General features: G+C 38.0%; 2 protein-coding genes across 2 annotated transcripts; one reads left to right on the forward strand and one right to left on the reverse strand.

The window, feature by feature from the left end:
• Window positions 1-7,489: 7,489 nt before the first annotated feature.
• LOC117394872 (exostosin-1-like) lies at window positions 7,490-114,145 on the reverse strand. The gene is made up of 11 exons (XM_033993544.3): window positions 112,369-114,145; window positions 35,658-35,751; window positions 33,174-33,281; window positions 31,167-31,286; window positions 29,688-29,820; window positions 28,832-28,950; window positions 26,731-26,826; window positions 24,161-24,250; window positions 13,969-14,129; window positions 13,002-13,173; window positions 7,490-11,870 (listed from the first exon to the last, which is right to left on the reverse strand). Exons 1-11 carry the CDS (start codon window positions 113,322-113,324, stop codon window positions 11,685-11,687), a joined length of 2,235 nt encoding a protein of 744 aa, XP_033849435.2. The 5' UTR covers window positions 113,325-114,145; the 3' UTR covers window positions 7,490-11,684.
• LOC131713303 (piggyBac transposable element-derived protein 3-like) lies at window positions 21,249-23,750 on the forward strand. The gene is made up of 2 exons (XM_059012715.1): window positions 21,249-21,301; window positions 22,491-23,750. The coding sequence occupies exon 2, from the start codon at window positions 22,913-22,915 to the stop codon at window positions 23,654-23,656; it is 744 nt and encodes a 247-aa protein (XP_058868698.1). The 5' UTR covers window positions 21,249-21,301; window positions 22,491-22,912; the 3' UTR covers window positions 23,657-23,750.
• Window positions 114,146-133,617: the final 19,472 nt, after the last annotated feature.

Consider the following 133,617-nt stretch of genomic DNA (forward strand, 5'->3'; position numbering starts at 1 on the left):
CCACTGTCACCTCTCGTCGTAACCTCTGCTCTCTCTCCCTCTCTGTCCTTGCCTCCACCGCTCTCTCTCACCTCACTCCTATCGACTCCTTCTCCCAACTCTCTATAGACTCTGCTACCTCCACCCTCTTCTCCTCCCTCACCTCCTCCCTTGACTCCCTCTGTCCCCTCACCTCCCGACCTGCTCGTCCCTCCCCTCCCCAACCCTGGCTCATCTATGCTCCGTACAGCAAGAACAACACTGCGATCTGCTGAAAAGAAATGGAAGAGATCCAAACTCTCTGCTGCCCTAGACCTCTGCCGCTCCCTCCTCTCCTCCTTCTCCTCTGCTAAATGTTTTTATTTCCAATCTATAATCCAAGCCTCCACTAACAACCCACATAAACTATTCTCTACCTTCTCCTCCCTCCTAAACCCTCCCCCCCTCCTCCTCCTTCCTCTATATCCTCTGATAACTTTGCCTCTTTCTTCTCTTCTAAAATCATTTTAGAATACATTTCTGAGTCAACATAAACTCCTAGGTCTTTTTCATAGATTTCTGCTTCAATTTCAGTATCTCCCATATGATATTTATAATGCACATTTGTATTGCCTGCATGCAGTACCTTAAACTTTTCTCTTTTAAATGTAATTTGCCATGTGTCTGCCCAGTTCTGAATGCTAGATCATTCTGAATGACCTTTGCTGCTGCAACAGTGTTTGCCACTCATCCTATTTTTGTGTCGTCTGCAAATTTAACAAGTTTGCTTACTATACCAGAATCTATCATTAATGTAGATTAGGAATAGCAGAGGACCTAATACTGTAAATAACTTCTTTCATTTCTTTGAGTACTATTGGGAGGATCTCATCTGGCCCAGGGGATGTGTTTATTTTAAGAGCCCCTTGTCCCTTTAACACTTCTGCCTCTGTTGTGCAAAAGTTATTTAAACCTGGATAGGAACAGGTCGACATGTGGGGCATGTTGCCCGTATCCTCCTTTGTAAAAACTTGTGAAAAGTAATCATTTAATATATTTGCTATTTTTTTGTCTTTGTCTATGATTATGCCAATTGTATTTCTTAGACATTTTACTTCCGTCTTGAATGTTCTTTTGCTGTTATAATATTGGAAAAACTTTTTTGGAATTGGTTTTAGCCCCCTTAGCAGTGCTCATTTTTATCTCTCTCCCCATTGGATTTCTGTAACACATATCACATAGTAGTTACTTGTTAGTGCAGTAGCTTGTTTTTGAGACTTCTAGCATTTAGATAAATACATTTAATGGCTATCTTACCTGAGTTGTTGCCCTTGTTTTGATGTGGTCTCCCTTCTGTTTTTGTTGATTTCTCTCTCCTCCCCATTCCTTTCTAGTTAAACATGTTACCAGTATAACTGTTTACTACTGTCAAGACATAACAAGACATACTAGTAAAAGTGCATACAAAAAAGTATGTATAATAAGCATATCATATAACAATACAATATCATTAATGAAGCATTCAAAATGCATAAAAAGGAAGGCAGGCTGCCACGTGCAGTGCCGCATTTAGATGTGTGTGAACTCTCGGAGTTTAACTCTCCTACAGATGGACCTTGAGCTTGTTTGGAGGTTCTAGCAGGGGAGCAGCTACTCGTATACCCGTGGAGGGAGTCCTCATCGACCGAGCGCAGAGCTTCGGGAGGGACGCACATGGAGTGATGAGGGAGGAAGGGGACACCCGTCTAGCCAGATCAGCCGAATCAACCTTAGCGATCAATGGGGAGTTACAGATGTCACAGCCAGTTCGCCCTCACATCCAACTACTCTACTTTCACCAAGATATATATACCTCTGTGCAAACGTATATTACAAGGTTGTGGTGTCTTTTTCTTTTATTTATTTATTTATTTATTTTTTATTTATTTTAGTTTTATTTAATTATTAATAGTCTAATAGTCATAAGAATCAGAAACGAACACGCGCAAATAAACTATTGCTTCTGTATTTGTTTTGTTGGTAAAATAAAAATGTGTCGTTTTTCCCATGAACCTCTTATGCAGATTACCTTGGTTGCTATTGGCTGAAATCCCTTTCCTAGTCGTTCATTTTACGTTTGCAATCGGACAAACTTTTAAAAGCAAGTACAAAGTAATGCGTTTGTTTTTAGATGTAAGCTGTGTTGTGTTCAATAATTCTCTTTCATTTTTTAAAGCACAGGGTCTCAGTATGGTTTATGAATCATTCACGTACACTACAATAATTTTACAGGCTGCACTACCTTCCTTAGTCAAACTGTGCCGTATAACGCGTACCACTGTACTCACAGTCACTGTTAAGCACATTAATAAAACAAAGACAACTTGAAATTACAAGAGGCTTATAATATGGAAGAAATGTGTTCGTGGATTTCATTTACTATAGACTATGTTGCTTTCTTGTTCACGAGATTTCCTCTCTGTGCAATTCAGTACTATTATTTAACCGAACCCCTTAATGTCATTTTTTACGCAGGGTTGACAGATTTCTAGTGTTTATAAATTTTTTTGTTTTTTAACTGAAACCGAGCTTGTAAATAACAAGCATAAAACAAAAAAAGCAATTGAAAGGTTTCGCAAAAAAAAGACACATTGTAGACCTGATAAAAACTCCACATAAGCCTCACCCTCAGCGCCAGTGCACACGTCATTAAAAACTGCCATTGCTTACGGAAGCTCTGAATGCACAATGAACTTTCATAATCCTTTTGTACCAGCAACCGAATTACAGCATAATTCCTTTACTAAACACGAATGATCGTATATCCTAGAGACCTAAACAATAATGCAAACATATGGAAACAGTTCAATGTCTTACAACACCAATCTAGTTAGATATCGTAACATAAATTAATTGCAACTTTAAAAAATGACAAAAATACATCCAACAATTGACCACTGTTTAAATAAACACCAAATAAAGCAGTTACCCGCGACTCCTAAACATTTCCCGCTGCTATCTTTTCTGAGAAGCCCAATTCCGCGGGAATCCCATGGACCTGGCAAAACACTTAAAGTGTCAGCATGTAGCTAAAAGAATCTTAAATGTAAAGTGGACTGGCTGCTTTCTGGGAGTTACAAAGTATTTGAGTGCACATCTAAATCTTACTTATGGCCTGAGATTGACCTGACTATTGTGGTTATTCACTGCATGTAAAGTCTTTTTTTTTCTGCCTTTCACTGTGAAATAACCTGGTGTTGACCAGGTGTTGCTGGTGTATATTACTTTTGTTAACTGAATCCTGTATTGTTTCATATTTTGACATCTTATGAGAACTACATTTTAATTTTATTAAACAATATCAAAGTAATTCACTATGGTCAACACTGGCGTTTTAATTATGGACCTGGATGATCCAACACTACGTTTTAGCTTAAAATGCTGAAAGTGCTATGTGCACAATATGATTGGTTGAGGGTGTCTGTTGATACTGGCACCAGGTCTTTTAATAAAACATGAAAATAAAAAAATCACATGAAACTTGTGAGGTTACCCCCAAAGGTCTATATTTAAAATTACCATGTTTAATATCGTAACAACCCTGAGTCTGCTGACCCTCCTCCTCCCTCCGCTATCTCCTCTGATGACTTTGCCTCCTTCTTCTCTTCTAAAATCTCAGATATCCGCAAACTCTTTAACACCTCTCCCTCTCCCGCACCCCCTCCTGCTCCAACCCCTACACACACTGCATCCCCTACTAACTCACCCTCCTTCTCCACCTTCTCGCCCCTCTCAGACTCTGACCTCTCCTCCCTGCTCCAGGGTCACAAACCCACCACGTGTGCCCTGGACCCCTCCCCACTCACCTCTTTCAAGCTGCTGCTCCTGCTTTACTTCCCTTCATCTCCTCCCTTCTCAAAACCTCTTTCCTTTCTGGTCTCTGTCCCTCTGCCTTCAAAAAAGCCTCCATCACTCCCCTCCTTAAAAAACCCCACCTCCCTCCAGAGCTACCGTCCTGTCTCCCTCCTATTCTTCCTCTCCAAAACCCTCAAGCGGACTGTACACCGACAGCTCTCTGCTTTCCTGTCCAACCACTCTCTGCTCGACCCTCTCCAATCTGGCTTCCGCTCTGCTCACTCCACTGAAACCACCCTCCTGTCTGTCACCAACTCACTAAAGTCTGCCCGAGCTGCCTCTCTCTCCTCTGTCCTAATTCTCCTCGACCTCTCTGCTGCCTTCGACACTGTTGATCACTCTATTCTACTATCCTCTCTCGCTGACCTGGGAATCTCTGGCACTGCTCTGGCCTGGTTCTCCTCCTACCTCTCCTACTGCATTTACCAGGCAACCTGGCGTGGAGCAACCTCCACACCTCACCATCTCTCAACAGGAGTCCCCCAAGGGTCAGTCTTGGGTCCTCTCCTGTTCTCTCTCTACACCCGCTCCCTGGGCCCCCTCATGGCATCCTATGGTTTCTCATACCATTTCTATGCTGATGATGCTCAGATTTTCCTCTCCTTCCCCACTTCTGACTCCACCATTCCCTCCTGTATCTCTACCTGTATGTCTGCTATTTCCTCCTGGATGCACTCGCATCACCTCAAACTCAACCTCTCTAAATCTGACCTCCTTTTCTTTCCCTCCTCCTCCTCCCCCTCCTCTGATCTCTCTATCTCTGTTCCTCTGGAATCTACCACACTCTCTCCCTCTTCCTCCGCTAAGAACCTTGGAGTCACCCTGGACCCCTGCCTCTCTTATTCCCAGCACATCTCCACTCTGGCACGCACTTGCCGATTCTTCCTGAGCAACATCCGAAGAATCCGACCCTTCCTCACCAACTATGCTACCCAGCTCCTGGTCCAGGCCCTGGTACTCTCCCGCCTAGACTACTGCAACTCTCTCCTGGCTGGCCTCCCTGCATCCGCTCCAGCTCATCCAGAACTCTGCTGCCCGCTTGGTGTTCTCTCTGCCTTGCTTCTCCCATGCTACTCCACTGCTCCGCTCACTCCACTGGCTCCCGATCACAGCTCGCATCCAGTTCAAGACTCTTGTACTAGCCTACAGATGCCTTGACCAGACTGCACCCAGCTACCTCCAGACCCTCATCTCTCCCTACACCTCTCTGCTCCGCCTGCACTAGAAGACTGGCTCTACCTCCTCTACACTCCCCTGCCTCCAGAGCCCGCTCCTTCTCCACCCTCGCCCCGCAGTGGTGAAATGACCTTCCTACAGATGTCAGGACTGCCCAGTCCCTGACCACATTCCGGCGCCTCCTCAAGACTCACCTCTTCAGAAAGCATCTGTAGAACTCCTCTGTTTTTCCCCTGGGACACTTATCACCCTTCCTTAAATGTGCTTTACTTGCTCTTATCTGCCCCCTATTTTACTGCATTTAATCCTGTACTTCAGAGTACTGTAATCTGCCAAGTGTAGTATTTTGTATTTAATTATATCCTGATGTAACTATCACTGACACTGTTATCTGCTGTATTATTGAATCGTATTTTGTCACACTTGTACTTGCTTGAACCAGTCATTGTATTTATCTTGCTCTTAATTGTATTATTACTTGTACTGTGATTATTGAAATGTATTTGCTTACGATTGTAAATAGCCCTGGATAAGGGTGTCTGCTAAGAAATAAATGATTTAAAAAAACTACATTTACAATTTTTTTTACAATGTAGCCATGGTGTGCCAATACAATATTACTATAGGTTTAAGAATTATACAAGTACAATGCATTCTAATGAATTGCATACATGATAATTGCATTTGCATATTCCTGTTAACTTTAAAAAAAGTGAAGCACATTTCCTATGAAAATGCAGTAGATTCCTGTGAAATGCATAGCCTGTGTGCATATCCCAGTTGTATGCATTTGACCAGAATAGTATGCAATTATCAGGTACACAATGAAATGTGTTACATTGTAAGTTACTGAGAATTGCATATGCTGATAATTGTATAGAATGGTTATAGTAGGCACATGGGCTATGCAATTAACAATAATCTACTGTAATATGACTTAATATGATGTGCTTCTGGAATTATTTAAAGTTGGCCTTCGGTGTCTCTTAATAAATTCAGTAGTTATTGAACACTTCACCGCCTACTTGTTTATGTTTACAATTAGAAAAACAGGAACTTGACCACTCATACTAAATCATTTTTTTTCCTAGAGGTATTAGAGGGCGATTCTAAAGGTCTTCTTGCATTCATCTAGGAGGTTGTTTGGGTGGGATCTGGCAACACTGGTGGCAAGCTGTGCTGAGATGAAAGAGAACTGCTGCTAGACTGAGAGAAAGATTGAAGAACACATGGGGAGCCAGGAAAGAAACCAGAGACTGCACTTAGTTGGCTGTAGCACACAGCTGCAACAGTATGCTTTGGACTGAGTCCTCTATTTCTTTATTTTGTCACAGTTTGAGTAGCATTACGGTGCTCAGCTGTAGCTGTACCACTGGTTGGAAAAGCAGCACACTGTTACCTGCCCAGTGCAGAGTCCCAGCTTAATAAACTGCTGCATTCGAGAACCTGAAAACACAGCGTGAGCCTGCCTTTAGTGCTTTAACACTTCATACACAGCCTATTGGGCAGCAGTGTGGAGTAGTGGTTAGGGCTCTGGACTCTTGACTGGAGGGTTGTGGGTTCAATCCCCGGTGGAGGACGCTGCTGTACCCTTGAGCAAGGTACTTTACCTAGATTGCTCCAGTAAAAACCCAACTGTATAAATGGGTAATTGTATGTAAAAATAATGTGATATCTTGTAACAATTGTAAGTCTGCTAAGAAATAAATAATAATATTATTTTTTTTGTATAGTAACGGTACTACATATACAGTAGCACCATTGATAACTTAGATATTGATTGCATTGATGACATAACTGTTATAAATACAGGTTGTATCTAACATTAAAATTTAAATGAAATCATACAGTACAGTGCTTAGTATACATGATTTCCATTACACAAGAGTAGATGTTAAAACTTCATGCTGATTTGAACTCGGCTCTCGCCAAGATAAGCACCAACCAAGATGTAGCTTTACAGTAAACTAATGTGATCCATTTGTGTCTCCATCCATTTGCACTTCCTTTCATATGATGATGTAGATATCCTTCTGTGTGGTGTTGATGGCTGAAGTGTAATGCTGGCTCCAGGGATCAGCTTATTGCCTCCCTAGCGCATCAGCACACACGACGGCTGCAATGCAGTGCGGTCTCCCCAGCGCATCAGCATGACAACCGTCTGGATTAAGCTAAGTAGGGTACATCTCTGGGGTCTTCAAGTGGGCACCTTCCATCCTCTGTGTTTCGTCGACTAGCCCACGACACCTCAACAGGGCTCGACTGTGATTCTGGCGTCCCAGCATCACCCCCCCTCCATCAATATATCATGTCCAATTGGTCACCATTTGGTTTGCTTGTGGAACTCACCTCGTTCTATGTCCACTAGAGAACACCATAATGTCTGCTGCTGTCACAATGTGTCACTTCTGAAGAAAGCAAACCAACAAGGCAGGAGGGAAAAACAACAAACTAGTCAGTATTAACAAATATGATTTATTTTTAAAAATCATTTACAAAATTGTCATTTTCTAGTTTTTAATTCTCTCTACAAAAGTCATCAGAATGCTTGTTAATTAGAGGGGGATTGAAATAAGAGGACAGAATAAAACACAGCATGTGTTATATGTTACTCATTATAAATAGACCACTTTTTAATTTTTTTAAAGAAATAAAATAATAAAGTGTCATGCAAGCCCAGGTGCCTGTACCATAGGGACTGCAACCCCTTCCCACTAAAAAGGTAGGAATGTCAATGTCAGATATCAATGTACCAATTGCTCCAGTGTAAGACAAGGTTTTACCAAAAGAAAGTAAAAAGAGTCTTAATAATAATAATAATAATAATAATAATAATAATAATAATAATAATAATAATAATAATAATAAAAAAAAACAGACACAAATACAATCCCAAACATTTCAGGGAAGAGTTGTGGAGACTTCCAGTTTAAGACTAGAAAGCATAGTGGCTCTGTTTAAAAGGCACATACACACTGTAACTAAACAGAAACAACGATACAGTATTTACAGAGGCTTATTCTGGAACAGCAGTCCCCAATGACAGGTACACATATTCATCCTATCTACTTTTTATGCGGAAGGAGACATCAGGTAAAATGCTCTGAATATTGTGGCAAGAGAATTAAAAAAAAAAAAAAAAATGATTACATGTTTTTACAGTTACAGTATTGCTGTGTGTCCATATTTCCCCCATATGTAGTTCAATCAATCCCACTCTCAAAAAATTGACAAAAATGCATTGCAATAACATGACTGTATTTAGACATCATTACGGTATTTGACTGCTACATTTGTACAGTATTTGGTTTGTTATTTTATAAAGATCTAGCAACAAACATAACCTTATTTACAGTGATTTCTTTATTTTATATGCTGCATGAAAGCCAACTCATTCCACACAGCATTGCAATGCTTTTCATAGTAGTGTAGTGGTAGAATAATTGAGCTTTTTCGTTTTAAGTGACACCTTTTAAAGCAAATTAATTGATATAAAAAACACCATTTAAACTGGAAGTGCTGCCTTTCTGAAATATGTCCTTAAGTCGCCAATGCACCTGTGACTTTAACAGAGCCAAGCAGACACAAATATTATAATAACGTCAACATGAGTTTACATAGACACGGTGAGTGGAAAATAGTTGTTTCATGGTTCAAAAAAACTAACAGCAGCAGAAAGTCACATGACCTGTAGGTCTGTAGGTGATTATACAGGTCTTATGTGGTGATCAAAAAAAAAAATAAAATAAAAAATTCTTGATGAGCACACCAAGACACTCACGCGCACACACACACAAAAAAAGATCTGTTTTTATCAGTGTCCACAAATCTGAAGGACACTGTCTTTGGTGGCACTACCAACAAAAACAACCAACCTTCTGATGGAGAATCTAGAGGCTATTATTAATTAAGCTAAATCAAGTTATATGGCTTTGTAATACCTTTCTCTCACTCACAATTTCAATTAGATTTTAATTGCACGGTGTCTGCATCACTCTAACCAACAGGGGACAAACTATTTTAGAAAAGATGTGGCAACGCTATGAAAAAACATTGGCAACATATTAGAAAAAATTCAAAATGTACATCTTATACAAAATAAGGTATGCTTTTTTTTTTTGCTTTACAATTTCTCCGTCTAAGTATTCCCACATTGTTTTAATCAATCAATCATACGCTACACCACTTTTTTTTTTGTCAAAATAAATATACAGGTTTATGTACATTGTGACAAGGCCTGCTCAGCATCTCTGTTTCGGTAATGATATGGTTTACTAGGCAGAGGTGGGATTTTCAAAACAAAAGATGAATAAAATCAATATTTAAAATGAGCACATTAAAGGCTTGAAATTTAATTAAAATAAAGTGATTTACAAGGAGAACAACACTTAAGATTAACCAGCAGTGAGGCATTTATCTTCCACTGTATGCGCATACACGGACAGCATTCTCAGCTCAGTAATAGAAAGTATATATCTAAATACCATATATCACAAGAGCTCTAGTACTGTATACAGCAATGAGAGTTATGTTCAACCATTTCCCTTTTTTTAAAAAAAACAGGAACAAAAAGGTCTCCTAAGCTAGAACAACTTGATAGTAAAAGGAGGAAAATTGTCAACATATTTGGTTATGAAGGTAATTGTCCACATTTACCTCTTAGCTAATTGCGGTACCAAACACGAGAAATTGTATTGTGAAACTATTTTCTTGAGAATGGCAGACTGTCAAGTTGTACCGTTTCAAAGGAACAGCATACCGAAGACTGGGTCAGGGAGACTGAGGGGCTATCTGCGTTTTTAATTATATCGATTTAACACCCTCAACAATGAGCCTAGCTCTACACCTCTCACCAGTGGTTGAAATTAAGTTTAATCACCTTTCCTAAAGGCCACTTGCTCAGCACTCCTTCAAGTCATCAGACATTCAAGTACTGGTAAAGGAAAGGCTAACATAGCCCTGCCTTTAAAAAAATCAAACTTTTATTATAGATAGTAACAAGGAACTACCCCTTGTCAGAGCACCATTTCCTTGAAATTAAAATTTAAAAACAAATGAAGGTATTTAACCCATAAGCATATGTGTGTCTGAAAGATGAACTTCTGAATGACCCGGTCAAGAAGCCATACAGTCAATTCCTCTGTAAGGCATATTTACATGCGTGTGCATTGAAGCCGCGTAGCAGCTACAGGAATCCCTGTTGCGTGATTTTTCGTCCCCCCATTAGAATTCATTCACGTACAGGCTTGGGAATTGGTGATCTCTAAAAGGCTATCAGTAGCTCCATGATGCAGTTAAGGGACATATCTCTGTATTATGACTTATAAAGCCAAAAGTAACTTACTAGAACCATAATAGGTCATAACTTAAAAAAAAAAAATGATAGATTGACTTGTTCTTTATTTCTTTTAAACTTTCTCCTATTTTCACACTTTTATTAAAAAAGAATACAAATATAAAAATAATACTGTAATAAATTTAAGAATCAGATGTGTAATGTCACAATTATGCATATATATATATATATATGCGCTTGGAAAGTGGCAAAAGTAGACAACAGGGAACAGGGTAAATTTGCCTCATAAAGACTATCGTAGAACAATTTGAACAGTAGTTCCACTGTGGGGTATAGGATGCTGTGTGGTCCAGTGGTTAAATAAAAGGGAAAAGGGCTTGTAACCAGGAGGTCCCCAGTTCAAATCATGGCTCAGCCACTCTGACTCATTGTGTGACCCTGAGCAAGTCACTTAACCTCCTTGTGCTCCGTCTTTCGGGTGAGACGTTGTTGTAAGTGACTGCAGCATGGTTCACACACCCTAGTCTCTGTAAGTTGCCTTGGATGAAGGTGTCTGCTAAATAAACAAACAATAATAATAATAATGTCATCCTTAAGGATGGAAACATTTAGAGCAACAAATGGTGGTCAGGCTTGAAAATGTATTCCGCCTTCGAAAAGAACAGGATTAATACTAGCATACAGTGAGTATCCCTTATGAACGCAAAAAAAACACACACATTAAAAAAAAAACATATATTGCCCTGACTTGTCAAACTTGTCCTTTCTTATTTTGCACATAGTGTTTCCCTAGTACCTGCGGGCTGTCCGATAATAAAATATTTTTAAAAAATACAAAATTAAAAGCATCAGGCTCTTTAATGATTGAGCAGTTTCTTTAAGCAATCCCTTTTAGCGACAGAACCTTTAATGTGTTTTTATTATTATTAGTCATGTAGCAGACGCTTTTATCCAAAGTGACTTAGAGACCAGGGGTGAACTGTGCATCACAACTGCTGCTGCAGAGTCACTTCCAATAGGACCTCAGTTTTATGCCTCATGCTTTGATATGAACAGCAGTAGCTGGGGGGCCTCCTCTCTCTGAAACCTTGATCATAAAACAATACAAATCTGCACAGCTGAAAACAGAGGTGGGTGGAGATGGTTCTTTAATTTGTATCCCAGCAGTCGAACTACTTACGCCTGTGCAATGCCACGGGATGCCTGTGTATAGTATATAGAAAGAGTTCCCAGCCAGGAGTCTTGTGATTCCATGTGCAGTTATTCCTCCCGGTTCGAAACATTGTGGGTGTGCTGCAAATTGAAGGGCTGAAGGGATGAACTGATCTCTGTTCTCCAGTCCAGCTCAGCACCGTGTTTGTTAGAGTCGCTCAATGTCCCTATACTTTTTACGGAGAATGGAGACCTGGTCTTTGAAAAGGACTGGGTCCAGCCTCATCTGAGAGTGGATGAGGGGCATTGTGCCAAACCAGTTGGCAAATTTGTTCATGCAGGTCTGCCGCTGAGCAAAGTGGTCCGGATCAGCCCAGCGAGAGGCACGGGTGGACTGCAAGAAGGGAAATGAGAGAGACATCAGAATGATTGCTCACCACAGAAACATATTTACAAAGTACGCCGTTATCTACTTCATTCACTAATGTAGAAGCAACCCAATGTTCTTAAATGGACCAAAATACAGCTGACCTAATCTAAAGGGATAGGCTGAAAGTCTGTACAACCGTTTTCAGCTTGAAGAGAAAGTAAAGTAATCTATGGTCTCCTGCACTGTGTTTCTGTAACACAAGGTAAACAGATTCCAATATTAATGTTAGCAATTCCTTATTGAGTATTGCTGCAAATGACCAAAGGGATTAAGGTCACTTTAAACCAACATCTGGCTATATTAAGACACTTTGCTGCTTTAAAGTCCTTATTTAGTGCAGCAAAATTATTTTCCCTGCCTAAAGGGTTTTTTAATAATAAAAAAAGCTTGATCTTGTTTTTGAAAAGAATCCTTGACATAACACCCCCCACTCCCTCTTCACATAGAATGCGTCAGCAAGAATTCTACTTTTAATTGATGCTGCCTAAAAAGCTCCCAGAACATGATAACTTAGTCATGATGACACTGCTTATTGCTGACCTCACAGACCTGTCTGCTGCTCAGCTTTCTCTTGAAGCCTTTCAGGCAGAGAGAAGCATTCCATTAAGACTGAAAAGGACAAAGAACTACTGAGAGAAAAAGAAGAACTGGGGCCAGCAAAATAAATAAATATCTATCTATCTATCTATCTATCTATCTATCTATCTATCTTTTTAATATTTGTGTTTCGGTTATACACTTTCCTTACTTCCCATAGAAATGTATGCTGAAAATACAAGAAAAAAAAATCCAGTGTTACCGTGGAAGGAAAGCTTTTTACCTGTCAACGACCATTACAAAGAAATGTGGAGGGCAAGTTCAACATTTCTGCAGTGGAACCGTTTGAAGATATTTATAGGCGTCAATCATTACTAACACACCTAGATCAAACAGTTTGTTACCTCCCTCTCTGCCTGCCTGCATTTCCGTACATGTCAACCTTTTCCATTTTACTATGTAGTTATTCATATGGACTGGATTTCCTTGGCAAACACTAGCTGCTTGTCTGTTCACAAAAAAGGATTACAAAAGCACTCCAGCCTAGTTCTCCATCACCTGTCCCATCATGGTCTCCTTGTACTGCTTCTTTTGTGTGACTTTAATAGGAGGCAGCTTGGTGACTGCAGACACAAGGAAATTCATCAGGATGTCCTCGCAGTTAGCCAGTTGATCCACCATATTCTTCAGGCTAGCAGGCAGGTAATTTGTGTACAAGTAGTGATAATATCTGTAAGTAAAACACAGGATGGAAATTAGACTTCTTGCTCATCTCACAAGAAAGATACAGGCCTTTAACAAGATAAAGAACATGTACACCTAATCAAACAGGACATTTAAGTATTGCTAAACTGACCAAATGCTAAAGCCAAAAACTTTATACAAGTACATGTCCTTGTATCTTTCACTTGATATTATTGTGTATGGCTTAACTGTTTTGCAGTAGGAGGTAGACTTTTTATTTTTCCTGGTGTTTTTGTTTAGGCTCCAGTAGCAATTGGATACTTCCCCTGCAAATTGGCTTGATTTAACAAATTGCTGCTTTGAAGTACCAGTTAAGTGATATCATCACAATGTCTAATTATACACAAGACCCAAGTCTTCTATAATATACTGCACATCAAAGAGTTTACACAAATATCCAATCCTGACATCTGACGTTGTACATAGAGGTAGCATGCTATGATAGTAGAGCCATTATTCCTGAAAGAAATATCCACATTTTAGGTGTCACACTTTGTAAGAACTAACCACCTCTATATTATGCGAGTAATACTTTTAAATTCTTCTTATGCTGTGTGCATGTGTGTAGCAAAGCCACACATAATACCTGAAAACTGATACGCTGCTATTTAATTATATTTCTCTGGAATGAAGGCTACCATGGCATAAAAATAAATCTTTAGATAGTCAAGTCAAACTCTTGTGTGTTTCAGTATTCCTACCCAACAACCAATTTTAAAGATAATCTACTTTTAACAGTTCTTTAGTGTAGGCTGTAGTTCACCAGTTCACCATTACTTACCTGTGGTATATAGCAGCTCCGGTCAATACCATGGAATAGTCATTAGTCCACTTCGAGGTATACCCCCACCTCTCCTTGTTGCTGTCCCAGAAGTGACTCCGGGCAGGGTATCCCACAATCCTCTCTGGAAAACTCTGCCACACTGTAAAGGCAAAATCCACCTGCAGCACAGAAAGAAAGAATCACAATTCATATTTTTGCCTCAGAATCTCTTTACTTCCAACAAACTAAACCAATTTGATACACCATCACTTCTGTAACATCCATCAAATACCTACAAAATTGCCTTAAATTGTTTTTTTGTAAATAAGGAAGAAATAAGTTCAAATGATCTATTTGTGTGGTAATGAGATTTGACTTTTCCCCCTTAAAGCAGTGGTTATCAACCTTTTTCAATGTAGGGGCTGCCTGGTGTTTGGATTTTTCCACAGACCACTTGCCACACATTTTTTCACAACATCATTTTAAAAAACTACTTTTTATGTATACAGTAGTCTCCAGATAAGAAAACACCCCTCGGGAAGCAAGCAAAGTGTCCTTATAGCCGAAGTGTTCTCTAAGATGGAGTTAGGCACCAGACATAACAGGAATCGATATATAAATAAATAAGAGGAGGTGCACTCATGGAATACAAAAGGAGTCAATGATATGACGGCAGTTCTGGAAAGATTTAATAAACCAATCAGTGTGCCTCAAGGCACACTTGCAATGACAAGCCACTTTTGAAAACACTGAATAAACCATTTTAATTTAAGTTTGATGATGAGTTATCAGGTTACAAAACAGTATTGTATTCGTTGTGAACGAATTGCTATCAGTGCCAAGAAGGTGTTCTTTTAAGCGAAGTTCCTGTTCCTTTAGCCGGAGCATTTACAATGGGAAAAATATGTTTCACCACAAAGGTGTTCCCTGAGGCGAAGTGTTCTCTTATACGCGGAAACTACTATATATGTATAAGTACATGTAGAAAGTAAAGTATTTATGTAACGTATGTAACAGTGAGATTCCTGGGCTTGAATCTTTGCTACCAGGTCAGCAAAGATTGCTGTCATTTTGTGCATTGAAAGTTGCTGATGACAAAGTTCCTGTTTCTTTTATATAAAATGTTTTAGTTTTTCACATTCTGCCTACTTTGTAGATAAATGGCGTCTCAAATTTACAGGTTTAGGAGTTTTGTTTGACAAATCCTCTTGACAAGTAATGCACTTGGGCTTGGGTCGTCCTCGGATCCAGTACATGTAAATATGTGCTGACGCTGCAACCGTTACCTCGTGTAGCAAATTAATCTATCCATTGCTAATGCAATTTATTGCACTCACCGAGTCACTAGGTTTGCTCGTTGCACATATCAAAAACACCTGAATACGAAGACGAGGTGGGTGGGAAGCAATATGTTTGTTTGTTTTATTCCAACTGAGTTAGGAATATTCAACGCAGTGCGCTACTTTTATACAGAGCGAAAAGCCTGGGACAGCTAGATTACATTTTTTTTTTCCTGAACAGTAAAGAACGAGCACAGATTAGAAAGACGTGCATTTACGTGAATGCTAGATGTAGATATTTTAAATAACTTTGGCAGAAGAAAAAAAAGTCTAATTTTGACAAGACAAATGTACCTTCATAATGTGCAAGTTATTTAGTTAGTATTTGTTTCACATTAAAAAGCTGTTTCGGTCCCCGAGTGGCTCATCCAGTTAAAGCGCTGCTGCTGAGAGTGCAGGATGAGTCGCACAGCTTGGACAGCGCCAGTTCGCGTCCAGGCTGTACAAAGAGGCTGACCAAGAGGGGAGCGTCACATTGGCTGTGACGCTCCCGGGGTGGGGGATGGGAAACCGGCAGGGATTGCTTCTCCTCATCGTGCAACAGTGAACCCTACTGGCCAGACACCGAGCACATTCAGAGTGGATAAGAGGCAGGGCTGGTCTCTGTTCTCTGGGATCGGTAGCCCCGCCCACCTCTGGTCTTTAGGCTTGTGAGATTGGAGGACGCTCACACGCCCTCAGAAGGTCTGTGCTGTGTGGGGACCTGCTGCAGTGAGGAGAAAAAAAAACTAGAAAAAAAAACAATTGGACATTCCAAATTGGGGAAAATAAATAAAAATAATAATTGGTCACTCTAAAATTAAGAAAAAAAAAATAAAGCTCTTTCAGTTAATGGTGGCTTTGAAGGCGATGCTTGGTATTGCATCAAAGGGAGCTGTAATATATATTAATTTATAAACACACTCGTAATAGAAGAAAACAGATAAAGGAGAAACAAGCAGACTACATACATGTCTTATAATGATATATGACATGGTTAAAGCTGTTTGTTGTGTTGCTTAGTAATAGTAGTAGCACAACATGTGATTGTGCAGAAATTGATTTTTACAAGAACTGCGCAACCAAACTTTGGGAGTTGTTTGCGGACCACCTGGAGTTTACTCAGGGCCCACAGGTTGGCAACCACTGCCCTGAAGGTATTTCTTAGTTAAAGCAATTGGCACACATTTTAAATTGATATAGTTTCCCTACTTTAAGCAGCCTGAAAAAATATTATGAAAAACTTTATGATGGAGAGTGAATTGTGACCGCTTCTGACCTTCCACTTGCCTAGAGATATGCTGATAAAACGTGAATTTACTCATGTTAAATCGGTCCCAAGCAGCAAGTGCAAACCAGTTTATAAGCTTGTGTTCAGCTGACAAAAGTGCACCATTAAGGAGGATTATAGGATGTATGGTGAGATCCAACCCCCCTCAGTTTGTTGTCATATCTGTTGATCTACAACTACGGCTTTGAAAAACAGATACTATCAGGACTTGCTTTATCTGAAGCAAAAAATACATAAGTTGGCCATCCAAGGCTTTCTAGGTGACAATGTATGCCACTTCAGTCCTTTCACACCTCTCTGCTAACACAGCACCCCCTTTAACAACATTCATTGACATTAATTACCACTCCAATATTCAGATTTTTGCCTCAATTCCTCTAACTCCCTTTAAGTCTCTTATCTGTCTTCAAGACTTTGTTTTCAATCCCACCAATCTCCTAGCAACAGTCTTTAGTGCCATTAAACTCCTTTTCCTGAACATCTTAAGGATAAAAATACCTGCCACACTGGGAGTCAATCTACAATCTACAGTGTTGTGGTAAAGTTAATGGGCTGATTCAAAGTGAAAATAAACGTCTCGAAAAATAAACTATTGTCAGAAAACTGATTTGAACCTTATACGAAGGTTGGTATGCTAGTAAAAGGAAAGAATATGTTTTTGAAATCTTATTTATGGACCCTTTAAACTCTGTTAATCACGTAGGCGTGTTTAAATCAAGGGTACACGATTTAGGGTGTCAGTATGGAAATATGCTGCAGTTTAGATAATTTAAATCGAGTCTGCTGTCTCTACTTTTCCTAGGATTTCAACAGGCGAATTCTCTGAGGAAAAGCACTACTAGAAAGAGGCCATTTACATTGTGAGACTGAAAAACAACTTTGTAATTCTAATTACTTGGCTGATTGAAAAAAAAAAAAAAAAGATTTATAATGACCCATGATTAAACGATGAATCCATTAGGCTAATCCAGCTATTTTCTCACCTTGCCTTTAAAGCTCATTAAGAAATTAGACCCAGCACTTGCCCTCTTAGATGTAAGTGTTAAAAACTTCAGTGAAGGAGAGTCTGGCATTAAAACATTCCAAGGACATACATAGGGCAGGCTGCAGTGCACAGGGCTGTCTTATCTTATCAGAACAGCTTTCCATTTCAGATTAGCGGCTGAACGTGGCTTTTATAAGGCTGTTATGAGCTAAAAGAGGTCTCAGCAGATTACACTGGGAGGAGGGTGTTAAATAAATGTTGGGTTTTTTTTTATACCCATCTCAGGCGACCCTCAAGGGACAGGTGCGCAGAAATGATGGTGAACATGCCTTTTGTACAAGTGTCAACTCCACACACACACGAGAAGAGAAAAGGGTTAGCACGAGACAGGCTCTAACAGGCAAAGTAATACGTGGGACCTATTTTATGTAATGAAATAAAGCTACAGGTTACAGACTGTGGGCCAGATCTATCAAAGTATTGACACTTTGCAAAAGGAAAAAAAAAAAAATGTCCGTTACAAAAATAGTCACAAGCAACATAAAAGTTAACATTTTAGGATGAAAAGAGAATTTAAGAAAATGAACCGTTTGTGTAAAGACCTTTGATCTGTCTCAATGTTCTTTAAAATACATGCATGCATATATTTAAATACATTACTACACTGAAAACTCAAAATCAAACAGTTACAAGAATGTTAATATAATTTAGAATGATATATTGAATTACTTTGCAGCAATTACATGTGTATGACTTCCCATCCTGACTACCAGCTCAAATTTAGCACAGTTCCTGATGCATACTGTAGATTTCCAATATTATGATCACAAACCAGCAGCCTTTGCTTGACTGTATATTACACATGACAGGGACAGAATGGAAATGCAGATAAAATACCCACAAAGAAAGCTCATGGTAAGGGGCATGCAATTCCAAATAGCTTTTATTCTGCAAGGAGATGGGACACACCTTCTCACTACACCCTTAAAAGGGGAGAGTTAATGGCAGCTGCTTCTACATTATTTTGTCAAATTCGACAACATGTAACTATACCTATTTCATCTCTGTATCTCAACACTTTCCTCTAAATAAATGATTTAAAGAGCTGATAAATAATTTATTAGGATGTATCGGTATGGTAGTGATGCTCAACATATTGCACCTGCCCCCCTTCACAGAAAACACATACAGTTCTTGCTCCACTTTGATAATGAGTTTTAGTTGTCATATGAGCAATGAGTGTGTGTTTTTATGGCACAGCTACAGCACTTCCTTGTTATATTAAGTGTGATGGCCATGGATCATTCTCTCATTCTCCCACAACACCATTTCACATGCCTGCACTCTAATTATAAGGCAGATTACCATATACAAGCTCTGTCTCCTGACTGTTACAATGAGGGAGCACTATTAAAATACAATTACTGATGGAGAGGAGGGGATAGTCACAGATGATTCATTTTGGAAACATATACAGGAGAAGATATGGTTCTTAATTAGTGTTAGCTACAGTATGTAGGCACGTGAATTAGCATTAAATGATGGCCTTCACACAATAAGCCAGATTGTATCGCAAGGTTGAACAGTTGTTTATTCTTTTAATTTTTCAGCAACTCATCTGGGAGCCATACATTTAATGGGAATGAATGAAATCAATGCAAAGATCCATTATATAGATGACAGGAGTGATTGTAGTGTGTGATTCGGCAGGTTTATCAGATGTATCGATTTTGCATTGTTTTACAGTGCTAAAATAGGAGCTCAATCCTGCCCGAAGGTGAACTCAGCAACACTTAATTTCATTTGCAAAGGAACTGAGATTTATATACATTTGGAAAGGGTGTGCTCCTTTGTGTTAAAAAATAAATGAAATTTCTTTGTTAATTTCCTTAAATGCCTGGATATTTCTTTACACAGTTACTAAATTAACCCATTAATTAGTTTGGGGACTGCACCCAAACAATTATTTCTCAATATATGCATTACTGTAACATTTTTTTGTAATTTTCAGGATACCAATTTTTAACAAAGGTCCCAAATAGCTGGGGGAAAAAAAACATTAGAGAAATACATTTTTAAAAAATCCATACAGTAACTAGAGCAATTGTTGAGCCATCCTTGAGGAAGAGAATCAAAATTAAAAAAATGATTAACATTGCATGTGTTTATATTTCCCAGAAAGCTTGTTGTAACGAAATGTGAATTAATTTCAGCATTCTGAGACATTAACTTTGCAGCTCTTGAAACGTACATGTTTTACTCCTGGGGCCGGTTGTACTAAAGGGATCAAAAAACAGGATCGGATCCGGGCTCACTGGAGCCGGATCATGAAAAAGCGTTGTACTAAGTGGATCAGGATCAAGCTCCACTGATCGAAATCTTGATCCGATCCTGGAGTTGCGCAGCCGTAACTAGAGAATGACCAATGAGAAGCGAATATGCGTGGCGCAGAGATTGAAGAATTTGAATGTCAGAAAATGAAGTGCGTTTAATTTAAATGACCTGAATTAGAAGCAACTACTGTACATGTATAATTTAAAACTCCAGCGATTCTATAAAAACAGATCGAGTATATTAATACCAGTATCTGGTTTTGTTTTGTTTTTTAACTTCTAAAATGTTTTAATAAATGTTACCGTAATCATGGCCGTGTGTATTTTCTGACGGACACAGATATTTGACAGCGTTATAGCCTCCATACACACAAACATGTAGCTGCAGCGTCGGTTCAGGGCAAATTATCAACACATTTTGAGCAAATGTAATCAAGTGCTGACAGACAGCTGCAACTGGAAAATGTCACAGACAGGGGGAGATTGAGGCTGTCAAAAGGTAAGCTTAAGTTATTGAGAAAAAAAGGAATGGGGGGAATGATATGCATTTAAAAAAAAAACTACAACGTTAAATCTAATTATTGACTTAATTGTAACCGATACCATGAGACCGCCATTATGACTTTGTCAACACAGAAAACGTAGAAATAATATTTATGAAACTTCATTACGCAGTCAGGTCTATTTTTTTCTGTAGCTATACGGCGAAAACAGAAATGTCAGATATAGCTAAACACAACTAAACTAGTATTGTACAAAGTTTTTTTTTTCTAATTGATATTATCTTAATACAGTACTGTTACAGCTACTTTTAAATGCATTGTTGCTTAATGTTTTCTAAAACGTTAACTGATCACTGTGTTTAGTTCCTCAATTTTTCAAAAGTGGGAACAAGTTCTGATCCTGCTCAAAAGCAAGATCAGGTTTGAGCTCAGATTTGAGCCCAGATTGAGCACTGATCCGTTTAGTACAATGCAACTAGGATCAAGATCAACATCTGAGCCCGGATCCGGGATCGGATCCCTTTAGTACAACCGGACCCCGATTATCCAATGCGTTCAGTAAGGATATTTTCTTAACATGGTAACCATGCATGATGTAAGCAATGCTGCATGGCATTGCTCCAAACTTGACACCCCTGTAAATGGGTAAAAGGGATGCTTGTCTAAGAAATGGATTAAAACGCCAATTGTATCATATTTGCTACATGAGTTTCTGAGACCTCTACGTTGTCAACATGAACAATATTTTCCTGAAAAACCTGTTGTATGCAATCTGACACATGTCTTCTGCCCTCTGGTGGATCATCCGTGCACTGCAGGCAGTAGCGGGCCTTTGAATGCCATATCCAAAATGTCTGCTTTCATGTAGCGACTCACAAGTTTTTGGCAGGGAAATCTTTGCTAATTTTGAAAAAGTTACGGTAAGAATAACATTTATATTGTTAGTAATATTTCAATATGAATATTTACTGTATTGAAGCAACTTATAATTACTTAATATTTCGTACCTTATTTTATAGTAAAATCGTGTTGAAAATGTGTGTATCAAATATGATACAGCAGGTATATAAGGTAATAAATCCCTCAATCGTCATTGTATTGCATTTCATGATGCAATCTGCCTTATGCCTACCACAATGCCAAATACACAGTTTTGATTATTTAATTAAACTAATTAAAGATTGGAATGTCATCTTAAGATATATTTAGAGTGGAAATTGAGATATTTATGTGTGTTTTTTATATATGCAACCTGCTCTCATGATAATCACTTGGATGTTGCAATGGCTCACTTGCTAATAATTGTCTTTTTCTCATCAATTTTCACTAAAATAATTCCTTGGCTATCATAATCTGTATGTTATATTGACCAATTCAGAGAAGAAATTCAGAGTACACAATCATTAGTTTTTTGTGTGTATTTTTAGATGGCAAAGAAGTACAGTGTTCAAAATGTCATCAGCATGATTATGGATGGCAATTCAAGTGACATAGAGCAGTTAGGGAAAGATGAGGATGATGATGATGAGGAATGGACTCCTAATGCAATGCTTACTGAGGGAAGCTCAGATAGTAGTGATGAGGAAGACTTGCGAAATGAAAGTGTCGACCAGACTAGTGCAGAAGTAGAGGGCCCAGCACTGCAAGATGAAAGTGTAGACCAGATGAGCGCAGAAGTAGAGGGCTCAACAACAACAACACAGGACACAACAACAAAGCAGTTAGCAAGGGGCAAAGTGAAAAGGAAAGAATACAGGTGGAGAAAAGTACAATTTGAACCTCCAGCTGTTGATTTTGATGAATGTGTTGAGGAAGCCTCAGAAGACAGGTGTGACTGGACGCCATACATGTATTTCAAACAGTTTGTTACTGATGAAATGCTACAGGAAATTGCAGAACAAACAAACTTGTACAGTGTACAGAAACAGGGAGTCAGTGAACACAACTGCCAAAGAAATTGAGCAGGTTCTGGATATGCACATGCACATGGGGTTAGTACAGATGCCCAATGTACGAGCCTATTGGGAGATGGAGACAAAGCACCCCACAGTTTGTGATGTGATGTCTCGAGATCGATTTCTGAAATTGATGACACTGATTCACTTTCAGGACAACCTCAATGTGTCTGATGATGCAGAAGAAAGATAAACTGTGGAAACTCAGGCCATGGTTACAAAACCTACGAGAACCATTTCTTTGCATACCTCCTGAAGAATGTCATGCAGTTGATGAAATGATGGTGCCATTCAAGGGAAAATCTCATCTACGTGTCTATATGCCAGCAAAACCTCACAAATGGGGGTTCAAGATGTGGGGACGTGCTGGACAAAGTGGCTTTCTTTCTGATTTTGATGTTTGTCAAGGTGCAGAAAATCCAGACAAAGAGAGATCTGATGTTGGTGTTAGTGGAGATGTTGTCCTGAAAATGACATCAACCCTTCCAGCAGGAAAAAAATCACAAAGTTTTTGCAGACAACTATTTTACATCAGTTCCACTGGTGGAACACCTAAAAGAAAGAGGAATCCACTACATGGGCACACTCCGAATGAACAGGGTAAAAGACTGCAACATGATGGATGAAAAAGATTTGAAGAAAAAGGGAAGAGGGTCAATGGATTTCAGAGTAAACCAGGACAACAACATCATTGTAAGATGGTTTGACAACAAAGCTGTAAACCTACTTTCTTCTTTCGTTGGCATCGAACCAGTGGGAAATGTGAAACGCTGGGATCGAAAATCCAAAACACACATAATGGTTCCCAGACCAGCCATTGTTGAAACATACAACAAGTTCATGGGAGGTGTTGACCTCCTTGATATGCTGTGTGCACTTTACAAGTTCAGCTTCAAATCCCGAAGATGGTATATGTACATTTGGTGGCACACTGTCACAGTGGCAGTCATCAATGCATGGAACCTCTACAGAAGAGACCAGAAGAAACTGGAGCCCCGGATGAAACCCATGACCTTGCGAAGGTTTCAGGCTTCTGTTGGCACTTCTCTCACAAGCGCAGGAAAGGGCAAAATCAAGTGTGGCAGACCACTATCCTCTCCAGAACCGGACGCAACACCCCCCCGTAAAAGGCCTAACTCCAGTGTGCCTCCTGATGTGAGAAAGGATGGCATTGATCATTTCCCAACATGGGAAACCCGACAGAGATGCAAGCACTGCACAGGCAATCACTTCTCACATGTCTACTGTGGGAAATGTAAAGTCCATCTTTGCCTGAACAAGGACAGAAACTGTTTTTTTGCCTACCACAAGGCGAAATAAAAAGGTTGTAAAAAGGTTCCTGTTTTTAAAAAAAAAAAGAACCAAACCAACTGAAATGTTCCAAATGCAATGAACAATATTTGTTTGTGTTTCTAAAATAAACATTGTTGTGATCAATAAATTGCCATAAATGCCTGATGAATCCAATATGGTACAAAAAAAATATCATATATGTAAATGATATTGTTTTTTTTTTTTTTTTTGTATTTTGTCAAAGGGTCCAATAAACACTTCAATTTAAATTTTCTGGCTATTATTTGATGTGTCAGGCTTCTGGATACATTTTAAAAATATTTATTTTTATAAAACTTACATTTTATAACCTGATTTAAAGTATGTGCCCATGCTCAAATCCAATGCCTGTGAAATACACTTTCTGACTTCAGTTGACTTTCAGGGGATGTGGGAGTAGAGGCTTGGTTATCAAGAACAATGTTTTCATAATGTTTTTAGTTTAAAAAGGCCTAATAGGAGGTGCATTTTTTGACCTGCTTTCATACTAACCTCTGTGGTTGACAGTACTGTGTCCTCATCAAGGCTCAGTACAGCATCGGTGAGTATAGTGTCATAAGGCTGAAAGCGACTGCCCATGATCTGGGGAAAAAAAAAAAAAAAAAAAATCAGTCATTGACTGTATTCACGCTCCACCTCCAGTTAACCAGAATGAAATGTACTATAGAATAAAAACAATGGGAAAAAAAGAAAAACACATGTGTGGCAATGGACCACATTTAAAAATGACACCACTTTTCTGTAGCTCCAGTAATACCAGTTATCACTTTCTGCATTTCCCTTGAGAATGCAGTAGAGGGCGCTGTGCAACTAAATTATATATTCTCTAACATGGGGGTGGGGGGTTGGGGCAACCTAAACTAATTTAAGGGAACATGTGACACCCCTAGGGGATGCATTACCCCCCTACAATATGGCTCGGTTGTAAGAAGTTGTGTTCTTGGATTTTGATAATAAATGTGCAATTTTAATTAATAAGTTAAGTTTAATTATCTCAGTGCAATTGTTCTGTCCTGGTTGTCACATTTTTGTTTAAAACAGAAATTACACAACCTTTTTTTTTTTTTTTTTTGCCTTACCTTATTAATTATCCCTGTAGTATGGGCTTATATGTAGGGGTTGTATGTTGAACCACGGACCTTAGGTGGCACACCCCTGTATAATGGATTACCTACAGTAGGAGTGTGATGCAGATGCATTATGTTGGGGATCATTCAGGGTTCACAGGTTGGGAACCTCTGTTCTAACACTAGTGGTGTGTGTGTGTGTGATATATTATGTATATATTCCTATTCATTGCATAGCTGATATTTTACTCGTATTGTAGGCTTGTATCTTCAACAGTAGCTACCAAGCTGCTACTTCATCCGCTTGACAATCAATACTACTTAAAGAAACAAAAACAAAAAAGGTGCAATTTCATCCAGGACAAACCCAGCACACACACACATTTATTTCATCTCAATTTGTTTAAGTCAAGTCGCTCCACATGAGGGCATTATATCGTACAGCCTTTTTTTTTTCTCTTTTAAGATTTCTATTTCTATTTGCATCTTAAAGAATATCCTTTGCGTATATAAAAGTTGTTATTTTATTGCCTTTTGATATGCACTTATGGAACTGTGAAATGGTTATAATACAAGCATTTCAATACTGAACAAACAAACAGCTGTATAGAAACACTGATCGTAAAGGAAGAACGAACTCTTTAGCTGCATAAAGCACTAGACAGCCAGACACTGCAGTCTCCCTGGACTCATTTGCAGCTCAAAATTGGATTTTGCCAAGCAGACTCTGCTGTATGCACCCATCTGGAACAACCAGAGAACCGTGCAGAGCCTTTTACAATAAACTGCTCATATGATTCCTGAGAAAGTAGCCTTTCAATTCTCAACAGAATATCACTGGCTTTTTAGAAAATATGTTAAAGAAATTGTAATAATTTTTAAGAGCCGTCACCATTTTACCCTTTTGGTGCCCAGTAACCTACACAACAGAGGGCCAATGCTAGTTTCCATTACAACTACAGTACAGTAATGTGTGTCAACCAGGAACAGTTACAACTTTCTTGGGTTGAGTTATAAATGTCTTAGAACACTCTCCCCAATTGTTAATAAAATCCACATTTTACAAACATAAAATGAGCAACAATAAGCTCTTAATTTTTGTATTTTTGGGCACTTGCTCCATTTTATTCAGCAAATTGCTGGAAATGAACAGTGTGAAGTGCCTTGTTGTTTAAAATGAAGTGTAAAACAGTTTTTATTGTAAGGTCAGAGCTGGGTGTTAAACACAGTACTTGTATGTTATACCCCTGCTTGTTTGTCCTGTTTTGTTTAGCCAAGTGGTGGCTTTAGTTCACTCATAGATGCTCTTCAATGTAATTTTAGAATATTCTTCTTATTCAGTTAACCTTCAGAAACACCCACCATCTATCTCAAGTGTAAGGAAATACACAGGATTCTGAAATCTATCGTTCAGTTATGTAAGTGACTATTGAAAACACACTTCTACGATTTCAAAAGCAAAACCACTATGGCTGTCACTGCGAGCCAACCAAACACAGTAGTTCTGCTTTGCATTGTACTTTGCATATCTCGAATTCCCTAATCCTTTAGCCACCTGGAGTAACCACATTTTGCAGAGAGGCTGTTTTTTAAAATACACAGATTGCAGCTTTGCTGAATTTACAGTTCTTAAGCAAGAAAACAATACATTACCACGGTAATAATGGCATAAGAATCTTCCAGCTCCCATTGGCTCTTTATACACACTCAAGTTCTAGATACATTTATTTTCATCTTAATAATGGGAGGTTGGGAACCAAGAGTAAAAACTCTCACACCCCCCCTCCCCCAAAAGATCAAGAAAGGAGGTTATCCACTAACTCAACTTCTCATAAGCAGAGTCTGTGCTTTCAACACTAAGAAACACCATGATGGCTCATATAGGCATGTCAAACTAGGCCATGAGGATGAGATGTTAATTCTGAGTGCAGAGTCCCATGGCACACAGCTCTCTCCAGTTTACTGTATGGCTGAGTTTTTTTTTTTTCTTCTTACCTTGTTCTCTCCTTCTATCACTATGACAGGCACAGATGTAGGTGGCCATCGGTGTTTGGCTGGCAAAGGCTTGTCACAGTTCCACAAAACAATAATCTGAAAAAGATAAAAGTATGGTCAGCAACATACATCCCCTGCATCAGCTGTAAATTCACAATTAGAGCCATCAGTTGATGACCATGATGTATATCAACTATGTACAGTATAGTATAGAGTAGGCAATGACGGTTTAAGTGAAGAGGTATTTAAAAAAGAAGTAGGCAAAGGGGTTAGTACTGTATCATGGTAACGTTTATTAAAGTGGCCGATTAACAGTATGTGAAATAACTTCCGCTAAATATTGTTAATACCACATTTCCTCACACTTATAAGCATGTTTTTTATTTTTATTTTATAGATCTATGCAAAAACGTAACTGACATTATAAATGGACAAATGCCTAGGTCACAAAGACATCCCCATATATTCCTAAGTCTAATACTTTCAATAACGTATGTTAAGTAATGTTAATACCAAGTTTAATCACAGTTGTATAAGCTGTTTTCCAGATATATGTAAAGTGTACATGTATACAGTAAGGATGTACGATCGTCTCCACTACAGCCCCATCGCTGGCAATCTCCTCCTCTGCGGGGGATGAGAAGTGGTATGTAAAAGAAGCAGTGTCCCACTATTGTATTTTTGTTTTGCTACCCTAATCTACAAGCTTGGATATGATGTTCATAACCTGGCTGCTGCAGAAGCAAGTCTTCAAGAAGGGAGGGGAGGAGGAGGAGGAGGAGGAGGAGGAGCGCACAATTATTTCCAGATAGGCAACATTAATCAAATGGGTTTGTTTTTTGTTGTATACATAGGAGCCTCTTTTCAATGATAGCAGATTCCAAAAAGTCAGGGACTACGCGGATTAATGAGTCAAATGTCAAACACACCATTCCAACAGGACAGGCTGAATATACACCGCACATCCATTTCAGAAGTTTTCTAATATTTCAGTGAAGTTCACTGGAATAGATAACACTTGATACAAAACATATGGCTGCAGCTTTAAGATAAAATAATGTGAAAAATCTAAGATATTTTAGAGTGATCTCTACAAGGGTTGATATAACGGGGACTAATGGTTAGAAACACTGGGGTCGTCTCTCTCTGCGATTTGAATACTTCCAACTAAATACCACCACAGACAGGTTAATACCATATAAACATGTAAATATTTTACAAAATAACTTTGTTATAAAAATAAAAAAATAAATAAATAAAACGAACACATTACCCATAACCCCAGAAATGAATGACATTTGAGTTAGGTTTACAACTGCTTTATCCTGGTAATCTCCTGTAAAAATCAGTTTCTGCAATTGCTGCTGTTGTTCAGGAAATGGATAAGTGACTATGAATAAATCATTTAAGAGTCACGCAACAGTGTACTAGGTTACTTGATATGAGTTTTTCATTTGAAGCTATTTCAGTGCAGTATACGTAAATTATCAGTAAGGATTTGGGGTGTTAGTACAGTTTCTCTTAAAACAATTGCCAAATTATTTAAAGCTATGGTAAAACGGGATAGTAAATAAGTTTGTCCTGTGTTTCTTTAACCTGCTTCTTGAATGACAGCTCACACTTGTACTCCAATGAGCAGCACCCTTCACTCCATTTCTTCAATAAGGATTTTAAAAAAAAGTCAGCTTCCAATTTTGCACATCCCCATCAACGATAAGGGTGGGTATAAATGTATATCCATTCACATCAAAGTGTTGTATATATCTAGAGAACCACTTGTTCAGTTGTGATGGTGTTTGATAAGGGAATTTTTTGAGTGTATTATAATTTGGGGATGTTTCAGCTGTAACGCAAGGGAGTACCTGAGCAAAAGACAGATCAAGAAATTATCAAATAAAAGGGAACTAGCTTTTTTTGTAAATTCTATATATATATATATATATATATATATATATATATATATATATATATATATTATATACTGTATATATATAAGAGAAGACATTCTAAGAAACTGTCTCAAATGCTCACAGCTTTATGTCAGTATTAAGACAAAAGAAAAACATGACATGCTGGTACAGCTCTCCTCACTGGACCTTACCTGTGCACAGTACTGGGACTTGGAGACAGCTACAAGGAGTTTCAGAATTGGCTGTGACTGAGAAACCAGTGGAGTCACTGCATGGATCACTGCAGTAAACTTGGTTGAAGGTTTGATTCCTAAAAAACACATATAGGTCAATGATCACACAATCTTTATTGGTCTCAAGTAGAACAAACAACAAGACAACGTCATAACAGAACCTTTGGAAACAGAAGTTCTTGTAAACACTACTTTGGTCCTTTCAATAGTCACTCTTTTTGAGGAGCTGAAATATTGGGCCTCCATCACAAATTTAATTGATTATTATTATTATTTATTTATCAGCAGATGCCCTTATCCAGGGCAACTTACAATTGTTACAAGATATCACATTATTTTAACATACAATTACCCATTTATACAGTTGGGTTTTTACTGGAGCAATCTAGGCAAAGTACCTTGCTCAAGGGTACAGCAGCAGTGTCTTCCACCTGGGATTGAACCCACAACCCTCCGGTCAAGAGTCCAAAGCCCTAAACACTAGTCCACACTGCTGCCCTATTGATGAGTTCTGTTTATGCATACATTCAAGTTTGATACTCATAAAATCCTCTAAAAAGTTATTAAAAAGAACCCTACAATAGTCTAGAACAGTTAAACAAACAAAACACTAAAAAAACTAAACAAAAAAAAAAAAACCATGAAACAACATCCTCTACAATATTATCCAAGTCCATCAAGTAATATATTTGGGAGCTGGGAGTGGAGCACCTCACAGCTTGTGTAGTAATATTTGTATTTCCTTCAATTTGACACTCAGTACCAAATCCTTTAGCGACTAAAGATACGAGGGCACTTGGTTCACAACACCTACCAAGATCTGCATAGTAGAAAGGGAACTCTCCAAGATATGCAGAATACTGTGGCAATGCAAACAGTGCCCCTGGGTGGCTGTTCCAGAGTAAACTGTTGCGTGATATGTGCTTGAAAATTCTATCCTGAATGATCTGCAGAAGGAAAATAAATGTGTATATTAAAAGTAGGTGGCATTTTGGTGGAAAATAGCATTACATTTACTTTTTCACTTACTTTAAAAGAACCATTTTAATGATTCCCTATCGGAAATTAAATGGGTTATTGGAACAAATTGCTAACCCCAAATTTTGTGATTGAGATATTTCGAGGAGAAGCTGGACAGAACTACACAAAATCAGTAAATTACATATGCTACACAATCAGTATATCACTGAAGATAAAAGGACAGTATGAGAACAATCAGGTGAGCCACTGTCAGTACTTCACATTTCACCATTCATATTAACATATTACTAAGCATTATTAAATACGCACTCCTAAGGTCAATATCTACATACATCTATAATGAAACATAAAGTGGCTATGAATAAGTCATGATCGTTGTAATCTCCATCATGCAGATGAATAGGATTTACACATTATGTCCTATAGATCTGAGGGAAGTTGTTAATGGCAAAACAAATGTATAGCTCAGCTGGCCATTCAACCACAATAAACATGTACTGCTAAATTGAGATAGAGATTGTATGCATGTCATATAGCCAAGAACAAGGTTTGTTGATATTCCAGAAAAAGGAAAGCAGAAATTGTGTAATATTCTATACCAGTTAGGCTGGTGCCTGAATCAAGTACTGGTCGAGAATACACTTAATGCCTTTTTTCCCAACGATATCAAAGCTTCCAGAAAATGTGTAAAATGTTTTTTCTTTTTCAAACCTGTTTAGTCTTGAATGACAGTTCATCACTGAACTGCAATGACCTGCATTCATTATTATGCAACCATTTTCTAACAGTTGACTGGCATTGTAATTGCTTAACAAAAAGAAAATGACTTATATAAAATTGGGTACGGTAAAGGATTATAAACTGAAAACACATCACACAATTACTTCAAGCAGTAAAAAAATAATAATAATAATAAAAAGAAGATTAGACTACAGTAAAAAGCCAAACTAATTTTTAGTGGCCAGGTACAATCTAGGATGTCTATCTCGTCAAATACAGTAAAATGTATCAGTAAATTGCAGACAAACTTTTGTTTTTTCATTTTTGTTTAGCTTCATGGAGTAGAAGTTGAAACTATCCAACCTCCTACTGTTGCAAGTCGATACTTTAAGCCATTGAGTCATGGTAAGACAATAAGAAAATGACGTTTCCAATTTGAAGAAAACCCTAAAAACATCCCACAAATAAAATCTTGTTTTTTTTTGTTGCTTTTCCCCTCCATTCAAGGACATCAATGACAAAATCCTTCTTTTCTTCCTTATTCACCAGCGTATCATATTGCAGTGAAAGCTACCAATAGCCTCTTACTTACCTCTAAAGTAGTCAATACAATCTTCTCCACTGAAGAGAAATATGCCTCCCACAAGAACTGTGTTTGCTGTCTAAGTGCTAGGATTTTGTCCTGATGGATGGACCTGACTGTTGACGGGATCTGTAAGACAAGACAGTAACGGTCAGTGATTCATTGATTGAAACAAAAACCTAATTAAACTCATGTTGCTGGGGGATGTTCCCTCCCGTACGTTCTGATCAAAATAAATGTTTCCCGTGCCAAAGCAGGGTACGCACTGGACGGCAAGCAACAACTACCAGTCAAGTAAGCTAGTATATGGCCATTTTTATCATTAGCAATTTGATGTATTCTATTTTGTTGTAAATTGTGACAAGGAATAAATCAAGAAGAGTAAGGTGGTAAAAATAATTGAGTTAAATACATAAATCAACCATTTCTTCAACCTATAAATGTAACCTTTGCTTGCCAATGTAGACCACTTAGGCTCAGTAAATATATGGTATGGTGATGGCATGCAGCAGTGAGAAATTTTTATGTGGTACATATTTAGTTGTTAGTTTCTGTTGCATTTCCTACATGTTTCAATTTTAAAACACAGACTTTTTAACTTCAACGTACTGGGAATGTTTGTAACCAATCAGCCATCATAAGAAGCCCTCCAACACTTTTGACAAATTACTGGAGCATGTATTTCACTGTACATGGAAATCTGGAGGAAATACAGAATATTCAATAATTTGTCCGACACTATACACATAGGTTAACACTTGCATTCGGCCTGCATGTTTTTTACAACATTTTAGGCAAAATTATAAACATATCAGTTCAAACAAAAACTTTTCAAGAACATTTTTAAAAAGGCCTGACAAAAAAAAAAAAAAAAAAAACTTGGTCAAAATCAGAAATCTGTAACAAACGTTGTGTTTTCAGTCTATTAATTTAATTTATTTCCTATTTTGTAACCAAGCACGGACGTGTGACCGGACACAACCAATTAGAGTTTACAATTACAAGAGACATTTGTCATTGTTTCTTTTGAAAAAAGTGTAACACACAGGCCATTAACAGTGACTCACAGCAGGGCAGGTGAGACAAAACAAAACAACTAAAAGGAAAAAAATTGTTAGCACAAAAGTGCACCAAAATAACTGCCTGAAGCCTGGGAAGTAATCTCCTGGTAACAGCTCGTCTAATACATATCTTGCAATAGGCCTTATTAAAAACACCCACAATTCCCCAAACAGGAAATGAGAGACTGTAACATAACAAAACATTTCCCAGGGCGACCGCTCAGGTGCTGTGCCAGCAATGCTGGAAAAGACGGAGTGGGTCACTCTCTAGCACAGCAGAAACATTATTGCAGGGCAGAGGGTAAAAATAATAAGCAACAATGCTAAGGGCACTGTTGAAAAACCTAAAAAGACAGAACCAACTTAAACCAATCTATATTTTATTTATTTTAAAAAAGATAAGGAGTTTACAAATGCTGTATTCGTAAGTGGGGCTTATGTAAATTCTCTGAGAATTACAAAAATATATATTAAAACTATTTGCACAGTATGAAGGAGGTGATTTCCATAACTATCCCTAGAAATAATAACATTTAGTTTATACTGTCAAAAGATTAGGTAAACAGTCAAATGTTTGACCAGATATGACAAGTACAATTTAAATCAAACGCCTTCGTTAGATTCAGTTCTTTCATATTTATATATTAAAACTTGTTAAAAAAAAAAGCACAAATATCGTTCCTAGAATGTAAAATAACATTCTAAAGTTAAGTGCTACAATGTCCATGAGCGTATTTTTTCATTTGAGCAGAGACGATTTCCCAACTTTACGGAGCACATGATAAGTAATGTTTTCTGCCAGTCTATCATACCTTCGACTAAAACAGACAATGGGGTCTACAGTTCCCCATGATTTAGGAACGTCCGTTCAGACCTCTTAATCCGGTCATTTATACATTAAAATGGTAGTAGGTGCATTATTAACTTTTGAAGTCTGCATAACGTTGCCTCTTACCTGCAATAACAATCTTTCATCTCCAATGACAGCAGCTGTGTTCCAATCGATTACTTCTGAGAAAGGCAGCTCCCATCCGTTACTGAGCATAACAGGGACACAGGCAGCCTGTAAACAATACCATGCAAAATTACATTTCAAACTCAGGGGGCAAATGGATATGAATTGGTATGGGGACTCCAAACCTTTGAGAAAAGTTCTACACTGTAATTCTAAGGAACGAGAACCTGAACGTAGAGCAGGGACGGTGACAGGGGCACCATCAGCAGAGAAAGATGTGCAATTTTACAATGTTATTTCTCAAAGGACATTTAGTAAATGCTGCATACTCCCTTGAGGAGGAGTTGAGAAAGCAGAGGGGGAAAAAGGCCAACAACTTGAAATCAACTGCAGCAGGTTGTTGTCAGAGGTGAGGAGAACCAATATCAAACACCATGCAACAGTTTAAGAATATACTAGTTTAATAAGACAGAGGCTCTTCGCAACTTGGTGCATTCTTTTACAGAACAGGAGCTTCTAAGTAAGTGAAGGATACCTTGTAAGCTTTGTATGTACTGTAAAGCAAAAAATAAAAAGACAAGCTTATTGGCCAGCGGATTTAAGCCCAGGTACCAGGATGACAATATTTTGTTCTTAGAACCCAGGAAGCAGAAAGCACAATTGAAAGCAAGATGCAATACTTGTTTTAGGGAGACCAGCAAAAAGGAAATAATTAAGCCAGCTTGAGATAAAGGCAGAGGTCAGCAGTACATCTCAGCATCAGAAAGATAAGACAGAATGAAGACTTGCAATGCTTCTCAAGTAAAATAATGATGAATGAACATAGGCATTAAAAGAGAAGGTCAAAGATGACATCCAAATTTTGAACTAATTACTAACCATTTGCTCTCTGTTGCACTCTGTGATATTTTCATTCACATGTTCCAGGTCATTAATCTTTTCGTAAATACAGTCAACATATTCTACACAGAGTATTCACAGGAGATCCGGCAGTAACCGTTGAATGGTTCTTGGCTGATTATCCAAGTAAAAGTTACCCCTGACAACCAAATTGCAGCTGCTTTTTTTCTGTTTACAATTAAAACATGTTCATCCGGGTTTGAAATGTGTTTTGGGTCATTCAGAATTTGAGAATGCAGCCAAAGAGGTGATTAAAAACATAAACACAGTACGTGTTAAATCAGTGCACCAATGCAGTATTCAATATCAACAATGTAGAGCTGTACATGTGGATACTCACAGAACCTCCTAATCAAAACACTCACAAGCAAATTCGTAACAGGATACAGCAGATTTTTTTTTTTTTTTTGTAAAACAGAATGTAAACCTTCTATCCTTAAAGCTGTCCTTAAAACGCATCATTCATAATCCTATCATATCATAAGACCTTGTCTGGGGTCAGGTGCGATTCTATTAACTGTCACACAGGCAGTGAACAGGATGAAGAAACCAAGTCCTGCCTATGGTGTCAACGCTGGATAAATTGGTGAAAGTATTCTCAAAATAAGAAGGGACTTGTGAAAATGCTGTTATGATAGAGACTTGATAATTATACCTTTTTTCAGTATTGTGTGACCAATTATGAGCTTTTTGGTCTAACAATGCCACTCATGATAGCACCAGTGGCACCAAACCCTCCACCATGCAGTTCCTATCATCTTTCACTTCCATTTTTTTTTTTAGTAAGAGCAATTGTTGTATGTCATCTTAAAGCAGCACAAATAAAAGCACTCTCTTGACAGTAACGGATGACACATTCAGGGATGTTTCTTTCCTTTTCGTAATCCGCTAAGCTTTGTGCCAATCACAACTGTCTCTAGATAAGTGTGCCTACTTCTCTATTCCCTGTCACTAGTCTGTGACCGAGAGAATACATGACATTTCTTATACGCTGTCACAGAAATCAAACTGTTGTGATCATTTGAAAAAAAGTATGACTCATATTTGAAATACTTGGGTCACTGTGACAGTTGCATTTATTTATTAATAAATCTTTTTTTTAAAACAATTCTCTTCAAAGTACCAGGCTAGTAATACTGAAGATTAAAATGCATTACAATTTGGGCATTGGTAGTTGTTGCTTCCATCACAAAATGGTCTAGGGTGACCAAAATAACAAACATTCACACATGACTCAGGAATACACAAACCACAAGATGACTTTCAGACACTATCAAAACAAGACAACTAGACCGTAAACACGTATCCTTCAAATGAAAGATTCTTAATATTCTCTCCACTCATGAGAAGGAAAAGTTTTTGTGATTTGAGTTATTACTGGTGTTAGATTGAGAGAGAGAGAGAGAGAGAGAGAGAGAGAGAGAGAGAGAGAGAGAGAGAGAGAGAGAGAGAGAGAGAGAGAGAGAGAATAGACTATGTAATTGTTGCTTAAGGGCTAACAAAACATATTGTTTGGCTTTATGGTTTAATTAATAAATAAATAACACTGGTTCACTCAAACTTGTCCGTTTTTCATCTCCATACCTGCAATGCTTCCAGGAACCGGAAGGAACCCAGCCTGCGCCCTCGAGGAGCCAAACAGAAGGTAGCGTTGTGCAGCATTTCCCGATAATCATATCTGCAACGAGAGGCGGGAAAAGACATTTAGATTTTGTCCTGAAAAATGGCACCTTGTTGTTGATAAACAATAAACAGGTCAACATAATATTGTATTATCATTTTTTTTTGTATTTAATGCCAAATGCAATATAATTCTGCATTTTTGGGAAAATGAGACATATTTCTGAATAATATAAGTACACGAGAGAGAGACACACTGGTTTAAACAATACCTTTATTTTATTATACAAAGGCTGAAAATTAATTTTATTATATATATATATATATATATATATATATATATATATATATATATATATATATATATATATATATATATATACACACATACATACATATATATATATATATATATATATATATATATATATATATATACACATACATACATACATATATATATATATATATATATATATATATATATATATATATATATATATATACATACATACATACATACATACATACATACATACATACACACAGACGTGCTCAAATTTGTTGGTACCCCTCCACAAAAAACGAAGAATGCACAATTTTCTCTGAAATAACTTGAAACTGACAAAAGTAATTGGCATCCATATTTTATAGAAATCAGTATTCAATTTTTTTTCTACCATTCGCACTATCCTTCTGTTCAATCTGGGGTCGATTTTCCTCTTGCGGCCGCGCCCAGGGAGGTTGGCTACAGTTCCATGGACCTTAAACTTCTTAATAATATTTTCAACTGTTGTCACAGGAACATCAAGCTGCTTGGAGATGGTCTTGTAGCCTTTACCTTTACCATGCTTGTCTATTTTCTTTCTGATCTCCTCAGACAACTCTCTCCTTTGCTTTCTCTGGTCCATGTTCAGTATGGTGCACACAATGATACCAAACAGCACAGTGACTACTTTTCTCCATTTAAATAGGCTGAATGACTGATTACAAGATTGGAGACATGTGTGATACTAATTAAAGAAACTAATTAGTTTGAAATATCACTATAATCCAATTATTTATTATCTTTTCTAAGGGGTACCAACAAATGTGTCCAGGCCATTTTAGAATATCTTTGTAGAATAAGCAATAATTCATCTCTTTTCACAGCTTCTTTGCTTTATTCTATGACATACCAAAGGCATACAAGTATACAAAAATAGCTTTTAATTTCATCACTTTTCAGGAGGAATGAAGCATTATTTCAATGAGCTGTAAGGGTACCAACAAATTTGAGCACGTCTGTGTATATATATATATATATATATGTATGCTTTAAAATGGATTAGAGTCATTCAGATAAACCTGATTGTAAAATTGAATAAGAAATAAAGGTGTGAATAATTCTGTATAGGACATGTCAATGTACTCTATTTACATATACATTAATGCAACAGTTCAAGTTAAATGATGATGAAAAACATCTAGTGGGGCTCCATAATCTACAGGGCAGCCCAGAGTCCTAATCGCAACCAAACATGCAAGCCACATACATGCTAATTTACTATTTCTGTTTATCGCTAAATAACCCTCCCAAGGCTGTCTGAAGAAACTGTGACACTTGATTGAAAAGAGCAGAAAGGTGTGGCCTGGAGTCTCTGAGCAGGCCGTAATAAGCTCTATATTAATGTGGGCAGGTCTTGTGGGAATAACCAAGATCTCACTTGGGCTGGCAGGCTGCCAACACCTTTTCATACAGTTCCTGGAAGTGCACCTGAACTGCGGGTGCGTTGATGGTCTCTCTGGTGGATTGTTTAATTGCTCACAAACTGAATTATCAACTTGTGAACTTAATGAGGTAAGACTGAAATCTGGTTCCACCTGGTGTGCATAGGCTGTAGTTGATAAAGTCATGGGAAAAAATAGGTAGGCCACTAAAAGCAGGCAGTGTGGCAGGTTTTTAGGTCTTCACTGTACTCTGTTTTCATATGATTGCTCTGCTAACTCCTAATGAGATTTAGACAGTGGAGATTGTGCTTGAAGCTTTTATATATACAGTATATCATAGATGTTATGAAGTTCATATTGCATCTTTATTTGGATATCAAATGAAATATTTTTTTTTATATCAAATTTAATCTGGGTCTGGGATGCATTTATAATGAAATCATGTGGAAACACCACATTAAAAGACTGCTTGTGGGGGGGGAGACACACAAGCTTTTTTGCAGATGGTAAATATTTCTTGGGCTGTACAGTATTTTTTAAATAAAAAGAAAATCTACAGGGGCTCTCAGATTGCACAGCGGGTGCAAATAATACTGCAAATGACAGAGGGAAGGCATTCTTTATCCCATTATTGACCCTTACAGTACATGTGGTGTATTATCGCCTGCACATACCAGTTAACAGCTGAGAAAGTTTTACTTAAATAAGTGTGCCTAACCACGGCTCACCTTTGAGCACACCCATAACTTAGACTTTAGACTTCTCAGTGCTTTAAAAACAAATTAGTCTCTCTTAAGTCGCCTTGGATAAAGGCGTCTGCTAAATAAACAAATAATAATAAATACTGAGTAATATTTTTTTCACAATGACAACACCCAAAGTTTTTGTGAATGAGATGTACTGTACAGTACAAGTAAGTATCTAACATCGAAATTGCTTTTATTAGGCTTTGTGGCGGTTGGTAAATAATTTGAAATACAAACAATGAACCTTCAAAAAAAAAGTTACACACATTTCCCCGCTCTCATTTAACGATAGCCCTTTTACAAAATAAAAAAAAAGGATTTTATTTTTTATACAAAAACGGGAACACAGGAGCTAGCCAATTTCCTTTCAAAACCCCGTAATTAGGAAGAATGTGCCACTAAGGCCCATTTGCTTAAACAAGCATGTACAGCTAATTTGCACAAGAAAAGGTTGCAGTGAACAGATTAGAAGCCTCCCAGCTGAGTGTAAATACAACCCCATGCTGTACTAATTAAACTTCAAAACTGACTTCAAAGCTGATATGATTTTAAAAAGGGGACTCAAAATAAATGCAAATTGATCGACCTTCAAAATCCGTACACAGGGAAAGGAGCTTTGTGTTATTTTGTTAATCTCAGTTTTCTATGCACAGGTCACACTGCTTGGACATTAACTTCTCACTCAGTAAAAAAATAAAATCAATGTCTTGAACGGGAGAATTTTATTGACGAATGTGACGCTCTCGAAAATAAATATTTTTCTGGTAAATCCAGAAACGTTCAACACAGTGATACCATTCCTCACAAGCATGTTCACAACTGCTGCTATTTGCAATTTTTAAAATCAAAATAAACAATTTTTACTGTTTTACTATACCACTTGGCTCTGTATGCCATTTCTGCCTCTACTGAATTATCAAGATTATCATCTCAGGGATACACAAATAAAGAATATAAAAAGATACAAATATGTCACACATGCTCACATGGGAGCAACTAATTGACAGAAACATTTTAAAAAGCCTTGGCAAAAGATGTACCTGCAAGCTGCTGCATCATAATTTACAAGTCAGCCACAGGAAATTCCCCATATTAAGAAAGGCAGAGACAAGCTAATAAAATGCACTTAAAAACAACCACAATTCCTACTTCAAATATAGGAAAGTGCTTTGCACTGTGCCAACTACCATGTAGAACACAGCATCTTAAACATCACTTACATTTTTGTCATCTGTATAAACACTTAATGGTTAAAAGATCAATTAAGAATCAAACTTCCTGAACATAACCAACACAACACAGGGAGTCTGCATGAATTATGAAAAATATATGTTTTCTTTACACAGCAAGTTGGTTTCGTTGGGGAAAAGGTCTATAAATGGAGTTTAATAGTGGTGGTTATGCAAACTAATTTTCAAACTGGCATGCTTTCAATATTACCCAAAATACCTTCAGTTCCAAAAATCACTAAGCACCTGGGCCATGCATCCAACTGCACCTGGAAGGTGGTCCATCACAGAGGTGGACTATTGGAAGTGGGACTATGGAGATGCAGAAGTCTGGGGCCTGTCTTCTCTCTGCAGGCTCATCAATGCACTGCAGTTCATAACTCACCTCTGTCAATGCCAGGAGCTAAGCCTGGCTATCGATTACACTTCAAGCAGTAATGGATGAGTATCATTACCATGGATTCCAGTGGAGATCTTTGAACAACAATAAGAGCCGCTCACTGCAAAACACCTGGGAATCTGGGATTTCAACTCCAGTTCCTGGTGGCCATTATTTTAAAATAAACTTGATTTTAAAGAATGATTCAAGGTAGCCTTATTTTCAAACCTGCGTTTGCAATAGCAGTAGGGCAGTAATATTTTATAGTGCCTTCTGACAATGTCTGCCTTGCTACATTAACCTTAGGCATCCTCCTGATTTACTATTGCAACCTCTAAATATCTTCTTAAAATGATGTACACCTGACAAGTAATTAACTTAGTTTAGTTCATTTCTCTCAGTCTTTTTAATCTCACTGGCCCTGAATAACTAAATGGTCTGCCAATAACACTGTTGTTTCTGAGGCCATGTGTTGCTGAATATGATGTATACTATTAATATATAATATTATTATATGAATATGGGACACTGCTATTTTTGACTCACCATTGTTATATATTTTTCTTCCACCATAAGTGTTCAATTTTGGTTCATTACTAACCTTGGCAAACTTGCTATAGGATTTTCCTACCTAGTCAGAATTTGTGTTTATTTAAAGAGCTACTGTACATCATTCATATACAGTACCTGTTATTGAAACAAATGTCCAAGTGTTATGAGCAACTAAAGCGCTATGTAGATTAAATCACATTAATGTACTGTACCTTTCTAATGGATGGTAGATACAGAATAAAGGTAGTCAAGATACTTTCAGCTCTTATGGGCACACTGAAGTTTAACTGTTTATAAAGGGCCTGTTTTTAAATGCATGGTCTTCAGCTTGAAGTGCAGACTGTTACATTTATAAAAAAATAAAATCAATCAAATAGCATTTCTTCTGACAACTTAGGTAATGGGCAGTCTCAATTTTTCAGTACCTTGACTGTAACCTGATAGCAGCAAAGCCCCATTGGCGTGTTCTTGTCAGAGATGGCTAGCATTTTCCTCAGATACTACCTTCTCACCTTTACCAACTCCCTATTTCAGTCAGCACTTGGATTAAGCAGCTGCTTGGAATTCCTAATTTGCCATTATCACGAGCAGCAGAGTCTCCAGTGCAGTTTGATGACTAATCAGCAATGCCCCGCACATTCTTTTCCAGTCCAGGGCTTTTTAAGCGACAGTCACTGATTGGTTGGTCTAGAAGGTTATGGCAAGGGTCTTGAGCACAAATTCAGATGTAACCACAGAATTATTTGCAGTTGAGGCCCAGTTTTACCACAAGAGTACTGGTACAATGCACCTAAAGTTTGAAGAGGTACATTTTTTGTCCCGATACTTATCCTTTGCAGAGGTTACCTTACTGTTTGCATTCTGCAGTGTCTCTAACTGTGGGCTCTTGTCCCTGTTTACATGGGCCAAATGAGAGGAGCTTTTTTCCCCCCAAGTGCAGTCCTTTGCAGTGTGGTTAATGGTCATTTTACATGGCACTCCTAACATCTGATTGACTTTTCTGTTTCGACTTCAGTAAAATAAAATAAGTCAAAGAGAGGCTCCAGTCTGTGCTGTGCCTTATGAAGCCTTTAATACAAAACATGCCTAAAGCCTTTTTTTATGATTTTGCAATTAGAGAAATCATGAAAATACAGCGCAACACAAACTGTAAAGATGATAATTACTTTTTTGGAATGCAGTGAGATAATACATTGTACTACACAAACAACAGTAATGCTTGCTAAGCCTTCCTTAAGCCATCAAGTTAGCCAAGAGATAGTGAGTTAATTTTTCTGTAAATCGAGCCGAATGCCTCAGTTCTTTGAAATATATCTTTTGCCAAGAGCAGACTATAAAAAGGTGCCGTCACTGATGTAGCTCCTGTTCTTTCAGGTTGATTAGCATTGGAATGAACAAGCTGCACAACTGTTCACCCTGGCTTTCCCACTAAAGTAGTAAGCAGTGAAAATCCATGCAGTCTGTTTGTGTATCCAGTCTGTCCAGACTGGATACAACAGCAAATGCTTCAAGTAGGATTGTATTTAGCTTGCACAAGAGTTGGAAAAAATAAATAAATAAATAAATAAAACGTGACATTTTGCATCAAATTCAGCTCCTAAATCTCATTTGAGAGTTTTTATAGAGCAGGACTGGCTTTCCACAAAGATTTTTTTTTTAATTTAGTCGTCGACAATAAGTTTTTTTTTTTTTATTTTATCCCCAATTTAATAGTGTCCAATTATTTTTAGGCTCAGCTCACCACCACCACCCCTGTGCTGACTCAGGAGGGGCAAAGACAAACACACTCTGTCCTCCGAAGCGTGTGCTGTTAGACTCACCATGCAGCCACCAAGAGCTACAGCAACACAGGACAACGCAGCAAAATGATTTTTTTTCTATGGGTAAATATCGGGACTTTCTTCCTATGCATCGGGACACGGGACATTTGCTAGGAAAATCGGGACAGTCTTGAACATATAGGGACTGTTGGTATGTACGTGCTACAGTGCTTATTCACATTTACGAAAGGTACAGTTGTTTTTGTGAATTTAAGGTGAGGGATAGGTATACTGGCTACACAGTAGAGGCACAGTGCCTGGAGGTGCCATGACAAGTTCTCCTGATACGCTAGCACACCTCAGCCCTGACCTGAACACCACCCTTTGTGTCTTTCAGTCACATGCCTCTCAGACAGAGACTGACAATTGTAGAAAAGGGCCTGGTTGTTTTGTAAATGTGGACTAGAGCACCAAATGTATTTCCATCCCAAACCTTCCGGAGGTGAAGCAGTAATTTAAAAGAATGAAGAAATAACATCTGCCTGCAAAGGAGACTCATTTCTGTTTTTTTTTTTCATTTTTCTTTTATAGGGGGGTATGGGGGAGAAATCTGCGGCGCAATGGGAGAGAAAACAGTCAATTGTGATGAGAGCACTAAATCTGCAAATGACTGAGAAAATCAAATTGGCTTTTGATGTATCTTTTATGTCTTGCACACCTGCTATCAGGACTCAAGGGAAATGCCAACATTTGCTAAAATACTAGCCTCAATTTTAGCTTGCGTTTCATGGCCTCACTACATAAAAAAATTATATTTTGCAAGACTGCAAACCCTATTATTATTATTATTATTATTAATAGTAATAAATAAAACAAAAAATTACAAATTCTGAGCCTTTAGATAGAGTTAAAAAAGTATTGCCGCTCATAAATAAAAACCTGGACACAGGCCATTTCCTAATTATGGTGGCCACAGTACTGAAGCTGCAATACAGGAGCATATTATTATACAGACAGTAGGACATTCTGGATACTTTCCATACCACACTTTACAGGAGGACTGCAATTACTTTTGAGAACTGTCTGTTTGCTTTCTAGTCAGACACAGGTTAAAGTATTTTCTAAGTGGTGCGGAAATGCCAACATCGTAAGAGGAAGGGTTTTGGATCTGTTCCACACAAAATGCTAATCATTGAAAACATTTTTTTTTTTTTTTTTTTTTGCATCCCATCATTAGCCAGAGCTGCAACTCGGTAACTAAGTTTTTCGCAGCTTATAACAAATGTGTTTTATTTCTGTTACACATTATGTATAACACATTTCTGTTAATTTAACATGTTACACCGTTTATTTTTTTCTACCCTTCCATACACATGGTGTTCAATTCATGAGTATGAACACCACATTACAGCTTTCAGTATCATGAAAACGTTGTTCAGCATGACCTAAATCTAAAGCATGTAGAATTGTATTTCCGAACTTCCCATATTTATACCATATTGGGGATTGGCTTTTCATATAAACAATGTTAACTTTTAAAATCCACGTTTCGCATACATATGTTTCATATTTTTATTTAAAGTGATTGCCTATTCTAAACTGTCTTTCCCCATCTGCATTGTTTTTACGTGAAAAGGTGTCCCCTTTATACAGCTTCTCTGCATCTTTAAGCGTTGCTTCCATGGTAACGGCATGCAGCACATTAGAGTGCTTTAATGAACAGCATTCTATAGTTCGAGGGAACAGGCTTGCCCACTGTCCTTATTGTTGTTATTCTCAATGGGTTATTCAGTAACTCAGCCACACTGGTCAGATTGTCTGTAAGGCCTTGAATTTTGTGGAGAAAAATACAAAAACAAACCAAAAAACTAAAAAAAAACGTTAGCCACTTTCACACAAACCATGGAATCTAGCTTTATTTCCACAAAGGTGAAGATGTAATTCACTTTCAAAATGCAGGCATAGTAATGCAAAAATACATTTGCGCACCTTTACCATTTTACAAGCTATATGTGTGCTACAAAACTACAGATCCAGTGCAGTCAGCTTTACAATAGAAGCCTAGTTGATATTTTTTTTGTCCTACTATAGTGTATGCACAGTTTTAGGTTTTACAATCCCTTACTAAGAATGCAATGAATTACTGACTGACAACTGTAGTACTGTATTTGAGGTAACATACTTACTAAACAATTATAAATGAGCTTCTGTATGGTGTTCTCATTCACACACTGAAAATTTGCCACTCCCAGCCACTGATGAAACAGGTCAAAATACGCCTGCAGTCCTTTAAGATTTGGATAGGGTGAGACCCACGGAACTTTTCCCTTACAGTATGAATCACCCACAAACTGGATATGAATCCTATTATAAAGCCCACTGTGCCTACAAGTCCCATCAACCCAGACCCTGTTCTAATGTTCACAGGAATGAAAGCTACTGCTTCTGTGATCCATTCTGCAAGTTCAGTGTGGCTAATGGAATTACATAAAAGCTCATTATTATGCCTCTGCTATCTGTGTTTAGCACCCTCATCTTTAGTCAATGAGACGAGACATATACTTATACCAGAGGCAATAATCACATCTAATGCAATGACCATATTTCACCAATAGGTAGACCAAATTAATTTAAGTTGTTTGCTTTACTTAGCAACGCATTGAACTCACTTAGCTTCCACCTGACAAGACAAAGTAGCAAGTAGCTGTCATCACTGACCTACTGTATCAGGTTCAATGTCCAACTACCAGTTTCTAGAGAAATGGATGTTTAAATAAAAAATGATTACAATACAGTAAACAAGCAAGCATTTGTTATAGCTATCTACAAATAATTAACTATATTATAAAACAGATTTTAAAAGGACTTCTCAGAAACATAAAATGGTCTTCCTCTAAAAGGTGATGTTAGCTACAGATCAATGCAGAGCCAACAGATAAACACATTACTACAAACAAAATGTTTTAATTTAATGTATAAAAAAATGAAAATATGAGACTAACCACATATTGCATAATCAAACCCACCAGCTAAAGGATTTTCTCTACAAATGTGCTCGTCAACCACAATAACTAGCGCTCAGTCTAAAGCATGCCAGAAATGCTTTCTAGAAATCGAAATATATTCTGAACGGTCAGTATATATTGCAGTACATTGCACTGTCTCACTTTTTTAATCTGAAGTGTTCCAAAGTTCACTGCATTAAATGTGTTGCAAATTTCCTTCTTGAACTCCCTGCCTTTGTGAATACAGTATCTGCTCTTGACAGCTGGATGTCTATTCGCAGCTCCTAACAAATGTTCCCCTCGAATTTATTCTGCAGGGTTCCAGATGGTTTCCGAATCTGCACCATGATTTTTTTTTTTGTGAAAGTATGTCTGGTTGGACAGGTGAGCTTTGTCTTAATTTTTTTCTTTATTTCTTAACTTATTTATTATTCATGTAAAGTGTTTCTACCTTATCAGCACCAGGGTAAACAAAACATCTGTTAAGAATAAATAACCCAATCACACGCCTCATAAATTGTGTCCATTTACCCAAATCCATTTACATCAAGTCACATAGGATATCCCAAAAATGATCCCCCCCACCCCCCCTACATTTCTTAATCGTCTGTCCATGAAATGAATCCAAATTATAGTATGTGTCTGTACATATAATTACATGAACTCAAATATATTTCATTGCATAGTACTGTGGGTGCAGGTTATTTCCCCTGTACAGTGCATCAAGGAAAGGTGCTCTAAAAATACTAGTTTTTCTTCCCTTTGCTTGATCAGATGAATTACTTTGTGGTGTTGCACTGCTGTAGCTTGGGCTTCAGCCAAGGAAGCCAGTCACAAAACCCTTGACAGTACAGTATAGTTAAACATCCAGGACAAGTTAAAAGTTTCTTTTAATCAGCTGTTCGTATATAGCTGCTTGCTTGTACATTAAAAAAAACAAAAAAACATTATTTATTTGTATGTGTTTTTCAGTGTCCATTATTTATAATGTTAAAGGGGTAACATACAGTACATGTTTCAATAAAGATGCATTTAACCAGTACAACTAGTCTATTCCAGAAATGGCTTGTCATAAACATACATGTGTCCATATTAGGAATGTATTAGTGTAGCCAGGATTCTGTTTCTAAAATACAAGTGTATAATTTCAAGAATAAAAAATAACTACCAACACACGTCACACATATGACAAGGACATTCTTTAGCACATATACAGTAGGGCTGGGTTAATTTATTTGTCAGTAAAGCAACACAGACTGGTTATTTAGACCATGACTCCGAAGAAAATGTGCTTCAGTCACTCACAAAACAACCCCATAAGCCTTAGGATCAGTCAAAGTAAAGGCATGAAAAAAAAATAAAAAAAAATAAAAAACAAATATGTAAACGTACCTCCACACCGGGTAATAATCTCAATATTCCCCAAAATAGCATCAGATGGGCACCACGATAAGGCCCCAGCCACATGCTCATAATTTTAAAATATATTTGGACGGTCCATCAGCTACACTGTACTGCAGATAAATACTATAGATGGGACCAACAACAAGGCAATTGCAGATTGCATTTGAATTACTTATATTATTTTTTCTTTAGGTGCCTTTCTAAACATTTCAACCAAGAGGCTGATCTGCTGAAAAGATACTGAGGGAAATCAGTTCCAGAGGGAGAGTCGGGATGGAATATGATGGACAAGTTTCCTTAGACTCCGACTGCCTTGTGAGATGAGACAGAAGAAAACACTTAAAAAGTAAACATCCAAGTATCTAACACAGACAAATACATTAAAATACTTTGTTGCTGACAATTTCCTTTTGTATTGTAATATATTTCCCTCCACATTGCCACCTGACACAAGGATACATTAATGACAGTAAAAAAAATAAAAAAAATAAAAGACTGCTGAGCCAAGACTGATTCTATTTTTTACACCCCAGAAAACAGCATAAGCATCTAAAAAACAAGCTCCACAGACTGCTTTCGACTGCCTTTACTGTCACTGATCCAGGGTTATCAAGGTGCTGGGTTCAGGCAAACCCCTTTCTTCCCCGACAACCTATAGGAAGCCTGGTTTAAAAGAAACTACATACATATTCCATCGCTGTCACGATTTTAACTGAGCAAAGCCTCTGTCATAATAATAAGTGGGATATTGTGCCTTGCGTCGGCAACATAAAAAGCCATTTTGTAACAAAATGATATAATCTGCCAGACAAAAGTATCCTATTCAGCGGTCGGTTCTTTGGGCAGAGAAGCATCAGGGCCTTCCGATGGGAAGTTATGGTGGCTCTGTATAAACATTTACAGTTCTACAGCAAGCAACAAAACCCCCCAGCCCTTGATTTTGGGGTGTGTTCCATTCATTCCAGGTGTTAAGAAGCACCACATGTTTCATGTGGAACACAAATATTTGGTCTTCAAAAAGTAGAATGCCTCATGATTTAAAATCAAAGAGTTAGTCAATCCCCCATTGAAAGCATACTTGGCTTTTGGGTGAATAAAAAGAGTTCAGGGATAGAAACAGACTTTTCTATGATAATAAATTAGCCACCGTGTAGGCACAAGAAACTCATGTATGTCTCATTAAGCTCATAATAAGTTTAATTTGATTAAAAGTTTTTCACACACTGTTACAGCAGCTTCACTAAATGCAAAGTAGTTAAGAAATGCTTTGTCACTGATAATTTCAATTCCATTCTTAGTAATGTTTCTTTATTTTCATAATGCTAAAGTGAGTTTATAATGCTGAAGTTACAACAAAAAAAAAATAAGAAAAAATCAATATTAACACTGGAGAACTGCTGACTCGGAAAATTAGGTAGTTAATAGTCGTTTCTACAATTGCCACTGTTTCAGGAAACGGCTTCATTCAAAATAGTTACTGCAGAATTGCATAAACATTGGTAAAAACAATGAGTACACTTTGCTGGATACTTTTTTGGGGACATCTGTTACAGTGTAGTTCCCCCATGAGTTATCCACACCTAATTAAGCAATTTATTTGCAAATATATTCTAATTTATTCAAGGCATATTTTCTTAGTTAAATCTCATTGACACTGTACCATATGGAGCTCTTCGAAGTATAGTTTGATTAAAAAAAAAAGAGATCAGCAGATAACCAAAGAATAGCCTGAAAATCTAGAGCAAGTCAGAGCAATGTTTGCTCCCTAATGAGCTAGGTCCGGATATTAACATCACATCTATAATAAAAAAAATAAAAAACGAATAGCAGATAAAGCCTTTCAAAGAGCATCTTCTTAACACACGGGGCTGTGCAACAGAATCGGGCTGCATACTCTACATTTGTTGATTATTAAGTAGCATACTGTATCTAGTCAAATAATTACTGTATTTACAATGATATTACATTTCTGTACTTCAAGTTCCACTGATTAATTGGCATCTAAGCCACTTTAGCTAATTTCATCAACTCTACTTATTAGTCTTGAAGGACTTAGCCTCAAGGCAATGGTTAATAACCTTGCAATGGTTCATAACCTTGCAAGGGCAACTGTAGCGCTTATGTACCCGAGTACTATAATGGTATCCTAATTTAGATGATTTTTATATATTAAAAAAAGAAATCTTTTGATGAGGTCATAAGTTAAGAACAATATACATTGAAATAGTTTATTATAAACATTATATTGCAGTGAGGCCTACTGCCTTACTGAAGCTCCCACAATATAAATTACTCTGTACAACATAAGTGATATGACTAAAGACTAATGTACTCCTCTCCCCCTCCCGCCATCTTCCCTCCCCCCACTGCCCATCCCCTCATCCTCTCTGCCCCCCCCACTGCCCATCCACGTCCCTCCCTCTGCACCTCCCCCACTGCCCTCCCCCCTCCCCCCTCCGTCCCTCTGCTCCTCCCCCCACCCCCCTCCGTCCGTCCCTCTGCCCCGTCCCACCCCACTGCCCACCCCCTCCCCCGCCCCCCACCCCCTCTGTCCGTCCCTCTGCCCCGTCCCACCCCACTGACCACCCCCAATGCCCATCCCCTCTCCCTGCCTCTGCCCCTCCCGCCCCACCCCCATCCCCTCTCGCCCCACCCCCCACTGTCCATCCCCTCTCCCTCCCTCTGCCCCTCCCCTTCTGCCTCTGCCCATCCCCTCTCCCTCCCTCTGCCCCTCCTGCCCAAACCCCCTCTGCCCATCCCCTCTCCCTCCCTCTGCCCCTCCCCCTCAACCCCCACCCCCACTGCACATCCCCTCTCTCTGCCCCTCCTCCCCACTGCCCATCTCTGTCCCTCTCCCCTGCCGCCCTCCCCTGTTCTTCCCCCTCCTGCCTGCCCTCTGCCTCTCCCCCTCCTCCCTCCCCTGCTCTTCCCCCTCCCACACGCCCTCTGCCTCTCCCCCTCCCCCACTGCCCATGCCCTCCCCCACTGCAAATCCCCCCTTCCCCCTCATTCGCCCACTGCCCATCCCCTCCCCCCCTCCTCCACTGCAAATCCCCCCTTCCCCCCCTGCCCCTCCCCCTCCTGACCTCCTCCCCCACTGCCCATAGAAACTATGACATTAAATACAAGTGACACTGCTTGCCTATCTGACACTTTTTTCTTGCAATTAGCAGTTTTGTTACTCTGGGAATTGTCTACCCTTTCTGAACTATAACCCAATGAAAATGACTACTGGCCTTTACAAATCTGTATTCATTAGTATTACTTTGCATCTTATGGACCAGGCATTTGATTTGAGTCACTGTATTCAAAGTGATGGTATTGGCTTTGACACAAAAGGAATTATTCATTGTACCTCACAGTTCAGGGCTTCATAGATTTGGCCATTAAGTGCAGTTTTGCAGCCAAAAAGCCTTTCTTTATTATAAAGCCACACCCGGAAAATGAATGACAATGGAGTTTGGTAAATGGATTGTGAGAAGTTTTAGTAAACATCATGTAAAGCAACAGTGAAAACCACAAATATGTTTGCCCAAGTACTGTACCAAGACTGAGTCATTTATCTAACTTGTTTAAAGCTGGTAATACAGAACTGTAAATAGGAAAGTGACTTGTCCAAAGTTACATAACAGATTACAGCTATAGAAGATTTATACTCAAGACTCCCCAGTTAGCCACCAGACCTGCATTGTTTGGGCAAATCATGGTGAAATGTTTTTCCAGGTAACAATTACTGAGAAATGGTTTACCAATGGCTACCAGCCAGGTATTTCACCCAGTTGTACAGATGGGTGTGAAGGAGATATTTAACTCACTAACCCAGGAGTCTCAATAAAAAATTAATAAATAAACTTCACATTTAAAACCTGGGAACATCAATTGTTAAAAAACATGCAGACAGAGAACACACTGTATAAACCACTGAACAAAAGGAACCAAAAACATGTACTCACATGTTTTATCTAGAGATACTCAAGTAGTTCAGTAATTAAAACTGAGGAGAATGGAACAGTCGGCACCTTTATCAGGACGAAGTAAATATATCCCTAGTAAGCGTCTGTCCCAATTAAACAAGAGGCATTTGAGATGACCAGTGTCACACATTTTGTTTCTAAATGAATGTTTTTTTTTAAAAAAAAACTTTTTATTCCTGAACAAAATTAAATTGCTGTTTTTAATTTCTACATGAAATAAAAAAGAATGAACTCACATCTTCTCAAGGTGAGGCACCTGCGATATTGACACGCCAGCTTTCTTTGCAACAGCAGCCTAAGAAACCACAGGAGACTCCAGTTCAACGTGGTTTACACAATCTACACAAGTCACAGCTTAATCAGGTACTCGCTGTACTGTGTTATGCGAACCTGTCTTGCCCTGAAAAGTGATCTCCGTTCACCAATTGAAAACACTGTATCCCAATTAAACAAAGTGACGTCCCAATTAAACGACATAAATAGCATTGGGAAGAACTGTCTCCCAGAGTTGTATCTCATTTAAGCAGAAATCCCAATTATCAGTATCCCGATTAGGCAGCGCCGACTATACAAGGTATTGAATCGTACCTGCTGGGTGTGCTACCAGGGTCTAATAAGCAAACTGTACTGCAGTTAAAAACAAAAAAATACTGTAAATGAACGTTTCTTTAATGGATTTCATACTGCTCAAGTATGTAAAACTAGCATTTACCTTGTGTTTTTTCTAGGGGTACATTCCCCCCAAACACACCAGCCTAAAGCTTTTTAGAAGGATCTGTTTTTGAAAATTAGTGGCCAAATTATTTACCAAAAATTCACAACTTCTTACAGCCATTACAAAAAAACAAAATAGAAGACATCTGGTATTTCCAACTGCAGCAGCCTGCTTTAAAACAGCTAGTCTGTTCACAGCTCTATAAAGCAAGGTCACTGAATTATAGTGCTGGGAAGCACAAAGGATTTTAATGTTCGGACATTCGCTCAATTTAAATAGTCACTCGAATATTCGCCCCAGCACTACTGAATTAAAAGAAAAAACAACTGTAGGACTCTCCGGAGGCAACCAGTGCCTGAAGGAACAAGCATTGGTGAGATGATCAGGTCACCATTTGAAATGTTTGTGAATATTTTTTTTTTTTTAAAAACAGGATGAGAAACCTGGGATGTGCCTAGGGGAGCTACAGGTTAAGTACTGTTACAGTAGGCGTGTACTGAAACTTGTATTTTTCAAGTAATTACCTTCAAGAAATTTGAAGTTGTTGGGTATTAATTAAATGGAATAAAAACTTGTTAATCAGGGTTTGATTATTGCATGTCATTACTGGCATGGCCTCAAGAGAAAATGAATCATATTATTCCACCATTAGCAAATTTCCACTGTCAATCCATCACACAGCATATTACAACCAGCACTGACATTTTGTATCACCCTACAAGGCCAGTTTCATTTCTGCTGTAATATCCTATAAACTAATAAACTATTTTGGAGATTATAATATGATAATTCATCGTAGATACAAATAATTGATGTCATCTTCATACTGTATGAGGTTCAGTTACGCATAACAGAATATTAAAAGGGACACTTTTGGTTCTATGCAAGTCAAGCATTCTTCATTGTGTGATACACATTTTCTGTCACTTTCTCCTCACTACCTCAGATATATTTTAATTAAAGACATATTATTAACACCTGCTATCTACACAATGGAGTTTCTGTTTCTCATTACGCTGGGTAAGGAAAGTCTGCAAGTCATCCCTTATTCCCTAATGAACACCACAGAACTACAGAGTATAGCCACGGCATTTCTGTGTACATAATGCTGATTTGCCACCTTTTGCAGGACGAGTTTGCAACACTATATAAGCCCATCAAATTCCATGGAAGATAGTAATTTTTAAATAAGCCACAACAATGATTTTCAAACTCCTTGAGGTCCACCAAATTAAGAATTAGAATACACAAGGGGGGGGGGGGATGCAAAATATCATCACAGCTTGGTTTCCTAGCAACACTAGAAGTCTAAAAACACATTCTCGCTTTCATGTATTTTTGTGGGCAAGTCATAAAGGGGACGGTGCTATTTTATTATTTAAACTGCAATAAGAAGTTTTAGATCTTTTAAATTAAGATAGTGCCATGCGTGGTATACGTTTCAGGCAATACAATGGCAACAAAACCAGAAACAGAAAAAAAAAAAAGTTGCCAAACACCTCAGCAGATTACATTTAAAAAAATGGTCTTCATGAATCAAACAAGGGAAAAAACAAAACAGGAGAGTTACAACTCTAGAGGCAGGTCAGGCGGTCGGCAATATTGACAAGCCTATCCCTCACTCTAAAAACAGTGACAGCCTTGAATTGCTGCAAATCCCTTCTCTTCAGAATTCTAGTTGGAGGCTTGAGCTGCTTGTATGGACTTTAGATGAACCCACTTCAATGAAATCATGTACTCATCTAGGTCTTCACAACTCACTTGATTCAATTCAAGCTAAAAGAAGAAAGTTTCTGATATTCCAAAATTCTGCCCCCATGGAGAACTGTATGGAAACTGTGCGCAGTTTGATTATTTAATGTTCTCTAATAAGCATGTATGAAAACACAACCAAGACCTGTAGACAAGAAAGGCTATAAATCCAACAGCGATTCTGCATCAGAAAGGTGGTTCAATGACACTAGACAATTCTAGGAAGCCGAGGTAACGGAAAGCTTGGGTTAACCCTTTGCGGTCCATTGTCGGACCTGGTCCGACATTGCAATTATTCCTATCTGGTCCATTGTCGGACCCTGTCCGACATCATCAAAAAAATGCAAAAAACGGGTTTCTAGTCGTTTTTTCTCCGGAAAAAGCTGAGAAAACCATTCAATAGCCGAGTGGGAGCGACAGGAGCCGAGACAAGCCGATATAAATAAATAAATAAAAAGGCGTATCTCATGATTAGTCATACATGCCCCTGGCATTACATAGGGGCGGTCATAAGGAAACAAGCTGTTACTGAATCAGCACACAGACTATCACGGACATTTGCAGAGCTTTTCTGAGATGTTATAGTAATAAAATAATGACTTGGATCGCATTATTGAGGAGTTTGGTGATAAAACGAGTGATCAGGAGATGATTGATCGGTATGTACGACTATTATTATTATTTATTTCTTAGCATATGTGAAAGCGATAGCGAACGAAAGGGTGGGGCGGGGCTGGAGATGCCTAGTGAGTGCTTTGTTGATATTGCGGTGCCTTTTAAACCTGTTTGACTGTGGAAAAAAATACTTTTAAACAGCGCGTCTAAAATTAACTGCGCGTGTGAAAATAAATTGGACCTGACGCGCACTTAAATGGACTGCAAAAGGGTTAAGCAGATGGCCAGTAAAAAGGCTGAATTAAAAAAAATCTCACTAAACTGGCTTGTATTTAAAAAAAAAAAAAACAAACACACACACACACAACCTGTTGCTGCACTTTATAAAGGTCTTAACATGAGGCTTGGTCCTTATTTAACCCTGAACTTCATCCTGGATCATTCTATAGTATATGAATCACCCCTGACTGTGGAAGAAAAGCTGTAACATAAGAATATATAACAAAACTAAACAAAATCCACCCACCAAAGAACCTGCCTATCTGCAAATAGAATCAACTGAATCATAAATTATGTTTAATGTCTTAATCACATTTTGTACTCAATGACAATGGAAACAAGCAGACATAAATTGATCCTCATACTTAGTTAAATCTCACTTGCCAGTCAACCCATTGACTCTACATTGTCACAAGGTGCAGTTTCACAGCAATTAGGGACAGTTGCTCTAAAATTCGATTTGCGATGAAGTAAAAGTGATGTCTGCAGCATTTTGTCCAGATAATTTGTGTAATTAACCTCCAAACAGCTGCCAGGATCCAATGCAATCAGCACCACAAGCTATTAAGTGCATTTGCCATCTCAATGATATACAAATTATGAAACAAATATAGGAGAACTTGCTATCACACTATCTAGAATTTGACTTCACAGATTGGCGCAAATAGTTGCCATTCAATAACTAAAAAGGGTCACCACACGTTACAGGTCTTCTGTCTATGATTTAATGATCCATGAGATTATGGACATTAGAATTTGTTCCACATTGCTGCCATGGTCACTTTTGGTTAAAAACGAAAAGGCTTCATCTTGAATGACAATGAAACAAATTCCATACCTCCCACCTGACCAGCATGGCCAAGCATGACCTGCAGAGCACACACACTCCATATCAAGTCAATGCTCCTGACCTGGCCTCTTTCTATTTCCATATCTGAAGAAGAATCTCAGAATGATGCACTGTGAAAAGCGCCACTGGCAGTGTTCTCCACCAGCGGAGTTAATAACTCCCACAAGACTACTCCAGCTTGAAGGCAGATGTGAGCTGTGTGCATCTTTAATGAAATGTTCAACTAGCCTGGTATCCGATTTAAATAAAAAAAAAAACCAAAAAAAAACCACAACATCCATATTCAAAAGATATCGATTCGTCATGTTCCAAACCAGATCAACAGACAACCAAGCTGTTTGTCTACAGCCAGAGAAGCCCTGGAGCAACGTGTCCCACTGGCATGCAGGAACAAGCAAAGAGACACAACCAGATGCAGTTTCATCCAGAAGACTTGGCAATTGATTAGGCGCACAGAGAGGGTTTTTGCAGATGCTCACTCTCTGTGGCGATTATTAAAGTATCGCAATACATATTTTACATCATAGGAGTATAGAGTGTATGTGTTGGGGATAGAATGCCAAGTCAAGTAAGCAGGCAAATGCATAAAGATATGAACCAAACATGCGTATACTTGATCTTGTTTCTCGTGAGGTTATGGGGAATATACTATACTGATTAAATGGGATGCAGGGATGAAAATAAGACTGACTGCAAGTTAGACCCATTCCTGGTTTTACTACAAGTTTAATAATCCCTCTTTTCTACCGTACAACCGACCCCCGCGCAGAGTCAACCCAGCACTGCTTAGGAGTAGCCTGGTTGTTTATTCACTGCAACGAACGCGTGGAGTAGCATGTAGAAGATGCAGTATTAAGAGCCGCTGTGTTTGAGTTGAGAATTGCGGAGCCAGAAGTAATGGTTTTCTTTGTTTTCGTTCTTCATATATTAGTGAATGTAACTGAAATGCAATGATATGCTGATTACACAAAAAGGAAATAAAAGCTTCTCGCTACATGCCAGAGTTGTTCGTCCCCCTCGAGTAGACCGACTGAGGCAACGTATTGATGACAATCATTAACCCCGCCACTGGCCTTGCTCGGCTCCGAGCCAGATGTGTTGTGAGGCCAGTTTCACGGTTTGGTTCTCATTCAGCTTGACAAATAGCCAGTGTAAAATCACAGCTAAGATGTGCCAGTGGAAAAGGGGTATAAGACACACCCGAGCTTGTTACCTATACACGGGGGTAAATCAAACTTGCAGTAAAACCTAGAATGAGTGACACTGCTATGCAATAGGAGTATTATTTCCATCCCTTGGCTATACCACTTTCGCCGCCTCACTCCCTCTACAAAATAAACCATATTGGTAGTAGAACTGCACTTTTACTACTTCGCCTTACCAAAACATAACTTAGGTTAGAGGAATTTTAGCCTCACAGGCAATACTGAAAGTGAATGTCATCACATTTGCAAACGCGCACTAGTCAGCATTGACAGTGCAAGTTATACCAGCTGGGAGTTCCCATTTTTCAAAGAGCCAGATATTCAAAGAAATCCACTCATCTTGTCAAAACCTGCACATTACCTTCGGGCGCAGCATGTATTACTACCTTCAGTGTATGTAAGAATAACTTAGATTCAGCCAAAACCAACTTCAGGCAAGGAGGCTTCAGTATATTGTAGATGATTTTTTTTTTCTTTTTGTTTCGTGTTTAAAATTTCCAAACATATGCCTCAGGTGTATACTGTTCTAATTACAAAATGTAGAAAAATACAACACCCCTAAGCCAGAAAACAGAAAAGGTATTAAAGTTTTATTGGATAAACACATGGTTCCCTTTCAATTCGAAGATGACCAACAGCAATACTTTTGGGATATGCCTGCTACAGGTCAGGAATTTATAATGAGTGTTTTATGTTTCAAGCTGCCGATAGGCCCCTCCGGGGAGTGACATCCTCGGTCCCGCCTACTGAGGGAATAAGTGGTCACTCTGCGGAGATCATGTTCTCTTTTGCTTCTCACAATCAGGTAGGTAAGGTAGGTAAGGTAGGTATACTAATCTCTCCAGCTGTGATTGAGTCTGTCTGAAAGCGCTCTCACTACGTGTTTTCTGGCCGCAGGGGATTAGGGTGTTGAACTACCTCAACAACTGGTTGATCTGCTCCCAGTTGCAGGAAGAAGCATTGGCCCACATGGTGATCGTGACGGAGCATCTGGCGAAGACAGCCTTTTTGTTAGCCATCACCTTGGCTAAGTGTGTTGGTGAGCTACAGGCTCTGTGAGTGCACAGTGTCTGAATGCGTATTTGAGATGATGTATTGTTGTTGGTCGTCTTCTCTTTCAAGGAACAGGGGCTACATCCGTAACCTAACATTATACTTTATACCACAGCCAACTGTTAAAAGGCAGACATTCAATACAATTTCCCTGGTAAGGGAAATTTTAAATCCACTGATATCAAAAATAGTCAATCTGGTCGATGGCCCAGGACCATAAATTGGAATCTGTTCAAAACTGGGGGAAGAGAAGAATTGATGGTTAATATGCTTCGTAACTGAGGCTTTGCTGTTAAATAACTGTAAATATGTTTGAATTTTAACACCAGTAAATGTTCTAGTCAGGCCATTAATGAAGGGAACATTATGAATTGGTATTTCTCAAACTAAACTGTATTTAGCTTTAAGTCAGACGAGAAGTTCAAAATGTGCATCATTATTGTAAACCTCTGCACCCTATTTCATGAGCCTGGGTGAAGTTCTGTACCACCAAGTATTAAGTAGGTAACATGATGTATAAATTATCTCCACACTTTGTCCCCTTTGTCCCTGCAATAAATCTTTCAGGAATTGGCCTTCAACATCTAATGATTAAATCAATAGGACCTCAGTCCATATATGATACTATTAAATTAGACAATGAAAAATGCAGGCCTCCTAGCTATGACTGCACCAATATCCTGTCTCATAGTGGCCGAGTCACTGAATATCAACCAGAAAATGTAGATCTGAATCTTTGATACGAAAAGATAAGAGTTCTCGGTTCGCAGGAGTGACTGGATATCCTTGAAAACCAGTGACTGTAGACTTTTCTAGCTGTTGAAAAGGATCTTTAAATTTAACACCTATACTGCATTGTGTTAAATGGAAGCAAAAAAATACAGTATTGATAAAAAAGCAATCGCTTAACTGCTCTATAAGATGGATGCATTCAATGACATGATACAAGACCTGTACATCAAGTTGTGAGGTGAACAACTTTGTTTTCAGCATACTGGGCATTCATGCCCTTTCAGGTGTATGGAAATATTGTATCTTCTTATAAAGTATAGTTGGAATTACAGTTATTGTAGGTAAAAATGAGGGCTACTGATTAGGCATTTTGGGAATGGAATTTTGGAATGTTGTCTTTTTCTCCTGGGAACTCCAGTTTTCTCCGTTTTTTTTTCTGCACTACATCCAGCCAAGTTGAGTTAATTCATCATGTGACCACTCACGTGTCTTTGCTGAAACTCAATATGGCGGCTGCACCAATGAAGGAACAAGAATGCAATGTTTCAGCAAAAAAGACAGAGCTAAAACATGTTCTGATTATCTATTACGAGGACGGGATATTATTTTGCACGTTTTGCTGTCATTCGATTGATCATGTACGAGTCAATATCATTAAAAGATCATACTGCCAATCGTAAACATGTAGAGAACAAGGAAGCAAGAAAGACTGCAACAAAAAACGGCAAAGCATGTCTATGTTGAAAAACTTAGAGCTAAGGTACTGCGCTCAAGGCAGAGCTTTCCTGAAGTAAGTAAGCTAAATTAATTGCGGATTTCATTATTGTTTAGTTTATTTCTTTCCACAATACCTGCCTTTAATAAAGCTATAATTAGCCATGTTAAACCATGACCGTTTCATAATTAACTATTATTCGACGATAAAAAAAAGAGCTCAAAGCTATTTTTCTAGCCATACACACCTTAATTAAATTGATCTCTTTACTTTGGAAATGATGTAGTGCAGTTTGTATCAAAGACCTTCTGTCTGGACGCCTCTTGTTAAATTTTGCAAATAAGGCAGAATTAGCAAAGAAACAATTGGAAGAATTTACTTGCTATTACAGCAACAAGAGTCTGTCTGAAAATCTTGGCTTTAGTAAAATAAATAAAACGTGTGGTAATATTTATGAAATGTACTTATTTTAACTAACTATCAACATTTAATTTAATGTTAATAAATAAATAAATAAATAAATAAATAAATAAAGGGAAGGCGTTATTAAATGGCTCGTGACTGGTAATTTATTTATTTTTATTTTTTTTTTGCTTTACAAAATTGAGACATGAAGGGTTACACTGGATATTTTAAATACATTTTCCCCAATGACTGCAAATTGAAAACCCCTTTTTGTCAAATGAATACAGTATCCATATGTTAAATACAGCATATCTAAACAACATGATATCAATGGGACCTGTCAGTATAAACATTTCTATGTACAGTATATCTGAAATACATGCATCTATGCCAACACACTCTTCAAGTTCCTTATTCTTTCGCAGAGATGTGCTTTGTCCCAGTGACCCATGCTGGCACAAACACAGCCTGGCAGCAGCCTCAGGTTACCTCTTGGCCCACGAGCCAATTCTAGCTCTTGACCAGCAGCCAACCATGCTCTTGGCAGAGAAGACTACTGTATGTTAATTTCAAGCACCAACCTCCACCCTGCAGCCTGTGACTAGTGCCTCTGGGCAGCCCAGCCAAAAACTCAGCCAATTGCTTAGTGAAAAATGAAACCTCAGGCATGACACACATTCATTAGAATAAAGACAAACCTATCCTGGTGATGTAGAGCTTTCAAAACATAGTGATGATAAATAAATAAATAATAATGAATTGGGGAGGGTCTCAAAATTCAAACCAATGAATTGACAGAAAAATTGATTGCCTAACTGGTAATATTCAGGTAACCTTGGAAATGGTAAAGTTAAGACCTGTACAGTACTGAATGTCAGTAAGTCTTTTTTCAATGTCACTAACATAATATAATAAAAATAATAAACAAATAAATAGGTTACACTCAGTAGAAACAAACTATGCTTTATATTACATTTATGCTTGAAAATGAATTTTGCAACCTTGCCTTTTATCTTTATTTATATACAGTACAGTATGTATTTACACTGAGGTCTAAACATAGGCAGAACGCATGGAAACATTGCTGATAGTAGCATGGGGGCAAGATAAAAAGGCCACATTCTGCAATATGGTACACAGAACATGGCATACAGTTTAATAACAGTAAAATCCTCCAAGGATGGCCATATGCAGGGCAAAAACAAATAAATTAATAATTTAGCCCCTTTGCCCTCAGAACAGATGTTTTTAAGTTGAGGATGTTAGGTTCTCATCTACAATGTAAGGTCCTTTATTCTACTCTAAGTGAAAAGCCATACAGCTGCTGATAATAACTGCCTTAGAGCAAAGGCCCTGTAGAATTTTTTTTTTTTTTTTTTTTTTTTTTTTTTCCGGGTCTTTTGAAGCTCGTGCTGATGTTGCATTTGAAGTACATCATATTTTACAGTTCAGAAATGGTAACATTCTCAGTGGCAGTACCTCTTTAAAAGCCCAAAGAAAAGGGTTATTTTTAGCCAATGTTTTTCTATACAGAAATGTTTCTATGTTTCTGACAACAAGACACCAAAGTATACAGCTATGATCAAACTTTTTTCCGACAGACATTAACATAGCTACCCACGATGTTCGCGACCACCAAAATCAAACTACTGTATTATGACAGCAGCCTTCAAATGGCTTATGGGTAGGGCTTCTGATTTTCAGGTTTAACCGATGCAACACCCCAGGTACAAAAAAATGTAATCTGTGTTTAGCCAATAAACACCGGAAAAACACTGGAAATGGTACTCAATACACGTTGACTTGGTCCCTTTCGCCATGATAAAATAAAATAACCTAAAAAAAAATCCCAGTGCAGTTGGGTAAAACCCCTCCTTCCTGACTTGTATCTAGCATTGATTTGTTCTGAATATTTTAAACCCACCCCAACTACTGAGTGGTAGCAAATTCTTACATTTCTATTGGAGCATTGTACACGCTTGCAAGATTAAAAATGAGATTACAATTTAATACGGAGCATGGTTCTTGCACGCGAGACAAAGCTATATTACAGGTCAATGGTAAAACGTAAAAAAAAAAAACACACACAAAAACACACAAAAACCCCAGAAGAATGGGCCCCTGACCATAAGGATTTTGTTGTGGAAGACAGCAAAGTAAAGGTACAATTGAAGTGTGCAAGTACTGTCTAGTTACTACTGTATACATACACTGTTTTGTGAAAGCAACAGAAAACAATTTCATACAATATATAAAAAGCGTGAGAAAAAATAGCTACAAAACAACACAGAAAAATGAAATAAATAAAAAAAACAGAAGTCCTACTTATGGACAATGCTTGATGTTTTCCCTGTGAAGTGCTGTCAATTCTTGAACAGTTACCCAATTTGGGATGTCAGAAACAGAGGTAAGCTGTAGTGTTTTAAAAGAGAAATAATACATATTTCCAAAGGTTACCCAGTGTATCAAAATCTATCAGATACAGTTGCTTGCAACAGTACAAGCACTGGAGGATCAATGTACAATGTACTATCAAAGGTTTACTAATGTAAGGAGAATCAAGGTTCTTTTTCAACATCCTTATCTTGCACTGCAGTGTAAAACTGAACCTTCTTGTGGGACACTGCACCTGCAACACCTTCCACTGAAAGTCTTTTTTAGCCAATTAAAAGTACTTTTTCTTGGCTGTGAAAATACAGTGAGATCCAGGCCCAGTGGTCCCTTGTGACCACGCTAAGGATAAAGAGGGCCGAGACAGACCAGCTGGCTCTTTTTAAAAAAAGTACCACTGTGTCGGGATAAAACAAGTTAATACCTTAGTTTAATCCACTCCTGCCAATTTTCCTGATCCCAGTGTAACAAAGCAATCTCCTGGATTAAAGGGGTTTTAACCATGGTAGGAAGTCAGAAGGAAGTGTGAGGGCAAGGCTAATACCACGGTGAGGACATGTTTAGAGGAAAGAAGGACTACATCAATTTGTTGTGTTTTTTTTTTTTCTTCAACAGGCAAAGACCTGAAATAATGTATTTAACCATCTAACAGGGATTATTGCATAAAGAAAAATAGTTGGTACCACTATAAAAAATGATTGGTGGTGTTCACTCAATATTTTGTACTTTTTTTGTGTTTTCTTTTAATATCACATTTGGGAAGTAGAAACATTTTGTTTTCGGACTCCCGAGTGGCGCATCCAGTAAAGGCACTTGCGTAGAGTGCAGGTCTGGATGTCGCCGGTTTGAGTCCAGGCTATTCCTTTGCTGACCGAGGGCGGGAGCTCCTAGGGGGTGGCGCACAATTGACCAAGCGCCGTCCGGGGGGAGGGAGGGTTAGGTTGGCTAGGGTGTTCTCGGCTCACCGCGCACCAGCGACCCCTGTAGTCTGGCCGGGTGCCTGCAGGCTTGCCTGTAAGCTGCCCAGGGCTGCGCTGTCCTCCGACGCTGTAGCTCTGGGTGGCTGCATGGCGAGTCTGCAGATTGAAAAGAAGCGGGCGGCTGACGGCACACGCTTCGGAGGACAGCGTGTGTTTGTCTTCGCCGCTCCCGAGTCAGCGCGGGGTGGTGGCGGTGAGCTGAGCTAAACAAAAATAATTGGACACTATTAAAATTGGGGAGAAAACATAAAAACTAATTGGTGACTACTAAATAAAAAAAAATAAAAAAAAAATAAAAAAAAAGAAACATTTTGTTTTCTGCAACCTTTGAAACACTATGAAATATGAATGTATCCTTTTAAAAAAAACAGTAAGTTCCATTGCTAGTTGGGCACAAGGAGGAGGTTACATGATTTTCAGAATCAGGCATAAACGTAAAAATAAGATTCAGGATATCCTGAAATGTTCAAATTGCCTGTGTATGTATGCAGAGAAGCCTGCATTTAAATCCCCCTCCTTTCACCACTTTTAAATGGATCTAGAATTTCAGTAGATGCTGTCATGCCATTTACTACATATGATAGACACATGCAGGTCAGTAATTTGAGCCCACAGGGTAGGAAGTTGTACCACGAAGGGCAAATGGGAGGACAACTGCAGCCCCTTAATGTATGGCAATCGACTTCTACTTTGATTCCATGGGTGGATCCACTTCCAGTGTTGCCTATGTAAGCCCAATTTTCTGGAGTGGCCTATGTGGTCATTTTGCTTTCCCCAAGCAAATAGGTTTTACTTTTTCTTCAAGCAGCCTGGCATGGCTTCACTGATTCATGGCTTGAAACAAAGTCAAATAGCTTTTTAAATTGACAGTACAGTATTTGTATTTCTAAAACTGCTGTTTTTTGTGACAGCAACTAAGCAGAGTGGGTGGGGTGTCTGGGTGTATGGGTTTTGAAAATCTAACTGACTAGAAAATCTAACTGTCAACTCCAGGAAGCCACAGTAAAAACAATTGTCGCTGGATACCATTCTCATGTCTAAGTAAATGACCATCAGTGAGCTGTAAGGCACTCCCCCCCCAACCCCCCCAACGCCTGTGGGGGAGGGGGATTACTTATTTTCTATTTAATTGCACAAATAATGAGTATAGGCTCAGCCAAAGTTAAATGCATTTTATTAGCTTACAAAATAGAACAGAAAACTCTACTGTGGCTACAAACTAGGCTCTCTTTTGAAGAAAGAATTCTTGTGGTGCTAAATTACTGTCTGATATCCATCAATTGAGGACTAGGTCAACATTGCAATACCACATACAGCTGACCAATGAATCAATGAAAAAAGCCACACAACTTTTAGACCACCGTAATGTTGAAAATTTCACATATTCCACATTAACTTTCTGCAACACCAAATTAGTTCCTTCTAAAAGCAGTATTTTAGAGAGAAACTGTACAGAATTTTACATTAAATGAAATGATCATCACTAAATGCAAACTGCTTAGCAACAGCAGAGCATTGCTGGGTTTCACATAAGTTACTTAAAAATGATGTTCAAAATAAAATATTTAGGTAGCACTGCATGTGACAGGGACATTTTAATTAGTCAGGAGGCTGTGAACTGCCTTCTGAGGCATTATATTCTAAACAACTTTAGAAATGGTACACAGCTATGGAGTAGTATTTCACATGTGAGCTAATTTATTTATATATATATATATATATATATATATATATATATATATATAAAAGCTTTTCCATTAATCTGATGACAATTGTGCCAAAAAATAGCTAAATGCATGCACGCACACACACACACACACACACACACACACACACAAGGCTTTAGTGTATTTGTACACTATTTTAAAGCAGAGTGGACAGGGTAGACTTAAGGGTTAACGCAGGTGAACGCCGTCCACTCACTTTTTTGGGGGGAGGGGGGGGGGGGGGGGTGAGTGCAATTTTACATTACGATTTTTTTTTTTAACAAAAATCAATGAATAAAATATAAATACTATATGAAGTTCATCCCCCATCATAAATAACTTCAAATTGCATCGATTTTCCGTGCTGCCTTCTGTATGAGTTTTGACAAAGTCACACACACACACACCAATAAGAAATAGAACAGTCCGTTTTTATCTTCAACAACCATAAAACCGCCATCGTGTATTTTATGAACGTTAGACTATTTAACTGTTACGAACATATGATGAAGAGGAGGAGTATAGAAGATTTTCTTGTTCCTGTCGGTAAGACGATAGTGACACAATCATATGCTTTTTGTATATTTTGTAAGGCACAGTTAAAGTTATCAATTTTATACAACAGGCCTATTACTAATATTTTTTGTTAATAATTTGTGATTTGCATAGCAGGATTTAGGGGAGTTGTGTTTAACAATAAGAGGTTCGTTTTTTTTTTTTTTTTATGTAACACGAAATATTGGTGTGTCCTCGTCCCTGTATTATTAATTGTGTTATTTTGAGAACTTAATATTGTATTTGGGAGGATTTTTTTATTTTTTTTTGGTATATTGTGTTCTGTATTCTGTCAAAGGATAGCAGTATTATTTGTTTTACTCGTGTCCACACTGCTTTTAACATTATGTGGTTATAGAATTACCTCTGCTCTCACTTTACAGTTAACTTGTATGACATACTTACCAAACAGTATGTAAAATTATTATATATATATATATATATATATATATATATATATATATATATATATATATATATATATATATATATATATATATTTAAACATTTAAACAGTTGCATAGTAATCATTAGTGTTCAAATTGTTCCATGTTGGTGTATTGGATCATATATAGCTTGCATTTTTAATCCGGCCCTGCTTACATGGGATCAGCTGGGTAGAGAAATAGTTAATCCGCCCTGAGTAGAGCTGTAAATTTGATTAACAAAATAGGACTTTGTCACCTGGATCAGTGGGTCCTTGGGATGCGTATCCTGCTTCGTACTTTACAGTCCACTCACTATTTTCTGTAGGAGTCTAACCCCGAGAGTGGAATAACATTTCAAAAGTAGGAAAACAAAAAAAATAAAAGAAATGTCTAAAATAATCAATAGTGCATGGAAATGTGCAGTCCGATCGTGCAATACAATTCACCAAAACAGGTTTAGTTGTACTTCTATTAATCTGTAATCTATTATTTAAGTTGACATTAAACAGTACCACCTTGTCTAATCGTGTGCAATATTGCACTGCCTTCAAAAAGGTGGGTACAAAAAAATAATAATTTGAAAGCACACATTAATCTGGAAAGGTTACTGGTAATTAAATCCATCTTATGCTAACAAAAGGCTCTTTGAAAAAGCCTTGGTCAGGTGTATCAAACATGGTTCATAAAAATAAGTGCAAAGGTTCTAGATTGTGAAATAAAAGATAAGATATTGCTCCTTGTAAAGTGAAAAATAAAACCCAATAAATAATAAAGTGTACATGTGCCAACAGGTAAACCATACTGTACACCTTGAGGTTTTAAAATCACTTTCTTAAGCAAATAAACCTCAGAAAGCCTATCAAATCATCCTTTGTACACCACTAGGAAAATAAGAGAAACTGTACAACCAATGGGTTGCCTTCAGGCCTATGCAGAATCTTGGTGGGCAATAAATAAAAACCAAAAAAAAAAACCACACAGACACACCTAAAATCAGAGTGAATGTTTACAGTATAGTATGTAGTTGGAAGCTATAGTTACGAGACCTTGCTATTTGTTTTCTGCCTTATAACCAGCCATGTTAAGTACCACACACTTAGCGTGAGACTCAATGTGCATGTTCTTTCACTGTCTCATGCTCCGCCTTGCTTCTCACACATTTAAAAACAACAAAAAAAAAAAAAGCCTTTGTAACTGAACACCACCACGATAAAAAAAATTTAAAAAATAAAATGTGCCTTGGACAGGAGTGAGTGCTACTGCCCAATGTCACTGTCATTGATACTCCGACATCAATCTCCAAGACCCAAGAACACAGCAACTAACATTCATTATTCAGCAGACCCCTGCAAGCTAGAAGTGGGGGAACAGGGAGGTGAACATTTCCACCATTTTGCTGTTATCATTATTAAAATAACCAATTACAAACACACAAATAATCTTGAAGTATTTGTTTGTTTGTTATCAGATGGTTAAAAATGGGACACAATAGGAGGCTAAAGATCTTGGAATTTCTGCATTAGCTCTCGTACTGCCTTTTTTGACAGGAATAAAAACAGATTTAAAAAGGAATACACTGAAAGAAACACATATTCAGTGCTCTGCTATTTACATATACAATACAGTAACTTGAAGCAAAGCACACAGCTCTGTGACTTAAGTTAATGAGCTAACTGCCTAATTTCAGTAAATGGTACTAGGTGCATAACAAATATTGAATTATATTACTTTACAGATAATTAAAGGTACAGTAAATTACATGGCACTCAACAGAAGCATTTTTTTGTAGCCCATGTAATTACACCACCACCATGGTGAAGAAGGGGGCTCAAATGGGAATAAATAGTTCATATTGCAGACAAGTGATGATGTGCTTCAATTATATAATGCGAAAAGATTTGTAAACTTAATGTAAAGTAATCTTACTATCACACGTGCAAGGTATTACAGTTTACAGCTGAATAATCAAAGCCAGTGTTACCCCTTTCCTTGCAAAGCAATATTTAAAAGCCCCAACACTTTGTAACGTATTTTGTGTGACTGAGGAGGCACTGGTTATCACAATCCACTACTCTAAACCTTATAGTTAAACACTTATTATAATACTTCCCAAATGCTGACCTAAATGTCGAGCATGGCATAAAGAGGAAAGTGATCCTCTCGAATGAACACTGGTATGCGCTCTCAACAGTGAATGACTGAATGACTGACTGACAAAGGAACGAACAAACAAACAACCTTAGTCCCATCTTTTCATGCAGGTTACTTTACATTGCATTACGCAGGAAGTCATGTAGAAAGAGATATTCGGTATGCAACTAAATTGATTTAAATTCCCTATACCATAGTATACACTCATTGTGAACGTACTTAAAAAGTGCTCTACTGAATCATTTTGATCGCTATCACTTCCAGAATTATAGAGTCACCAGGTTCCTTTCAGAGGTCTTATACATATCCAGTAAGCTCCCTGTGCCATTTCAGATTCATTGTTACTGCGACAAAATGCTGATTGCGCCTCCTACTTTTATTCAGGACTTTTTCTTGTAAAAGTAATTTGACCTGTCTAGGGAGTTGGAAAGCTAACAACGATTTAAGGGATTTTCCAAAAACCAGCGTGGTCCTGTTTTGCAATTTAGACTTCTGAAATGAGGAATGCTAAGTGTATGGATTTTTTTTTTTTTAATGAATACCATTATTAATCTTTATCTGCATTCTGACTATACATACATAATGTCTGTACTAGGAATGCAACGCTTATGATTTTTGCAGACCGAAAACACACATTTGCATAAAATTCCAAACCCAATGATACAGAGAAAAGAAACAGAAACCAAATATTTTGTCCAAGAAAAAGCATTGGCCGTGTCAGCACTAAGAGCAGGAATAAGCATATTCTCAAACTTTTTTTAATCAATCTCCAACTTAGCAATTTATTTTACTTGAAGTCCTGTCCCCGTCCCCCCACAATAGTGAGAATTATAAATCACATATCAGAAATCAACCAATCACAGTGAAGTATTTGCCAGAATTCCAGTACATCTTATCCTGTGCACACATGTAATTCCATGCATAAAACAACAAACCTAAATTAGTGTTTTAAAATCCAAACAAAAAAACACATACCCAAAACCTTTTATAAAATGGATCACCCTGTTACCGCTTTCTTTAAAATGTTGATGAAACTTGTCATTTGCACATGATTGGGTTTCTGCTTTAAGCGAGGTTCTCCAGACTAAACTACACTTAAAAAGGAAAGAGCTGTCAGTGACACAGGTGAAGAACCTATGTGTTTCCCTGTTTAACTGGACTTCCAATGCAGCTGTGCACAGGTCTAGGAAAGATAACTGCACAGCAGTAAACTATATTGTTATGTGTGCGTATACGTGTTATACATTTTTCATAACAATGATCCCAGGGTAGTCTTTCTGTAAATGTACTTTGTGCAGAAAGTGTTAATATCTGGACTAAAGATCTCTTTAAAATGTTAGCAGCTGTAATTTAATTGAAATTTAAATGTGGTATGGAACAGTGTTTTGAAATCACAACTGTCTGAATTCTGTCCTGTTTCTTCTGCCTCATGGTGAGGATTCTTGTTTCTATGGTTTAAAAATAAATAAATAAATAAAACAAACCACAAGTCAGTCCAGTGTTTGTACGGTGTTGCAACATAAGTTGTAAAAATCAAGGAACAGATCATTGCATGCATCTACACACCAATTTTATACAAATCTCTTGAGAACCAAGTGGTATCTGTTGCAAATCAGATAGCACATTAAACAAAAAGCAATACATACATTAAAAGAAAAAGGGTTTAGCAGTTGGGAGCAAAAGTATTGCAGTTTCTATCAAGGATCAGAGTGCACAGCATGTAGCTTCTTGTTAGAACAATTCTGTGAGAACCAAGGGACATATTTGGTTACAACTGATAAGTGTTACACAAAGAGCAATACAATTACTTTAGGATGTAGCAGGTTGGGAGTCAAAGTGCTGCAATCATTAACAGTACAGTCTGTGCTGGTGCTAGTGTTATGCCAGGCAGCCAAATGAATGTGCAGGACTAAAACAAATCTTTTTATTGTTGTCCCTTGTCCTCCCTGAAGAGCATGCCACTGTGTATTTTTCTTGGAAGAGCTGGGAGCTTGGAGTGGGTTAGCGTAAAGTGAACTGGAATGATGCTTAGTGATTGGGATTCCCTTTGGAAACGTTGCTAATGGCGACAAAGGAAATATTTCGTCTCACACCTTGGTGTTATATTTTGTATAAAGTCGCGTTAGCAGTGCTTGCCAACCTCTAACCAAATACCCACCTTGGATTACAACCACCTTGAAAAGAACATTTCAGCAAAGAGGCTAAACAAACACTTTGTTCCATTGCTTTCTACATTCTCAGACAGTGCATTCCGTCTCCATTATTTAAAGAATGTAACAAAAAAAACTGTTGAAATGTGTCTTAATCTTAAAATCTGTGACACCATTAGCAGAGTTAAACCACACATCCAGAGGAAATACAAAAATAGCATCGACACCTAAATATCTCTTCATCAATTTATATCCAAAAGTAGTTCACATATATTAACACATGCATCATGTATTGTAGATTGTATTGGTGCCACATTGCATGAATCTACAGACGTGCACTGAACTTACAGCTGCGGTCAAATGTTAAGCATCATCACCCTATGAAGCAAAATGTGTTACTGTAATTCTGTAAAAGTCAAATGAACCCTGCTGAATGTTACATTAACATATTGAATTACATACCACATTGCAGTTTTGCATAAACTTTTGTCATTTTGTAGTTTCTTTGACTACATGATGTTAAGATACAAATTATGTTATGTTTTTTTTTTTGTTTTTTTTTTAAATTGTCTCAATCCTACAATTCTAGGTGATGCACAACTTTTGGCTAGAGCTGCATTTTAAAACACGCTTCTTATTGTTTTGTGCTTTTCTTTGCTGTTGCCCTCTAACTTGCCAGGCATGTTGCATACCCAAATCAATTAACCTGCACCGTACACTGCTTACCTTATAGAAAAATACATCATCTCTGGCAGCTTCCCTATTTAATAATAGAGACGTGGTGACTTCTCTCGCTCTTCTCAGGAATGGGACTGTTGCACATAATAAATTATGAATCTCGTTGATATTTTACTAACACTGCTTACAGCTGACAGCATGATGAAGTACCTGCATGGCAAACAGTGATGGATTGGAACAGTTTGCTGCTGAATTTATGATCTCAGAATGCAAACTTTAAAGTAAAATATTTTAAATGTTTATGATCGAAGATAAAATTAATGATTGAATCTTATTAATTACTATTTTCACTTCCTTAATATGTGGCACAAAACCTAAAATATCCATCACAACATTGTCATCGTCACCGATACAAATTTTTGTCTTTGACAACTAAAAGGGGATAATAGGACGTGTTCTAAAGCAATGAATACCAGTGGTCAAATCTTAGTATTTCCCAGCAGATAGCCAGGTAAACAGTAAGCTCCAGGCCAAATTTTCCCCGCCTTTCCTATTCTTGGTACAGCAGTTATGACGACACTGAAGGCAACCTGGGAAACTTAACAAGCCCTGTGCCTAACCAGGAACATGATTTACAGGGGTTAGAAACGGCACCTTCTGGCAGTAAACACAAACTTCTGCCCCAGTGACCTTGCAGGCATGCCTGGACAACAAGTCTGTGCTAGCATCACTCAATCACGGTCAAAGGTCTTTTTTCCTGAGGGAAAAGTACTGACCGACTAATCTCTTAATGGAAATGAAAATCTAGAGTGTGGGGGGGGGGGGGGGGGGGGGGGGGGGGGGGACAGAGGACGTTGGGGGATGACCAAGACACTCTACAAACAAACCCTTCTCTTTACTTGAACTTTTTCTTAACTATCCTAGAAAACTGGATAGGAGACAACTATGGTACGCTTCTCATGAATCTGCCACAGCATGCAATACTGACTGCCACCTAGTTTGCTGAGTTAAAATTAATTGTGGGGAGTGATTTGCTAGTAAATCTCAGTGCCAGTGTGACTCAGACTTATCACTGCGTGCTGATACCTGTATATAGATATACTGAAGTAATCTGTTTCGCCGGAAGATACAAGGTCTAGATTTAATCCCAGCAGAACCATTGGCTTCCTCCATGACCCTTGGCATAAAGACATTGTGACGATCACTTCCATTCAAGTCAGGATTCTGCTTGGGGAAATTATAAGGCATTAGAGTCCTGGTGTGACCAGCTGCCCCAAACCGCCTGGGGACTTGTCCTGAATAAAAAGGTTAGGTCTTGAGGGAAGATGGAGATGCTGCTTTTGATTTTCTCCATGAATATTCATGAAATTGTGGTCCATTTGAACTTGTACTGGTCTGAATGTGTATGTTGGAGCAATGGTCAGAATAATGAGAGTAGACACCCATCGTGCTCCATGAGAGACAAAAATGCACAACTTAGTTCTCAAACTTGTCTGGCTAACTGTAGTAATTGCAGAAAAGGGAAGATGAGGGTGGGAAAGAAAGAAAAAAAAGGAGCTTTGCTTGGCTCAAGAAGGTGATGTTGAACAGACATGGTTTAGGTATTCCCTCAATGCCAGTTATGCCTGCTCTGCTTTTATCTTGAGCTGCCTTTGTTAGGCAGATTATTTATTCTGTACAGACTTGCCCTGAGCCCATCTTCGAGAGGGTGGGGGGGGTGGGGGGGATTACCCAAAACATGACCTTACTGTGGGTGGGCCAATCAAGCAACCGACCAGCCAACTTACTAGACATCATGCCTGCCTAGCAGTGAACATTGACTAGAGCTCAACATCATTCAGAATATGGACCGCAGGGAATTGAATGAGCTATACATTCATTAACAAATCTCCAGTCAATAGTTACAGTAGGCATTAAATATTAAGATACATTATACCACTTCATGCAGCATGTACACACATATACTGTACTACACACAGATTTCAGCATTCCTCTACAAAAAAATACCTCATGTAAAATGGTTACCTCAGCGCACGTCCATATAAATAAATATAAAAACAGACAGTTGTTCCTAATGTATAATGTTACAATTGATAGATACCCATTTTCTCTACATTTTTTTAATGTATTTTGTGAAATGCCTTGTAAAAAGCTAAATATCCAATCTGACAGCTCAATGGTTAAACACTGGCTGAAATCTTATGAATTCAAGCAAATAATCCATCATAAATCTACTGTTTAGCTTCCTGCCAAGACTGTTCTACAGTATTTGCCCTTCCCCCCTGAATGCAGATTAGGGATGAGGTCCACTGGGGACATGCAAGACTTCCACATTCATTTCACTTTTCATCAGTAGTGAAATTGTGATTCTAACTCCAGACTAGATGCACATGTTAAATTAATGGAGAGATGCACCTTGACCTTTTAAATCGAGGGGTTCCATAACCCTACTCAGTAGCCACAATGAAATTAGGGATCCTGACTGAGGACCCCCAAACAAATACATGTTTTATTCAGGTACACCCATTTAGTGGAAGCAAAGACTATACGTTTATGATAGAGTTTATTACATTTCAAATCATCTCAAGCACCTGAGAGTGCAGCATTCATGTAAATGAATTGATCCCTCAGCCTGGAGAACATTGCTTTGTCAGGTGCCGAAGCCCCCTTGAACACCTCCCCCCCCCCCCCAGGGTTACTTAGGTTCTTGAGAATGCCTGCTTTTAGCAACACTGCAAGAATATCAACATCAGAATAAAAAGGGAATGAGAAAACCTGAACCAAACTACTGAAAGAGCAAATATATAAAACAAAAGATACATTGGCTCAAGTCTTTTTGAAAAGAAAGGTAATAAATTATGCACAGTAATAGATTAAATAACAAATGGAAATGGCTTGTTGTCACCTCTGCTTTTGAATCTTAGAATTACCCATAAGCCAGTTGAATTAGTTTGGGGTCTGAATTGAGTCGCACTGCAGCAGCTTTATTGGCAGAACTGCATAATTCTAATATTAATGTCTGGGTATTCTTTTTATACTGAAGTCTGCTGTTCCCCAGGACCCCCCACGCAAACTAGACAATTTCAGGCCCTTTTACCAATGAGTACATTTTAATAAATAAAGCTCAATAAAAAAAATGTGTTTCCAGCTGCAGAAAGAGGGTGTTAATTGGAGTTCTGAGGATCTGTCATGTTACAAAATCCGATATAAGTTCCACCAGCCCCACAGTTCATTTAAAAGCATGTTTCTGGAAAGTGGACGGAATTCTCATTATCCTCTGCAACTGCTCTTGTGTACGTTCCAGGGCTTACACAGCTCCGACGACGAGCAATCAGATCCCCAAATCTCCACTATCGGTCACACTGATTAACATTCCCATTAATCCGCAATCCCTTCACTCACAGGAAAATATGGGGAAGTGAGATATGGGAAAGGGAAGCAGATCAGAAGAGCCAGTACAAGACAGGATTAAAGACAGATACTGGCACTGCCTGTGGTCTTAGTTCAAACTTAATTATTTGTGTAGTGTTGAAAACATATTCTGTTGTACAAAAGGGATAATTGCAAGAGCCTCGTCACACTGGGGATTTCTGTTATGAAATTTTGCCTGGGCCACCACTGATGCAAAACTATTTTAGCGCCAATTTAAATTACAGCAGTGTTTGCAAATATAAACATGTCTTTGAATTAACAAGCGGTTTATAGCTGGCCCTTTCCTCAGAACTAGAAAGTTACAACCCTTTTTGAGATTGATTAGCTAGCTAGTTAACAGTAGCATACACATTATTCTTCTACTGCACACAGTGTATATTTTCTTTTAAATGTCAATAATCATCATCATAATAATAATAATAATAATAATAATAATAATAATAATAATAATAATAATAATAATAATAATAATAAAATAAAAACTCCCACATCCCTCAAAAGCTTGCTGTAAACCATCCAAAATGCTGCACAGGATTTTGTCTGTTGGCAGTTCCAACAAAATGCTTGACGATATGAAACGCCCATATACTAGGTCAGAACTGATGGCTACTTAAAAATCCATTCATGTTCCCGAAGTGGAATTTCCCGTACCCCTCTCCTCCTCCGTTGGCAAGTAGCAGCATTTTTAGGTTTTAGAGAGGTTTGATTGTTTTTGTTGTGGCACCACAATAAAAGAATGAGTAAATGTGTCCTATTAACAAATTCCTTAAAGAAACCTAACCTCCATCATAACAGGTCCTACACACAAGTAAACTAGCAGGTTAACAAAGAGTAGGTCAAGACAAACCCTCCTTTTAATTGTAAAAAAACCCTTCCAATTATCCAGAGTTGATTAGGTGGCATAAGTAGTTGAAGGTTAACTTAGTTGACCCCTGCCTGCCATTACATGCCTCTATTGACCTTGAAAGAAATGTATCCCCCTTCACACCTCCTTCTGCCAACACGTTCCAGTCGACTCAAATCACAGTTCAGTTTTACCAAACCTGCCACACCAGGTCACATTCAAGCAACTTTTTGAGCAAGTCTGAAGTAGGATTCTTTATGATTTTGTATACCAGGTACAGGGACAGAGGTTTCAAATGCAGAGATCCATTTATTCCTGCCACAACCAAAACAGCCAGCAAACTTAATAAGCAGCTTTTCAGATTCCTAACTAAAGATAATAACTAAAGCTAAACCCCCTGGCAGGAGAAGCAGACATCTGTGCAGACAGATTTGGTTTATTTTATCACATGTAGTAAAACAATAAGAACAGAAAAACAAATGAGAGAAGCTCAATCTCTAGAGGCTTACTTTGTTGTATACCTGGTAAGGACAACGAGCGATTGCATTCTTTTTTTTTTTTTTTTGAGATGACAGTGGAAAATAAATTCTAAGAAATCAATGGGATGGAGGTGCTGGATGGTATTAAAGTAATTTGTCATGAGCTAGAGTGTGATTCAATGAGCACAATATCTAGTGTTTAGTTATTTTCTCACAAACCAGCTTCGCTAAACTGAAGATCACGTTCATTGTGCTTGTGAGACACCAACAGCCACTGCTTGAGAAAAGTTATTTTGCAGTATTGAGTCAGTTGCTACCAAGGGAATGTTGTAGCCATAAGACTTGCATTAAATGCCTGCCTTCTTCAGTAGGTAGCATTAAACACAGAGTTTGAATCTCCTCATTCAGCATGTACAAGTAATAGAAGCAGATGCACTTAACATATATAAAACAACACATTAATGATGGTTGTGGTACTATTCAGAATGCTTCATCTCTGTGTTCTGTGAAGACACTAGACCCTTTAGCATAACAAGAATGTTAATATTCTAGAGTGGAAATTAACTGACATCGGTTGATATATTCCCAGAAGCTAAACAACATTAAACCAACTGTAATTAGAGTCAAAGTCAAATGCACCAGACCACCTTCAAATTGTATCATTATCAAAGTATTCAAAGGGACCATGGATAATGTAATTAAGATGTCTTCAATACTTCTCTGGAGAGTTCTATGGGGTGCATTTGTTATGGGCTGCAAGTTATTGAAGGAATCATATCTACATTTTAATGCTCTGTTCACTGGAGAGCATCTATAACAACCAAAATATAAAAAGACTAAAGAAACTCTAGACTCCCCCCCAAAAAAAGGCATGGAGTACCCAAAATATATTGACTATTCAACACACCTTCCCTTACCCTTTTATTTGTATTGTGGCTCTATTAATTAATTCTTTACAATAAATACACAGAGGGACCTTTTACAGGTTACTGAGTTGGAATGCTGAGCCTGTCCCTGTATCAAACATTGGCAACATGTCCTTCTAGGTCTTTGCCTCTCATTTTCTAGTTAGTCATTTGGTTTCACTTGAATCATGTGAAACTGGCTTTGTTCAGTCAGATCAGAGTGGAAAGCCCCTAATTATGAGCCCCAATCATAAAGCAACTGGTCTCCAATTCTCAGCAGGAAACCTCTTATTTTTGAGAAAATGATTAGCTTCTTATGGGTTTATACAAGAGGGATGATAAACGTGACAATGGCCAAAAGGTCAAATTCCAAATCGTACCTTAAAGCATGCCGACTATACCCTAATTGAGTACAGACTGGCTACATTTGCCAGTACTGCAATGTTAACAAAATGTATTTTAAATGCAAATTTTAAAACCACATTCTTTGCTCTGTAGCAGATCCAAAACGTGTAACTGTCAACAGGTATCTTAAACCAACAGCACAACAAATCGTGCACTACCACATTTGGAAAATTTCAAAAACACATTCAAAATACACACATTAAACACCAACATCACCTTGCTACAAGGGAAAGACCTTATGACAGCTTGGAGACACAGCTGACAGGAGGAAAGAGACCCCATTGGGGCTGGCAAGAGTTAGCTACCCTTGTCAGCAGTATCCAGCTCTGTGTTTACAGGATGCTGGAGACACCCACCCAAGGCTTCTAAGAAATTAAAGAGAAAAATACACCTAGTGTCTGTGAGAGCGGGGGCGAAAAATGATTCAACGTTGGACAACATGGTTAATGACTTAGGAACGGAAACAGATATGATAATGGAGAGTACTTCACAAAAGACTAGTTCAAGATCTGCAGTTAGCAAAGACATGGAACTCCAGGTTTGTGTCTGCGGCTGGAGCAAGGCGACAACGGTCAGGGGTTTGAAGATTCATCAAGGGTGAATGAAATGCTTGAGGGAGAAGCGGAACAGTTGAAAAGAAGCTGGATAAATTTGGGGACATCATCTACGCATATGGAAGCGAGAGGTTTGGAGTTGAGAAAAGGAAGGAAAAAGTACAAACTATTCCTGGAAAGTCTAGACGGCAGTAGGAGATTGAACACTTAGTTAGAGAAAGGAGACAGCTGAGGAAGCAATGGAGAAGAGCCAAACAAAGTCAGAAGGAGGGACTCAATCTGTTACACAGGGTCATAAAAGATAAGCTTGCAACATTGCGCAGAACTGAGCACCTATGGAAATGCTACAAAAAGAAGGAGCGTGTGAGAAGTTTTATAAAGACCCATTCAAATTTGTAAAGAAGTTATTCACCAGTGAGAAGAATGACACACTAAAAGCATCTAAGGTTGAGCTGGTGAGATATTTGGAGGAAACACATACAGATTAAAAAAGGCAGGAGTTTATGTCACTTCCTTTGGTTATCCCACCTATTAATCCACCAGAATACCAAATGGAGGATTGTGCACCTAAGTGGAAAGAAGTAGAGCAAGCTGTGAAAAAAGCAAGGGCATCATCATCATCTCCAGGGCCTAATGGAGTTCCGTACAGAGTGGACAAGAGTACTTTAGGAGTTCTACGAATTCTGTGGAAATTGATGAAAGTGGGAAAATGGGCATGGGAAAAACAGGTTGTACCAAGAGCATGGTGCCGAGCAGGTAGAGTCTTTATACCAAAAGAAAAAAAGATTCTACAAGCATTAGTCAGTTTCACCCTATTTCCATATTAAGCGTAGAAGGCAAGACTTTCTTCAGCATTGTTGCTCATTGTCAACTTACCTATTAAAAAACTGCTTCATTGACACTTCAATACAAAAAGCGGGCATTCCAGGTTTCCCAGGATGCTTAGAACACCTCAGCGTAATCTGGCAACAAATTCAAATCAGCTAAAAGGGAGAGGAAGGAGCTCCATGTCACATTCCTGGATTTGGCTAATGCATATGGTTCAGTGCCACATGAACTTCTTTGGACAGCATTTGATTTTTTCAGTGTACCGATGGCAATAACAAATTTACTGAAAGTCTACTTTGGAGATTTGCAATTTAGTTTTTGAACTTCATAATTCAGCACTACATGGCAATGCCTCGAAGATGGAATAATGGCAGGATGCACCATTTCTCCACTGGCTTTTACCGTGGCAATGGAAGTAATTATTAGGGCACTAAAATGGATAGTGGGAGAAGAGCGCTTGGCTTCTGGAATGCGACTACCACCAATTCGAGCATACATGGATGACAACCATGACTACAACAGTAGCCTGCACTAATCGGTTATTGGGCAAATTAACCAATAACATTGAATTGGCACAAATGCAATTCAAGCCCACTAAATCAAGGAGCATCTCTATAAATAAACATAAAGTAATAGATAAAAGGTTCTACATTCATCAACAGTGTCTGAGAAGCCAGTGAAAAGTCCTGGGAGAAGGTACGACGGGGATCTATAGGACATGTGGGAGAAGTTAGACAACAAGCAGTGGAAGGGTTGAAGAGCATAGACAGCAGCGCTTTACCGGGCAAACTATTACTCTGGTGTTTTCAGTTTGGTCTATTGCCGAGGATGCTGTGGCCACTGACTGTGTACGAGGTTTCTTTGACAACAGTAGAGAAGCTAGAAGCTTTCATCAGTTCATGTGTCAGGAAATGGTTGGGAGTTCCACGCTAACTCAGCAGAGTGGGACTTTATGGAATAAAGTTCAAAGGAATACTGCAGCTAGCAGTCTCCGCTCTAACTGAGGAGTTAAAGTGTGCCAAGGTCTGACTGGAAATGACGACATTAGTAGAGTCACGCAACAAAAGCATAAGGGAGGCAGCACCTGTGTTGAAAACTGGAAGAAAGTGGGCGGCAAAGAAAGCCGTGGAAGATGCAAAGGCTGCCCTTCGAATTGGTGATATCATGGGGCAAGTTCAGCATGGAAGAGGGGGTCTTGGTCTCAGTTCAGCTCCTCTTACATGGCACAAGGCAGCCCCAACTCAACAGAGGAAGCTGGTAGTTAACGAGGTGCAAAAGCAGGAGGAGAGGATGAGGTGTGTAAAGGCCGTTTCCCAGGCCAAGCAGGGAGAATGGATGAGATGGGAGAGTGTGGAACAATGCAAGATTGGCTGGCAAGACCTATGGACAATGGAACAGAGCAGGATCAGTTTCCTCATCAGGTCAACATATGATGTTCTCCCATCACCACAGAACCTAAACCTCTGGGTGGATGAGGATCCCTCATGTCCTTTGTGTTCATCACCTGCAACATTAAGGCACATTTTGACACGATGTAAGGTGGGTCTTAGCTAAGGATGGTTTACTTGGCGCCATGACCAGGTGCTGCAATGTTTGGCCTTAGCATTGGAAGACAAGCGTAACATGAACAATAAGTTGCCACCAGTTCCATCAAAACATTACACACAAAAGACAACATTCCTCTGCCCAGGAGCTCAACCGCCAAGAAAAGGTGTTAAAACCAAGCCTCGCCTAGGACAACTGAAAGCTGCTAGAGACTGGAAAATGCTGGCAGATGTTGGTCAATGGCTTATTTTTCCACCTGAGATTGCCACCATTAACCTTCGACCAGATATTGTCTTGTGGTCTGGATCAGCATGCCTTGTTCACCTGGTAGAGTTAACAGTGCTATGAGAGGATGCTCTAGAGGCCTATGAGAGGAAGAAACTGCAGTATGCTCAACTAGCTGCTGAAGCTGAACAGTGAGGATGGAGAGTCCGGGTTTACCCAGTGGAGGTGGGTTGTCGAGGATTTGTGGCACACTCTACAACCCGGTTCCTCAGAGACGTCAGATTCAGTGGCCAACTGTTGCGTCGCACAGTGAAGAACTTAACTGAAACGGCAGAGAGGAGTAGCAACTGGCTGTGGTTGAGACGGAAAGATTCTGGTTGGAGATCTCAGGCACAATAGAAAGAAAGAAACACTGATATACGGGTAAGTAAGCTGGTTTGAATTGAGTGGGGGACGGAGGGGGGTGATGCTGGGACGCCAGAATCACCGTCGAGTCCTCTTGAGGTGTTGTGGGATAGTCGATGAAACACCGAGGATGGAACGTGCCAACTTGAAGACCCCAGAGATGTACCCTACTTAGCTCAATCCAGACGGTTGTCATGCTGATGCGTTGGGGAGACTGCACTGTGGTTGATCCCCGGAGCCAGCATCACAGCCGTTGCGTGTGCTGATGCGCTAGGGAGGCAAATAAGCTGATCCCTGGAGCCAGCATTACACTTCAGCCATCAACACCAGGCAGAAGGATATCTACATCATCATATGGAAGGAAACACAAATGGATGAAGACGCAGATGGATCACATTAGTTTACTGTAAAGCTACGTCTTAGTTGGTGCTTATCTTGGCGAGAGCCGAGTTCAAATCAGCATGAAGTTTTAACATCTACTCTCATGTAATGAAAATCAAAACCTTCCTGGGAGGGGTTTGCCCTGCTTTAGTCTTGCTAAGCCCAGCAGGCTTATCTCCTGCCTTGTCATATTTATTTCACGCAAACACTCAGTAACATGATCAAAGTTGGGGTCTGATGCGTGTAAACCTTGCCAAATAACATGTAATATGTTATGAAATCTGCTAATGTGTTTTGATTTGCCTCTAACCATAAATGTCCAATGAATCCTTATATTTTGGTATGCAAAATGAACCTTTGTTTCACATTAGCATACGCATTCCCAGATCTCTTCAAAAGTTTAGGTATAGTAGAGAAGTATAGTATTCACCAGGTCAAAGTGGTAAATGGCATAATGCTGTTTACAGGTAAAAAACAAACAAACAAAAAAAGGTTTAACCCTATACCTGTGATTCACTTTATAAAAAACACCCAAATTAAGCAAGTCATATGTATATGTTATCAATTCAAAGTCAGTCTGAAATAAGTTAGAAGACTTGTGCTGCTGTTATTTTTTATGATTAGAACTGCCCAACATTCACACTTTATAACATTTTACAATAACAATTATTCAAAAGTGTGTGCTATTATGCCCTTTATATAAAAGTGTTACATTTATCAAAAACATATTTTAAAAGATTCATTCAAAATATGTTTATTTCATTTGCTTTTTGACACACTGGTCCTGTAATGGAGTCTTATCAATAAGAACAACCTGGTTAGGCCAGGATCCAGGAAACTTAACACCCTTGTCAAGCTGAATTCTCTCAAGAAGCTGTTATTAGACTGACCTTTTCTTCACTTTTGGTGCACTCTTAACCTCCAGGACTCTATTCCTGTATGCCACATTCTACCCATGTATCTCACACAAATCTGGCTTCAACATGCCCAGGCCTGATGGTGAGTGAGTGAGTGAGTGAGTGAGTCACAGCTTCATGGAAACTTCCCTGTTAAATTCCAGTTTCCCTTCAACATATAGACTAGATTGTGTAAGACTGACAGAGAGTGTAGGAGTGATCGCCTAACCCGAACCTCTGCTAGTTCCCATCAATATTAGTATGTTAACAAGTTCCGTCAGTTATGATTCTTGCATCTGAAATTTCCACAGACACAAATAATAAAAAAAACATACCTACGTTTTTTTGATCTGCAAACATTTCGCATCACCTAGAATTTCTGAATTGGGACATAATTAAAAGAAAGTCTACCGGAAGCCATAACAGTAGTATAGTACTTCATGTCAGATTTAAAAATGTCACATTTTCAATTTGTGTCAGTTTTTTTGTTAAGTATAAGGGAAATGACAAAGCGCTATGTAATTCAATATGTTACTATAACATTATTCAGAAGGTTTCATTCAACTTTGTGAAGCAAAATGAGTTAATTGCAAAACTTTTGGCCATAGCTGTAGGCGAAATAGCTGAAATTCTCTACACCTTTTCCACTGACACATGAAAGCTATCAACCATCTGCTTTCAAGGCTTACATGTACAGTACCATTCCTCTATATAGCAATACTCACAGCAGTTAGTAAATACACCAATATTGGAATCTGATTAACAAAGCCTTAGTTCTGATCACATCAGCCCAGCCTCCAAAAGTCATAGTTAGCTTGATACTATATAAAATGCAATAAAGGAGACTTTTTTTTAGCAATTTTATTATATTTCTTGAAATTGTTACCTGCAAAACACAAGATTGTGAAAGACTACAGTGTTGCGGTATTACTTCAAATATGAATCAAAATACAGATTTCACTTTAAAAAGAAGGATCTTGAATATATGGAATTGATAATGGGATTTTATTACAGTACAATACAGTTAGCACATCCAACAATACCCCATTTAAACCTCAACCTTGCACTGAAGGGACCACCCCTTAAGGGGTAAGAGAGAAGCTCTCAGAATTGGGCTGAAATAAAACCCAAATAAAACCCAGAGATTAAAGGCATATCAAGGTTTAAGAGAATCTATTACACATTCCGGATTCCTATAGGTGGTATTCTATGCACACGCTGAGCAGTGAGGCTAAAATGTTTGAAAAACACCAGCTAAATAAATGTTAGCATTGCAAATTAGAAGCATCTATCAGATTACAAGCAGCAAATTTAATGCTGCAATTTATTTATATATTCAATCGGCCCAGATGCTTGTAGTGCCTGAAATGAACTTTTATTACAATTCAATGATTTAAAATGAGCCTTCATTCTGTTTTAATGCTTTCAAATGACCTCCTAACAAAAAATGTCCACCGTTGATTAAAAAAAGGGGAGTGAAGGGGGGCTGACTGCCTTGCTTCAGCTAATCATCTTTTTCATTTTTGCAGGAAAACATGTTTTCAGGCATCAGTGCTGCTTATAGAACGGAAATATTACTTCATGCCTTAACTAATCCCACCACAGGAAGTTTGGTGGTAAGCAGATTGCATTCATTTTAATAGTCTTTGGTCTTGTTATCCCATGGGCTATTATTCCATGTTAGAAGGAAGTGCACCCAAGAAAACCAGTATATAAGCATTTAAATAAATGGCAACCGTTTAACAAAAAGTATTCAAAATGTTCAGAAATTCAAAATGTTCATTACTAAATTTAAAACACACACACTGTACAGCATGTTTAAGATCAAATTCCATTGTAATTAAATGGTTCGGAGAAATGATGGGCATAGAGTCAAGAGCCATGGTGTAAATGTGATGTCAGAGAAAGATACAATAACTTAGTTAGCTAATGGAGTGCCCATTCAGAGTAGTGTCCCACTTCTCAGGAATTTATTCAAAATTTAACTGCAACATCCATTTGTAAGGCTGTCAAACTCGACAGCTAGACAACTAGACAGACAACAGATTAAAAAGATACCAGTTTCCAACAAGGCCTTTTTATATTTTTCTACTAGGTTACAGGTTTGCCTCACAGCTTGTTCGTTACAGAGGTTGACTTTCATACATTATTTTTCAGGTCAGGTAAAATTGTTTATAAATTCAAAAATAAAAGGCTACACAATGATTCTGGATATTTAAGCTTCATCTATACTGTATTTAAATACTGTTTTTTGCATTGTAACCCTGTACTGCCCTGTAGCATTTATAAGTCGCCTTGGATAAAGGCGTCTGCCTAATGAATAAAAAGTAAATACAAAAAAATATTTGAGTCTCTTTGCTTGGCAGCAACAGACCTGCCAAATACCACTTTGTCTGCTCAATTTCTGTCAACTATTGATGTTGACATGTAAAGCAGTTTATCCCAAGCTTCTCTTTTAAGTGGTCCTTGATTCTGAGAATCTATGCAGTCACTTTATAAAAATACAACACCCCTCATTGATCTCAGTTTATCACAGAGGGACTGGCAGCACAACACAGGGCAGCCATTTTGGCAGAAATTATAAATCACATTCCCTGCACATTTGGGCTCAAGCAATACATCCTTCACTCTTTAACAACCATGCTATGGAGCATCTCTTTGAGCTTAACTGTGCTTGTACCACTTGGTTTTCTATTTCTTTTTTCTTTAATTTAGCAACCGGTGTCAATTTCATGCAACTATGCCAGACAGCATGGCTGCCAAATATATCAGGAAGATTAGTTAAGTATTTGTTCTACTGTTATACAATCTGCTGTAACACAGTATTTTTGGTTGGTCATGTAACTGCCATAAAAAAGCTGGAGGCCCATACAGTGAAAACATCAGATACCCTGATAAGTTATTGATAGACTATTGATTTTTCTGCTGATGGCGATTAGAATACACTTGATACTGGCCTCGGCTTAATAAAGTCAAGTGAGTGAATCTCTTGCTAATGTCTGATTATTGCCACTCTATCACACATTTTTGTGGAGCTCACCATTCATAATTCCACAAATAATGCCAGCAAGAGCACATAGTTCGGAAAACTGGCTCGGTTTAGTTATACTGTAGAGTTTGCTTATTGAGAGCTTCAACGATAGGTTTAAAAATGGATTGACAGCCAAAAAAAATAAATAAATAAAAATGAATCACTGTCAATGCTGAGTTCAATAAACAGTTTAATAAATTCAACACAACAGCATTTTTATAGCAAGGTTGTTAGATTTAAAACCTTCTTGCCTCTGACATGTCTTTGTGGCATGCATTTGAGGTACAGCAGGCCTCTGACCAGGGCTGCAGAACGTTCGTGCCCACGCACACAATGTGAGCCAAAGAATTTGGCCGGAAGCTGAAGATTATTTCCCAGATTCCCACCGGCATCCGATAGGGATCTGAACCCCTGATATAATTTTTTTAACAGATAAAGTTTGTTACCAATAAGAACAAGAGTCAATGACGTTATTTGAAAAGTATTGTCTATTGTATAATCCTAATATGTTTCAAATCTATTAGTGCTTCTTATTTTTGGTGTTTAACCTCGACTTTTATACTCTCCTTTAAGAAATTAATTGACACCTATTAAGCCATTCGTGTATCTCAATCAGACGATTAATTTACATTTTTTTCTATGAAAAAAGTTGCAGTTAAAATAAAGTATGATTGCTGACTGTCCAAAATCTATGCTCAGGTGTTATTTACACAGCTTATTTAAGTTAACTCGCTCCCAGCACACACGTGTGTGCTACAGTACCCAATTCGACTGTATGTGTGTGTGTGTGTGTATTCTACATGTCATTTTTTTTTTTGGTAAATTACATTACTAATACCAAGATTTTAAAAAATAAATAAATAAATAAATAAATAATAAACATGCACTTTCCCCTAAATTAGTACAAATGTTTAATGAAACAAGCAAAAAAAAAACACATCACAAAACAAGGTAAATTGTAAGTTGTTTCCAAGAGACAAATGAAGGAATGTCTGTTTTAGAAGTGCTGTGTCTAAGATATCCTCTTTACCCCCACCCCTTCTCCTCCAACTTCATCAAGCGGCGCTTCACTTGAGATGATTAACAACAATGTTTTTTTCTCCGACTTGCGCTTCACCTCAAAACGCATTTCTCCCACCCACAGTTTTTTTTTTTTTAAGTTACGTTTCCAGGGGTAACCTTTGAGCATCCCCATACTAATTCTTCAACAAAGAGGTCCACTCCTTGCGCTTGGGTTTACTCAAACTACTGGGGTCACAGTGCCGAGGTATTACCCGTTATTATTATTATTAGTTTATTTAGCAGACGCCTTTATCCAAGGCGACTTACAGAGACTAGGGTGTGTGAACAATGCATCAGCTGCAGAGTCACTTACAATTACGACTCACCCGAAAGACGGAGCACAAGGAGGTTAAGTGACTTGCTCAGGGTCACACAGTGAGTCAGTGGCTGAGGTGGGATTTGAACCAGGGACCTCCTGGTTACAAGCCCTTTTCTTTAACCACTGGACCACACAGCCTGTGACTTCTCTAAATGTAGCGCCAGGATCCAAATGGTACAACAATATTCTTGACAACTTTGTACACAAACTCAATGGTAAAGTTAAAATGTCCCCACAAAAACCATAGCATTCAGTTGCCCTTTAAATGCAGCGGAGCCCCACCTACAGCTTAAGTGATACAGCTGGTATTTCCCTTAGCCCCGATTATCCTCCATAGAGACAAATGATTTCATTTCAGTGCAGACGTGCTGGTGATACATTCACATTACATTTCTATATAAGGTTTTAGAGAGCTTCCCCGCTGCTCCTGGCACCACAAGGTGTACCGCTATTAACATTCAACTACAACTGCTTCAAAGGCCCTTCTGTTTTCCATTGCAAGGTTAATACTGTACATACAGGAGATAGCGAAGCTGGGAACTTCTTTGTTTCGCAGGGAAGCTATCTGTCTGACAATGTGAGAACTAAACTTTCTGTCGTGAACAGCAGAGACCGCCTAATAAAAGCGGTCACTTAAATGGCAATGCTTAAGCACTGTTTTTAAATGAAAAAAAGCAACACTGACTAAAATACCGTGGGTACTATTCAGGTAAATAACAGCTGTTCTTATGTTAACCATTTTTACTGATACAAATACACATAAACAAGATATTTTCATAACCTTGTTTCAGCCAACTCAGGTACAAGCTACAGAGCTATTCAAGCGCCGCACAGCAACATCTTCTATCTTTTACAGGAGGGGACTTATTTCTGCTGTATTAAAGAAATACAATAGGGAAACACAGTCAGCTCTGGATGGAAACACTTCATTGCCACAGCTGTGAAACACAAAACTAATGTTAGCAGGAAAAAGAATTAAAGTCTGACTCATTTCCTTACAAAAAGCACACAGCCTTGCCTTTCATTCAGCCATAAAACAAGCATGAATGCTCAATGTTGTTCCCTTTCTGTTTCCGTTATGCCCTTGACAGTAAAAACGTTCAAAGAAAACCCCTAGAAAGTGCCAATAAATCCTTAATTGACTTAATTCCATTTTATGAAGATCATGACTGCTTGTAAAAATACTGATCACGGATATATATTTTTTTTACTTCAGACTCAAGCAAAATACCACTTACTATAATATCTAAAAGAGTTTGTGCCACTGGCTATGCATTTATATTCAACCAGACAGGTGGACATGTTTACTGAACAGCATTCTGGCAGCTGTTTGTCATGTGAGTGTTGGATCTTCATTTAGAGGAGAGGTCCCAAGATCTCCAGATAATTGCTATAAAATTGTAATTTCTTTATCTGCTACTTTGTAAGCACATGTAATTTACACAATTCACAACAGAAATGACAAATGAAGGCTGGTTCTGTAATTTCATTACACACCTATATCTTCAATCTACTGATTCAAGAGATAGCAGTATGTCAGCAAAAACTAGTTAAAACGTGTCGGCCACACAGCTTTACAAATGATGCTGCTGTAGCCCTCAGCCATTGATGGGCTTCTGTCCAGCAAAATCGGCAAAGCAGATTTTCTTAAAAACCTTGCAACACTTCTTGTTAACTGATTAAGAATTTGGCATGACTTTATAATGCAAACACATCGGGGCAGCAGTATGGAGTAGTGGTTAGGGCTCTGGACTCTTGACCGGAGGGTTGTGGGTTCAATCCCTGGTGGGTGACACTGCTGTTGTACCCTTGAGCAAGGTACTTTACCTAGATTGCTCCAGTCAAAACCCAACTGTATAAATGGGTAATTGTATGTAAAAATAATGTGTAAAAAAGAATGTAATTGTATGTAAAAATAATGTGATATCTTGTAACAATTGTAAGTCGCCCTGGATAAGGGCGTCTGCTAAGAAATAAATAATAATAATAATAACATACAACAAAAATATTCTCCTATGTTTTCAAAGCTGATTATTGTGTGCCTACAGATGTCAACGTAAAGCAACACTTAAAAAGGATATTGATAAATACTTAGTGTGAAAAATTATCATTCTTGGGCAAGAAATACTTTTCACCCTTTATAACTTCCTTAATGCATATCCCTTGAGCGCAAAGAAAATAAAACAATTATAATATGGTTATCTAAATATTTACAGGATAGGGATTCACAACGCAAATCAAATCAGATACCCATTTGCTTCACATTCTATTCTGACTTTTACTGCAATTTCTGCTTTGGATCATCTTGCTCATCTGCTTTCATGGGTCATCCTTTGTTCATCTAGAAAATTTGTTTAAAAAAATGTTCCTTTGCTTTTCAGTGAAATTTAGATATTTTTCAACCAACATACATAATGTAGTCTCTCCCCAATCTGTGCAACTTTGTTTGGACATCAAATACAATATGAAACACATTAACAAACTTTGAAATCCACAATTCAGGTCACCAGTATACTTTTTTCTTCAGTTTTTTCTCATAACACAAGGTTCTGTCCGATAAAAGGCAGAACAATGGATGTTAGTAGATGCACTCCAACAATCTTTTTCAGCAGAACTCTGTTGATAGGCCCTCTCTATTCAAACGTCGGCATGTCAGCGTACAAAAGAGCGATTCAAGCAACTGGTGGCTTTAGCAGCTAGGAAGAGCATCATTAAGATCCCAGGTCTCAACTGGGAAGCCCTGACAAACAGCAGGAATGCCATACATTGCTACTTGACACCAGACAGAATGGTACTTTAAAGCTTGACCAGGCCGTAACTGGTCCCACAGGGCCTACATATTAGTAAAATGAACAGCAGCCAAGGTTATCATTGGACCCTGCAGCAAAAAGATTTATAACACAAGCGACAAAATTGGACAAGGTGATATCTGGGGGTAGCAGGGGGGGGGGGGTGGTTGGGGTTGGGACCATTTAATTAGTTTGACTGGTCAGTGCACTCAGTGCCATAGTTAAAATTTAGTGCTACATCATTATTTCCTGCTGCTTCACTATACTTGAAGAGTACTAGTGCTGAGCTGAACTGTTTACTCCACTTGAAGAGTTTCCCATCCAGTCAACAGATCTAACCTTTAAAAAAAAAAAAAAAAAAAAAAAAGAAGTAAAAAAACACACAAATGACAAAGTTTCTACAGTAGCTTTCACGTTAGTCTATGAGGGATTGTGTTCTATGTAATGTTCATGTATTTAAGTTTTGGAAGACATGAACATTCATTTAAAAAAGTAGTCAAAAGGTCTTTGTTGTTTACCATACACATTGCATTGTACTTACAGCTGTACAGCCACACCTGTTTATTCATTAGGCATTTTTTATATAGTTATACAATCTACTCCAACACTTTTAGTAATATCAAATACAGTATAAAATGTTAAAACTGTTAAAAACACTTGGTAACCATTTGAGGAAGCAAAAAACCTACTGAATTTTAAGCTATTATGGCTGTCATCCAAGGGTTAATGAAGAGAGAGAGTGTGGCTATGGGAACATTTACTTCTTATTCCTGAGAAAAATCTTACATTTACAAGCATGTCGGGGACATTCATCCCCCGCCACAGCTGCAAATGCAAAATTAGGGCTATCAGTAACAAGAAAAATGTAATCTCTATGACTTACATCAACTGTGCAATTTGACATACAGAGAGACAGGTGCCTGCATATGCCTCCAAATTCTTGTACTCTTGAATGTCCAAATCAAATTTCTTTACAGTGCTTCTACAGTAGATGCATGTAAAAACGTAAGCGTGACATACAAAAAGCAGTAAGACAGACAGCCTCCATATTATCACTAAATAAATATTACTCCTCACACCAGTTTCACAATTCAAATATATCACCTGATTTAAAAGACAGAGAGAACAGACTCCATAACAGAGTTGGGGTCAATTCCATTTTTCCAATTTCATTTCTAATCCCAATTCCCTTTTAATCAATTCAAATTCATATTCCAATCATTTTACAACAAAGCTTTTATTGAGCAAACAGTGTTTCAACACTGGAAATGGGTGCCACATTAAATGTTCTCTTTTGAGGCAGGAGTGGAAAAAAATAATTTCAAACTACACAGGCCTCTACACAACACAGCTTATTTCCTCACTATCTATGCTTTAACAAATTGCTGCTAAACCCATCCCTAATAAATCTCTTTTGACAATATCTTTACATTCAGCTTGTATATTGTGCAATTAAATCCATCTCATTTTCTGTTAAAGTTGATAGTTTAGTTAGATTCTTAAATAAAAATAATATTAAAAACGGTTCAAGTATTTGTTTCAATAAGTAGAGCCAAGACATTAGCAAAGCTTTTGTATAAATATAGATCATAAAACAGTACACTTAGGATTTGGTACAATGCATTCTACTTCTACAAAGGAGCCCTTAAAGTTTTACAAGATATCTGTTGACTGTCTCTCTCCACACCCCACCGCTGTAACAAGATTTAGAGCTCAATAGCCAGGGACATTTTCAGAGCCCCCAATTAATGACTTTTTTTTTTTTTTAATCATCGTTGGTTCATTTACATCTTTAAACATAAAACATGTATTCACTGGCAGGTTCCACATGCTGAGCACTTGAGGTTGTTGTTCATGATTTGTGGTTTGATTCTTCGCTCAGGAGAACTTTAGGCCTCTATGGAAACAGCCATCTGAGGCCAAGTTCTGCATGACCTTGAGGTTCTCCTCTGGTCAAATTCTCTGTTGATTCTACTAAAAGAACATACAAGTAATTGATGTTTGAATTGTGAAGATAGGGTGAGAGATGCTGCCAAAAACAGATTATACACATCAGCCTGAAATCAATTCAAAGAGTACCCCCCCCCCCCCCCATAAATTTGTTTACTTTCTTTCTTGCTGTTGCTCTACATGTGTAGGTCAAACACCTTCTTAACCAACCTAAGGCTTAAAAGATGGTGTACGGATTGCAAGGTATTAAACATTTATGGGAGTCTGTGGGTAAGGCTTCACCTGGGAATTCTCAAATGCCAGAATCTTGACATCTGTTCACAGCACCAAACAGAAATTGAAATTCATTATGATTTTTTTTTTTTTTTTACAAACACACAGCCAGTTATACTTTAAAAACCTCTATTTGTTTTAGGTCTAAAGTTAAACAAAAAAAATGATATATATGGTTTTCTTGTAAATGACAGCTCTAAACCTACTTTTGAATTATCACAATTGTAATGCTTTTGTCTAAAACAGTACACATCAGTTTTTTCTTCTTTCCGATACAGATTTCTTTCATGGACTTCCATTGTTATTTGATGCAAATAGCAGCAGATGAAGGTGAACTGCAGTCACTTCAAAGCTGAACCTTGAATGTCTAAAGGGTTTCTTTTACAAAATGTCCAGCTTAAAATCGTGGTTCAATTTAAATGTCAGTATCTCATCTTTTAATTAAGTGCATAGAACCCTTTTTTCTAGAATACAAACCAATACTGTGTACAGCCCTAAAACTGGATTACTTTTTGGCAGTTTTTTCCCCCTCCTGTAGAGATACGGCACTTTCTTCTTATTATCAGGTTTGGATAGTCCACAAGGATTTATTAATTAAAACAGCACATCCATCACTCTCTTAAGAAACATGTATTGTCATTACAAAATGGATCCCTGCAAAGTTGCACCATGTTCATTTCATGAAAGATTTTTTACATGTTTGAGGAATTCACTATCTAGACAGCAAGTGAATTCTACAACGAGATTTCACCAAGTTTAACTTCCTAATGGAATTAGAAACAATTCAAAGATTTAAAAGAACACTCCCTTGATTATGGCTCAGTATTAAAAACAGGGTACTGTAAAGTGCCGGGTGATAGACCTTATCCACAGCCATGCACTGACACTGAACAGCCCCACGAAAAGCAAATACAATGGGAGTAGCGAAATTAAATAGAAATAAAACATTTTTTCTTTTGGCAATTGTTTCCACTTGCAGCAATAGAGATCAAAAAAGCAGGTCTAAGGTTAAGAAATTGTTATTGGCAAAATTATTTTGCAGCAATATAATTTCTGCTATATACAAGGTTTCAGGGCATTTCAGAAGGTCCCCTCCATGCTTTTCTTGCTTTCCAAAAATAAAAAAGCTAGAAGCTATTTTCAATGAAAGCAGCTTACTACACCCTAGTTATAACATTATCCTTTTAGCTGTAAGACCTAAACCCATGGCAATTACAGAGAAATTACAAGGTTACGATGTTGTTAACATGTCAAAGTGCTCAGTAATCCTGGTATACATACATAAATATGGGTTTAAATGAAACACCTGTTTCTGTAAAACAAGTCTACCAGAAGCCATAATAGCAGTACAGTATTTCATGTTAGATTTCAAAATGTCATTTTTCCTTTTTTTTCGTTAAGTATATGGAAAACTACAAAGCGGTAATTCAGTATGTTAAAGTATTTAACAGGTAATGGTCCCAGTATTTTTTTAATGCTTTGTTTCATGCCATTAAGTAGCCAAACCAGTGTATAAACTTTCACCATGTAGAGAGAAATGGTGTACAAACCACATGCTGCCATAACCCCCTCTGTGGCCAGGCAGTGTAGAACATGAGTATATTCAAATATAGAAATAATGTTCCTGCGCTGTAACTGTGAAGACTTTAAAAAGTCATAGCTGGAATGTCTGTAGAAGAAGCATGGATTAAATTAAGCGCAAGCACTGCTAGCAGGGACTAGCTATTGTGGGAAAAGCCGCTTTGAGGTCTATGCCATGTTTTATAGTTTTGAATGAAAGAAAGAAAAAAAAATGACTAGGACCAATTACAAAGGCTAACACAACACTGCTGTGGTTTACTACCCTTGCACCTCAATCAAAGGCTGATTTTACACAGTATAAAACTGCGTTGACTTAAGGTCCTTGAAGTGCTGTATCTGACGCACAGAGGGTGCCAGGGTTTTTTATGGAGGGAGTAAGCGAATACATGGGAAAAAAACACTGTTACCATGACAAGGGAATAGTGACAACCTTTTCGGAAATTACTTTATACTAGTTTCTCAGCAATAATGTTACTCTAGCGCAGGGGTGAGCAAACATGGTCCTGGAGGGCAGGTGTCGCTCCTGGTTTTTGTTCCAACTGTACACTAAATGAATTAATTGGACCAATTAAGCTTTTAATAAGCACATAATTGGTCCAATTAAGTAATTTAGGGTACAGTTGAAACAAAAACCAGGAGGGACACCGGCCCTCCACGACCAGGATTAGAGACCCCTGCTCTAGCGCAATGTACTTGACTTGGGCTGACACCCAACATATCTGCAATTATTATTATTATTTTTTTGTAAAACCAACACAGCAAATTTCAGTGTTGAAATCCCAGTGTTAACCGTTATTGTTGATTTTAGGTGTTAAATTTTCACATTTGACGCCAAAGCGGTGTTGTTTCATATCTAAACCACAGTATATTTCACAGTGTAAAATAAAAGTACATTAATCCAGAGTAATAATATCAACATCCGAGATTTTAGTCATCAGTTTCTGTAATGGCGCTGTTTCTGTCCATGCTGGAGAAGTTCATAGTAGGCTAATAGATTGTAACAGGAACAGCTGGACTGACTAGCCGTTGCCACCTGTTGGCTGATTGTGTGCCGTGCCCGGTGCCGGCCTCCACAAATATGTTAATGAGCAGCAGAGGATGCTGGGAGTGGGAAATACTGTTGTTATTGTTGTTATAAATGTTGTGATTATTGTAATTGAATCTCAGAAATTTCAACAAGACAGGGCACTTTTCAAACCATATCTCCTTTGGAACAGATGGAGCAACCAAGAGTCATAATGAGTGGGCTGCTTCTCAAACTGTCAGAAACTGTTACTGTTTGCTACGCAAAACCTACCACAGATAATTAGTTATTTATAGATCATACAAAAAATTGTAATAGGCCAAGTAATCAGAGGTTCCTATACACGACCATATATTGTGTCTCACCAATCCCTGCGTCAACAGCATCAAAAGGTCAGCATACATGGTAACAGAAAATGATTCTGTTGAATGCGCACACTTTGAGAGAGTGGCTGACTGCTGAAGTATTTTGTGCTTCACTGTGAAGCCCACAGAATCTCTGGAGATCCAATGGTTTTTAAAACCCAAATATTGAGTGTTACAGTTTATAAAAGTCAACCGCCAGAGGTGATGGACCTTACTCTAACTCAATTACACCTTGCTGTCGGGCTATTGTGGTGTGAAATTCACTACAGGTCATATTCACAGCACCCCTCATTACCTTTAGGATTATTTTTTACAGTTACTGTGTGATGCAAGAAAAACAGACATAAAATACAAAATATCATATTAAACGTTTTTCATTAAGTTAAGGCAATGAAAGCTTACAGTAGCTAACATTGGACAGTTTTAGGTGTTAGTTCCTGAATAGTGAATACAAAACAACTGTTTTGCTTGTTGTACACTGTTCTAATGTTGGTTTTATTTACTTTACAGGAATTTCCGCAGCAGCAGGTAACACTTTACTACACAATTAACATTAAAATACATTTCCAGTAAAACACACACTTCCATGAAGTCAATGTCCTAATGCCATCACAAAGTAGAAACATTCTAAGTCTCTAGTAGGGAGTTACCATCTAAATATGTTCAAATACTTGGTGGTTAACTCTACTTGAAATTCTGAATTGTGATCTTTTTTTTTTTTTTTTAAATAACTTAGTCGTTGCCAATTAGTTTTTATTATTTTCTCCCCAATTTGAAATGCCCAATTATTTTTTAGGCTCAGCTCACCGCTACCACCACCTGCGCTGACTCGGGAGGGGCGAAGATGAACACACGCTGTCCTCCGAAGCGTGTGCCGTCAGCCGCCCGCTTCTTTACACACTGCGAACTCACCGTGCAGCTGCCTCAGAGCTACAGCGTCGGAGGACAACGCAGCTCTGGGCAGCTTACAGGCAAGCCCGCAGGCGCCCAGCCAGACTACAGGGGTCGCTGCTGCGCGGTGAGCCGAGGACACCCTGGCCGACCTAACCCTCCCTCCCCCCGGGCGACGCTCGGCCAATTGTGCGCCGCCCCCTGGGAGCTCCCGTCCACGGTTGGCTGTGGAATAGTCTGGACTCGAACCGGCGACGTCCAGGCTATAGAGCGCATCCTGCACTCTAGCGAGTGCTTTTACTGGATGCGCCACTCGGGAGCCCCTTGAAGTGTGATCTTTGACTACAAGTTTGTCACAGATGGTAGCGCCTTGACCTTGTCTCACCGTCTCTATTTTTAAGATGTTTGACCATCTAGCTGTATTAGAAAAACATAAACCACAGACCAGTCTGCTTCCTCTTTTCAAAGCTGGAGAACACCCAATATTGTTTTGTCTGATCTACTTTTATTTATAAAGAACAAAAATGGAAAATAACAGAACTACTTTACATTCAATATGATTCCAAGACCGTACTGGAGGATCCCAATAAATTTGTTGATCCACAAAACTGTTAAATTTGCTGACAACCATTTTTTTCTCAAATAGCAAGACTTATCTGAAATCAATCTAGGAAAGATCTGAATGGAGGCTTGTGCAGTTAAAATTGGCATAAACATGGAAATCATATATTTCAGTTTTGGGTCATATCACACGGTCAACTCTGAAAAGAACTTCACTGCTTCAAAAAATACACATTACAAAACTGTTTCCTGACTAGAATTATGTTTCTATTTTTTTTATTACATAAACAAACATATCCAATAAATACCCAATAACAGCCATTATCCAGTATAAGCCACCCCAAAGTAAATTCGTGGTGTAGCATGAAGTAGAAAACCCTATTTATTGAATTCCATCAGGTTTTGAATTACAGACCCACTTGAATCACAAACATAAGCAAGCTGTTTTTACCACTAAATCCCAGTTAAATAGATTGTAGCCAAACTGGCATGTGTCCATCCAACACTTAACTGTTGGGACAACTAATGGGTTCACCAATTAATTTTGAATCTATTACACACCGGATACATTTTAGGGATGGTAATTTTAAACATTTAAAACTTATAAACTCAAAAGAAGTGGTTAAACGTTTAATATGCTGGACGTATAACCTGTCACGTAACACATTTCACCCAAAGCATATTTTTTTAATGTATTAATTTTAGTAGTCCGTCGCACATCAGACTACTGTGGTGCCAGAGTAAGTTGGACATTATAAAAAAAGGAAGGGGTTTGGCAATTGCCTCCAAGTTGTTTTTCTAATTGGTGCAACAGAAAGATTGACACTGGGGCGGGTGTTATCCTCGGTCGATCTGCCGCTTCAGTGGCACACACTGTGTTAATAGGTGTGGCATGGTATCCAGACCACGTGGTAAGAGTTAATGAGAAGCGTTTTTTCTGACGTTTGTTATATTTCTTAATAAAATGGCACCTCTGAACAAAGAAACGAGGCGAACCAACGTTTGGAAGTATTTTGAGGAACCGGATGAGAAAACTGAGGCATGTAAATTATGCCAAACAAAATTGGCGTACCACAAAAACACAAGTTCAATAAGCTTCACCATTTGAAATGAAAACATTCAGAAATTACTGTGGATGGAGCTACTGATGGCAGTAAAACGCAAACATCCATATCAACATTTGCCGAATAGGGCGTGATCAAGCTGTCAGCTATAAGGACAGTGTGTGCGAATTGAGAATGCAGCAGTTTTGAGATCGATGTATACACACACACACACACACACACACACAGTGCTTAATTTGTAAATAAAGAGGTGCTTGGGCACAAGCAATGACAATAATACCGTTCTTAAGAGCCGCGCATTCAAAATCTTGCACGTTTATTTGATTGTACTAGTGTTAGATGTTTACAACCACGTCATTCATACATAAAGTAGTAGTACGTGCAGAAAAAATTGATTCAATGCAACCGCAGGACAATAAATAAATAAATAAATAAATAAATAAATAAAATAAATAAATAAAGCCTGCATACATAGTAGGATTGCCACCTTTGTTGAAATGCAAAAAAACTGCCACCATCAACGCAACCGCCCCTCACAGTGAATTACAGGACTACATGTCTGATATGCATATTAATAAACAATATTTACTTATTATGCCAATTATATATAACAGCGACTTACAGTAGTACACACAAATGTACAGATAATCAGGTAGTGATATATAGATACAGAACATAAACAGATACCTGTAGATATGATTTGACATTTTTCTTACCTTGGTTGTGTTTTCAGCAACATTTATTAAGATTTTTAGTTTTTCAACAGCACAGAGAACTTGAATGTGAACCGATGTTTCAGAAAGTTGTAGCCTACATAATATCCATCGAGTCTATTTTATGAATTTGGACTTGCTGTTTGATTTTGCCACTTCCAACTATTTAATTATTTTTAACGGTGACATCGTTAAATTTTACAGGAACAGCTGAGGTTGCATCAATGCAAATTTGCAAAGTTTTCTTTTGACCAGTCCAACAAATTTCGCTTTCAGACCCAGTACTTCTCTCGCACGTCTCCTCACTCGTGATTTCCAGACTCACACACGTGCCGGTGCGTTTGCGAGTTGGTGAACAGAGAGCTACTGACTGTATTTAACCTGTTATCACTTTAAGTGTTAAAACTTGTTGTTCTTTGTTGAAATTAATGGTCAGCTTTCATATTTTGTTGTGTACGCCTTTAATCAAATCAAGTAGTGTAAGAAGACGTTTTTCAAATCAAGTAAGCTTATTTGTGAATAAAAAACGACAACAGAGTCGCAGTCCTTGTTGTGCTGCCAGTGTCATTAAAGACACTCACTCAGCTAAAATCGAGAAGTATAAAAGTACGAACTTGGCAGTGGACTGGCTCGGACGCAAGAACTGTGTTGAGAATTTTAAGAAAACTAATTTGAGAGCTAAAATATTTGTAAGAAATTTTTAACTTTCACAACTGAAGAGGTTCCAGCAAACCCCGGCACAAATTAAGCACTGTATGTGTAATGTATATTATATATGTATATTATATATATATATATATATATATATATATATATATATATATATATATATATATATATATATATATATATATATATATATAAAAAATTTTTGTTTTTATATTGGAACGACTGCACTAAAGTAAGGCCCTCCGTGACACACTTCAAAACAGGTAGGCCAGGTATCTCTTTTAACAATTTAATGTAAAGTTGTGTGAATGCGTGAATTTGAATACTTTACGATATTTAGTAATACTTGACCATATACAATGAACTACACAAGAAGGCAAACATTATATTCATTACTTAATATACTTGATTGTGTGTTACACTGGCATTTAAAAATAGGACTTGTGGCAATGTTTGGGAGGTTTTGAGTATGTAGAGGAGTGTGGCGCTGGATTTGAGTACTTGGAAATTGTAACGCTCAAGTACTAGAGCAATATATTTCTCGAAAATCCCACTCCTACTAAAAGACCGCAAACTTTTAAATCTCTTTTAAATAAACAAACTATTTTAAAAACATACTATCCAAAAATGTGTTGAATACATATATAATAATATCTCCACTGACAACTTTAATTACAACCACTGTTTGATTGAAGCGAACATTTAAATATAAAAAAACATTTCAATGCTTTGGCGAGTACGTGTTTTTTTGTTACTTTGTAGTTAAGTCTTTGCGATGTTTAAACATTATTTGCTTATTTAAGGTTTCTTATCTTAGAAAATACTAACCAGGGCTGTCAGTATACATCATAATGTAATAAAGACAGTGTGTGTATGTATGGTTTAAACACTGACACTACATAACACTTAAACATTCATAAAAATGTACATCTCCAGTACATTTTCATTAAGCGTATTACTATTTTGTTGCTGGAGATCAGACTGTTTTCTTTAAATACTATAAGAGAGTTTAATTTGACTATGAGTAAATTTTTTTCCTCACATTTCGTTTTTTTATCCATTTGAGAACAAATTGAAACAAAGTTAGCTGCTTGGGAAAGTCGGTCAGCTGTGACCGCTACAATAACAGAACCAGTTAAGTCAACCATGCACTAAATTGCTACTGCAAATACACTGTCTCTTTCCCCACCGCTCCTGACAATTTTTTTTACAGCCATTCAGCTGCCCTGAACACCATTCTCCTTTCAATTTATAATTGCATTCGGCATGCTGGCTCTGCCAAACTGCTGGGACTTTTTTTTCCCCGTCAAACTGCAAATCTATTAGGTCTGCTAAGGCGAGTCACAGAAATAAAATATTCAGCCTTACCAAATACATTCAAAGGCCACAAAGACCAGAGGGAGTAAACACAGGGGAAAACCCATTGAAAAAATACTAGAAACACGTATTATAAAAGCTGTATCATTAATTTGTTCTATGGTGCTGCTGCTGTATTCCTACGACTGTGTTCTGTACTACTTTGTGTTCCAAAATGTAATGCGGTGAAAACAAAACAAAAGGGATACTCCATTTTCTTTCTCTCCTTTTCATCCAAGCTTTTGCTTCCTTTCTCAGTAAAACCACAATTTGTCAACACTAGATGAAAGGAGCTGTGATGGACTGTACTATCTGGCTTCCTAACAAAAAGAATTCTGTGCGTTTGATGAAAGCAAGAAAATACATAACAATGGCAGTGGTTTACTAGGTATATACAGGTTTTACCAAGAAGAAAAAATACATATACGAATGTGAATTTTTAAATGAAAAGGCCACTGTTCCTCAGATACTTTTCATCATATGCAATGACATTTTATGCAGCCCAAAACAGATCACCAAATGACTGTAGTACTGTAAATGGACTGCACTGGAAAAAACATGTAGGTTTACTGACTGGTAAGAGTAGAGCCGGGAGTCTAGCTGTGGGAGTCTACAGGTAACCAGAGTCTGAAGAAAGATAGGTAATTGATCCTGCTCCTAGTAATTTTTGAATTAACTATTTAAGTATCATTATCTGGTGTTTCTATTTGGGGAGGAGTGTGTGATTTTATCCCAGGCAGTGTGTTTAGTTGAGTAATAAATTTGTAATTTGTAAATTGTATCAGGGAGGGTGGTTTAACTTGAATAGAGCAGTTTGCATTTGAATTGGTCTCCTCACAGCTCCTGTAGTTGTGTGATCCCATCAAAGTGTGTGAAACTATTGTCTCCAGATCAGTTAGCAGCTAGCTCCGCCTGCACTAGAAGACTAGCTCTACCTCCGCTACGCTCCCCTGCCTCCAGAGCCCGCTCCTTCTCCACCTTTGCTCCGCAGTGGTGGAATGACCTTCCTACAGATGTCAGGACTGCCCAGTCCCTGACCACATTCCGGCGCCTCCTTAAGACTCACCTCTTCAAACAGCACCTGTAGAACTCCTCTGTTTGTATCCTGGGACACTATCACCCTTCATGTAAATGTGCTTTATTTTGCTCTTATCTGCCCCCTATTTTACTGCATTTAATTCTGTACTTCAGAATACTGTAATCTGCCAAGTGTTTAACCTGTAGTACTTTGTATTTAATCATATCCTGATGTAACTATCACTATTTAATCATATCCTGATGTCACTATCACTATTATCTGCTGTATTATTGAATTTTGGTTTGTCACACTTGTACTTTGCTTGAACAAAAGTTATAGTATTTCTTGCTCTTATTGTATTACTTGTATTGTAACACTTGAAATGTATTTGCTTACGATTGTAAGTCGCCCTGGATAAGGGCGTCTGCTAAGAAATAAATAAGAATAATAATAATAATAATAATAATAATAATAATAATAATAATAATAATAGATGAGCATGACAACAAGTTTAACATTCTATAGTGTCTTTCATAGTGGACCACCATCACAAAGTGCTTTACAAGATGCAGTAACAAGAAGAAAATCCATAATACTTTAAATACAGAGAAATGCATAATACATGATATACAGTAAAAAAAAAAACCAATGCAAAATACATTAAATAGTGAAAAATGCATAATACATTATCTAGTAGCATAACACATGAAATAGTAGCAGCAACACAGCAGATATCAGGCTTAAAGAGCATGGAAAACAAGAGAGAACAGGTGGGTCTTGAGAGTTGATTTAAAGCGACTATGGTAGTGATAGAAAATACAGAAAGTAATAGAAAATATATGTAATATTCTAACAACTTCCTTGCTTCTGTCATCCTCGGGTCTTAAAACTGAAGTCCATCTAGCCAGGATTTGTCCTGAACTGTTTTAATTTGCTACCTGAGAAGCCAGGAAGCTGAAAGCGGTTGTAATTAATTGAAACACCTTCATTCAGTCTGTGTTAGTGAGGAGATGGAGGGAGAACAATGGTAAAGGCATGAATTGATATCAGAAAAAACGATAACAGGAGACATCATCAAGCTTATTAATTGTTAAAGTACTACATACGTATGGTCTACATTGTTTCACATACATATAAAAAGGCAGCCAACACACACATCAACAGCTAGATTTAAATAACCTTTAGTTTGGATCGGTAAAGTATTGAACTGTTTTGTTAAATCAGGTTGGGGTAGGTCTGCCCCAATCTACTCTAAAATGGAATCTTCTTCTTAGTTGCACACAAAGAGGTTTCTCTACAGACCAAATACAGGAGTGTATAGCACTTGATACACACCAGCGCTACATTCACAAACAACTGTCCTGGCCGAGATCAAAGCAGAGCTACTTCTAGCCATGTCATTTTTTGGCTGGACATCTCAGGTTCCCTGATCAAAGGCCAATACATTCTTCAGGGTGGGTAGACTTATTTTATTCAGCCTCAGTAACTGACTCAATGAAAGGCACTCTGCACAATAGTTGCCAAGAACAACCCTGAATGGATTCAACTGTACTTGTACAGTACAATAGCGCCTGAGTTTCTGCCAAGACCCATCCCATGTATTTGCAGACTAACATGATCTGCTCTCTAGGGAAAGAAAATAAAAACAAAACACAAATACTAGCCGACACACACTACACATTATGTTACAACATTCCACATACATAGTAATTAAGGAAGTAATAATTTGTTTAAAATGCCAAGTGTTAAACATGTAGAATTTAACAAAACATTTATTCTTTAAAAAATATGCATGTCAAATATTGATGTTAGTCTTTACAGTCAGGGGTCCAGACAAACTTTTTGCCCTATGTCTCCTAGGCCAAAAAAATAGGTCACCAAATCCAACTGTTGGGTGCCACTTTAGGAAAAGTTGATTGGTACTATATTCAAGTGTTTAAAATACAACACAAACTTGTTAAGACACTAAAGTGATACTAAAACAGTAACAATGTTTGTACTCACTTGTTTCTTGCCTCAATCCATTGAACGATTAGGTGAATTATATGCAGCTGACGACTGCAATGAACTCAGCAGGTTTATATTTTACATATTTTACAATCCCATTGTCATACATTTTAGATATTTCCATTTTCCCTCCCCCATTAGCACAATCTAAGTGCTAAATTTAGTGACTGGCAGTTTTTCTAGTTCAAAATGCATTACATTTCTTTTTTGATTCTCTAAAAAAGTTCTCAGCAGTTACTTTAGTAACAGATTATTCTAGCTATTGTTGGTTTACACATTCTAATTACTGTCCCAACCATGTCTAAGCTTTCTGCTGTCCCTGTTCATCAAATGGTCAGTTTGAGAAATAAACTCCCTCCAACAGCTGACCCTGCTTTTGTATAGTACAAAACTCACAATGCACTTACTGTTTTTCATTACAGTAACGTCTCAAACGGCTCTTTTGGCCAAAAATAGGGAAGCTACTGCAATTAAATCATTGTCAAACAATTACCTAATCTATTATATCTGGGATAGATGCTGCTGCTAAAGATGATGCAACAGATAAAAAAACAAATCTGTTTGTGTTGACTCAAAACTTTATTTAGGCACCCTATGATTTGATTGGCAAAAGACAACATTAGTCCACAAAGCCTTTAAATTAGCGCTGGGATGGGCATGGAATTGTCATGTTCCGATATTCGTTCAAGATTTAGGTAATCGTTTGTTTTCATACCATTATCAAAGCCATTATATGTATTGCGGAAGTGCTGAAAAATATCCCAGAAGATACAAAGGCCTTACTTTGCCCTTCTGAATGAACTACAAAACAAAGAATACAAAAGAGCGCTTACGGCTAAAAGAAATCCCTGCCATTGAAGCGTCTTCGCAATAAACAAAGTGGCCACGTTTTCATAAATAACATTTTTAACTTGAATAAACACGTCAAATAAAAGGGGGCGTTGTACAATATTTACTCAGCGTTTTATTTCTCTTTCATTACATTCCATTTAATAAAAACTAGGATCGCATCAAGAAAGAAAATTAAAACGTTGATCACTAGATTAGTCATTCCATTTGCAAGTTGGGGTGACGTAGCCTACCTAGCCTGTATCATGTTGCAGACAAACAGAACCTGATTGATGCTTCCAAAATCGGAAGCAGCACCAGTGGCATTTTTGCATGTATGTATTTTGGCAGCTAGTGTTGCGTGCACAGCTAAATCTCGACTTTGTTTGAAATGCTTACATTTTTAGTCGAGTCAGGACTCCCCAGGAGAACGTCCCCCACTCACAGCAGCAGCCATGACAATGGCAAGCAGGTGACAAGTAAGGGAAAGCGAGCAGCGGCTCCAGCAGAGTAAATCCCGCCACCGGCCTCTGTTACAATTTATAGAATCTCACAGAGATCAAGTCATCTTTGACGGACACGGACATTTTTTGTTTTGCCTTCAGGTACATGTGAAAAACAAAAATGTCCCTTCGGATATTCGCCCCAGCATTACTTTAAATAAATTGGCCACTTTCAAGTCTATGTTCAAAACACCAGAAGGTTAGTCACAGTTTTGATAGCAATGTAATGGTATAATGCACTGCTACTGTAGTAAAGCCTTTGCTAATCCCCTGCCTTGGCAACCGCTGAATAATCTGGTATTTATTAAAAAAAACACATTCCCATGAATGAAAGGCCAGAAAGAATGAAATCACTTCTTAATTATTTTTTTTATGTTTTTAGCCACATTCCCTGAAGTCACAAACTAACAACAAGAAACAAGACTCTTAAAGCCTAACTCCATGGTCTGTGTTGTTTCAAAAGGCAGTTTTTAAAGCCACTGAATTTTGCCGACAAGCAGCCACAGGAACCGTGGCAGTCCCAAACTCAGACGCTTAAAAAGAAAAACGCATTGACAACAGTTCTCACCTCCAGCTTTGCAACAAATCACAAAACCAGATTACAGACCTTTGAAGGAGAACAATAAAACTTGCCACCTAAACACAGCAGCAGTTGAAATTACAAAAATCTTCCCTATACCCAGATACAAATTTGACTAACAAAAAAAAACAATAATACCCAACTCTATGACTCCATTAGCACTGCAAGGCCTATCTGTAGTGGAAGCAGGGAAACTCTTGACAGTATACTACACTGTAAGCCTGTGACAATAGTCTGTGGCGGACAGCTTTTGTAAAACTCATGAATCACGGAAATTGCAGAAAGTCCTGAAAACAGACCAGTCCTTGTTGCCAGCACACAATTTAAATGCATTTCACACCAGCCCAAGCTCAGTTTATTAAATCTGCTGACGGCATATTGAAAACGTTAATTTGAAATGATTCTTTCAAATAAAACTTCAGTATGCTCAACATCACTTTTTAAAGGAAACAAATTTGATTGAAACATTAATTTAACTTTAGAAAAAATAATAATTATATATTGATGATGGACAACTTGCATGTGTTAAAGATAGTAATGCGATCAATTTAAGTGATCCAGATGTCTCTCATTTTGGAAATGTCATCACTGTGGAATCTTGCTTTCTTTAAAGTAACCATACACATGCCAGTTGGCCAATGACAACACTGTTAAAACTCCTTCACCATATCTGATGCAGCTGGTGACAGCCTATCCTAGCCACCAAGTTAAACAAACAGTATACAGTAAAGAGGGGTTCTTTAAAAAGTTTCCTTACAGCAGGTTGACTGTCATTGATTTCAAAGGAAGAGCTGCTTAAAATATCCATCAACACATATTAATTTCACAAATTATATTTTATATAATTTATATAACAGGCATTCTATTTTATCAATATTTTATATTATAGATCATAAAATATTTGATATTGCTAAAATAAACCAAGGTTTACAAATATGTCTACACATCACTTACAAAAAAGGCAGTTGTTTGGCTACATATATGTTGTTTGTGCTTATATTAGTAAAGGCAACTGTATAGCCTGTCAATTGCTGTGAAGTACTATTTAAATTGTAAAATGAGCATCTGGCAAATGTGCTGAACAGACAGAACAGTAACTGCACAGTGTTATTCTGGAGTCCTAAAACAAGCTACATGGAAACCATTTGGGTCAGGTGAAATCGACAGTTCAACTGCTGATTCATAATCAGCTCTATATTTCGTGTCACACCAGTTCACCATCAAAATGCCTTTAAGGTAGAACGTTCCTTTTCCCACATACTGTACTGCACTAAACCCAATAATCTAAACAGTGTAACCACTCAACCCTCACTGTGTCTTTTCCAACAGGTATAATGAGCCACTAATTCATATATTCTGTTGGATGTTCTATAGCATATTAAATCACTTGAGGTACATCCCTAGTCATCAACATCTACTGACGATTCCTGAGTTAAGTTCTTTTTCAGCCTATACTGAGGTATGTCTAAAGTAAAAAGGCTTTCAGGCGATTGAGTAACTACAGTAACTTTTTTTTTTTCTTTTGTTTCAAGCCAACAACTTTGTCTTGGCTTCTTTATATCAGGCAGAAGTTTCCTGCCAGTGTCTAATTCAGTATCTTATACTGAATCAAACACCAAGTCATAAAACCTAAACTAAACTAACTAATCTGGAAGACAAATGTTTAAGTTATGCAAGTCAGGCTGTACTTTTAAAAAAGACCATCTTTAAAGAAAAACTAGCCATTTTGTACCCCATTGCAAGAGTGTTTATTAAAACAGAAAAAAAAAACACCTCCATTATCCCAATCCAAAGCACATGTCTCAACTATTCAAAACAAAATGTTTCATCTATCACGTTCAGTCTGAAGCTACAAATGAGCAGGGGAAAAAAATTGATTGTTCCAGTAACAAATTGCCAAAACAATTTGAAAAAGGAACTGTCAAAAAATAATGGGGGGCTGGAGCTCAGACTTTGCCTGGAGACAAGCCAAATCTCTCGGTGCTCTCAAAAGTAATTTTCTCTGCCAGACATTCTGGTTCTTTCTCTTCCCCAAGAGCAGGCCCAATGATCCGTGAAGTGTCATGAATTAAGCTAAATGAGTGCCGGTAAAATTTCTGGACAACGATTGTGTGGTTCACAAAGTTCAAAAGCAAGTTGGGAAATAAAACAGCACTGTCAATTGGTTCAGTTGAGGGAGGAAAAAAAGAGCTCTAGGGCACACCAAGCTGGGGCTTATGTGGTAGTAGTGGGGGGGGGGGGGGGAGTTAGGTGAAGAATTAAACATTACAAAAGCATTAAGGAAAAGTCTCTCACAGCAGAAAGTTTTTTCAAAACCATCTTTTTTTATTGATTGGAAGTACATTTTACGTATTGAATTCATGACAATGTATTGTGCTTTAGAAACCCCCTTTGTAAGTAATCACTATGGTTAAGCCAGGAAGTGACTGCTTACTGCTGGAAATCCTTTACAATTTTTTTCGACTGTGTAATTCCATAAGTCGCAATATGGAATTAAAAAAAAAAAAAACACGCTTGTGACGTTTTTTTTTAATTAAGCTAAAATTACGACCACAGTATTGTGGTTTTAAAATTGCTATTTGTTGTACCGGTCTACAGAAGCTGGTATATTCAAAATGTGATCGCTTCATAAGACAGAAGGGTTAGTAATTTTACTGAGGGCCCAGTACTTGGAAAACTGAGTGTATCTGTACAACGAATTAAAACTTTAATGAGAAAAAAAAAGTACAGTTGTATGCTGCTTTTCAAATAATTCACTGCCTGAATGAATTTATTGGAAGAAAATTACTTATTCAAAAGCACTTTAAAATAAAAGGTATGCATAGGATATAAAGATAAATACCATTAACCCATGGTTTTTCAGTGTGAAAAATCACTTGCACACTGTGGTTACTTTCTTTTTTTTTATTTTGCAGAGAGATTAAAAAAAAAAAACAGGACGGCAGGTTTCAGAATAAAACTGACTACGCTCTTGTGTATGTCCTGGTATCAAAAGGCAAGGCAAGTTGTTTTTATCTGCACTAAGACAGCTTTGTCAAAAATTCTTAGATCACAACACTGCTTTGACACGAAGGATGCCAGCTTCATTGATATATTACAAGAGGTTTATATAGAATTAACTCTTTAAGATGAAATCTTGCTTACAGTGAAGCCAAAATATATGCTTAAGCTCATTTCTACAGCTGTCAAAGCCAGTTTGGAGAATATCATTATTTTGATATACTTTTGAACAGGAATATTATTTTTATTTACTGTTGTGTTTGTCGTAAAAAATAAATAAGTTCTTTATTGGTCACCTTTCAAGTAAAATCCTTTTCTATGTCAATTTCTATTCAATGATATTAATGTACTCTATACTTTTACTTAAGTGTGCAGATGAATGAAGTGATCAGACATGTATTTACATTCCATTATATATGTGGTATTACTAAGGTTAAATATAGTTTGTAAAGTAAAAATTCAATAGAAAAAAATAAGCATCTATCATCAGACAGCAAACTGCCCTTGTGGTGTTAATGTGCATGGAATTCCTACAGTAGTCTCAATTTGCACAACAAAAGTATCAAGCAGCCATGTTGCCTAAGACCATTTTAACCCCTCACCCCCCATAGCTCTAATCACCAACTGGCTGTGTGTTTTTTGGTTGTGCTGGAGGGGTCAGACTGCCCTTTTCAAGGGTTAAAGAGAACAAGCATTCCTTTGCAATGGTCTAAGCTGCTTCACAATGGAGTGGTGGCTGGGAATTGTTGAACAAACAGTGGAAAGGTTGAGTAACTCCAACTTTACCCACTGGCACCAGCACATTATTCATTCTAATCCATCAAAGAGACACGAATGTCAAATACAAAGTGCAGCGTGTTACTAGTAAAAACAGTGCAAAAAGACAGGGGAACATTTTACTCATCAGATTTGTATCTGCTGAGGCGATGGCAAAGGCAGGTGAATAACTGCCACTGCTTGCACTGTTTTAAATATTTGGAGAATGTACACCCTGCAGCAGAATCAACTCACTGGGCTTTAGAAGGGTGCAGGTTTAGAAAGCCATTTTCTACCTATAACTGGCTTTAGTGGTCCCTTCACTTCCAAGATTTGCTGACAAAAAATAAAAATAAATGCTTTTGAAGTGTTATTTAATAGGTCAAAAGATATCAAAAATACAATATATCTATATCTATCTATCTATATATATATGTGTGTGTGTGTATGCAAATCAGCAATGATTCAATAGGAAATCTTAACATGTTTACCAGAGGCAAATTCTACACCTGTTTTATTCCAGTTACAAAGTTTCTACTGAAAAAAACACAGGTTTAAACAGATTGTGTAATAATGGAGCGCGCACGTCAATATATTTCCATTGCAACTTATCACATACTGTTTGTTTTCACTGTTACCACACTGGGTAAAAAGCCGACTCTGAAGTAAATCAATAGGACATTGCCTTATGTTTTTTTTTGTTTTGTTTTTTAAATGAACTGATCCAGTCATCCCGTTAACAACCCTTATTAACAACCCTGTTTAGAAATACAGTAGTATTCACCCCACAAATGCCCCTCCCACATTAATGAAACAACAAATCCCCTACACTGTCTATAACCATTACCACTTCCTTCCTTTCAGTCCGCAGTTCACTTACTGTCATGACTCCCAATGCTGCCTGTTACTGAAACACAATAAACACGTCAGTGACATTCACCCCCTCCCCCCCACCAGATAGACAGCTTTTATTTATATTCTGACACTATCAACAGTGTACTAAAGAATGTCCTTAGTAAGTTTCGTCATAATTGGATAAGCAGTAATCTAGATACATGGCCTACATTTGTAATCCTCTACTACAGTATAGGCACTAGTAAGGGGATAAAAATGGGTTTAGGAAATGAATACATTTGAAATTCCAGAACAACTTGTCTCGGTTTAACACCATAACACCACCACCTTCTTATTGCAGTATTGTCCAATAAGTAGCCAATAGATGTTTTTGTTAAACTCCAAAACCAATAAATAATGCCATCTCAACACCTGAAAAAAATCTATTAACTTTTGAAAAAAATAGAAACAGCTATTGACAAGACAGGTTTTCATCATGAATTCATTACTCTCATGGACAGTCAGAACTCTATTAGGTTCAAACTGAAATGTCTGTCATTAAGAGAATATGTAACCACCACCCTGCAAAGAATCAACAAAAAACTCATACTTGAGTAAATGGCAGTGTGGGTTTCGTATTGCACATATTGGATAAAATACATGCAGATTAGAGATTAGCAATTTTGACTTGGTACTGTAGTGGCAACAAAATTGAGACAACAAATAGAACACGCTATCAGATACAGTACTGGCAAAAGACTTCGTTGCATAGAAACAAAAAGTTAAAACTGTGCAAGTGGAGTCTCTTGGGGACACCAAGTATGCCCTTCAAGACTGAGCTGAATGCACAAAACAAACAGCATGTAAGTAATTCTAATTGAAAGGAAAATACCAATCCCTGAAGCCACTGTAATGATTATACGAGGCTGGCTGAAAACCCACTTTCACCAAGCATGCAGGCAGCCGAGTGTCAGTAAGCAGATATTTACTGTAAAATAACTGCTGAATTAGTACGGGGAGAACATTTGCAATGCAAGCGTTTCCCCAATGGAAGCCCACAGAGGAGCCTACTCTATGTTCAGGTTGTCAATCCCTTGGTTTCAAGACATCAAAGACCCCCTGCAAAAACAGCATCAGTCTCGGATCATATCAGCTGCAAAGTACCACCCAGCTCCAGAGGCCCAAAATTTACACCAAAAAAAAGATTGCTTGTATTTATTGGTGAACAAACTGGAAAACAAGGTCAGTCTAGTGCCATTTGCATGATTATTGTTTTTTCATAATGGCTTCCAAGAATATCACTTGTTCTGTTTTTTGGCATGAACTAATGTCTCTTTTGGATGATGTATATAAAGCAATCCCAGATTTACTGTTTACAGGTTCTGCTGGACTAGTTTGTGTATGATAAAAGGAAAAATGACTTTCATGCAGTCTCTCCCACAACACAGTAGAAGCTGAATTAACAAAATTTCCCCTTGTCCAATTAAACTGCATGGATTCTCCATGTGGACAAATATGTTGTATGTGAAACGAGAGTAACAAGGGTGCAAGGGGACAGTGAAACAACTGAAGGCTGAAACCAAGAAACAAAAATACCTTGTTTTGAAGGGTTTTACAGGATCAGTCTGTAATGATCTTTGTTGCAGATAACCATTGCTACGTTTTGTATAATTTTTCTGGTACTTCAGACTATACGATATTGTACACTAATAAGTTACCAGATACTTAATGTACATGGCTGCAGGACACATTGAGATTATCAAATACTCCAGGCAGGAGGCAGAGGATTCAACTTTTTTTGTTTTGTAACTAATCATCACGCTAGCTGCCAGTAAGAAGTGGGCAGACGTTTCATGGGAAAGAGGACTCCTGCCCTTCCCAGGAAAGTTGTCAATGAATCAGAGACAAGATCCAAACAGCTTTGCCAACTCTTGCAATTTAATTGAGTCACGTGGCATTCCAATGTATACAATTTAACCCCATGTTGCAATTTCCAAAAAATGAAATCAAATAAAAAAACATAACATTTTCACAGATCACAGATTTTTGTTTTTTTACAGACATACTATAAATCATCAGGGGTGTGGAAATCAACTTCTCCTGCACCCAGTGGAAATACAATAATGTACTATATTATCAGGGCCAGTAGTAGGGTTCCTGCTAAAGTGACCCAACCTGTAGGTATTTAACGGATTACCTACTTAAAGATCCAGTCTTTCAAGAGGGAAATTCAGTCAGAGAAGATTTAATATGAGCCTGGTTGCTGACACTGCTCATTTCAGAAAAAATACAAAAATAATTACAAAAAAAATGTTGATATATCCAACCCTTCTAACAATCTTGTAATTAACAAAAAGGTTAGATTATCAAAAAAATATCTAGAGCTGCGATTTGGTAAAAACAAAATGTACGATTACTCTTGCATGTTTTCAATCTCCAATCTCTCTCCTATCGCTGTATTCCCTGCTACATTCAATATTTACTACATCTCTAATTGAAGTTGAACACTTTTCAGGGTCACAACCATACTCTTTCAAGATTACTTTTGTTTGTTTAATATTAACATTTGACAATTGTGAAGGATTCACATTCATACCAAAAGTTTTGCAGGTCTCATATTTACTCCAGACATACCCGAAAAGCAGAAATGATATTTTTCAACAAAGCCCTTCCTTCTCCCTATCAACTCATTGCAAAAAAAAAAAAAAAAACTCTACTGGTTAAGTTTGAGAATTGTAACATGAACCACATTTTGGATTAGGCCTAATTGTAATTAGAAAATTAACTTTAAGGTCTGTTGACATTGAGAAAAAGCTCAATAACTATTCAACTCAGTTACATGACACTGACTGAAGGACTTGTACTAACCTAAAAGTAAGCAAGAACCAAGCTGGAGAATGTGCTGCCCATGGGGAGGGGCTCCCTCAATAGCTAAATTATTGTTATTTGTTTATTTAGCAGAAGCCTTTATCCAAGGCGACTTAGAGACTAGATAATGCAAATAAAAATCAAGTTTTTCTTTTTTCCACTTTTTATATCACAGGGATCTCATGTTTCATGAATGTTGACATACCTGATAAGTTCAAAAAAAAAAAAATTGCCCAAACTGAGTTTATTTAAAGGCTACAGGCCAAAGCACATGCATTGTTAAGTAAAGACTGGTTTCATTTTGTCAAGAAGTTCCAATTTAGGGAGAGACAAAGGAATCCATTTAATATGCATCCTTGCCATAATTTTCTTTGATGGTAGAAATAATAAGAAACCAACAAAACAACGTGGGAAATCATATTTAAAAAGTGCTTCATTTTGCAATACAAGTATAAAATAAAGTGTTGAATTTAGCATGGGTATCATTCTAGCTAAAGTGGACCAAAGATTTGCGTCTACTCATTTTGAGATTTTGGTATTTGGAAATAAGCTTTAAAATGATGCCATTGTCTTGGTCATCCACACAGGTGATAAATTATGTCAAAGGCAATCAACTGGAATGTGTTACACACACCTCTTATTCTGCATGAGCACAACAACTACACTGGGGTCAGTTCCTCCATCACATGTGGTTTATGTCTCATCTACCACAAATGGAGGAAGCCACTGCCCAGGACTTGGTCCACTTCTGCTGGAATGAACTCTAGTATAAGTTCAACATGTTCTTGTCTGTAACACACACTGTCTTATGGGAATTTCAACTGACCTACACAGCTGACAAGTCTGCAAAGAGGATGTCACAGAATAGACTGAACTTCGTCATGAAACTGCTCATTGGGCATATAACAGCGGGGATTCTGAATGATGACCTCCCTATCTTGATAAAAGATGCTTCTCTTCTGTGAAGCATACTTCACTGCTATTAGTGGATTGCACAAGCACAACATCTGTGAGGGAAATCGGTAGTTGGTAAAATATTTAAGCTAACTCAGTTTTGTTTTGTTTTCTTAACAGAGAAAAAGGAGACCAAAATCATGGATTTCTTTTTTGTCTGACAACAATGATTTACACAAACCCAGTTTTATAATGAAGTGGTGTGTGTTGTACTCTATTTTTCATTCACGCCTAAAAAAGACCCCGCAAGATCCTTTATTAGACTGTCCAGATATTTTGCCAGGCCTGACAAGGTGTTCTAATGCCGTTAAACAAGGAGACTGCAAAATTTAAAACGACAAGCAGGCAGACATATGACATATGACATGACCATGACAAAGAAGCTCTTCTGTTGGAATTTTAACGACTGCATTTTACAGGCTTAATTACATGTGATATTTTAAATCTATACACACGTAATAAACAACAAGTTAAAACCCCATACTGCTGTAGAAAAATGTAATTCACCGAGAACATACATTGCGAAAATAACAACAAAAAATGTACTGCATGACGTTTGCTGTTACAGTTAGACATCCAGTGCAACTATGTACCCAAGTGTAATAACATGTCATCACTTATGTAGTACAACTGGTAAGAAAAAGTTTAACCGTTCACTTACTTGTCGTATTCTGCGTTGTCTTTATCGCAACGGGCGTCCTTGTGCTTTTGCCAGTCTTTGCCATGTTTGCAGGTAGTCAATAGGACTACATCCTCCGCATTGTGTACATGGTATAAGGCATTCCTAGTGTCTGATCCGATCCCTGTCAAATATCGTTTCCCCTTGAATACCAGCATGTATTTCCTAAAAGGTGGGACTGTATTAAACTTCAAATAACCCCTGTCTCCACCTGTCCTGGGGTGATCTTTAGAAAATAACGGAATAGAAACATCAAAATTAGGTCTAAAGTTTTCGGTCCCGATGCTAGCTTTTGCCAACATGGACTGGCCGATATCAAATCCCAAGTCTTCTGTGTAATCGGGCCATGTGCCCGAATATAAATTAAAAATTAAGTGATTTCTACCATTGTTCCATAGATGCAGGTTTTGGACTTTTGTTTTCAAGCTATGGACGTACTGAGGAGAGAGCAGGTCTCTGTCTAAAGTATCCAAACTTAGGACAAACAAACAGGCTTGGCTGGGGTCTGATGTGTAGAACCTGGATGTCTCGATCGCTGACAAAATATTTTGGTAACTTTCCGAGATTTTCTCCCCTTTTTGTTGAGGGTAGGTGTATACTTTAAAGCCATTTTTCTTGCATATTGAGAAATCAAAGCATGACTCCATACGACACCGTTTACCTTTGTAAATGCTTGCATTCGCGTCCCTTTTCTGTTTTGGGGATATGTGCGCGTTGTAATCCTCGTTTTCCAATTGATCCCACGGTATAAATGGTTGTAAATAGTCTGAAAAATGCGGCCAGGTCTGACCCGGACCCGCATGAAAACCATTTCTGCTATGATTCTCACGCCGGTTCGGATTCCTCGTAGCTCGAACTTGCAAGCCTGCAAAGTAGAATAGCAGAATCAGACAGACGCCGGCGGACAGCAAGATTAAATAGCGTTTTTTGGCCTGCATGTGTCCTGTTTGGATCGAGATTTTTACAAATAAATCCAAAAAAACACGAAGTTTTGCTATCACCACTTCCAGATCCAATCCGCCATCTTCCAGCCTGCAAAGATTTCAAAGAGTTGTCCTCCACCACCTTCTTATTCCGTTCCCAAATCCTTAGATTGATCCAGCGCATGTGGGCGACTTCTTTATCTTTCTCCCCTTCTGTCTATCATTTTTACAAACCGGTGTTGGTGGTGTATCGTCTAATCCAGCAATGGGTTCAGGACTGTCCGTTTTAACCAGCCGATGTTTTTCTCTCTCAGTAGCCGACTACAAGCTTGCTGAAACCGGCGAACTACTTCTACTGGCTGCCTGAGCTGAATAACTGCTGCACAACACGGATACCCTCTGTTAAAATGCAGGGACACAAACAAGCCGCAGAGATATATTTTAACACCATGGACGGAGCAACACACCACAGAATCGGAATCTCGTCAGCATCTGGGGGTTATTTCATGATTCCTGAAAGCTCGTAGTTTATTTAAAGCACTGTAACCATACAAATCCCTGCATTTCTCTTCTCTTTGAAAGCAGCCAGGGTTTGTTATGAAAAATAACCAAGGCTTACAAAGACTGCAATGCTGCGATCTCTCTGGACAGAGAATTCTAACAGTTGTAAACTGGAAAGTCTCTGATCCTAGCGTCCACTTACCGAATGCTCAGTGGTTCCGACTGCTACACTGTAACATTCCAATCCCCACACCACGGCGTCTGACGTCATAACCTCACGCACAGAACTTTCCCATTGGCTAGCGTCATGTCCGGGTACGTGATGCTTCCGCTGCACCCATTCATAACTCCAACCAAGAAAGTAACTGTCTCTTTAATATTTGATTAATTTTCCATGTATAAAGGTAGCCTACTTTTAAGATATTATGGGTAATGATGAGTTACATGCAAAATATGTGTGTGGGAAAATTAATTATATTCCAGAACACGTTTTTAATTTTCTTCTGTGGTAAGCTTGTTTTTATTTTGTATAAGACAATGTTTCGCTGAAACGGGTTGATAACACCCACAGATTTTAATCGTATTATTTATTTGAATCAAACTATTGTACAGATGGTGCAGTGCCCCATATGGTTTTAAAAATAGCTTTTCAATTTTTTTACATGGATTTTTGAAACTATATATATATATATATATATATATATATATATATATATATATATATATATATATATATATATATATACACACACACACACACACTACCGGTCAAAAGTTTTAGAACACCTCAATTTTTCCAGTTTTTATTGAAATTTACGCAGTTTAATGTCTCAATGTACTCTGAAATTAAAGCATCGAACAAATAAACAATTGGAGATAAAAAAGAAATCATGGAATCGTTTTGTTTAACAAAATTTAATCTAAATTTTTGACTCATCAAAGTAGCCACCTTTTGCAGCTATAACAGCCGAAAACACTCGTGGCATTCTTTCTACAATGGAAATCAAATATTGTTCGGAAAGTTCTTCCCAACACTGTTGCAGAAGTTCCCACAAATGTGTTGCACTTGTAGGTTGCTTTGCTTTCACCCTTCTGTCCAGTTCATCCCAAACCAGCTCGATGGGGTTTAAGTCTGGAGGCTGTGCTGGACATTCCATGATTTGAAGCCTACCGTCTTGTTCTTTTCTTCTAAGGTAGTTCTGACATAGCCTGGCGGTATGTTTTGGGTCATTATCTTGCTGTAGGATGAACCCCTGACCAACTAGGCGTATACCAGAGGGTATTGCATGGCGCTGCAAAATGCTGTGGTAGCAGTTTTGGTTCAGGGTGCCACTCACTCTGTGCAAGTCGCCGACTCTGGATCCAGCAAAAGAGCCCCAGACCATCACGCTTCCTCCTCCATGTTTGATAGTTGGTGTCACACACCGAGGAACCATCCTTTCGCCTACTCAACGGCGTACAAAAACCCTGCGTGATGAACCGAAGATTTCAAATTTTGATTCATCGGTCCATAAGACCTTCTTCCAGTCTTTAGTAGTCCACTGGCGGTGCTTCATGGCCCAGGCAAGCCTCTTTTTCTTATTTTGCCATCTTAGCAATGGCTTTCTTACTGCCACTCGACCTGTCAAACCTGCAGCTCGAAGTCTTCTCTTCACAGTTGAAACTGAGACTTGCTTACTTCGACCAGTGTTAAGCTGTGCTTGAAGCCTGTACTTGTCCTGTGAGCCGCCTATCACTCAAGCTGTTGACTCTCAGAAACTTGTCTTCTGATTCTGTTGTGGCTTTGGGTCTGCCAGACCTCTTCCTGTCAGAGTTTCCTCCAGTTTCCAAGTGCCTTTTGATGGTGTAGGAAACTGTATTCACTGACACCTTGGCTTTCTTTGCAATTTATCTAAAGGAAAGACCTACACTTTTAAGGGTTATAATGGTCTGTCTGTCTTCCTTTGTTAATTGCCTTTTTCTCGCCATTATGAGAGCAATATACTACTTCCTGCAGTACAATACTGTCCAAATAATGCTTAAGAGGGTGTAGTAACACAGTCTGTTCCAACACTGCTTTTATACAGACAGAGGGTTTGTAAGTAATCAACAAAAGTTGGGACACCTGTAGGAATTGTTAGCATCAACTTTCAAGGCTTAATTTACTTCCATTGCTGCAGAACAGCTGTAAGTTGTTAACCCATTACTTGTTCCCTGAAAAAGGCCTTTTTGTATAACTCTGAAATGTACATTATTTAACCTAAACTTTTTTTTTTAACCTCTGGCAGTTTATCGCTTACCTTTGTACCATTTCAGGTTATTCACTGGACTTGAACTGCTTAAATTTCAATAAAAACTGGAAAAATGGGGGTGTTCTAAAACTTTTGACCGGTAGTGTATATATATATATATTTCTCAGATAATCTGTTGGGGACAAGGCTAAAATATTTTTTTAAAACAAACCAAAAAAACCAAAAAAACAAGGAACTGCGCATTGTTTGAGCAGTATATTCACTAAACTTTACCTACTGTTTTATTTAGGCTGCTTTGGTTGAGCGTCTCTTTGAAACTAAAGAAATGTTTAAAAATTACCAACTGTTAATTTATAAAAACACCTCTAAAATATATAAATACGTTTCTTAAATAATACGCACATCTTTGGACACAACCAAGTTATATATATATATATATATATATATATATATATATATATATATATATATATATATACACACATATATTAGTAAATTGAAATGACATAGTTGATCAGAAAACGACATACGACAATGACCTCATTTTTCTGTTCGTGTTAGTAAGATTCCTAGTATGGTAGGTAATATATCAAGTCTGGGACTGGTAAGAACACCTCATTTGGATTGCTTTGTAGATTTGTAGCTTGATATTTTGTTTAAACCATTATATGTAATGTAAGTTAGCATTCATATGCAATTTATATTATTTCAATTAAATAAACTTTTTTCACATTTGTGCCTGAAACATGATAACCTAAATGGGACAAGCCATGCAACAGGAGGGTGCCTGTGGTGGGAAGGGGTAGTTTCTGGTAAAATGTTTGCAGAACTCCCTGCTAGCTGGGTTATTTACCAACAATGACAAAGCCATTAGGCAATGCATCTGTCCACTTGACATTACTACTTAAATGTTACCTCATTGTTTTGTGGCGGAGTGTCCCGCCCCTATATATTTGTTTATTGTTATTTGTATTTTTGTTTGCAGCGCAGATAAAAGCCCCGCATATTTGTTATTGTTTTTATAATTTAAAACCTCGTGAGGATACGTGGCTGATCAGCTAGTGATTTTTTAACTAGCTGACAGTCACGCATCCTTACTAAACTCATGCAGACGGTGGCCGAGGGGTAATAAGATAATTAACAGCTAGTTAACCCCTCGGCCAGAGTATAAGAACCTGCAGCGAACCGTGCTGCGGGGGTTGAGTGTACAGAGGAGAGTACGGGGAGCGAGGAAAGAAAAAAACTAAAAATTTAAAAATGACTGCTAAACCGTATTTGTTTATTCGTTTGGCCCTTGTGCCTTTTGTTTGTTGATTGTTTAAATGTTTTGTTTATTTATTTAATAAATTCAGCTGAACGCCGTTGCGTTCAGTTTCACCCGCCCATCCATTGTTTTGGTTTGGTTACTTCCTGGTCCGTGACGTCACCACACCTCACTACTGCAAGTCATCCTGCCACAGTTTAAAAGCACAGTCCTTCAGTCCTTCTTCAAATATTTACAATTAGATATAGTTTATATAACAAAATAAAATATTTGTATCATTCGAAAAATATTTAAGTAATGGATAAATACAGTAAACAGCTTAACCACACGCATACCACAGGAACCTCTCAATGTTAAACATGAAAGGGATTGCCATTTCTGTAACAAGGGACCAGAATGATTCAAAGCTCTCTTACACAGCTGATTTTATCTTAGGACACTACAAAAACTGTAAATGTTTTGGGGTCTTTGGATTGAGATAAGTAGTGTACATCTCTGGGGTCTTCAAGTGGGCACCTTCCATCCTTGGTGTTTCATCGACTAGCCCACGACACCTCAAGAGGGCTCAACGATGATTCTGGTGTCCCAGCATTACCCCCCTCCGTCCCCCACTCAACTCAGCCCAGCTTACTTACCTGTACATCAGCGTTTCTTTCTTTCTATTGTGCTTGAGATCCCCAGCCAGAATCTTTCCGTCTCAACCACAGCTAGTTGCTGCTCCTCTCTGCTGCTTCAGATAAGTTATTCAGTGTGCGACGCAACTCTTGACCACTGTATCTGACGTCTCTGAGAAACCGGGTTGTAGAGTGTGCCACAAATCCTCGACAACCCACCTCCAGTGGGTAAGCCCGGACTCTCCATCTTCGCTGTTCCGCTTCAGCGGCTAGGTTATATACAGTAAAAAGTATATTGCCAGGTAGCAAAAATTGTTGGCTGCTTCCTATTCCAGGCTTCAATTGCACAGTAAAGTTGATTGCATAAGATAAAATGTAATTTTGTTTTATTTGATTTGTAAAATATTTTTTTCTCTGTCATAGTGATGTATTGCCTGGGTTTGGTGTCATTTATGTTTGTTTGTTAGGATTGTCAGACAGCCTCTATAAAAGTTCACTGTACAATGGTACATTTGTGTAGACATTTACCAATGCTTGCACTATGCATTTACTGTAGTTTGCTATGGTCCCACATTGGTAATGGTAATCTGACCATACAATACATCTAATGTGAGTTGTTTTGAGCACTTTTTGCACTATATAACTTTTTTGCCTGTCTTTCTACAAATACATTTTTGATTTTGTAGTGGGGTTTTTTTATCGCCACTCTTCAAATAGCAGTGTGCAGATCATTTTGGACTTTTATTTACTTAATGCATTTGGAGATGTACGCACCTGGTTTTGTTTGTTTGTTTGGACTTCGCTTTTAAGGTGCAGTAAGGACTTCATTTAAAACTTCATTTAAATGCTTTTAATGAACAACATTGACACAGTGACAATTCCAGCAGTGTTTTCATGTAGAAATGTATTGAGCTTCCTTTGCCTGTATCATTTGAACACATCAAATGTAAATAAAATTAGAAACCCTTGTTGCAAACAAAATCACCAGACCTCCACTTATCACAGGTTAGATTATATGTCATCAGAACTCTTTGTTATCTTCTAGATGGAGATACAGCAGCTGTGTTAAAGCATTTCCTGTACGAATGCTTGCTATAGACATTAAATGGGCCACTGTAAAGAGAAACCTAGCAGTAGAGTAGAAACCACAGCTTCAAGAGGTCTGAAGAAAGAGAAGGCAAAGAATTTCCCAGCAAAGATGAAACTCCTGATAAACAGTCAAAAGGACACCATTTGTTTCAGAAAGAACATAACATAAGTGTGAGAACCTAACAAGCAATACAATCAACAAAGAATATTTGATATAACAGTACAAGTATAAATATATTATCTGGCTAGAAGGCTGCATGGATTAAGGAAAACAGTGGCCCCTGGTAGCTTTTTGTACAATATCATTTACATACAGTGTTCTTTATACTGTGTATGTTGAAGATGGGATATTTATCTATTCAAGCAGAGCAAGATGTGTTGTAAGCAAAAGGTCTTGGAGAAAGCGCGAGAGATAAGATGGCAGGCCATATTTCAGATGAGTACTTGTGAACTTGATTAGAAAACCCTTTCAGCTTAGCTGAACTTAGCTAGTTATTTTTTAATTATTTCAGAAGAATGATACTTGTTTGGCTTAAATCAACTTTTAAAAGCAATAAGCTGTGAAAGTCGAATTTCAGTCTAAATTCTGAAGTGCCTGATATTTGCAAATGTGACCTCAGAATCTATGATCTTTAAAATGACCTTATTGAGTTGAAGAAGCATTTTGTAACCATCAGTGCAATTACATGTAATCACAAGTGGATTTAACAGAATAACTGGAAAAGTTTCACATGATCACCTCCGTTCAAAATATGGCCTATTATATATATATATATATATATATATATATATATATATATATATATATATATATATATATATATATATATATATATATATATATATATATAATGTATAATACATGGATGAAGGCTATATTTGCATCCTGAGCCATTGGTAAAAAAAAAAAAAGGCATAATACCGCAGTAGTGACATCAAAAAGTGATAACACCGTGTAACAATTTTTTTTTTTTTTTTTGTTCCTGGGTAGTAAGTGTTATTTCCTAATTGCTTATGCCTCAAAAGTATAGAAAATGGCTATTATTCCCCACAAACTTTGCTTTTGTGACCAGGACAGTGATATTTTGAAATTTACCTATTTTCCAGAACATTCCAGATAGATTCAGTGCTGAGTAAACTTGGAGTAACTTCTAGAACTTTCTAGAACTTTCCAGTAATATAAATAGTTGTATAAATACAGGGGCCTTAAGCCCACCAGTTCAGTTTAGTTCCAGCTGACTAAGTGGATACATATCTGCATTTTTCTGAGATGGCATCAAGGTCATAGGAGACTTCAAAATGGTGGCATTCCTGATGGGTCTCCAAGGCGGTTTTACCAAGTTTCCCTGCTATCTTTGCCTTTGGGACAGCAGGGACACCAAGGCGCACTACCAAAGGCGGGACTGGCCACAGCGGACCGAGTTCTCTGTGGGGAGGAACAACGTCAAATGGGAGCCACTGGTGGACCCCCGTGCTGATGCCACCACTGCACATCAAATTGGGCCTTATGAAACAATTTGTCAGAGCTCTAGATAAGGAGTCGGCAGCCTTCAAGTACCTTCAAGACTTCTTCCCTAAGCTGTCTGAGGCAAAGGTCAAAGCCGGTGTCTTCGTCGGACCACAGATAAAGAAGAACCTGGAGTGCAATGAATTCCCCAAGAAGCTCACTAGTAAGGAGAAAGCGGCTTGGAACAGCTTTGTCGCAGTGGTTCGGGGCTTCCTGGGCAATCACAAGGCCGAAAACTATGTGGAGCTGGTTGAGACTCTGGTGAAGAACTACGGCACAATGGGCTGTAGGATGTCCCTCAAAGTCCATATCCTTGATGCTCATCTTGATAAATTCAAGGAGAACATGGGAGCATACTCGGAGGAGCAAGGCGAGCGCTTCCACCAGGATATACTGGATTTTGAACGCCGCTACCAAGGACAGTATAAAGAGAACATGATGGGAGACTACATTTGGGGGCTGATTCGTGAAAGTGATTTACAGTACAATCGTAAATCTCGAAAAACTTCTCGCTTCTAAATCTTTTGTAGTCATTTTTGTATTACTTTAGTATAAATACATGTTAATTTGGATTCATATGTTGTTTTTTTCTGACTTTATGTGAACGAAAAGACACACATTCGCCCGTTTTCTCATTGGAAATAGGTAAATTTCAAAATATCACTGTCCTGGTCACAAAAGCAAACTTTGTGGGGAATAATAGCCATTTTCTATACTTTTGAGGCATAAGCAATTAGGAAATAACACTTACTACCCAGGAACAAAAATTGTGTTACATAGTGCCTCTAGAGGATAATATACTTGAACTTTGACACATTTGACTCCGAGATCATCACATTCAATTCAAACACAAAATGTCTCATTTTAAATCACTCAACAACACCCACAGTAGGTTAAAAAAAAATATATGTAAAGCTGCTACATTCGTATCTCAGAGAAACTGGAGAGGAATGGGAAATTAAAACAAGGTAAAGGTAAAGGTAATCATCCAAATAAAGCTGAAGCACTAACTGATAACGACATAGAATGTCTGTACAGCACTGAAACACTATGTAAAAACTCAACTGTACTGCTGAACGTCATCTCCTTTAATATTAGCATCACAAGGGTATCCATGTATTATAAAAAATAATACATGGGCCTCTTCAGTGAGTTACAGGAAAACAATTCCATCTCGGGTTTCTGTGACAGTTTATAAATTACTCGACCTTTGGTCTTGTAATTAATGACGTCACAGAAACCCTAGATGGAATTATTTTCCTGTAACTGGCTGAAGCCCATCTATTATATATATATATATATATATATATATATATATATATAATGTTTCCTTTCAGACTTTTTGTAGTGTATTCTGTTTTTCTGTAATTGGAATTTACAAATTTAAATTCTAAACAACATATAATAGTAGAATAATTTAGTTACGCCTACATTTTAAAATTAAAACTTCTATAAGATAAGAACTATTTTTTTAACACCCAAGACTTGATTTGAAAATACTGTAACTGAGGCAGATGTCCTACATGGTGCTAACAGCTGAAAGGGCATGGTGGTGTGACTGTGGTATACCATGTATTCAGGCACTAGTTCTCCAGCTGTTTGATGTAGCATTGTGTGCTCAGCTTGAGGTGTGCGTTGGCTTGCAATCAATTTAATCAGGGAGGTACCTCTGCTAAATCAATGTGGTTCGGATTGGTTGTTGCTGTGTGCTGGAGCTGGATGCACGGGTACTGGAGAGTGTAGGGGAATAATGGAGACGGCCCCAGAAAACAGCAGCAGGATTGTGGGGAATGTAGGCCTCTCACTCGGAGGTGTAAGTTTTGTCCAGATTTATAACAAAAGTGCGCTGTAGTGAGATGTTTAAGCTGGACTTGTGCCATGCATCTTTAGCATCTTTTATTTATGTTTACCCTTTTCTACCACAGCTGCTTGGTTAAAGTCATCTATTCTGTGGTCCTGTTAACTCTCCCACCCAGAAATGAACAAATCTTGTCCTCAAAATTCACATTTATTTAACTTTATAGTGCCCACCTCTCTTTTAAGGTGATACAATTGATTATTTCCTCTTCTTGGTGCAAATGTTACCTAATAAGAAGGACCAGGAACTACTGTATCAACAGCACCCCTGTGAGCAGGGGATGTTGTGCTGTAAGATCACTGTATTAAGGGATCTTACAGCACAAATTAGGCTATATCTGGAAGGAGGTTAATGAAGAAAAATGGGCCACGCTCAATTGATCAAAAAAAGTGAGCTCATTGATTTCTGAAGATTGCATGCACTCACTGTAAATGTCATGTCTCATTCACAGAGATTTGAAACTGACAACATAAAACAGACTTCAAGCAATTAAAGGACAAAAATAAACTGTAATAGGGACAGAGTTGCGTCACTGGTCTCTTGGGGGCATGTGTATGTTTGTAGGAGAGCGCCAGACACTCTGCCAGTGACGCATTACCAGCTGTGTTTGTTGCGGAGCGTCTCACTATAAAAAGGAGCCCCTGATACCCCCCCCCCCCCCCCCCCCCCCCACATGCTGAGAGCTGGGACCAAACAGGTTACTACTAGACTGAGAACAAAGACGCCTTGTTGGAGCATTGCGGTAAGCAAATACCAAGGGAAAAAAGTGCTTTAACCTTCGATCTCAGGGTTGCTATATAATTCGCTGAAATGGAACAGAGATGAATTTAGGATTTTTAAATCCTGTTTGAAAAGTATAATTAGCAGGAGTATGTCAGAAGGACCTCCTTTGTAGTAGGAGCAGCACACCACCGTTTTCATGGCACCTGTTATTTCATAGTTGTGTTTTGACAGTGTCCTCTGTGTTGTACACCACCGTGTATTGTCGCCTGGCTGATACCATTGTTGGTACCTATTACCTATTTATTGGGATACCAATAAACATGACGGGCAGAAAAACTGTGGTGAACCATCAATCAAAACCATGACCTCACTAGCTCTATGGACATCTCTTTCATTTTCCAGACACCAAGAGAAAAGTGGGTGCTACATGAAATTCAGAGTATGGAAATCTTTAAATGCACAATACAAATTATCACCATTGCAAGAGATGTGGTATTAAAGATTAAAAGAAAGGCAGTAAAATGCTTTTCAAATAAAGACTAGTAGACCTTAACTAAAGTTGTTTCTTTTAGCACTAACCTAGTGGGTAATGTTTTTATTGAAGTATATAGAATAGAATGTGATTTGTAATGCAGCTAGGAAAGTGAGATCATCCACAATACAGGTGATAAACCTGTGAGCCAATTCATGATTAAAAACAAAACAAAAAACAGAAGCATAATACAGTCAAACCTGTACTAAAGACCAGCTATACATAGAACTTCATCGGCAGTGCTGAGAATGGGTGGTTTGGTAGTTTGGTAGATATTGATGTAATACAATTCCTTTAATTCTTGTAATTATGTAAATTACTTACTGCACCTAATTGTGGTGCGAAATATTAGCTTTATCAGAGGAAGCAAGGTATAATATATCTACAGTATATATGTCCATCTTTGTTTGTGTGTGCCTAACTACATGGAAATCAATTTTGAAACATTATACTTAATCACAGACCCCAATCTCCATTGGGGGTATAGCAACAAAAGCATCTAGATGCACTGCTTTCTGCCTTTCACCCTACCAAGCCCTTAAAAAAACACCATGTGCTTCTTTCAGTGCTATGGGGATCTTGCAGAAAGGTTTGCTTCATGCAACGTTTGTTTAGCCAGCTTAATGGACTGAAATGTAACCTCCTGAAGCTAGGAGGTGCTGAAGCTAGTTGAGGGCTTTCCCTTATCAAGATCTGCAGGACTGACTCTAGCACTCTTTAGTGGTCGCCACCTTGGTATTGGAAGACAGTATAGTGCTCCAGGCTCTGCCACTCCAATTTGCCAACATTAAGAACACCTGCCCTGTGAGGATTGGTGTGATGTTGTTTGTCGGGGCAGAGCTTTGGGTACTAAAGGTAATATGCTGTCTCATAGCTCTTGGTTAGACCAGAGGAGACTGGGGAGAAGGGCTGCTGCTCCAAGGCAAATGTGTGCTGCAGTGCCGTGGTGAAGGGTTTAGAGACTTGTTTTTTTGTGCTTCATTAACAGAAGGACCTGGAAACGGACACCTGTGGATTTTGGCCCTAAGAACTTTTAGGAAACATTCCCCAAAGATGTTGGTTATATTCACACCAGAATGTCTACATACCAGTCTTATTGTAAGTAAACTTGCACTCTTTTTTATTTATCCAAAGACTTGTTTCTGGGCTTTATTTCCACACTGCCAGGGAGCGAGGAATAAACACATAGTTAGATGTCTCTTGTATTGTGTAGTGTATTAGTGTGGTATGATTGGTGTGTGAGTGGCGACTGTGTACAGCTGGGATTGAGTGTAGTTAGTTAGCTTTTAAGCACCTTTCAACCTCAAGCTTGGTCTGCCTGATTATTTCACCGCCGCCGCTGAAACAACCTCCCACTTGGAACCTACAGCACTCCCAGCGCTACATTGGTGTTAGGGGTGGGATCAGGAAATGGATCCAGTGGAGACAGAGGGAACCCGCCCGGTGGAAGTTGCCCCAGCTCGGAGCGCCCATGTCAGGAGCACATGGCTTGGCTGAAGGCAACGCCAGTAATTAGGTAGGCAGCTATTATGTACCTTCCAAATAATAAGTCAAAATGTACAAAAAATACTACTGTACTTTAATATTAGTCATCTTTTGTTTAAGTTGTCTACCATATTTCTCAACCCTATTAGGCATTTTGATATTTGTCGGTACCCAGTACTATGGCAACTGACATTACATCATTTGTGAAACACAGAACAAAGACTCTCTTTACCTCAAGTTGCCATTTAACAGAACATGGAGAAATACCAATGGAAAATGACCAAACAAGATTAAATAACCTTTATTCATAATAACGAAGAGACAAAGTGACTGCGTAAAGGAAATCCTAAGAAAGGCATCCAGTTTTTCAATCAGTGGATTGTTATCAAAATGAGTCAGGTTCATTACCAAACATCATATACTGTAAATTACAAGAAAACAAATTAACAAGCCAAACACAAAGTAATTGAGAAAAAAAAAAAACATTTGATGTACTAGAATGAAATCGGGTTTGAATCATAGCTCTTAGAATCCAGTGGTTGTTACATGTTTTTTGACCTTTTGGCCAGAAGAATAATTAGCAGAGTGGATATTCTAAAGGGAGTAAAGGCCATAGTGACCTACAAACCAATTCACTGAAAAAGCATTTTCACATTCCGCAATTGGAAATGCAGCAACAATGACCTACCAATCCCAACTAATGTTGATTTCAACAGATGTGCCATGGTTAATAAAGAGTTATTTGTATTTCAGTAGTGAAGTAAATAAGAATGAATTTATTTTTTTACATTTAATATTAGCCCCAAACCCTCTTGGCTGTGGAGAGGCTGTTTCCATTGGACAAGGCAACAGAACCCCCTTTTGTTTTAGAAAATGTATTCGATGAAGGGGTTAGCTACAGGAGCTGAAAGGGGTTAAGCAGTTTGTAACTGTTGGATTTAATTTGTTCCTGTTTTTTCAACCCATTTCTGAAATTCTCTATTCAAATGGTGCCTCACCGCTGCAACCAATCAAGAACAATGAAGATCAACAGGTAACCCCCATTCCAGCAAACCAATCACCTCATTTCGCACTGTTTGCTGGAGTCAAGGGCCCAGGGAAGTCTCTCGCCTGGACTCATCTGATGCCTGACCAGTAGTGGTCATAAGGTGAACTTGCCCCAGCCACCTTTCCTTCCTAAACCCACAGAAGCACAAAGGTCAATGTAGCTCTCTCATTGGTTACCCAGCCAAAATCAGCAACTTGGCAAGAGTGGGATTCAAGCCACGCTCGCTTGATCCACCCTACACTTCAAAGGGAAGTTATTTTTATTGATGAGGCATAGTGGACCAAGATAATGTAATCTTTTATTTATTTTCCTGTAATCTACTACCAAAGAATTATCTTTTTCTTTTTTTTCCCGCAGTATTGAAATTAGAATATTGCATTTGAAATGAACAATTTTATATTATTTTATATAATTTTATTTTAATAAAACCTGATTAGTAGTGAAAGGCACAGTTTTCAAATGTATTTAAAACACTTCATTGTACACGATGAAATATAACACTTAGGGGTAGAAGTACTAAAGTGTTGCATCTGTCGCAATCGTTGCAAACCACATGCACACCAGTGTGAAGTGTAGCGTGAAATGTACTAAACAAACGCAACGCTGTTAGCATCGTTCTAACGAATGCTTTGCAGCCGCAGTTCTTATTTGCGCTTTAGCCTTAAATGAATATGTAATTCTGGGCGTTCCTGCAGACATTTGCAAAAAACAGGGTGGAGATGCAAATGAGGGATCAATTGTGTGTTAATTGTCTAGGCTACTAAGTAGACCAAGTTAAAAATAGTAATAATTAATATAATGAAGTGGGTATCAGGATTTGTTCCAGGCAGCGTGCCTCGTTGACAGCCTCCCGCAGTGTCTTGGGTTCTCGTAACAGGACGTGGCGCTGTAGCTCTCCCGGTGTCACTGTCCCAATGAATGCATCCCGCCTCACTTTATCCCTAGCCTCGATTGTCAGTTTGGGGTATGCCCCTTGGATAAGCCTCGTGATGTCGTTCCCCAAGGCCCCAGGGATTCACCTGGCTGTCTACATCGCTCTTTCAGTTTTGTCACGTGGGGGAAGCTGGAGGTGGCTCGCCTGAACTGTTGCTCCAATGCTGTCGCTAATGTTGTGTATTCTATCCTTTCCCCCGGTGGCAGGGTCAGAATGCAGTTCTGGACTTCCCCTTGTGCTGCTATCAGATGCCCCCCCCTTTTCTCTCTCCAACCAGTGATCGCTTCAAAGGCAACTTGGAAAGCCCCCTCCAGTCGCCCCACCCATCGAACCGGTTTATTTTAATGTTTATTTCCAATGGCCTCTGTGTTCTCCATCTCGGGGCTTAACTAGCTGTCCCAAAACAACACTGTAATAGCCCCTTTAATGCCCCATAGTCTTGCCGTTGTTCAATAGCAGACATGGTAAAGCCTCCTCTGTTAAACAGGCCGCTAAATGTAATGCCTTCTCATATTCAGTCCAGCCCTCCATCTGCGTGATAATTTCAAACTGCGTGTGATGGGGTACTCCCTGCCCCTGTGCATGTTTTGTATTATTTTGTATTATTATTATTTAAAATGCAGGGCGGGCGAAAAGCTGTCTGCCATCACTGTTATTATTTTGTATTTTAAAATACCTCATGAGAATGTGTGACTGTCAGCTAGTAATTATTGAACTAGGTAACAGTCACGCATCTTTAGTAAACCCATGCAAAATGTGACCTGTGATAGCTAGTTAATCCCTCGGCCACCACTATAAGAACTTGCAGCTTTGGCTGCAATGGGTTGAGTGTTCGGTGAGTGGAGAACGGGAGTAGAGAAAGGAGGTATTCTCTTGTTGCACGGTGGCCATTTTGTGCTCACCACCATTCCTCAGCTCGCCGAAGTGCTGTCACAGCCACCTCCTTAGCTCAGTCCCTCTCAGTGCTTCTTCTCCCCTCGATGATAGTGTCCCTTCCACCTCAGCTCTTCTCCTTGCTTTCATTTTCTGAAGGTCTCATTTCACAGTCCTGCTTTTAAACACCAATGTAGCGTTTGCTTCAGAAGTGAACTAGACACAATCTGACAGCTCGCAGTGCACATGCCTCAGTCACACAGCACAGGATAGCGTGCAAGGCACTTCATTTTTTTATTACTGTACATCAAAATGCCCAAAGGCTGTAATCATGTAATCATAGCATTTGTACTCCTGCAGGGTTGGGGAGGAAAGATGTCTGGGGTTAGTTATTATTTATATTATTGTGTTATCTATTGTAACTGGTAAAGAGCTTTAAGATGCTATATAACTTGAAGATCCACTTCACTCCAGTGACCACTACTGGTCAAATCCCCAAAAGTTCAGGCACAGACTTCCCAGGCCGGGACCTTTCCTCCAGGGATCAGTGGATTAGATCCATTGCTTAGGTTCGTCTGGTTGGCTTGGCAGCAGGAATGGAGGATGCCCGTTGATCTTCAGTCCTTCTAATTGGTAATCCGGTTGTTAAGCTAGTACAAAATGTGATAATGGCTCCATTACACCTTGATCTGTGGATGTACAGTAAATTGAGTGCACTTTAACAAAGGCATAGTACTGACAGATGCCATTAGAGCTTTTCCCAACATTTGTGAGCACACCTGTTGTGAACGTGAGACTGCCAATTGTGGCAAATTGTGTGCTGTTGTGGTTAATAGTGCTTTTAACTTAATTTTAATACTATCCTCCAATGGTGAAAATAATGACAGACACATTATTTTGACTAAGGGTTGGAATAAGGCTGATCATGTGAATACCCAAGGAATTTACTTGTATAATCATGTCCTGTATGTAATGTTTACAAAATCATCTGATTACTTCAGTGTAATTTAGATGTTTCCACTGCATATGTTCTGAAGAATTAATCATGCCATAGTTCCTGGTTAACATAAGAGGAAACCATTTATTCTCATTAAAAGAATTGTTCTGATATCATGTATTGTCAAAACAAGTTATTTTCTAAATAATGGTTAAATAATGGGAGATTTGAAGATGGTCTTAACTGAGTCCTAAGTCAGCCTCTGACTACATGCTCATTTCCATGTGCACATGTCTCTTGTCTTCAACAACATAGTCAAAATGTTGTTTAACTAAGGCTTAAACATAATTACTTTTCCAAACACTGTACTTGTTTACTTGTTATACAAACAGAAAACTCCATTTACATTCATGGAGTGCTATGGCTATTTCAATTATGAGGATGGCCAGACCAAAAAGAAAATAGCCTCCATTCCTCATTAATGGTAATCCATTAAAGTTTTTGGTTTACCTTCTATATACTGCAGTAGTCTATATATATATAATGGTTGAAGAACAAGAAATTTAAAGTTTTGGAATGGCCTAGTCAAAGTCCAGACCTATACCCCATTGAGATGTTGTTGCAGGACCTGAAACGAGCAGTTCATGCTCGAAAACCCACAATTGTCACTGAGTTGAAGCAGTTCTGCATGGATGAGTGGGCCAGAATTCCTCCACGGCGCTGTGAGAGACTAATCAATAACTACAGGAAGTGTTTGGTTGCAGTTATTGCTGCTAAAGGTGGTGTAACCAGTTATTGAGTCTAAGGGGGCGATTACTTTTTCACATGGGGGCATTGGGTGTTGCATAACTTTCTTTAATAAATAAATGAAATATGTATCAAATGTTTGTGTTATTTGTTCACTCAGGGTCCCTTTTATCTAATATTAAGTTTTGGTTGAAGATCTGATAACATTCAGTGTCAAAAATATGCAAAAATGCAGAAAATCAGACAGGGGGCAAATACTTTTTCACGGCACTGTATATACATACCCCAGTGGAAATTTATAATTTCTACAGAATTCTCAAAAACAAATAATTATAGGAAAACTCTTTTGTAGCAAAAGTTTAGCTTTTGTGGATGAGGAAAAAAAAGTTACAAGAAATAGTGTTTACAATGTATTATTTATTTCAGCAATTTTTTTTTGCAAAACTCCAAAAATGCTAATTCAAAAGTATTCATACCCTGACAAGGAAAATGAAATGAATAGCTAGTCAAGGAACCTTTAGCAATAATAACCTATTTTAAATGATTAGAATATTTGTCAGTGAGCTTTTGGCATGATTTTTTAGTGATTTTTGACCATTCTTCAACACAAAATTATTCCAGTTCATTCAAATTCCAAGGACTTCTCCTGTGCACAGCCTTCTTCAACTCGTTCCAAAGATTCTCAATCAGATTTAGATCAGGACTTTGACTAAGCCATTTCAGGACCTGGATTTAATTTGTCTTTAACCATTCTGAAGTAGATTTTGATGTGTGCTTTGGATTGTTGTCGTGTTGGAACGTCCAGTTGCACTTTAAACCAAGTTTTATAGCAGAGGGTTTCAGATGATTGGCCAGTATCTTTTGGTATGCTATGGAATCCATTTTACCATGTATTGGAACTAAATTTCCTGCACCATTAGAGGGAAAAATAGCCCCATAGAAGGATATTACCACCTCCATGCTTGACACTAGGTATGATGTTCTTTTCTTTGTACGCCTCATCAGACTTTCTCCAAATGTAACGACTATCAGCATGACTAGATAGCTAAATTTTTGTGTCATCACTCCACAAAACCTTTGATCAGAACTCATATCCATCATTCAAATGCCATTTTGCAATCTTTAAACGATTGTCCTTGTGATGATTTCCTAAGAGTGGCTTTTTCCTTGGCCTTCGACCATTGAGACCTTTACCATGCAATACTTGACCTATGGTTGAAATGGAAACCCCAGTCCCACTTGCAGCCAATTCACTTTGAATATCTCTGGCAGTCAATCTCGGATTGTTATTAACCTTCCTCACAATTCTTCTACTTTTTCTTGGTGAAAGAATCTTCTTTCTTCCAGAATGAGGGAGCATTGTGACAGTACCATGAGTCTTGTTCTTCTTGAAATTAGAAACAATAGTTGAAATTGGGATACTCAAATGCTTGGAAATCTTCTTGTATCGTTCTCCAGCTTTATGACAATAAATAATTTTCTGCCTAAGGTCTTCAGATAGCTCTTTACTTTTTCTCATATTGACTTATTGGTAATGACAGCAATCATCCTATGCCTTACCCTTTTTGGATGTTCACCTATAATCATACATTTTCTAGGCTTTTCTATAATTAGGTTCTGCATTATCATATTGAAATTTCTAGCACCTTGTAGACAATACTATCATAGCATCAAAGGGTATGAATACTTTTGAATTTGCATTTTTTGGAGTTTTACAAAAAATTGCTGAAATAAATAATTGTAGACATCTATTTCTTGTCATTTCTTTTTCTCATCCACAAAAGCTAAACTTTTGCTTGAAAAGATTTTTACTATAATTATTTGTTTTCGAGAAATTTCTAGAAATTATAAATTTCCATTAGGGTATGTAAACTTTTGACTACAACTGTATATATACATACAAGTAGCTTTAGAGTTAAGGTGGGAGAAAGCAGTAACTGTAGAATTATGGGTAATCAGGATATGCAAATATAAGAATTACAAGCGCCAATCAAATCGTGTGAAAGTCGCCAAAAGGATTCTACATTCACAGTGTTTTAAAAGTCAAAAGTACAGTAACAGCAGACATGTTTTGCCCTGTTTGTGGCTCATCAGTGCAGCGTAACTGTACTTTGACTAGTGAAAAGCTCAGGAGAGTAAGTAAATACAATTCAATTACAATTACAAACGTGTGTTAGTGAGGAATTAATAGATGTTTTCAACAAATGTGTGAACACTTTGTGGGTTCCTGAATAATGCATTGACAAAATCAGTGAATAAAACACAACAGGAACAAATGAGACATCCTCAAAATGACTAGATAGAAACAAACAGCTCAATCAAAACAATGGACAAAAAAGAAAATGGTGAAGGGTACAGTATGTACAGGAAAAATGGACAGAGAATGTATTTTAAAACAAAAGATCCTTTCATTATTAATTACAGCAACACTGTTAATTGTCTTTCAAACACTTTATTTCCAATTCGAAATGAGCCTCACATTTCTAAAGACATCAAGAAAAAACACCTTAAAAGGTGCCTGGTCTAGATAATATGTAGCTTTGCAAAATTGTCTAATAGGATGGAGTTGTGCCTAAACCAGCAATACGAAGTAGTAAGGGCTGAGACAAATCATATGAAAAACTGCATTGTACCTTTACCTCAGTCATTCACATGTAAATGTCATTGCAACATCTTTTGAGGTACAGACAAGCAATCTAAAAAAACAACATAAACCCTAGGAAACCCTTCTATCAAAAAATGAATCAAGCTGATATAGTGTGACTTTCTAAAGATAACTTAATGCTGGGTCATCAGCAACCAAAATTTCACAATGGCCAATTTAGAATTTTGGTAGTTCTGATAGAGTTAATCAGAGAACTAAACTCCCACTTGCTTTCTATGTGTACATCTGGGTGAAAAGAACAAAGACATTTGGAAGCCCAGGGACATTCCTCTGAAGTCTTAGAATACATTTAAACAATATATTTTGAATTTCCTTAGAGCCTATGAGCAAACATCCCAAACATAAATATTCATTTAACTAGGCATATGCAAAAACAATGTATTTTAACCTAAACTATAAAACTGTTAATATAATCTTAAGAGAATAGTGAGGTGCAGTGATAACATATACTGCATATTAATAACAAAAATAAGAAAAATCAGAAATCAGTACCAACTGTGGAGTTTATAACTGCATGTGTTGTATATAAAAAAAAGGTGATTTCTAATTAATGTTTTATACAGTTAAACATTATTCAGTTATACTTTCTGTTTTTAAGACGATTGATGTAAAATAATCTTCAAATGAGCCATTACAGTTACCCTTTATTTTTAGCAATATTTTATGACAAGACCTCATTCATTGGCACATTAGGAAATACAGCAAAATGACAAGGGCTCTCATCAAAATAACTGAAAAGGTTAATTAAACCCTGCATATCAACAGAGGTGTAATTTGACAAAGTTTGGATCCTAGCTGCAGAGCATGGGACATGTTCTGGTAATGTAGAACTGGACAGTCTAGGAATCTATGCAATCAAAATGTTGAAATGATGTCCTGAAAGAAACTATTGAGGGTAGCCTTTTAACATAAACATTTTAATATTCAAACCACGAACTGGTGGAATGCATGCAAGTGAAACTTACAGATTTTGTTCAAACTTAAAACCCTACCCATCTTTTAAATCTAAAGGCCTACCCACACATGTTGAGATATTCAGCGAAGACTCTCTGTGCTGTGGGAAGGAATATACTGTATGTGTTTACTGCATTCTTCAATAGTTTAGCCTTCTCTGCACTTTATCAGAAAGCACACAATTCAGTTGGCTAACATTTCCTTGAGTTAGCTCAAGGAATGAGCTTTTACCCTTTTTTAAACCTGCTTTCAATTACTGTATGTTACTGTTTGAGACAAACTGGCATGCTCCTGCTAATACAGTGCAGTGGCAATAGTGTATACTTAAAAACAAAACAAAATAAAA

This window comes from Acipenser ruthenus, chromosome 3 (genome assembly GCF_902713425.1).
Source record: "Acipenser ruthenus chromosome 3, fAciRut3.2 maternal haplotype, whole genome shotgun sequence".
Classification (NCBI taxonomy): domain Eukaryota; kingdom Metazoa; phylum Chordata; class Actinopteri; order Acipenseriformes; family Acipenseridae; genus Acipenser; species Acipenser ruthenus.

What these genes read in the sequence shown, in the direction of transcription:
- LOC131713303 (XM_059012715.1), top strand. Translation starts at nt 22,913, where the DNA reads ATGGGCACACTCCGAATGAACAGGGTAAAAGACTGCAACATGATGGAT.
- LOC117394872 (XM_033993544.3), bottom strand. Translation starts at nt 113,324, where the DNA reads ATGCAGGCCAAAAAACGCTATTTAATCTTGCTGTCCGCCGGCGTCTGT. An exon ending in GACAACGCAGAATACGACAA is followed by an intron (nt 35,752 to 112,368) that starts GTAAGTGAACGG and finishes CTCTCGTTGCAG; the next exon opens with ATATGATTATCGGGAAATGC. An exon ending in CAGTACTGTCAACCACAGAG is followed by an intron (nt 14,130 to 24,160) that starts GTTAGTATGAAA and finishes TCTGTGCTGCAG; the next exon opens with GTGGATTTTGCCTTTACAGT.